Here is a 144179-nt window from a genome sequence, read left to right on the forward strand (position 1 = left end):
CAGTCTGTCTCACATATCAATTTCTGTTCTTAGTCATTACAAGGGCACCTGCATGACCGCTGTAACCCTCCCCCAGAGGTAATTTGGGAAGATTCCCATTTAACTACTTCCTTTCCAGTATATCAAGAGGCAACCTGGGAGCGGATACGAAATGGGAGCAATTCTTCAGTGTCTAAAATATAAACCAAAAAGGAACCAGGGGACAAAAACATTGACCTGGAAGTGAACGAGATTGTTCTATCCAGACTTGTGGACATTTATTTTTTTAGTGGTGACTGATGTAAGCAGGGTGAAACACACACCTTTGTTGTCTAAGCAATATCTACTACAAGCATGGTACAGAGGGGACTTGCATTGTCTTACATCAAAATGTGCCTTCTTACAGGGTGTTGGTGACTCAGACCTATAATCCTAGCTACTCAGGTGGCTGAGATCTGAGGAATATGATTTGGAGCCAGCCTGGGCAGGAAAATCCATGAGACTCTTATCTCCAGTGAAGCACCAAAACAAACAGCGATGCCTATGTCCCCTAAATTCAAGCCCCAGGAGTAACACAAAAAATTAAACACACACACACACACACACACACACACACAACACACACACACACACACACACACACACACACTCCTTCTTCCAAGAAAGTAGCTCTTAGATTCCCTTCTTACGAAAAAGTGGCTCTTAGATTTTTACTTTGTATAAAAATAGTCTGCATCTTTTGTTCAAATCAAAGCAAATTATCCCACATTGCCCTTGTGAATATAGATTTAGAGGTTATAAGTGTGAATTCTTACATCCATGAAATTTTCTAATACAAGTGGTCTCTTGATCAAATTTTAAGCAACACTACTTTAAAAGAAGGAATAGGTCTAATATATTTCAATAAACTCTAGAATCTTAAAAGACCAAAAATCAAAGCACAAGTTTCAGTATTTGGGTATAAGAGCAGCTTGGTACAGTGGAAATATTGATACCTCGGAATTGATAAAAACAAAAATTAAAGCACATTAAACAAAGCAAAATAGGACCCTAGATCCATCCGGAACTATTGAGAGCAGGGTCCAGGAATCTGAAGTCCTGTGAAGAGTCCCAGTGATTTTTTCAGGGCATGTTGAAGTTTTACAATTGCAGACAGACACCATTTCATCCATATCTAGAATGGATATCCTCTGGGAAACAAGATATAATACTGGAGCTTTTACCAAAATTTGGTGGCAAGCATTTATGGCATAATTAAGATTCGTATCTCCTCTCTCCTTAAAATCATAATAACATCCACTTAAGCAAAAGAATACTATGAAGTCTAACTCAGATTTGAGGCTTGGTTTGTGTAGGTTTTTTTCTTCCCTGTTTTGAGTAGTATAAATGATATCCCATGTTTTAACCTCATTGGTGGCTCTAGGAATCAGAACACAGAGCCAAGAATGCCCTGTTTTCATCTTCTACTCCGATATCTTAATGGAATGAATGTGATATTATTTATCAACCACAAGCTTGATGGAATATATCGTATAAATCATCTCAAATGTTATTTGCCACCTGCCTGCCTGTCCTGAAATGCATGCTGGCTTAATTAATCTAATTAGTCAATGCACAGATCAGGAGCACATTTACAGCTTCTCTGTCACCATAAATAAACTAGTTTTTGTTTTCATAGGCTAAACAATTCATTTAAAAGATGGATACTGAGAAGAAACCAGGAGAGCTGACCTCTATCACAATAAAACATGGAATAACGATGGCAGGATTTTCTTTTTGCTCAGTGTGCCCTCCATTAACCTTCTATTATAATACTCCTTTGTGGGGGAGGCAAATAGGGGCTGAGGTGGCAAGCAACGAAATGTCATGTCCTTCCACCTGGAAAGACACACCTGCCACTTCCCTAAGAACAAGCTAACACACTGTAAGATTGTGAAGGAAAGGCACATGGATTTTCAAGTACACATATGTGTGCACTGGCCACAGATGCTATTAACATGGATGAACAGGAGCTCATGCTGCTGCCTGAGGACAAATTCAGGGGTCAATGTAGCAAATGAGTAAGGCTGAGTGCAGGGCAGAAAGTGGATGTTGTGAATGAACAATTGTTATTTGGTTGTTATGTCTATCAGATGGCGACGCAGTTCCCTAACTCTAGGATACACATACACCAGATAGAAATGAAGTTATTCAGGGGCTGGGAAGGTGGCTCAGTGGTAGAGTGCTTGCCTTGCATGCCTGAGGCCCTGGGTTCGATTCCTCAGCACCACATAAGCAAAAAGAAAAAAGCTGGAAGTGGGGCTGTAGCTCAAGTGGTAGAGTGCTAGCCTTGAGCTGAAGAGCTGAGGGACAACACCCAAGCCCAGAGTTCAGGCCCCATGACCGGAACCAAAAAAAAAAAAAAAAGAAATGAAGTTATTCAATATGGTGGCTGGAAACATTCACTATATGTTTATATGTATTATATATTATATATAGTACAGTTGTGGCTAAAGCTTTAAATGCAGAGTTAAACAAATCTGGACTCATGGCCTGTCTTCCATTTTCTGAGGAGACATTCTGCTGTATCTCCTCAGAAAATCTACCCAACCTCTTTGTGTCCTTCTGGAGAGGATTGTTTTAAAGTAGAATATGTGAACACACACACACACACACACACACACACACACACACACACACACACACAGAGCATATCATTTATTCCTAGTCTAGTGTGTGTGGCTCAGGACAAGAGATAAGGAGTATTTTACCTCAGCCCACCATTAGAGCTACTCTTCCTCGCACTCACCCTACATCACTACAAACAGCTCCCCCTCCCCATCTTCTACCTTGTCCTCAATCTCAGGAGGAGAAACCTAGAGAACAATTTCATGCTGGATTTGGAAATTGTTGGATTAGGACCATTTGGACAGACATGTCTTAGATCCTGGTACCCAAAAGAAGGGGTGTCATTGTGTTAGGGCATTGTACAGGTTCTGGCAGGTGCATGTTTAACGGTTCCAAAAATGTCTCATGGGGATACCCCAGTCTAAGGATAGTCATGTTGGAGCAGTGCATAGAACGTGACTACTAGCAGTCATTATTATCATTATTGACCCATAGAATTCACTATATCAGCCAGTAACTTGTTGTCCTAATTCAATAATGTATTTGGGAAGATTTCCGTGGCAATTTGGCACAGCCCTCCTCAAGAGGTTTCTTGAAGGATGAAGTGGTTCAGGATGCTTCAAGCAGAGGTCTTACCATTTGCAGGAAAGGGGGCTGTGGAACAGCTCGAGTAATAGCAGCAGTGACAACAACAAAGCATGACATGCAGGATGCTGGAGATGCTGGAAGGGGTGGGCCCTACAAAGCACCTGGAGGAGTTCCACGTGCTCTGGCTTGAGAGACACACAAGGTAAGGTTGTCTTGGTCATCCCCTCCTTGCCTTGATACAATAAGTGACATTTGTTTTTGTAGAACTCTGTCTGAACCCCTAACTTTTGCTGAGTATTTGAAATTCACCATGGTTCCCCATCCTCTTGACTGCCTGGCCAGAGGAAATTAGACTTTTGCAATACACCTACAATGACTCCTTGGTTATAGAGACAGTGACAATGGACCACCATGGGAAAGGGTTTTTCTGAACACCTACCTTACTGCCTTGGTTCATTTGAGAAGCTGGAATCTGTCTCAGAGATTAGGAGTGTGTATCAAGGAGAATAAACTCTGAAATATGAAGATTAAAACAACAACAACCAGGAGCACACTATGACGTATAATAGAATTGCAATAACTTGACAGGAGGAGGATGTAAAGGAGCTGCTCTAAATGACACTGAAAAGCAGAATTTTGACTGGGATGCTAGCTGGTGTGTCTGCTTCTTGTGAGAGGATGAGTTCACAATTCGGGATAATCTTGATATATGTCTATACTGGAATTGGACACAGGAGTAAATGGATGATGGATGGTGGGAGCCAGGCTTCTCACTAGTGGAGTGGGAGGAGACCGATAAGCAAGGAGAGCAGGTCAGAAGAACTATGTGTTATCCTGGATTAAAGTCTGAGACTTCAGCAGGAACATACATTTAAGTTCATAGCCACATGGACAGATTTGTATCTGTATCTAGGTAGGTAAGAATAGACATGCTTATCTATAATTGTGTGGTTGTAGATCTTAGCACATACACACACAAATGCACTACCTAGTTCAATGAATTGGAAAGACTTGGAAACAATGACATCTGAGTAGCCAAGACCACAAGCAATGACCAGATTTTGCTTTTGAAAGTACCATTCTCCAAATAAATGGAGCAAGAGCTCCTTAGAGAAATGGCTGATTCTCACACTGGAACATGAAAAAATGGAAGGCGAACCTGGATCATTTTATAGTACCACGAAATAAAGAAGTTCTTGGAAAATTACAAGAACCTCATAGGAATGAAGGACCTCCATGTGAAAGAGCTTTTGGTCACCAAAGCCAGAATTTTAGCAAGGAGATAAATACTATGGCCATGAATTATAATCAAAATAAATAGAGATGAGTTGTTCAACAGGCAATATACAAGAAAAATATACATGATTCCACAGTGACAGAAATAATTAACCACATAAACAAACAATGGAGGAAAAACAATCTTCCCTAAAGAAGAATTCAAAGCAATTTACACAGGTACCTCCACCCCCAAGAAATGCAATTTAACCCCTTTATCCTTCTACTGCTCCTACTTACATTTGCAGAGACAACCCTCCAAAGAATAGATGTAGACCTAGAACTCTTGCAGACAAGGGGAGATTAAAGAGAAATGACCAAATAGCACAATGGAGAATAATGAGAATCAGAAAAGAACATTAGTGAAAATTCCAAATAAATCTATAAAATGAACTGGCTATATTGTAGGAACTCTATATTATTTTTTAACCTTTCCACAAATACTATTTATCAAAAATAAAAATAATTTTAAAATGAAGATTGTACAAATGGAATTTATCATGCATATCCCACACAGATGGGAATATGTGTCAGGGGCAACTTAATTTCATATTTTTGAGTGTTTATTTTAGGATGTCATGAAACTATGTAATCATTTGCCACTTCCCAGGCTCCATTATAATGGGATTACAGGTGTGTGAAACCATATGTGGCTTCAAGAATGATTTTAGAGGGTGAGGAATGTGGGTTACTGGAAGAGTGCTTGCTTAGCACGCATGAAGCCCTGGGTTCGATTCCTCAGTGCACATAAACAGAAAAAGCTGGAAGTGGTGCTGTGGCTCAAGTGGTAGAGTGCTAGCTTAGGGCAAAAGAATCTCAAGGGCAGTGCCCAGGTCCTGAGTTCAAGCCCCAGGACTGGCCAAAAATTAAAAAAAGAATGATTTTAGAACACTGTATTAAATGAGAAGGCAGGTGTTGGTTGGACTACACAGTCTTCTGATTTCTATCCCAAACTAGATCTTTTTTTAAAATTTTTTTTATTGTGAAAATATTGTACAGCCGGGTTACAATTACATGGGCAAGATAATGAGTACATTTCTTATCAAGCATTGTAGCCTCCTCCTTTGTTTCCCCTTCCCATCCCTTCCTGTCTTCCCCCCGCCCCCCCCCCCCCACCCAATCCTCCCTGCTACCATGCTTCTGTTTTTTTTTTTTTTTTTTTGGCAGGGTAGGGGGGAGTTGGTCAGTTGTAGGGCCTGAACTCTGGGCCTGGGTGCTGTCCCTCAGCTCTTCAGCTGAAGGCTAGCGCTCTGTCACTTGAGCATCAGCCCCACTTCTGGCTTTTTCTGCTTATGTGGTGCTGAGGAATCGAACCCAGGGCCTCATGCATGCAAGGCAAGCACTCTACCACCCAGCCACCTTCCCAGCCCCCCTCGCTGCTACCAAACTAGATCTTTAACCGATAGATTGGAACAGATTTCCTGAGGGTTTAAGATTAACTCCAGCATGGCCAATGGTATACTAGTTTATCCCCTCACAGCTCATTTGTCTTCCAGCATTCGCGATACTTGCCACAATTAGATAAGTCTGCCCGAAGGCAGATAAGAGAATCATCATTAACTACAATGAAGGATGAAGACCTAAGAGTTCTAGAGAGTTCTATAGGATTGTTTCAGACTGTTAGTGAAACTATGATTTGATATCCTATAGAGTCTGTCAACATCCTTCTAGCTACCTGGTAGTTATGATTCTCATACCTACACTTCAAAATCAATAAATAGAAATAAATACTTCATTAAAAATTAATATGATTATTGGGCTGGGAAGGTGGCTCAGTGGTAGAGTGCTTGCCTTGAATGCATGAGGCCCTGGGTTCGATTTCTCAGCACCACATAAGCAGAAAAAGCTGGAAGTGGCACTGTGGCTCAAGTGGTAGAGCGCTAGCCTTGAGCTGAAGAGCTGAGGGACAGCGCCCAGGCCCAGAGTTCAGGACCCCTGACCGACAAAAAAAAATTAATGTGATTATTGACTTTTATAAGCTTAAATTATATCAAGGAACTCGCTACCCAGAATCCTGATGGTGTTTTATCCCTGGAGCATCATCATTCGGTCCTCAGATGGGGTGATTACCTTCTAGCCGGCAGTTGTCAGAAGGACAACTCTGTTGACTTTCTCAGCCTCCCCTTTGTAAGTTCTGAGGTTCTGCATCGTCAAGGTTTTTTGATCCCTATGACTTTTCTGCTACATCAGTCATGGGCCGTAAATAAGAATACTTCAAGCATTAATTAATCGAAGGACTTGGCTATTTCTTTCCAATTGGCATCTTCTGTCTGACTCCCAGTCAGCACATGACATATTTACATTTTGTGTTAAGCAAAGAGTAAACTCTGGGTGGGGGGAGGGGTGTCAAATGAAGCTAAGAAACAACTTCCCTCCATCCCAGTATGCAGATTTACAACAGAGCTGTCTGCCAAATTAAGGTTGATGCAGAAACAAACTGTTTAATTGGCACATTGCAGTCACAGGGGCCATTTATTGTGAATAGCTTCAGCGTCAACAGGAGTCCTCTGGTTATGTTCCAAGGATTCTGGCTGTATTTAAACATTTCCCTTGTAGCGTAACACTAAGCACTCTGTATGCTGCATTTGCTTTCAGTGTAACCTGTTTCTTATTCTCCATCATTTATAAAGGCCCTCATGGAATTCTGAAATACAACTCTGCTCCCACAGCCAAGCCATCCTCCAAAATCCTTCCGGTGACAATAATCACAGAGCGGCTCCTCTTGGTTTCCTTGTTTGTGCAGCCATCCTAATGGTGGGCCAGAGAGAAGGTTAAATTAAAAAGCAGATTTGTAGCAGGCTGGCAGCTGGCCACTTGCCCTGGTGGCCCTGTGTGGGAGATGGGTCCCTGCGATGTTTCAAGATACTTTGATGCGGATGGGGAGGTAGGAGAGCAATTCTCTTCTTGTCAGCCTCTGTCAGTATCTCTCCTGGTGATGCCCTCTGGCAGCTCTGTTTCTTTCCAGGTGATTCTTGAAAGCGATTGAGACATCAAACTGGTATAGAGCGTTTTTCCCCCCTGTATTATCTGACTAAAATGGTTTAGGTACATCGCAAGCTTAAGGCAAAGATGCATTATCTTTCATTTGATTCTTCATGCTTTGACTTCATCGAGGGGCAATGCTCATGCGCAGAAATCCATAACACGGGAAACCCAGGAAAACAGGTTGTGTTCCATGGAGGGCTTTGCTGCTTTGGGGAATGACTTAACCCAGCGAGCAAGGAATATATATCAGTGAAATTTGTTTTTTGTTTTTGTTTTATTTTGTTTTACCAGTTATAAGATTGTAAAGATGGAGCCAGGCACCAGTGACTCCGGCCCATAATTCTAGCTACTCAAGAGACTAAAATCTGGAGGATTGTGGCTGCAAGCTATCCCAAATAAGAAAGTCCATAGGACTCTAGATGCAATGAACCAGCAAAAATCTGGGCTGGAGGCATGAGTCAAGAAATAGAGTAACAGGCATGACCTAATCAAGCCAAGGGAGCGAGAATCCTAAGTTCTAGCCCCAGGACCACCAAACACAAAACTAAACTCCCCAAACTAGAAACCAGAATGGCTATGAAAAGATTAGGGGGTTTTCATGGTCCCTTGAAAATTTACTTGTGGTGTGTAGGAATGTGGGAGAGGAGAGACAGCTCTGACTGCTGAAGTGTTTATTTCTGTATTGAAAGACACATATACTCAGTATACATATGTCAGCACTTTTCACACCAACTTGTTTATTCTATGTTCATAACTAAGCCAAAGTGTGCTTCTTGCTCCCTCTGATGATGTTGGATTTTACTAATTAAAATAATGATAATGTTAATAATAACAATAATAATTACAGTAGCAACAAGGACTTATATGATCCTCACTGCATGCCTGGCACTGTCCCAAGTCCTATGGGATTATTGATGCTCAAGACAGAGTTGTGTGGTAAGTGTATTTTTATCCTTGTGTTTTTAAAAGTTACTAAGAATTTTCTTGCATTATGGAAACAATCTTAAAGTTCATGCACCTGGAAAAGTCCCCAAACAAAACATCAGAAACAAGAGAGACCAGAGAAAATACCATTGTAAAGAAATAAAAATTTACACTGGAAAGGGAGATGGAAGATGGCTATAAGGAAACAGTGGAATTTACCCACTGCTCTTGGGGATTCTGTCTACCAGGAGACTAAGCTTGCAAAGCCATCATTAAAATCTTGCTTTAGCCCTACTTCTTTTCTCTGAACCATTCTTTAAGTTTGGGCAAGTGAGTGTGTTCCTCACACTGTCTTCATATTGTCTTTCTTCAGTTTGTCATCCATACAGTAGCCAGTGTGAGCCACATGTAATCCACATTCCCCTGCTAGAGCCCTTCAGTGCACTCCTGAGCCTGACTATATCAAAAGCCCCACCCAGCAGAAGCCTGGTCGACTTCTCTACTTCATTAAAGCTCTTCAGGGAACAGCTAGAGGGAAGAGAAAGAGAGAATGAGAGAGAGAGAGAATGTGTGTGTATGTCCATATACAATGTACACTTGGATGTATATAAGAGATTTCATTACTAGAAATGTTCTCACATTATCATGAAGGCTGGCAATTATAAAAAATCTGTAGTGTGAACCACTCAGGGAACAGCTGATATTACAGTCCAAGTTCAAAAGCCATTCCCATAAAACCAGGAAAAGGCAATGTTGTAGATGACTTCCAAAGGCAGTCTGCTGAAGAACTCTTTCTTAACTTGGGAGAGGTTGATATATATATTTGTTGTTGTTGTTGTTCTGAGCATGCAGGCCTTCAACTGATTGGTGAGGCCCTTTCATCTGTATAGAGGATGTTCTACTTTGCCCATCAATTTAGATTATAATCTCATCCAGTTTAGATGCTTTCTCCTGAACAACATCTGGCCAACTGTCTAGTTGCCCTATATCTCAGCCAAGTTAACACATAAAATACTCATCATGCTTTCTGTATTCAAAAACCACAGCTCAAGTTTATCTCTGTCTCTGTCGTTTTTTCCTAACTGAAATGATATTCTGTTCTAGAATGTAAATTCTTCCTTGAAAGGGACTGTTCTGTCTTACTCCCTGAAACAGTTCAGTCTCTAGAAATAACCTTGCCTCCTGAGAATGCCCCCCTCCAAATGTCCATTTACAAAGTAGATAATTAACATATTTTATTGACCTACTCAGATGAGATAGTGCATCTAAAATGGAAAACCCAAGAGTTGACGCATAGTACTGGAAACTCCTGGACATCAGAGAAACATTCTCGTATGTTGCTCAAATCTGTACCCTGCGAGTCATCCCTGATCAAACACAGAATAAACCATTATAACCTCCCTGATTCTCTTTAACTGTGGATGCTACCTGAAGCCTCCTCCTCTATTCCTGTCACGTAATTGTGCTGATTGGGATTTATCTTCAAGGGACTCCTTGAAAGACCTTGAGCCGCTGACCCTGAAGGAATAAATCAACAAATGTCATGGGCGAGAAGAACCCTAGAAACCACCAGATCCCATCCATCATTTTATGAATGGAAAAACCTGAGACCCATTGAGAGGAAGTCCTTTGTGTGAAGACAGCCAACAATTAAAGAGTTCAATCCAGAAATAAGATTGCTTTGGTGTAGAACGCTTCTTCATAGAATAGGTAAACTTCGGCAAGAGAAAAGCACCCATTAGTACTGAATGTTTCAAAGGTTTGGGGAAAGGAGAATGTTTGTGAAGGTGGGTATGTGGAGGTGACTAGAATGAATTGTCACTGAGACCTGGAAAGGAAAACAGTACTACCCTTTCCTCTTCTCAAATCCCAACCTAGCCATAGAGTAAATGATAGAGAGCAAAAGAGAAGGATAAAAATGTTTTATTATTGATAACTCTAATTGGAAAATGGTGTTTCTTTTGTGCACTCACAAGGCTTTCTAGCATCTTATTCTTCACTTGCAGACCTCTAGAAAAGGTCAAAGAAGAGTTTTAGCCCGAATAGCAGAAACAAATATCCAGAGTCACTGCTTACTATGCATTGGCCCAGTGAAGGCATGGGACTAAAAGAGTCATTTGCCCCTTCTTCCAGTGTTTTGAAAAATTAATTCTACCCTGTTCCTAGATGTGAACCCATCTTCACTAGAATCTTTGCTCCCCACCCCACTAATAAGTTTATTCTCATCTTTGGGAAGGATGCCACTGCCCACCATCTGCTCCCAGAGAGGAGGGAGAGCAGGTCTGGGTGATGCTTCCTGTTGGGCCTTCCATGAATAGCAGGAATCTCATCAGACCAACTCCATTCTCTAAGTGATAGAGGTACCATTCTTTTGCTGAGGCCTCTTTCTTGCATGTTTCTCAAAGCAGGGGTTGGGCTTACTTTCTTTTGAATCTGTAGAACTTCACACACTCTCATTTGATAACACAGGGGAGCTACCTCCTTCAACTTCAAGGAGACTGAGAGACTCAGCTCCTTGCATTTTCTCTATATCTTTTCCGCATTCCCTAAGTCTCTATAGAGAAGAGCATTGGAGGAAAGCATCAATTCCAACCAACCCTCTAGGTCTACTTATTCTTCATGTGACCTTAGAAAATTATTTCTCCCCAATAAACTTGAAGCTTTACTCCTCTTACTTGTGTCCTGAAGTCATAGAAGTAGAAATCTGTCACCTACTTGATTCTGATCTCAGCCCATCCCGTATCTCAAGGATTGCCTGCAGTCTGGCTCCATATTTCAAGAGCAAATTCAAAAATCTTTCAGGGTATATTAATCAGGCTCATTTTGTCCTGACATAAAGGAGACACTCACCAAACCAAGCAATTATTTCTTTTATTTTATTATCTTGACGTAGTTGTACAAAGAAGTTGTCATTTAGTGCAGTAGTTTGTGAGTACAGTGAGTCTTAATCAATGTCACCCCTTTCAACATTCTCACCCATCCCGCATAACCCACTCCTTCCCTCACTTTTCTTAATGTAGTAGAATATACATTGAATTCCTGTTTTTTTGGGGAGGGTTGTTTTTGTTTTTTTGTTTGTTTTTGTCAGCCATGGGGCTTGAACTCTGGACCTGGATGCTGTCTTGGAGCTCTTTAGCTCAAGGCAAGTGCTCTACCACTTGAGCCACAGTGCCACTTCTGGTTTTCTGTTGATTTATTGGAGATAAGAGTCTCATGGATGTTCCTGCCCAGGCTGGCTTTGAACTGCGATCCTCAGATCTCAGCTTTCTGAGTAGCTAGGATTACAGGCATGAGCCACCAGTGTCTGGCTCACATTGAATTCTTGACTGCTTTCTTCCTCCTTCTCATCTTCATTCATCTGTTCCTCTCCCCTTGGCCTCACCTTACCCTTTACAAGTACCCTTTTCCTAGAGTTTATTTAGCTGAGCTTTGACTTTGCCTCTCTAAGGAATTACACTACTTGATTTATCCTTTGTATTTCAGTTAAGACTTTTTAATACTCTTCCATATCATCCAATGTGTTTACTTACATGTTTATAAATTAATTCACCATAGCCAAGATATGAAATCAGCTCAGATGCCCCTTAATGGATGAATGGATCAAGAAAATGTGGCATCTACATATAGTGGAATTTTACTCTTCCATTAGAAAGAATGATCTTGTATCACTTGTAAAGAAATGGAAGAACCTGGAAAAAATTACATTAAGTGAAGTACGTCAGGCCTAAAGAGATGAAGGTCCCATTTTTTCCATCATATGTGGAAACAAACAGCAATTATATATGAGCTGGCTTCATGGGTGTACAACTGTATACACAAAAGCATCCCACACACATTTCAATGCTCTTTTACTGTTATCTTCAAATTCTTAATCTTTTCTGAACCAGATAACCTATATTTTTTATTTTATACTGTGTACTTCAAACCAAGGGGCCCGTCTTGATTGCATAATTATCCTGGGAAAATTTGGGCAAAGTTAGAGAGAAAGAGACCAGGCCAATGAAGAGAGTTAAGAAAAACAAAGCAGGAAAAGAGTGGGAGAATTAACATTTTCTTTCTTTTTTGGGGGGGAGGGGGTCCGGTCGTGGGGCCTGAACTCGGGGCCTGGGAGCTGTCTCTCAGCTCTTCAGCTCAAGGCTAGCGCTCTACCACTTGAGCCACAGAGCCACTTCTGGAGTTTTTTCTTTTTGCTTATGTGGTGCTGGGGAATCGAACCCAGGGCCTCATGCATGCAAGGCAAGTGCTCTACCATTGAGCCACCTTCCCAGCCCCGAGAATTAACAGTTTATTATCTGTTTTTTAAAGAAAATTTAAATATTAAAAATAAAACATATCTCCCTTTTTGCTACAAGAACATTCATGTGAGAGTTGGCATACAGTGGCAAGGAAGAGGCTAGTATGTGCACTGTATCGGATTTCAACCAGAAATCTCGCCTTTTTAATCATTGTGCTTAAGGATTGCTGAGGAAAGAGGCAAAAGTCAAAACAAAACATAACAAAACAAAATCCTTTTACAGAGACAAATCAAGAACACAGCAATCCCTACCAAACACATACACATAAATATGATGGTTCTTGACTGAAATGCTTCAATAACATTTTTTAATGAAAAAAATTTCACTCACTTATCCAAATGAATGCATTTGGGTTGTTCAGAGCTTCAAAATTATTTTAAAGTACATTCACACCTAACTGAAAAGATAGGCCTGTCTAAAATCTGGTGTGGAACTAGGTGCTTTTAAAACTTTTATAGATTCGTAATTAATGGCATCTCTCTTCAGGTGAAAGCCCAGACCTGTCTGAGAGTAGCTTTTGCCTGTTGTTCAGCATTTGAACTGCTGTAGTGAGCAGCCCATGCCTTCATGTTACCTCTCCATTGGCCAGGACGGTTTTCTCTCAGAGCCTTCTGACACTAAGCAGGCCTCTCCAGCCATTGACTATAGGGCATAACTTATATACCCTCCAGGTCTGTGTCATTTCTTCTTAAATAGGTTCTACTTTTTTAATACACTTCTTAAAATATAGTACTGGAACGTCACAGGATCCTCAGCATACATTGTCAGAGGAGATCAGAATAAAGCAGGTGATCAATTTCAACTTCTGTGACATCAGGTCACAATTATTTTATCTGATGGCTACCTTGCAGTCTTCACAAGAGTTATCCTGGGCATCCAGGAGTGATAAAAATAGGAAAATTTAACATGAATTCAAACAAAAAGGGCCTCCATGCGTTGGGTGGGTGTATGTGCACTTAGTAAAGGAAGAGATTCAGGAGTTTTCACTAGATTCTGGAAGTCTTCCTGGCCTCAAAAGTCGGAAAACCCTTTTAAATGAGAACTTTGACAGAACTGACTTGGTTCGAAACCATTTTGAGAAAAAAAATTAAATGACACATAAACATTTCATAGGCTGAAAGCATATATATGTGTGTATATCTGTGCACTCACACATATAATACAGATATGTACAAAGCATATGTGATACATACATGTGTAATATATACAGACCTATACACAAGGTTAAGGTTTGCGAACGTTCTGTTTTGGAAAGCGAATTAAAATTTTGTTAGTCTTTGAAACAAAAGTATACTGCCAGAAGCATTATATTAAATTCCTCTAAAATTAAGACATTTTTTGAACAGTTTTGAAAATGAAGACTCTGTTAAAACACTAGGAAAGGAAGTAGAACTGTGACTCAAGTGATAGAACAGTAGATCTGAGCAAAAATGCTCAGAATGCTGGGTGCCAGTGGCTTACACCTGTAATCCTAGCTACTCAGGAGGCTGAGATCTGAGGATCACGTTTCAAAGCCAGCCGGGGCAGGAAAGTCTGTGAGACTCTTATCTCCAATTAACCACTAGAAAACAAAAAGTGGTGCTGTGGCTCAAGAGGTAGAGCACTAGCCTTGAGCTGAAGAGCTGAGGGACAGCACCTAGGCCCAGAGTTCAAGCCCCGCGACCAACAACAACAACAACAAAAATGCTCAAGGTAAGCTCTCAGGCCCTAAGTTCAAGTCTCAGGACTAGTGCATACATACAAAAACCCCACTGGACAAGTAAAATGAACACAGAATTCCAAGTATTTATAATTCTCTGATAAACATTTAATCTTGTCATGCTCACACTCAATAACGTTTTTATCAACTTGTGGCACATTAAATTATTGCTTTTGCCAAGTCTTCTCCAAGCGTTCAACTTAGTTGAATCAACAATGCTAATCACAGTCAACTTTAATCAATTGAAGTAATGTGACTTTAAGTAATATAAGTACTGTTGTTGGAGCTTAGGAAGGGGATTTTTATAAGTAGGACTTTGCTTTCTCACCCAAGTTCTGAACAAGTTGAAAATAAAACAAAGCGCAAGATCTGAGGCCAGAATGTCATAATGATAGGAACCAAGTTGAAAGACTTAACTTTAGTTCTTTAGTCAAGATGATAATCTAAGTAGGAATTAAGCCAGGACATAACCACCCAGTACCAAGAAGCTGAGCTTTGGCTGGTCTTCTTTCACAGGGACAGAGGTGAAAAGGGAGCTTGCTCAATCAAGAGAGAAACATAAAAGCGGAGCGAACCATTCCAAGTATTCTTTCCAGCTTCACCATTCATAAATTATTCCGTCTCCTCAGGGGTAAAATGATTGAAGGAGAGGAAATAAGTTGGAGACTGCATGGGGGGAAATCCCTTATTATGGGATCAGGGAGTGCAGGGAAAGACATTTCCCTACAGTCGTGTCAAGTCCAGCGGGCACCTGTCTGACCTGGGTAAGCATCAGACTATCCAAGCAGGAGGCCTGTGACTCTCCTCTGCCCACAGCAACGGCCTCTGAGCTGTGTGTGAACAGTCTTTGTAGGAGCCCCGTGAGTGCTGCTTCTGTTTCACAGAAGTCAGATGAGAGAGTTACATATTCAGTTCATTTTATCTAGCATGCCCAAACAGGTGCCACCCTGTCCATAGGTTTATGCAAGAATTGTTTCATCTTTTACATTTCAGGTCATTTACTTCAAGATATAATTTCAACACCTCACTCGATGCAGATGAACATTACGAAACACTTCTGCAGGCAAAACAGAAAACTTTCTCTCCTAAAGCCTAGAACCCTTAGGATGTGTTATAAGAAAGCATGCATAATTTGTAATCCCTGAAGCATAAAGTTTATATCTATCAAGTTCTACTGTTCAATGATGGCAAGTAACCTTTTGCAAAGACAAAAATCTAAGAAAATACATTGACTGCCAAAACTTTATATTAAGTAAATGTAATAGATAGATATTTGCTTAAAATACTTTTCCCCCATGTGGATCCCTTAGAAAGTTTTCACTGTGACCTCAGTTTGCAACTGCATAAAAATATCTAATTGTCTTTGTTTGCAGAAGAGAACACAGTAATTATTTTACAATGTCATTCTTATTTTAAACATTTCAACCCTGAAGATATAAAACATGAATTGCCATCAGAAGATTTATTAAACATGTTCTAATTCTTATCCTTGATGAGCCAAATGTGAATTTCCCTGAACTCTTCTATTCCAAGGAGCTCAATCCCTCCTTAGTCTGCTTTGGAAAGTGGGGAATGATTCTGTTTTTCACTATTTAAGGTGAAGGCTTGAAATTTAGAACATTTTCCTCCATTCTTCTTCCCTTCCTCCTCTCCATGTCTCCAAAACTATCCAAACTATGTGACTAGAGAACTCCTGTCTGTTTGTAGACTTATGCAGGTGCATAAAGAGAATTTACAATTGCCAGTATGAGTGGTGTTAAAATCAGGTTCTAAGAAAGTTCTGGTTGACTGAAGTAAAGATCAGACTGAAAAAGAACTCTTAGCTTAATATATTTACATATACACACAGGGTTATCTTGGCTTTTCAAAGTCAGATCTACCACACAGGGTGTAAAAAGGAAAAAAAATAAACAACACAGATCAGGAAAACTCTCCTGGCTTCAGAAGAGCCTGAGCCGTTGTCCTATGATTCCTGCCAGCGTAGTTGCTTTGTGATCTAAACGTAGTCCTTTTCAAGACATTGGCCACTGGCCAGTACCTATTGTGAAATCAATTAACTGAGTCTTAAGAATTCAAGACCTAATTAAATAGAATAGAAAAGAAAAAATAAAGTCTTGAACATAGTAAGTACATGCTGTTTTGTAAAAAAAAATTGTTATATATTATATGCAAATGTGTAATATATTTTTAATATGGTGCTGAAAATAAGGAGATAAAAAAATCAAGATATGGGCTGGGAAGGTGGCTTAGTGGTAGAGTGCTTGCCTTGCATGCCTGAGGCCCTGGGTTTGATTCCTCAGCACCACATAAGCATAAAGAAAGCCGGAAGTGGCGCTGTGGCTCAAGTGGTAGAGCACTAGCCTTGAGCTGAAAAGCTGAAGGACAGCGCCCAGGCCCAGAGTTGAGGCCCCACGACCGGACCCAAACACACACACACACACACACACACACACACACACACACACACACACACACACATCAGGATAAATAAGAAACTAATATCACTCTCATAGTTTGGATCCCACATTCCAGCCTGTGGTGCTATTGGGAAATGATTGACCCTTTGAACTTGTTAGAGGAAGATAGACTTAAGGAGCTACCTGCTTAAAGGGACATTGAGATCCCTGCTCCTCCTTTCTTCCCTCTTTGTTTCCCAGCTTCCATAAAGGTAAGCCACCTCTGTTCTAGGACCCACACTTTCTGATCTACTGTCTCGTCACAGGCTTTAAAGCTTTGGGACCAACCATCCTTGAGCTGAAACCTCTGAACTTGTGAGCCAAAATTAACCTTTGCTCCCTTGAAGTTGATTCCCTCAGATGTCTTGTCAAGGTTATGGAAAGCTGATTAATACAATCACTGACATTTGGACTGCCCATTTCATCATTCTTATTATTGTGGTTGACCACTATGAGTATTTGACATGGTTAGCCACAATTTCAAAGCTTTGAAAAATCTACTGTGTTTTGATTTCTGCCATGTTTCTTCTCCATCTTCCCACAATTCTGATTATTCTTTCTTGTCATTAGCTGAATATAAACTTGTTAGCCAAGCAAAATACCCTTGTATCTTTCTCCTGCTAGCCCTTCCAGACTTAACTCCTATCTCTCTTTCTCAGGAGCCCTATCTTTTAACCAGACCAAATTACTCATAACTTTTGACCTGGTTAGGCTCTTTTATCCTCTCTGTCTTTGTACAAATAACCCTTTTTCTGCATCAATCACTAATTTTCTTTCTAGAGAAATACCACTCAATGTCTTTAGGTTATCACTAATATTACAACACATTACATGCCCCATATGTAGATAGATACACACACATATTCTGAGAAATATAATTATAGTGAAAGAACACTAACTTTGAAAGCTTGGAAGCATACAGATATCCCCTTGCTTTCCCTTTCCTTTCCTTCCTTCTTTTTCCTTTCTCTTCATTTTAGAAAATGTTAGTTCTGAAGCAATAAATTCATATTATTATCCAGTAGCGAGTTTCAATTCAAAACAGGCCATAGTCCACTTATGGAAAAGCAGCTCCGAGTGAAATGAAACCTTCATCTTTAGCAAAGGTTCTCACCTTTGCATTTGTATTTCTGGCATGTTTGAAAATGCTGCATTGCTGTGTCTCCTTGGAGTTAAACACTGTGAAATCTTAGCCCTTCTCATTTTCTCTGTGATCTGGCAGGTTTATTCATGCAACACATATCTTTTAGTGTCAATTCTTCCATAACACTGTTATGAGCACTGGAAACACCTAGCCCATAGCTAGACACTTGTCACCTCTGGTCTCATTGAGCACAATCTCATCAGCCCTCTGGAAGATAGATCCTCCTGTTTAATCTGGTTACCTTCACCTTCTCAGCTTTACATCAGTGATCCAATCTGGGGAACATTTTGAAACTTAATTTTACCCTTATTCCAAATGAAGAATCAGGCATATTTAAAAATTAATTCTCAGAGAAATGGGACTTCTTAGTCTGTATGAAATCTGTTATCAATGAGTGAGTGTTCCAGTCTTTGTGGGAGTTGCGTGTAAAGATTATGGTCCAAAACAAACTGTTTAAATAGGGATACAGGTGGACCCATTGAAACAATGAGATGTACAAGTCGTTAAGTTGAAAAATGGACTTTACAGCTTTCGCCGGGTGGGGGCAGAAGTGGGGGGTGAGGGGTGGGAGGGGAGATGCAAAGGGATGGGAAGGGGAAACAAAGGAGGAGGCAACAATGTTTGATAAGAAATGTACTCATTACCTTGCCCATGTACTTGTAACCCCTCTGTATGTATGGTATTTTCACAATAAAATTTTTTTTAAAAAAGATTATGGTCCAGACAAAGCCAAAGTTAAAGTTTATTACAAAGTTTGCTAAGCACTTTTGAATAAAGTTGCTATATTCCTATCCCCACACAAAAGAGTGTACCATCCTTTGCAGGAGACATGAGATAGTCTTTCATTTTTTGTATATGTCCATAGCTTGAGCAGACCAAATTCAATCTACTCACATTATACAATATATAAGATATATTTAGTAAAATATTAACAGTTTGATGGTTAATATTAATGAAGTAAGCCTCACATTTAAATATGAATCTGGAAATAAGATGAGCAACTCTCAGGCATATAGAATAAAAGTAAAGTTCCAAAAAATGGAAATTGGTGTATTTATGATTTAGAGACAGTGTCTGGCGATAGAGCTCAAGCTGGGCTTAAACTCTAATTCCTTCAGCCTCTGCCATCAGAGTTCTGGAATAAAAATGGCTTTTTAAAATTCCTCATTTCAATCAAAATCATAGACAATTGGGTGTTTGGTTATAATATATTTCTGACTTTATCATATTTATCTATGGTTAGTTTACATAATACATAGTGAATTAACAAATGCACTATTACTTTCTGAGATTGTGTTTATCAATGTTCAGTGCCCATCCTGTTGTAAGATAATTACATGAGATAGTCAGAGTTAATTAACACTATTACCTCAAATAAAGATTAAATGGAAAGAGTTTATCAGTGATTTTGAAGACAGATTGTTTTCTCAGTGGGTTGATTCCAGTACAGATAGTAGCCTCTATTCAAATCATAGCCACTTCTTCTCAGTATGTTGTTGCCACCGTTGCCTGGAGTCACTTGGTGTAGCTTATATGGAGCAATGTCTCCAACTAGACTGTTTGATTTTTAAAAAATTGGCCAGTGAATTAACACAAGACCAAAACAAAGCACCCGCGAAGTATTGGGCCAGCCTGTTACCACATAGGTTCTCAGACATGGTGGCAGAAGAACTTGGAGAGTCTGGTCTGTCAATGCCTGGGCTCTGCTACCAAAACAGAAGGTGATTCTAAAAGTTCAGAAAGCAGAGAGAGCCCCAATGCTCTAATCCCCACTGTTCCCAGAGCAACACTCCGCCAGGAAAAAGGGATGGTTCTCTTCCACTTCAGCTTGCACCACTGGCAATTTCCACTGTCATTTAAGCTTCATGTTACCCAAAGCTAATAGTCTGTCACTCTTTTCAACCACAGAACAGAGAGGGCAGTTCATTGACAACATGCCGCCAGCAAGAGCAAAATGTAGTCTCATGTAGAACTGAGAAAATTCATATCTTGGGCTACCAGCACACTATTTATCGCAGCATTATTTACCATAGCTAAGATATGGAATCAACCCAGATGTCCCTCAGTAAATGAATGGATCAAGAATATATATATATATATATATATATATATATATATATATATATGGTGGAATTCTATACCTCCATCAGAAAGAATGACATCACCCCATTTGTTAGGAAATGGAAAGACTTGGAAAAAATTATATTAAGTGAAGTAAGCCAGGCCCAAAGAAACATAGGTCTCATGGTTTCCCTTATTTGTAATAACTAGGACATGTGTAGGACAAGTAGAAATGTCAAAAGCTATGTACATATGACCATATAAGATGATGTTAAGTGAAATGAACACCAAGATAGGGACACAAATATTTTTTTCTTGCTATAATGTGCCATGTGATTTTTTTGTTTCTTTGTATGTTCCTCCCCCACGGTATAACCCCTGTTTTCACTTTATTTGATGTCGGTGCTCTGTATCTTGTATATACACTTCTCTAATTTGGGGAGGGGAAGGGAAAAAACAAAATGCTTAAAGAGCTTGAATAGGGTCACAGGTTGACCCCATTGTAACAATGAGATATACAAGACACTATGTTGAAAACGAACTTTACGACTTTGAAGGTTGGAGAGGGGAGTAGTTGTGGAGGTGGGAGGGAAGGGATGGTAGGGGAAAAACAAAAGGGGAGGCAACACTGCTCTATAGGAAATGTACTCATTACCTTGCTCATGTAACTGTAACCCCTCTGTACAGTATTTTTACAATAAAAAACATACAAAAAAAGGACTCACAAACATCCAAACCCAAATCATAAAGATGTTTTCTCCCTTACTCAGTAAGTGTGATGTTATCACCAAACGTTTCTCAAGTGCTTCTGTATGGAACACATTCACAGGAGGAATGGCGTCCAGCCTTTACTGAAGGTATAGGAAGCTCCAGTTTCATCCTCCTAAGTAGGTTTAAAAAATGCAATCAATTGTGTGTGCCACATCAGCTTGGCAATCACGTTTTCCTCAGGAAAAATATAACTAGGGACATGAGATACCCACTTACTCCTTCTCCTTCATTTCCATATGTATGGAACCTCTATCATACATTTAAATTTTATTCAAAAGTCAAGGAGAAAAAGGAAGAGATATCCAGGTATGGCAGAAGAAACGGGCTTTGGCAAAACCTCACCTACAAACCCAGAGTAGGCAATGAGTTCCTTGTTGCTGAATGGAAACCAAGATGAGGTTAAATGGATTCTGACAGAAATCCTGATTCTGACCCCTGGCTGTGTGATCTGAGTGGGTTATAGTCTCTGAACCTCCTTCTCTTTTCTTTAAAGTTATTTGAGTGTCAGTGGCAACAGAACTGTGACAATGATTAAATACAAGACAACATATGTAAGGTATCAGGTTCTTCCTTCATAGGATTGGCCCAGTCATTCATTCCATGGCTTCTGTTCTTTTGTCATCTGTTCTTGCCTTTGTTACAGAGACTTCTCTATGAGTTGCATGAAGCCAAGGCCTGGTCTAATTTATTCAACTCTGTATTCAGAGTCACTCCTCAGGCACAGAGAGGTGCCCAGACTCCCAGAATATTCCCCAATTATTTGTGCCATTTGTCCCAAGAAGGGACAAACGCAATTTCAGGTTTATTACCATAAATAATCTCCAGGCTTAAGCTTGGCAGTGATTGACTGAGCTGAGTAGTACTTAGGCTAAGTTCCTAAGGCAGAACAGTTCTCTTCATTGGAACCGGTGCAGTTAAGGATTCTCTGTTTTGGTCTCAGGTGCTGAAAGCTTCTTGCTTGCAGCGTATGATGCATACAGCTAACTGTAGAAATGGCAGGCTTATGCTACCTCCTCAACATTTTGCTTACCTATGCCAGTCTGCCATTTGTTATTTGGTAAATATTGCATTCCTGGCATTGTACAGGCTAGAGATATAGCATTGTGTAACATAGTTTCTGTGGGAGAGGAGCTCAAAATTTTCTGGGGAAAAGAAAAATTGATGCCATCAACATAAGGTTTTTCCTTCCAGGGACAGAAAACAAAATACACAGGCCCGTTTTCTCCAGAAACTCTGGACTCTGACAGCCTGTGAATAACACTGCTTTCTAACAAATACCATATATATATATAGTTGGTCATGAGGCTTGAACTCTGGGCCTGGACGCTGTTGCTGAACTCTTCAGCTCAAGGCTAGTGCGCTTACCACTTAAGCCACAGTGCCACTTCTGGTTTTCTGGTGGTTAATTGGAGATAAGAGTCTCAGGGACATTCCTGCCTGGGCTGGCTTTTTACTGCAATCCTCAGATCTCAGCCTCCTAGGATTATAGGTGTGAGCCATCGGTGCCCAGCTACCTGCAATATTTTGATGAGTCCCCCAAAAGTGTTGAAACCTTAGTTCCTCAGAGCAACAGTGCTGGGAGGTAGCAGGAGGAATTGGGTGGTAGAGGAGGAGTGCTGGTAAATAAATTGGTGTTTTTGTCCAGTGAGTGAGTTCTTCACTGGTAAAAGCAGGTTACTATGAAAGGTCATCCGGGCATTCTGTCTTTCCTATGTACCTACTCCTCTTCACCTTTCTGCCATGAGATGACATAGACAAGAGGATGATGATGCTCTAGGACTCCAGAATTATGGGAAAAAACTTCTTTCCTTTGAATATTACACAGTCTCAGCCAGTCTGTCCCAGATGCAGATAATGGACTAAGATAATGATTATATGACATCCTGGTCTGTTGATAAGCTGCTTAATCTACTGACAGCTCTGTTACCTACATTTTTACTACACTAAATGGTAATTGTTGGGAGTGAGTCAGCGGCATTTGTATCCAAGGGGTTGGTTAGAAATGCAGAATGTCATGTCTCCCAGTCCAACCTACTGCATTAGCAAGCTCCTCACCTGATTTGTATATATGTGCTTGTGATGGCTTTATCTCTTGAGGTTTGGTATAAGTGAGGTGAGAGGCAGAAATAGACACACGGTATTGGCTTCCTTTGTTTGCTATGAGGTCATTCCAAATGAGTGTTATGTTCATGCCACTGACATCATGCCACAGTGTACAAGAATATATAGTGTATATGCAATATATATTATGCATGCAAGAATGGAATGAGGTAAATTGAGGGGATGGGTGAGGGTGAGAGAGATGGGGGAGAATAATGAAAGGGGTAATTGGTCAAGATGCATTACATTTACAAACTGACATGTTGAATTAAAACACCTTTGTACAACTACTTTAATAATCATAGGAGGGGGTAGTCAATAAGGCCTTAACATACTTCTTGTGGTGACATCCATTGATGAGGCTAATCACACAAGGTAGTAGTTTGAGGTTAGATTCCAATCAGAAAGTTAGTCCTTGTGTCAAAGAGAAGAGAGTTCTCAACTCTACTTGCAGGCTCCAAGGAGAAGGCCATCAAGAAAACACCCGTGCATACAGAACTTACAGACATAAATGGAAGTGGGAGTGGCCATGGTCAGCTAGACTCTCATATCAGAATCGTAGTTCTAAGAAGAGCCACCCACCAACAGCAGTAGCTAGAGAATAGTTGGAGCAGCCAGATGGCTCTACAACCAGCCACCACACCCAGGAAAATACACTTGAAGTCAGTAACTACTAGGAACATGTACATTAGAATGATGAGGGGGAATCCATCACTCCACTTTCACGTGAGCAAGAATTAAAACCTACTATAAACCTACTTTAGGAGTGAAAGGGAGGAGAGGAGCACTCACGTGTTTGCCAATGTGTAAAATTAGAGCCTTTGGAATTTGGAAAAACTTTGTAGAATTAAAAGTACATATTTAAAAGCCCCCTAGTACACATACATGCACACATACACACATATGTATGTGTAAACATATATACGCATACATACATATTTCAACATTATTCAATAGCCAAACAGACAAGTAAGTAAGGCAGACAAATCTTGAAACTCCATGCCATATTGCCTTTACACAGCAATTGAAAAGAATAAATGACTTGAGATATTGTGAAGACAGTAGATGTCACAAAGAATGGAAAATTCATCTCTTCTTGGAAATAAGAAGATAAGCAAAAACCCAAAGTGGGATATCTTCACTCCTCCTCTGAGTTTCAGTTTCTGTTCTTCACACAACTCAGACCACAGACCTGTAGAGAACACCACACTTTCAGTCAGGCTCAGTCAATCAGAACGCTGGCTTACGAGAAAGAGGTGGCAGAAGGGGAGGTGGAGCTGGCTGTGTCTGTAAGACACAGCTTCCCCAAGACAGCTGTCTCTATAAGGCTTCCCTTCAACCTTATAGATGTTTATAGCTCTGGGGTTGAGTTCTCTTCCTTCTAGTTTCTAGTGCCCCTTCTGCACATTTATAAATAATCTCATTATGAAGCTTTCTTTAAATGATCTTATTCAGAAATTGCCAACTGTTTCCTCCCAGGACCCTGTCTAACATACTCTTTATGAATATTTTTGTATATGATAAGTACACATGACCAAACCTAGAAGGCTATACTCTGTGATCACCACAATGCATACAGAAGTCCTCTGAAGGGGAATGACATGGTGAGAAATAGTGGGTAAAGCTGGGGAGGAGCATATAAAAGAAAAATTTTAATCCTGTATTATATTAACCTTCAACTACTAGACACATAAACTTAGTATCACACTTAATATTACATAATGGAATTTAAAAGTTCACTGTACAATATGGCCTAAAATACAACACAGGATCCTGGCTCACAGGATCATAAAGGAAGCACACAGAGAGATGCCAACTTCTAGATCTGTACAGCAGACAGAAGTACTCCTAATGAGAATCAAGTTGTCCCAGTGCAAAATGAGTTTCTTCAACAAATTGATGGGCTTACAGAGAATAGGAATTCTTCGCTGAGTGATTGAATATGTTCAAGGAGAACAAAGAGCCACACATCTCACAATAATTGCTTTCTTAGAATCTATCTATGGGACAGAGAGAAAAAGAAAAAAAACCCATAGTTGAGAAAATGGTCCAGTTTCATTTGGAAGAGGTTTGTACTTGTAGGATAGAACAAAGAAACACACACACACACACACACACACACACACACACACACACACACACACACACACACACACACACTATACTGGTCAAACAGTTTTGTGCTCTATTCAGTGATAAAAGGAAGACTTGATGAGAAGGGACACCAAGGATCTGAGAGAATCGTTGACTTGGCATAAAACCAATTTTATTAGCCAAGAATGACAAGACATATTGAACAGAGGTGTCAGAGCTGTGAGAAGTATATAAAGCAGAATTGTAGAGCGGAGAGGACTGCCCAACAAATGTAGGTAGATTCAAGCTCCAGAAGAATGCTTTGCACTTAGTTTCTGTCCCTGGAATCAGACTCAGTGAGACTCAGAAACACTTCCCTTAATTAACAAGACAAAGTAATCACATCACAATGACCAAGAAAGAGGCCAGCACATTATGGAACCATTTTATAAGCCATTAAAAGTTTTGCTCCAAGTCCTAAGTGATGAGGGTAACTTTGAATTTGAGTGGATCAAGACACTGAAGAAAAGGTTTGAATTCTAGAAGGACCATCCAGGGGAAGACTTGGGAGAGGATTTGATGGTTTCCTCTTCAACATGCATGTTGTAGATCCTCAGAGGAGTTATTGAAGAGAGCATGGGAGACTTCCCATGCCTTCACCTCAATCTTTAACAGAGTTCCCTTGCCCCCTTGTGCTTTACCAGTGACCTTTACCACCAATTGGTGTGGTATTAGATCCCAGCCAACAGAAAGAGATCTACAACCAATAAATAAGTTGACCTATCCTTTTTGTCTTCCCTTGGTGACAATTATTTCTAGCATATTAATTCTCAAGTGTGGAATGCATCTCAGGTATCACAAATGGGAGGGGTTTCAATGCAGCAGCAAGATTTATTGATCACTTTACATTATAAAATTGTAGAGAGATTTCAGATAACATGGAGGCTATTTGCCCCAAGTTTAGAATTTCACAGATAAGGAAGCTGAGAAAACAGAGAGGGTAGAAATAACTGGCCAGTATTATTCACTGAGTTTCATAAACAACATCAATCACAAAAGGACCCATAACTCATGAGCTTATAAGAATCTGTTCAGTATCAAGAAGGACACATTGCACCAATGAGATGCACAAGATGTTATGTCGAAAATGAAATTTACAACTTTGGCATGGGGGAGTGAGGGAGGGGGAGATGGAAAGGGATGGGAGGGGGAAACAAAGGAAGAGGCAACAATCCTCGATAAGAAACACACTCATTACCTTGCCCATGTAATTGTAATCCCTCTGTATGGTATTTTCACAATAATAAAAAAAAGGAAAGCCAAAAAAAGAAGAATCATTATATGCCTAATAGCATATTACCAATTTCAAACATTTATTAATTACAGACATCTGCACAGCCTCCAAACATGACATGAACATGCACACACACACACACACACACACACACACAAATACACACATACAAATACACACACACAAATACACACACACATACACACACAATCTGGCATTTGCCAATTGGACAATCCATGGAGGTGAATCTAGCATGTGTTTATAAGCAGGAAAATCAAACTAAGGAAACCACATGGGTATGTATTAGTGCATGATTAAAACAGGATGATATGTTCCCTAAGAACATTCTCCATTTTCTGTAATCTTAATTCCTACCTCCCGTATCTATTTGCAGGATCAGCTGAAGTCAAAAGTGCACAACCTAGCCCGAGATTCTACCCAAAAATGATTCTATTGCTCTTGGCTTACTTGCTAATAGCAATGTCTTGAGCTTGGTCTGGCCACTGAAAGATTGATCAGTTGGAGTGACATTTTTTTGATTCTGCAGAAACTATAGAAGTGACTCAAAAAAAAGCAGAGAAGAAATATACTCTTTACCTAACATGTGACTGTAACCTCCCTGTACATCACCTTTATAATAACAATAAAAAATTAAAAAGAAGAAAATAAGCAGGAATCACTGGAGTCAGGCAACATGGATCCATTCAGTCCCTGATCCTATGTCTTAGTTTAATGATGGAGAGATGAAGAAAGGTTAGTGACAGAATGGCTAAGGTACAGGAAGATGGGTGTTCAGAGACCCCTGATGGCTAGCCAATGGAGCCACAGGATGGCTACTGACCTTCACTGTTGTATTCTAATTCAAAAAACTAATTCAGCTAGAAATAATATAAATCTTCTAAGTGGAAGTGGTTGAGGTTGCTAATTATGAACATGGAAAATTTATTGAAGGATAGATACCCATGAAGGCATTGTAGGTGGATCAGGTCAAATATAAATACCATCAATTTTAAGCAACTGGGAAGCTATGTGAACTAAATGGAATATATTGTTCAGATTTGATCACAGACAGAAAATGATGTTAATAAATATCCCCATGAAAGGGTACTGATTTTTCCTGGATAAAGAAGAGGTCTCCATCCTTAGGAACTTGTTTTTCTTGATCAACGATCTATTCATTCTTGGTGTTCCATTTGTGTCTTTATTGTAAGGCTTGTTGCTACCTGGCTCCATCTCATTATAGTGATCATCTCTCACTGATCATTGCTTTCAGCAGGTAAGCTGCGTATGTTTAGAGTCATGGGACTGTAGTAAGCAAACACGCCAGGAACAGGCATTGTATATGGGGGTCAGAAGGCAGAGAGCACATTTAGAGCTTAATAAATCATTGATTGTATCCATCAGAAATATCAAAAGATAACACACCAAGAGCTACTACCAGCACAGCCATGTTTGTTGCAGTTCTATTGTTTTAGTCAAGTTATGGAATCATCCCCAATGCCCTTCAATGGATGAATGGATCAAGAGAATATGGTCTATAAACACATTGTATTTTACTCATCCATTAGAAGGATTGATAATATATCATTTGTAAAGAAAGGGTAAGGCCTCGAATTATGCTAAGTGAAGTAATTCAGTCCCAGAGAGATAAAAGTTGTGTGTTTTCCCTCTCATATGGAAACTAGCATTAGCTTACAAGCTTATAAGTAAATATATTGGGTGGTATGCAAGTGTATGCAAATTTATGAACTAAATTATTATGAGTTCCAGAAAGAACTCAAATGGTGTAGTTTCACAGAAAGACAAAGTAAACGTTCAACAAAATAAACACCATCATGTGGGTACTTGAAAGGTGTGAGGTGGGGTCAAAGGGAGAGTGCTAGATGAATGAAGAGAAGGGAGGGAGAATTCAGTCAAGAATATACCCACAAGACAGTATATTAGAAATGAACTTTACATCTTTGGGGAGGAGAGAGGAATGAGAGAGGTGAGGGGGAGAAGGGATAGTGGAAGAACAAGAGAAGGGGTAACAATGCTCAACAAGAAATGTACTCATTGCTTTACTCATGTAACTGTAACTCCTCTGTACAGCATCTTTACAATAAAATAAAATTAAAAACAAAAAAAGAATTTGATATATTCTACTAAACTATGAAAAGTGAGGAGAAGAATGGGTTGTGAGGTATGAGTGAGAATGTTGAAAGTGGTAACATTGATCAAGATATATTGCATTCAGGAACTGCTTTATTAAATGGCAGCTCCTTTGTATAACTACTTAAAGAATTTTTTAAAGATGAGAAATGCCTGCAGGTTCATGCTCCATAATCCTAGCGACTCAGGAGGCTGAGATTTCAGGATCATGGTTTGCAGCTGGCCTGGGCAAGAAAGCCCATGAGACTCTTATCTCCAATTAATCACAGAAAAGGCCAGAATTAGTGCTGTGGCTTAAGTGTTAGAGCACTAGCCTTGAGCAAAAAGCAGCTCAGGGATAGTACCCAAGACCAAAGCTTGAACCCCAGGATCAGAAAAAAAGTGAGTAAGTAAGTAAGTAAATAAACAAACAAACAAATAAATAAATGATGAGAAATGGGAGGAGAGTTTAAGGACCTTTCAGCCACATTAGGGGAGGCATTGGGGTCATGCAAGGACCATGGCCAGGAACTTGAAGATATAGAGAATGATAGTTCACTGGAGGTGTTTAAGGAGGAGCATGTGCAGCCATATTTACATCTGTGGAGCTAGGAAGGCAAGCAGGGAGGATTTAGGGGAAATCATCACAAGTAGTCATTTGCCATTTTGTTCTCTAAAACAGTGACTTCATTATTTTTCTCTTATCTATTATCTGGACATTGAACTCAGAAGCAAAAAATGCATACCAAATGCTTAACTTACTTAGGTATATGGATATGTGACTCAAATATCTACAGTTCTTCTTCTTGTTAAAATGTCCTTTAAGATACAGCCCATGAGCAAGTAGCATGAAAGCCAAACTGTAAATAGCATTGAGTCCAATCAAGTGATGAAGCCATCTAAATGAAAACTTACTAAATTGATGGGGCTATGTTGGGTGAAAATAGGTCATAATACTAGGATGAAAGTCCAAGTTTAAACTGAAATAAGAAGACTCAGATCAACTAAATATATCCTGTTTGTAGGACATGGGTTCAGCATCCCTTGATTGCAGACTGGTTAAGAAAGAGAAAAGGCAGGAGAATGCAATCATAATATTTCATGTATATATGTGAAAATGGAACTAGGAAAACTGAGGGGATAGGTGGGGTTAGGAGAATGATGAAAGAGATGACATTGATTAAGATATGTTGTACGTATAAAATGACTTGTTGAACTGAAATTGCTTTGTACAATCACTTATTAAAAATAAATATACTATACATTTTAAAATGAAGGGCACATAGCTGCTTATAAGGGAGAGAGAACTATGAAATTGAAGGTTTTTAGTTCTTAAGCGCCTGCATCTAAGTCTAAGACCATGGTTAACAAGAAACACCAACCAGTAGGAAAGTAGTTCCAATACTCAGGGAATCATAAAAATGTGCCTTGCCTGGTATTTCCCAACCTTAGAAAGTTCTAGAGTTAACCACAGAGAGAGTGAAATAAACAAAACCCCCACCACAAACATTTTTGTGTTGAACTTAAGATCATCCCATTATGTCTGGCAGTTAAAATGTCTGTAATTTTTGTAAAGCATTTTGTAATGTTTAAGATATTCTGGCCTAGTCAACTTCGTAATTACACATGTGATTCTACTTTAAATCTCTAATTAAGTGGTTGACTTCAGACCAAAGCTTGAGAGTTAAAAGTTCCAAGAGAAGTTGGCTAAGTTTGTAAACAGTATTGAAAGATTTAAGAGAACTTAAAGGTCATGATATTTAAAAGTTTAATTTATTAGATTTATAAGAACTGCTTAGGTACTTGGGAAAGTTTTGCTTGTTAGTCAAAGTATTTGAAGTACTTACAAAAAGAAAATCGTATATATTAGATTTATAAATGCCGTTTAGACTGTTTAAGGGAATTTAATTGCCAAAATTGTACAGTGCCTCTTAAAAATTTATTAGATTTATAGATAGAATAATAAGATTTGTAGTTTGAACTTAAAAGCTTAAAGAAAGAAAACTTCATTGCTTCAGTATATGCAATATTCATCTTTGAAATCAAGTAGCTGTGCAGTGTTTTATGCGTACAAAGGCTGGCCTCAGACCCCAGAAAACTCCTACTATTTTTTTCCTGGCATGTTTTGCACTGAGGTAGAACCAAAGGTGCCTTTTCCTCTCTGGGGTTGGCTGAGAGACTGAGGATACACAGGCAGCAATGTGGGGGAGCCCCTTGACCTTGAGAATTGGGCAAAGTATGTACATGGATTGTGGGTGTTAGACAACCCAGCGGCTAGATCAATGTTGCCATGATCATGGGCAACTTAGACAAATTAAATTATATCTTAATTTCATTTAGCTGGTGGCCTTGAATCTTCATCATTTCTAAGTAAAACTTCCTGACTGCTTCTGAGGCTACAGATGGAGGGACTCACATTATGGTCTTTTCCCACAGGATTAGACTGTATAAATTGCAAAGCAACAAAAACATAATATTTTGATCCCCTTACAGCTCCTTCCTGAAAAGAGCCTTCCTACATTCTTCTTCTTCTTCTTTTTTTTTTTTTTTTGATGAATCCTTGATGTTTCACTCTGCTCTGGCCTCTGAAGGGGTCTCATTCTTTACCAAGGCAAGGAACACAACTTATCCTTTCTCATATCTCTCTCCTTCTCTTCTGTCTTTAAGTCTGGAGATGTGGGAGCTGGAGGAAGACCCTTCTTGGCAAGACCACAAGTCATTGTGCATGTTCGCTCTTAGTTCATTATATGACCCATCTGCAGATTTAAAAGAAAGAAAAAGAAATCAAACAAAAATCTCTCTAATACAGAGTCATGGAGCTCTGGTTAGGACTTATAGACTATTCATGCCCATTGGATGGCTCCTGTATCCTAACTTAAACAATGAGGGGACTATGGCACTATTAATTAAAATGAGCAACTCAAAGGAAAAGATTTAAACTGAGCCAATGGCTCATACTTGGCCTATTACAAGCTAGCTACTCAGGAGGCTGGCATTGGAGGGTCATTGTTCCAGTCCAGCTCAGAGCAGAAAAGTTCATAAGACTAATCTCAACAGAAAAAGCTGGCGAAGAGAGCAGCATTTCTGTCATCCCAACTATGGTGGAAATATAAATAGGAGGACTACAGTCCATGCCAGTCTTAGTGGAAAGAGGAGGGAGAAAAAGACTTAGGGACAAAAAAAAAAGAAGAAGAAGAAGACTTAGTCACAAAAAGAGTCCAGGTATCACAAGTTGTCCTATTGAGAGTATGCGTTAGGCACTTGGAGTATAGTTTGAAAATTCAGGAATCTGCTCAGTTAGAGAAGCAGGTTTTAGAAGGGTTGCTTCAGATTTGATTCTTGAAGCTCTCCTATTTTCTTCTAATTTGTTGGCTGAATGACCTTTTGCAAATCACTTAATGAGATAATGATTCTTTTTCTTTATTACCTAATCAAGTTGTTGGTAGAGTTGCTAGTGTTGTTGGTTCCATGGCCAATGATGTTGTATGAAAGATACTGGTGTTGGGAATTCCTCATGGTCTCTAGAGGTTGCTATCATTTCTGAGTATAGAATCTGCATTTAAGGAGGGGTCAAAGTGCAGATGTAAATTTATTGGTTTCTTTGTTTTTGTTTTTGTTGATCATGGGAATTGAACTCTGGGCTTGGGCACTGTCCTTGTGCTCTTCAGCTCAAGGCGAGTGCTCTACTGTTTTTGCCACAGTGCCTCTTCCAGTTTTCTAGTGCTTTATTGGAGATAAAAGTCTCACTGACTTTCCTGCCCAGTCTGTCTTTGAACCACGATCCTCAGATCTCAGCCTCCTTAGTAGCTAGGATTACAGGCGTGAGCCACCGGCGCCTGGCTATTGGTTTCTTTTATTAAGAATGACCCTTCCTTTGCTGCTCTTCAGAGTTCTGCTTAGCTTCCATGGCCTAGCACGGTGGTACAAATTGGCCTATAGCTGCAAGAAAAGCTGTGAAAGAAAGGCAGTGAATGCAAAGGGAATTAAGAATATTTGTAGAGGAAGTGGCACTGTGGCTCAAGTGTTAGAGGGCTCTCCTTGAGTTGAAGAGCTCAGGGATAGCACCCAGGCCCAGAGTTCAAGTTCCATGACCAACCAAAAAAACAAACAAAAAAGAATATTTGTAGAATCATCCTATAAACTATGATCTCCACCATGAGGGGTTTAAGGTGCCCTGATCATTATTCTTTGGAATAATGATGCCCAGGAATCTACAACCCATACCTGGTTGACAGTGAATATCTTCACTGAGCTGATTTAACAACTGCCTGACATCTGACAACTGATGTACTTTCTTCCTTTACTGAAACTTTCTCTGTACTTTGGAAATCCAGTCAGTGGTCTTACAAGATCTATATGAGAGTAAGGAAGTATATGGATCTTCCCCCAATATACCAAGAGTCCGTACAGTCCCACAACACTCCAGACTCTCCTCCAACATGAAAAGTGAGAACTTTAAATACGACAGAGAAGCTGTGTAAAGGGCAGAGAACCTGTGGCTTTCGCAAATCTTGGTCATAAAAGTTGTTTAGGGGATTGCTATAGGGAATTTCTATAAAGATAAGACATCTGCCATGAGAGCAAAGTGGTACTTGGGGCTGGAAAAATAGTTTTGAATTTGCCAGGTGGTCTAGGCCCTGTCTTATGTTACATGAAACCGTAAGACTTGAACTGGCACCATAGGCACATTGAGGTCTCTTATAGCAACCAGAAATGAATAAAAAGGGGAAAAAAGCTCCAACAAGCAATAAAATGGATTCTTTTATGGTGCCTTTGCTCCAGGGGGTAATTTTCAACATCGCAGGTCTGTGCAGGACACTAGGGTGCAAAAGTTAAATCCATGTTTGCCTTTGAGGAGTACATGAAATCAGTACTTTTCTCAGACTACCGAGTGGAGAGAAATACATCCCATTTCACTGGTTCTGAACTAGATGTTGCACTATTCCCATCACCCTTGACCTAGCAGAGACTGGAGAATAAACAACAACCATCCCTGAATGTTACCTTAGGAGTTTAGTTCTTCATTTCCATAATGATTTCCTGTTCTTGTTTCGTTCTGCAAACCCATTCATGTTATAACTTTTCTATTCAGTTTAATGTGTCTTCCTTAAGTAGCAATTCACATCCATTTTAGAATTTATTTCCCATCTATTTAGGAATCAAATATTCTTTCCCATTTTTATTGTATGTTAGAAAATTCATTGTTTTAATTTCTGATTGATGCTCAGTTGTCAAAGGCTCTTAATGCTCTAAGCACATGACACCCTCAGCCTATAAGTTCTGGGTCACATCGTTAATATTTCATAGGATTTGAACATGCTCTAGGAGCTTATTAACCTATATAATGAGATGAAGAATTTTATTCACTCACATTCCAGGGCCTGTTCCCTTTGAGATTAATGGCAGTCACAGACTTCCCTGGGGGTCTATGTGAAGCGGAGGATCACAAGTTGAGAGTGGAGTACGTGAGTGGAATGGCTACATGGGAAAGAAGGAGGGACAGATGGTAAGCTGGGATTGGAGGGGGAAAAGGGGACAAATATGTTGGAAATGAACTTTACAACTTGGGGGGGTGGGGGGAGGGAAAGGGGAAAAAACAAAGGAGAGAGTAACAATGTTTGACAAGAAATGTACTCACTACCTTATGTATATAACTGTAACCCCTCTGTACCTCACCTTGACAATAAAATTAAATAAAATATATTAATCTAAAAAAGGGAAATGAGACATAGAAAAACTAAGATGAAGAAATGCACTTGAGGAAAAGATAGGGGATTGGCCACGCAGGAAGAATGAGCATTGGGGAATTTTTTTGGCATAAGGCTATCCATTAGGAATTATAGGATGCTTCACTATGTCAAATGCTGTAGACTTGTGCATAAGTTTTTCAGGAAATAATGGCTTCTAGTCTATAAAATAACATTAACTATAGTCCTCATGTTGGACGTTAGATCAGTAGGCTTGGGTTGTCCTGCATCTCTCCAAAATTGAGCCTCGCAGCTCCATCTCCCCATTTCCCCTGCTCTGGACCTGCTCACTACCATCTTACTCTGTTCCTTGATATTGGTAAAATTTTGCATGTAAATAAGATGAGGCAGCATGTTTCTCTTTGTGTCTGGTTAGTAGAAGTTTGCTAAAATAATAGATTTTTACATGCCTTTATCATAAAAATGTCAGTACAAATGAAACAGTAAAAATTTGTCCGATCAGATAGGTTCTGGTGGCTCACACCTATAATCCTAGTTCCTCAGGAGGCTGAGATCTGAGGATCATGATTCAAAGCCAGCCCAGGCAGGAAAGTCCATGAGACTCTCCAATTAACCACCAAAATCCTAGTGGTGGAGATGTGGTTCAAAGTGATAAAGTACTAGCCTTGAGCAAAAGAGCTCAGGGACAGCACCCAGACTCTGAGTTCATGAACAGCAAAAAAAGATGAAAGAAAGAAAGAAAGAAAGAAAGAAAGAAAGAAAGAAAGAAAGAAAGAAAGAAAGAAAGAAAGAAAGAAAGAAAGAAAGAAAGGTAGTTTAGGCATTCACTAAATATTAGTCCAAATAATAAGGACAAATAATATTTATTCCAATAATTCTAATTAGGAAGTGAGGAAATAGAGTCAGGAAGGAAACAACGAAGGAGTTCACAGTTACTTTAAGAGGTGCTTACACTAGGTACCGAGTGTTCTGAATATGGGGGCCGAAGGTTTATTTTCCAATCCCAGCCATGTAATTCACTAATTACTCACTTTAGATTTCTTGCCTATAAATGAGGCTATGGCACAAGGTCACAAGCATTAAATAAAATAATGTTTACAAACAGTCCCTCCACAGCGTCAGGTGCATAATGAGTTTAATGGATCTCACATTTGTACCAGTGCAGAATACCTAAATTAGACCATCAGATTATTTTTACACTGATCTGCCCATACAGAGTGAAGCAGAGTCATTTCTCTTGCTAGAATAATTTTCTCTTCAAAGGGTTACCTCTGGGATCATCCATGAAAATAATACCAAATTAGTATCAACAGACCCATTATCTCCTAACAAAAAAAAAAAAACACTAGTTAAATTTCACACTAACAGAAAAATAAAAAGGAATGGATAAAATTCTCATCATTTCTCCTCCACACACATATTTAACAGAGCCACTGTTTATATATATATATATATATATATATATATACATATATATATATATATATATATTTCTATTCATCAGGCTAAAGGCAACATTTGTCCCCTGAGTCACTGGATTTCTTTTTCATTCTTTTTGGTTTTTTGAGTCACTGGATTTCTGAGAACGAAGTGCTATATGCCATTGTTACCTCCCCTCTGTTTGTGCTCGAAGGCAGGTGATCTGACCCATGGGATGGAGTGTGGAAAGAGAGAAAGGAAGAGAGAGACAGAGACAGAGACACAGACGCAGACAAAGACTGAGACCGAGAAAAGGGAAGGGAAGAGAAAGGAAAGCAGTGCATGGCAGCACCGTGGGTTCAATTCACAGAGCAGGACACGCATCCTGCTCTCACAGCCGAGAGTCCTTATGAAAACTGATTTCTGAGGAGAGTTTCCCTTGCACGTTGCTCACGTTAGTCGTTAGCTCAGCCATCTCTGTCTTGCTGAAAGAACATCAGGTGGGAATCACCATGCAATCTCTGTAATGAATGCCTAAAAGGCACCCGAAGGGCTATCCCCTGGTCTTCATCGCAAACAACAGCATCTCACTGCTAATTAAAGCTCTGTAACACTCTAGGATTTCCACTGGGGAGAGAAACAACTGAAGCCTTTCCTGGTATCATTTCTCAAATTGATGGTGATTCCAAAAATAACCTTGGATACTCAAAAAGCACTATTGAGCAAGAGAAGTGGCCTGAAGGACTGAAAGAACATTTTCTCTAATCCCTGTAGCTATCAACCCACAGATCTGAAGCAGGGGAGCGATCACTTTGGCTGAGCCAGAGGACTGCAGATCCTCTGGCCCACCTCCTATTTTACACATCAGGAAATGGAGCTTAAAACTGAGGTCTCCCGATTACCATTGCACTGAGGATCTTTCTTTTACCCCACCAATGGCAATGTGTGGGTCCTTGTCAGGACAAAGGTAAGCGTATAAAATAGCTTTGACCAAAACTGTCTAAAATGTTTTCACTGGGGAAAAGTATCAGTATTGTCCTTAGCATTTCGAACTCTCTAAAATCAATCTGCTGAGATCTATGCTTTGCGTACAGGGACTGAAGATGGTGCAGCCTTATATTTCCAGGTTTGCTTTAAGGTCAGAGACCTCTGCTTATCCCAAATGGACAGTAGTGGCCTGGAGAGAACTCCCTTGTCTGAACAAAAAAGAGTGTGCATTGCCAGCAAGGTTCAGTTACCACAAAGCCCACACAGGCCATTTCTGCGTAGCTGTCAAATACAGAGTGCAAGCTATAGCAAACACTACACGTCTGCATTTCTCTTCAGTGATATATGTGGCATGCATTAATATGGAAATAGATGCAGCTTGGAGGCACTTTTGAAGTTGTCAGGGCTGTTCTCATGTGACAAAGTTTTCATGTCTCCCTGCATTGTACAGTGCTCCCCTGATTTCAAAATCTGTGCTTACCTGATGTATTGTAATTATGGGATCAAAAATGACAGGATGATGCTATTCCAAAGTTAAAATGAATGATAATAACACCTTAGGTTTATATAGTGTCTTTTCTTATGAAACAGTAAAAGAGTTTCTTGCATATATTACCTCATGTATCCTCCCGGTACCCTTGTGAGATATTATTAGCCCCATTTTACAGACGGAGACCAAGGCAGGTAGGTAACCTAGCTCCTTCCAGGTCAGCCGTATTAATCAGCCACTGCATTACCCCAGTAGGAAGAAGCATTATAGACCCTCACTCACTACAGAACTGCCAGAGCACTAAGCAAGCATTGGCCAGTGCATGAATTACTTCATACCTCAAACTTTGCATGGTACTCTGACTCTCTAATCCTTCCTACTACAGCTTTGAGGGCCAAATCCACCTTTCTTTCCTTCATTCTTCCCTGTTCTATCTTTCTTTTTTCTCCATAAACACTTTGGAGGATGTGCTCAAGTGCTTTTTTCCTCCTATTAGATTTCATAGAGTCAGACGATTTAATCAGTGGCTCGTTGCTCCTCTGGAGCTTCAGGAGCTCACAATTGGTAACAGCCTGTGAGGAAGACAGCTGTGAATCACTTTGTACGATTTGTGTGCTCAGAGTCTCCCAAGGAAGGAAACTTACCAGTGATGAACAGGACAGAAGCTCATGAGCGCTCTTTAAGAAAAGAACCCTACCTTAATACTGTGTGTGTATTTCCTACACCTACCTACCTTTGGCACAGTGAAAGGCCAAAGTTTAAATTGTAAATTAGGCTAACTATTTAGAAAAGTAGTTTCATCGCCCACCTTGGCAAATATACCTTTATAATGCCCTGGAAGGTGTGGTTTGGAGTGGAATTAGTTTTTTTTTAAGTATTCACATATAAGTAGTTGTACAAAGGGGTTCCAATTCAACATGCCCATTTATGAGTATAATGCATCTTGATTAGTGTCACCCCTTCCATCATTCTAAGTTCTAAGCAGGCAGCACCAGGAGAGTCAGCCCTTCACACACACACACACACACACACACACACACACACACACACATACACACACACACTCACACACACACACACTACTTCCTCTTTTCTTTTTATCTCAGGTTTCAATTATACCTGGGGGGAGGAGGGAAGTTCATGAGTACTAGATGGACACCCCAGCCCACATGAACAAAACATATAAAGCAAAAAAGGTCAGATAAGATGATAAGGTCAGATAAAATGAACCCCAAGATAAGGACACAAGTGTTTTTTTTCTTTCTTGCTATTGTTTCTAACATATTTATAAGGTACCATGTGAGTTTTTTGTTGCTTTGTATGTCCCTCCCCCACGGTATAACTTCTGTTTTCAGTGCATTTGATGTTGGTATAATTTGGGGAGCAGAAGGGAAAAAGCAAATTGTTTAAATAGGGATACAGGTTGACCCATTGCAACAATGAGATGTACAAGAGGCTATGTTGAAAAAGAAATTTACAATTTTGGTGGGGGGGGAGTGTAGTTGAGGAGGTGGGAGGGAAGGGATGGTAGAGGAAAAACAAAGGAGGAGGCAACAATGCTTGATAAGAAATGTACTCTTTACCTTGCTCATGTAATTGTAACCCCGCTGTAGAGTATTTTCATAATAAAAAACTTATTTAAAAAAAGGCCAGGGGGGCTGGGAAGGTGGCTCAGTGGTAGAGCGCTTGCCTTGCATGCATGAGGCCCTGGGTTCGATTCCTCAGCACCACATAAGCAAAAAGTAAAAAGCCGGAAGTGGCACTGTGGCTCAAGTGGTAGAGTGCTAGCCTTGAGCTGAAGAGCTGAGGGACAAAAAAAAAAAGGCCAGGGTTCTAAGAGATGTAACTAATTATGTAGTGTAGGCTTAATATATAACCACTTTGAAATCTTGAAGAAAAAATAAGAAACACTAAAAGCTGGGAGAGATCTGCTTAGTTGTGGTCTACCGCGGGTAAACAGAGCCTGAAAATGGACTACCGACATTGAACCCGGAATCTGGAGCACAGGTTACTGCGTGCTTGTCCTAAAGGAAGACGGGCTCTGAGTGGGCACATTCTCTTGTCCTGTGGATTCCTCATCCATGGAAGAGATATAGCAGGGCTTCAGGAAAGGATCATCCTGCCAGGGTCAAAGATTAGGATTGTCCAGAACGCAGCACAATGTACAGCCCTATAGGCCGGAAATATTTTTGAAGATACTAGTTCCTGTTTAAGAAGACACGCACTTGTTGGTTTCTCCCCAGCCCATCTTAATGTATACTAGATCCAAACTTTCAGTTGGTTTGTCATTGCTTAGTCATGCTAGATGCTTTCCTCAATCCCCCACATCCATGGGAAAATCTTGACAAATACACCCAATTCTAATGACTTCTCACCACACATACTGCCATAATTTAAGTTGCTATGATCTCTTGGCTAGAATTATTCAAAAGCATCCTGGTTAGGTATCCCACTTACAGCACACACACAACACAATGTCCAAAGCCCAACAACCAGAATGAGTTTCTTGAAATCCAAGCTATCAGATGGAATAATAATAAAAGCATCAATGGAATGATGCTTACTACTCTCCAGGGATCTCACCTACTGGGTGAGAAAGCCATACTCTATACTCCCCACTTCCCATCTCATCTTTTATTTTCTCGCCCAGGAACCTAGCTTCTGACACACTGGTCTTCTTCTGGAACCTAGGAAATGATCTCAAGATAGATAATCGCATTCCCATCCTTTCCTTCAGCTCTTTACTTGAAATCGCCTCTCCGTACAATTCTATAGTCAGCTCCCACCATTGCCAAAGAGTCCTTGTCAGAGTCTGGATCTCCCATTGCTTTTGAAGCCGCCTGGTGTGACAAATACATTTTCATTTTTCTCAACTTCTTGTCCCACATACACTAGACCGTAGATAGATGAGGGTAAACACCAGATCGAGAAGCATGAAATATATCTTAGTCACTGAATAAAAATATGCTATGAATTATTAGTCAAGTCCAAGAATTTAGTTATGAAACTTACCTACTACTGTTTTAGATTTTTTTGTAGTTGTTGAAAATAAGGTTAAAGGGAAATGACTCTATATTGTTGGCTGACACAGAATCACAAATCTCCAGAATGAAAGCAATAAAAGTAGTTGCTCTGTAAAGGTTTACTTTATAGGGGAAAGAATTGCATCCCCATTCATATGAATAATTATGTATCTATCTATATCTATATCTATCATCTATAATTCTGAATCTAACCATGTCCTATCTCCTTTTTGTCTGGGTGATAGATTAAAGTTTACTAAAGTTGATTGACCCTCTTACAACTGATTTAGTAGTATGGTGAGCTTTCTCAAGGCAGTATATGAATATTATGATTTTCCCTCACTGCTGTCCTTGTTTGCATTCTGTTTAGATGCCCATGCTTGTTACTTTGAAATGCTATCCAATTATGCCCTCCTAATATGTCTAATTTCCATAAACCACACATAAAACTCAAATCACTATAGTCAAATCCTGCCTCAACAAACCATAACTCATCAAGGTGAAGAGCTATTATCTCCTTTTCTCTTTAGTTCTCACCTCACATACCCCCATTAGTCCTTCTCACATCACACAAATGAGTCATAGATAGGTGAACAGTTATTCAAGAAGTTAAAGTCATGAAAAGGAAACTATCTTTTCTTATTTGGGATAAAAAGAAGACTTAGTTCTAAGCCAAGTGGTTAAAAATTCACTGATACCCTCCAAACATAATCCTTCTAAGATCTTATAGTAAGTCCTGATTATTTTCATAATTACCATTCAGTAATTAATTGGGGTCCTAAAAAAACAGAGGACACAGATTGTCGACGTCTATAGGACGAAAGTGTTCCATGTATTATGGAAAATTATGACAATAAACTACTGAAAGGAGAAAACTAAAAGTATCAATGGTCCACTGCCTGAGGTTTACCATTAATAATATTTAGGTTTGCATTTTTCTCTTCATAATACATTGATCCATTTGTTACTGATTTTAATTTTTTTACATTTTCTCCCCTCCCCCATTTTTCTTTTGATGATCCTGGGGCTTGTATTCAGGCTCTGGGAACTGTCCCTAATTCTCTTTGTGTTCAAGGCTAGCATTTCTACCACTTGAGCCACAGGACCACTTATTGGAGATAAGAGTCTCCCAGGCATTCCTGCCCCAGCTTCCTACGTAGCTGAGATTACAGGATTGAGCCACTGGCACCTGGCACTTTTTTTATTTACACAAAAAATAAATGATTCTCTCTTTTGAGAACCCCCATGAAGGAAAAGCACATATAACCTCATTGTCAGGAGATGCCACTGTGAATTCCTTAGTAATTACCTTCACAATGGTAACTATCCATGTAATCCTGCATGAATAATATAGAATATTATATTTTATTTCTATTAAAATTCTATACTATATGCTCCTGTCAGTAATCCTAGCTACTCAGAAAACTGAGATCTGAGGATTGTGATGCAATTCCTGGGCAGGAAAGTTCATGAAACTCTCATCTTCAATTACCCAATAAAAAGCCCAAAATAGACCTATGGCTCATGTAATAGAATACCAGCTTTAAGTGACCAAGCTAAGGAAGAGTTCAAGGCCCTGAGTTCAAGCCCTACCATATGGGCACACACAAAAATTTCTGTGGGTATAGATAGATAGATAGATGTATATGTATATGTACATATATATTACATATTGCATATTATATATACACATTTTGGGTTGGTCCTGGGGCTTGAACTTCATTCTAAATATCATTCTTATACACAACATGTTTTCTCCCATCAACTTTGTCATAGTCCTGAAGCCATTGTTCCTTAGTTTTTCATTCAAGGATGGCACACAACCACTTGAGCCACAGCTCCACTCCTGGATTAGAGTTTCATAGACTTTCCTGTTCTGGATGGCTTCAAACCATGATTCTTAGATTGCAGCCTTCTGAGTAGCTAATGAGCCACCAGTATCTAGGACAACTCTTAACTCACTGTGGCTAGTCAAGCTATTGCCACACAAGCATACATAACTATTGTGATTTTGTTCTTTCATCTCTCTACTCCTTGCTATAAGGTAACAGAGATCTCATCCAAAGAAACTTGAAACAACAGGATTTTTCCTAAACTCCTTAGGAAAAAGAGGGAAGAAAAGCAGTCAGAGCTCACACTGTGTTGTACCTGCATGCAGGTGAGATGGGCTTAGATTGATCTATGTGGTGTCATTTTCTGGGCCATTAAAAATCCTGTCACCTCTGGAATGAAATGCTGCTGTGATTTACCAGCAGATGACATAACATCACACCATCATTTTAGAAAGAGAAATGAGAAGCGCAAGTATTGAACCGAACATATTTTTTAAGTTTATCACCTTAAAAAATAAGATATTCTATGCAGTAGAGAACCTGTAAATTTATTCTCAGCGATCAAGTTCTTCATCTAAATCATTTTGATTTAAATGACAAACTAAGCTTTGGGGGAATAAACAAGTGAATGAGAGAAAAGCTTTTAACAACAGGGCCAAGAGAAAGCCTGGTAACAAATTGCAAGCTATTCAAGGTAGGTTTTCAAGGCCATTTAAACAATTAATTTTTTTTCTGTTCTTAAGACTTCATTTACCTCTAGACTGAGTCACAGTAAAATGACATCAAAACAATCTTTTTCTTTTTCTTTTTTTTTTTCTATTTCACATAAGCTTCACTAAATGGCAAAAAAAAAAAAAAAAAATCACAAAGCCTCCAAAATAGTTGCAGCTACCTGTAACTCATAAAGTAAGTTAAATTAAACCTTAGGAAATGATATGATAATGCACATGTGATCTAAGTGAATGCAAATATACTTTGAAGATATTTTTTCTTATTAGATAAAAGTTTATTCATGTGTAATTTATCACGTCTAAGTGTAATTTGTTGCCATCCATTGTGTTTACTTGTAGATTCTCAGGCACATTTTAATTGCCACAAATGAGGAAAACCATGCAACCTTTGTTTCTTTGGGTCTGGCTCATCTAATATAATTTTTTCCAAGTCTTTCCATTTCCTTATGAATGGTGCAATACCATTCTTTTGGATGAAAGCATAGAATTCCATTGTGTATGCATTCCACATTTTCTTGATACATTCACACAGTGAGACCAACAGAGGATATTCTCTTTTTTTTTAAATTGTGAAAATACTGTACGGAGGGGTTACAATTACATGGACAAGATAATGAGTACATTTCTTATCAAGCATTGCTGCTCCTCCTTTGTTTCCCTTTCCCATCCCTTCCCATCTCCCCTGTCTCCCTCCCCTTCTCTTCCCCCCCCTCTCCCCTCCCCTCCCCCCCCATGCCGCCAAAGTTGTAAAGTTTGTTTTTCAACACAACGACTTGTATATCTCATTGTTGCAATGGATCCACCTGTATCCTTATTAAACAATTTGTTTTTTTCCTTCCCCTCCACAATTATGCCAACATCAAATACAGTGAAAGCAAGGTTTATACCGTGGGGGAGGGACATACAAAGCAACAAAGAAATCATCTTATAAATGTGTTAGAAACAATCGCATGAAAGAAAAAAAACATTTGAATATATATCTTAGGGTTCATTTCCCTAACATCAACTTATCTGACCCTTTCTGCTTGACTCAGACATATACTAGTTATTGTAAATAAGGGAAACTATGGGACCCTATGTTTCTTTGGGCCTGGTTTACTTCACTTAATATAATTTTTTCCAAGTCTTTCCATTTCCTAACAAATGGGGCAATGTCATTCTTTCTGATGGAGGCATAGAATTCCATTGTGTATATATACCACATTTTCTTGATCCATTCATCCACTGAGGGGCATCTGGGTTGGTTCCATATCTTAGCCATGGTAAATAATTCTGCAATAAACATAGTTGTACTGGTAGCTTTAGTATGGTCTTTTTGTGATCATTTAGGTAAATGCCCAAAAGTGAGATTGCTGGGTCATAGGGGAGCTCTATGTGGAGTCTTTTGAGGAACCTCCATACTACTTTCCAAAGTGGTTGAACAAGTTTACATTCCCACCAACAATGCAGTAAGGTTCCCTTCTGTCCATATCCCCTCCAGCATCTGTTGTTATTAGAGTACTTGATTTTTGCTGTTCTAACTGGAGTGAGGTGATATCTCAATGTTGTTTTGATTTGCATTTCTTTTATGGCTAGAGAGGTTGAGCATTTCTTCATGTGTCTATTGTTCATCCTTCTTTCCTCTTTAGAGAAGTTTCTCTTTAATTCTGTAGTCCACTTATTTATTGGGCAGTTGTTTCTTTGAAGATTTGTTGTTTGGGATTTAATTTTTTGAGTTCCTGGTATATTTTAGATATGAGACCCTTGTCCATTGTATGGCTAGTGAAGATCTTCTCCCAATCTGCAGGCTTTCTACTGATCTTGCTAGCTATGTCCTTTGCTATGCAGAAGCTCTGCAATTTCATGTAATCCCATTTGTCCAACCTTTCTTTGATTTGTTGTGTTTCTGGGTCTCTATTAAGAAAATTTCGGCCTGTGCTAAGGAGACCTAGGGTTTCTCCTATTCCATTCTGTAATGTTTTTGATGCCAAGGTCTTTGATCCATTTGGAGTTGATTCTGGTACAGGGTGATATAGAAGGATCTAGCGTTAGTTTTCTACAAGTAATTAACCAATTTTACCAGCACCATTTACTGAAGAGGCTCTCTCTCTTCCATTCTATTTTGTTAGCTCCCTTATCGAAGATTAGATGGCTATAGGTCTGTGGATTCATTTCTGGGTTTTCAATTCTATTCCATTGGTCCTGAGGTCTGTTCTTGTGCCAGTACCAAGCTGTTTTGATTACTATGGCTTTATAGTAGAATTTGAAATTTGGTATTGATATTCCTCCAGCACTGCTCTTTCTGTTAAGGATTGTTTTTGCTATTCGGGGTCTTGTATTGTTCTATATGAATTTTTGGATTGCCTCTTCTATTTCCTTGAGGAATGAGGCCAGAATATTGATAGGTATTGCATTGAATTTGTAGATAGCCTTGGAAAGTATAGCCATTTTCACCATGTTGATCCTTCTAATCCAGGAGCATGGGAGGTTTTTCCACTTTCTAAGTTCTGTGTTGATTTCTTTTTTCAGGTTTTTAAAGTTTTCATCACAGAGGTCCTTCACTTCTTTGGTTAAGTTAATTCCTAGGTATTTTATTTTTTGTGGGGCTATTACGAATGGAGGTTGATTTCCTGATTTCAGCCACACTTTTCTCATTGTTGACATACAGAAAAGCCATTGATATTTGAGGGTTAATTTTATACCCTGCTACTTTGCCAAAGTTTTGAATCAGCTTGAGTAATTTGGGAGTGGAGTCTGTGGGACTCTTTAAATACAAGATCATGTCATCTGCAAAGAGGGAGAGTTTTACTTCATCTTTCCCTATTTGGATCCTGTTTATGTTTGCATCTTGTCTTATTGCTGTAGCTAGGCATTCTAATACTAAATTGAAGAGAAGTGGAGAGAGTGGACATCCTGAGTTAAGAGGAAATGGCTTTAGTTTTTCACCATTAAGTATAATGCTGGCTGTAGGTTTGTCATATACAGCCTTTATTGTATTGAGGAATGTTCCATGGATTCCTACTTTTTCCAGGACCTTCATCATAAAGGGGTATTGGATGTTGTCAAATGCTTTTTCTGCATCTATTGAGGTAATCGTGTGGTTCTTATCCTTGCTCTTATTGATGTAATGAATTATATTAATTGATTTACGTATATTGAACCAGCTTGATCCTGTTTGATTGTGGTATATGATTTTTTTGGATGAATTGTTGAAGTCGATTGGCCAAAATTTTGTTGAGTAGTTTTACATCAATGTTCATCAAAGAAATGTGTCTATAGTTCTCTTTCTTTGATGAGCCCCTGCCTGGTTTTGGGATGAGGGTTATTATGGCTTCATAGAATGAGTTCAGTAGTGAACTTTCCCAACAGAGGATATCCTTAGGATAGGGTCATAAAAGCACAATAGCTATGTACATGTGATCATATAAAATGATATTTATCAAAATGAACTCCAAGAAATAGAAACAAGGGGATTGCTTAATATATGTTTAATCTCTTCTGTTAACTGTTTTTTATTTCGTTCCTTTGGTCTTGAATATAAGTTTATCTCTTTGGGAAAGGGTAAGGGGAAGCACAGCACTGGTGGGCCAAAGAATGAACAAATACATCAGTGATATTCACTAGACACAAGACATTATGTTGAAAATGAACTATCCAAAAATTGTGTGTGGCTGGGGGAGGTAGGAGGGAAAAAGTGGGAGAAATGAGGGAAGAAGTGACACTATTCAAAGAGAAATATACTCATTATCTGACTTATGTAATTATAACCCCTCTGTACATCACCTTTACAATTTAAAAAAGTTCATTCATATGTATGTTGGTACTAGGACTTGCACTCAGGCCAGGGCTCTCTTGCTTGGCTTTTCTTCTCAAGGATAGTGCTCTACCACTTGAGCCACATCTCCAATTCTAGCTTTTAATGGGTTAATTTGGAGATAAAAGTCTCATTGACTTTTCTGCCCAGATTGGCTTCAAACCATGATCCTTAGATTTCAGACTACTGAGTAGCTAGGATTACAGGCATGAGTTAAATACATTCATATTTTGTCATAATGAATTAGCAACACTATTGGAAAAAACAAATTGTTTAAATGAAGATACAGGTTGACCCATTGCAACAAGGAGATGTACAAGATGCTATGTCAAAAAACGATCTTTACAAGTTAGGCAGGGGGCAGGTGGGGGAGAGGGAGGGAATGTAGTTGTGGAGATGGGAGGGAAGGGAAGGTAGGGGAAAAGCAAAGTAGGAGACAACAATGCTTGATAAGAAATGTACTTATTACCTTTCTCATGTGATTATAACCCCTCTGTACAGTATTTTCACAATTGAAACCTTATTTTTTTTAAAATAAACATAGATGTAAAACTTTGTAAAGAACATCTGCACATGTCTATGGACCTTTTCAGAACTAAAGCTTTCTATGATCAGAAAATTAAGATGTACAGTGTTAGAACTGCAGAAGCTCCAATTAGGGTGAATGCTAGACTTCTAAAATTGCTAATAATTCCTTCACATAGTGGTGAGTATCTAATAGAGATCATGCTATGTGAAAACAATTTGAAGTTTCCAGAAGTGGCAAAATGTAGGAAACATGAGAAAGCTGAAGATTTGCTAGGCAAAGAAAGGGAATAAGCTGTTTCTGTGTTGTGCTGAAAGAAACGAACATGAAGAAGAAGGAGGAGGAGGAGGAGGAGGAGGAGGAGGAGGAGGAAGAGGCTGGGAAGAAAGAGGGCAGATGTAACTTCAGGGAAATATCTGAGCTTTAACTTTGTAAATGCCACCCCCACAGACACACATTGTCCACAGACACAGACAGGGAGAGCTAGACACCTGCTGGGTGACACTGGCTCAGAGGCCACGTCTGTATTTGGTAACCCTGCTGTCTTGGCACTGACTAATTATACCAGGGACCACATGTCTCAGATTTCCTTTCTCAAAGACACAAAGAAAGAAATTGGAGTCAGATGATGGGGGAGCAAGAAGCTGCCTACAAGATCAGAGTTGGCCCAATGGCAAGTCAATGTGACTGGAGCCTGCCAGATGAATCTAGTTTGTGAAAATAGGGAAGAAGCAGATGTTTGGGGAGGAGACCAGATAAGAGACAGTGAAAGCCCAGAGAAGTGATAGGAAAAAATATCGGATGACATTCCACATTCTGAAAGGCCACAGCTAGGTTCACCAAAACTCTCCTCTCTCTTTGTATGAACGCTGCTCAACCTCACCTTGCTTGTAAGCTAATTGGGGTAGATTCTCTATTCTTTGAAAGCAATAACCCTCAAGAAACCCTATGGCTCAGTTTCCTCTTTCCTTCTCCCTGTCTTTCAGATACAAAAGGAACTGAATAGCCCAGAATTGAAGTGTCTAAATAGGCTCAAAAATCCCCTACTGAGATCACAACTCTTTCACTGAAGTTGCATTTGTTTTACTTAATTTAGAACCTTTCACTATAGACAGAGAAGAATCCAAGATGTAAGAATGAAAACTAATTCCTAATTTTGTCTACACACAGCTGTATTTTTTATCAGTTGACCCAAAATACTACCAATAAAATCATCCGGTCTCTGTAAAGTATGTTGGGAAAATGGCTCTATCCTTAAATAGAGTGCTTGACTGTGGACAGGGTTTTAAACTTACCCAAACCTCAACCATGTCATCTATGAATTGGATTCACAATCTCTTCTCTTAATCTTTGTATAAGAAATATCACAGATTTCATTATTTTAAGGTTTTGAGTAGCTTATGTGATTTATATAATATGTTTGGCCAGAAGTCCTACTGAACATCATTCAAAAGATATATCATTTGATCATGTCTTAGGGATTGATATGGGTATTTATGCCAGTTAAGGTCAGTGATTTTTGTTGTCAAATCACTTTATTTGGCCTAATATAACCGTTTTGCATTTCAAGATTTTAGGTGATGCCGGAAACCTGAGGTACTTACTTTGGAAGGCGACATGAAATGAAATGCAACTATGTCTAGAGAGCAGTTGATATAGGCTCTTAGTGGGTTGTCCCACCTCTGTCTTGGCTGAATCCAATATGCTCCCACAATTTGGCCTGCGTCTCTGTTGCCACCAGAGGATCCTGGTGGCTTTTCCACTTTCTCGCTTTGTTTCTTCAAACATGAAGCAACAGATGCAGCTACTCTGAACCCACCTAGCCTAAGGGGCTCCAGATGAACTAGCTCCTCCACAGGTAAGAAGCACATAGTGAATGCTCTGTATAACGACCATCATATTTCTCCTCTTCTTCCTCCCTCCTTCCCCTCTTCCTCATCTTCCTTCTTCTGAGGCTCAAACTCAGGGCTGATGCACATCAGACAAGCATTCTTCTAGCCCTTTTGTTTGCATTTTGTTTGTGAAATAGTGTTTTATTAAATTTGTCTATCTGGCCACAACTTTGCTTCCCAAATAGCTGGCATTTAGGCTTGTTCCACCATTCCCAGCTCACCACAAGTACTTCATAACTGTTGGAGCTATTGTTCCCTTCCTATCTGACCATGTCCCTTCCAAGAACAGTCTACTCAAAAGAAAAGCAAGACAAAATGGCTTCTTCTATAGACAAAAGTATAGGGAAAAGGAAACACATATCTACATTGAATTTGAGGACTTCTGTATCCTGTGATCACTCCACCGAGTTCTAATGTATTAGAGAAAGACTTTAGAGTTATGATCACTGGGGTCACAGACTGACTGTTAAGCTCTACTACATACATGCACAGTCAGTAAAACTACATGATCATCTTTAGCCACTTGGCCTCTATCCTTCAAATGTGTCATTTCATTTTATTGATTTTTAGCATATTTTATTATCTTTAAGTATTTGTACAAATCCAACACAGCGTTTGTCCATGCAACAAATCAGTTTATGAATATATTGCATCTGGATCCATTCCTTTCCATCATTCTCCATCCTTCCCAACCCAGACTCTCCTCTCAATTTTCTTAATTTCATAGCTATTCACTGGATGATACACCGGACAGGACTATGTTCTTCCTTTCTTCATTCATCTATCTTCCTCCCCAGGGCCTTCCCCATTCCATTTTTTCAATTGTCAAACTTGCTTGATATTCATTTTGTTGGTCTGTGAATTATTATTTCCACACCCTTGCAGGGAGAAGGTCTCCTTTGTAGCAGTCTCTTGTGGCTTGTAAAGTACTGTCAATCACAAGAAGTACAGCATCCAAGAAGGTAGAAAGTGTTGTCAGTATTGGAGAAATGCAACTTCTGTCTTCCTTTCCTGCAAGAGGTGAGCCAATTGCTAGCAGTTTCTATGGATGACTGCTTGAACATTTTTCAAGTCACTAGAATTCCAATAGACCTGATTAATAACTTCACTTCTATAGCAACACACCTGCAGAGGGAAAGAGGGCTCATCATGCTTCATGAACAGAATATGACTTTGGGAACACCCAAGATGGGTAGAAAGTTTCAAGCATTTGATCATTGTGATGCCCATTTATGTAAATCTAAGCCTTCCTGTGCCAACAAGGCTTAATGTGTTATATACAAGTATCTAAAAGACAATTGACTTAATTCCATTAGTGGTTAACCATGAAAATGTACAGACATGATAAGTTTGCCACAATTTGCTTCCAAATAAAAAGAAAAATAATCAAATTTAGAATTAAGCAAATTGCTCCTGCCTTCCATTTGAAAGTAAACAGCACAAGTAACCCAATTAGCTAAATGTATTAGGAGTAAATGTGAATGAACTCAGAAATTGAATTTAGGGACTGGCACTGGTAATGTCTCTATATCAATACCTTTGAGAACAAACTTTGATGAAAATGTATTTTATTTCCAAAGCCTGAAAATTATAAAATAAAATGGAAGATGAGATAGAAACACTAAGAGACTGACTTTGTTCCCGTGGTGGTATCTGGGACAGAATTGGTCATATCTACCCATCTTCACAGCCATATTTCTCCTTATGTCCTACAATGACTTGAGCAGCTTTGAGCCAGTCGATAGATCTTATTAGCACTTGTGAAGCATTCTGAACTTTACAACAATTCCCTAGCTCTTCTCTGCTGCTCTCCATCCTTACAGTTTAGTAGTTTAGACTGTGTTCAGTATGGCTGCCCAGAGGAGAGCTCACATTGTGGTGATGTGGCTGGGGGTGGAGCAGGATGAGGATAGTAACAATTCCTGGGACAGGGATGGTGGGGGAGGAGGGAAGAGCTGTTGGTACAACGTTCACATCTGCAAAATGACTGTCATTGTTGTTATTAGCGTTGTTCTACATGCCCACACCAGCGTCATTTAGGTAGAGGTAGAAGGAGCTGACTTTAGGCCATATACTTAACACATGTGGCAGTCTAGAACCACAGCCCAACCCAACCTTATGGTGGTGACTGTCACTGCCACACCCCACAGTTGAGGAAGCTGAGCCTAGATGCCTTACCCTAGCTAGTGAAATAGGAAAAATGGATTCATATGCACACGTTTCTCTGAACTGGCAAACTGTCTATGATTAAAAGTTCGGGTAATAAAAGGGAGTGTATATGAAAGTCCATTCATTATACGCATCTATGAAAACGCCACAGTGAAACGCATTACTCTGTACGATTATCACAGGCTAATAATACAAAAAGCAAGCTTTACAAAGTTGCTCAGTAAATGCTTATTTGAATGGGCTATATTTTCCTTAAAAATAATTTGCTCTTTGTGTGTGTGTATGTGTGTGAATGTGTGTGCACGCACGCACGTGTGCACGCACATACACACATACACAAGTACTGAGGCTTAAACTTGGCTTGGGTGCTGTCCCTTAGATTTTTTTATTCAAGGCTGGATCTCTACTACTTGAGTCACAGCTTCACTTCCAGCATTTTTCTGTTTAATTAGAAATAAGAGTCTCACTTACTTTCCTGTGTGGGCTGGCTTTGAACTGTGATCCTCAGCTTTCAGCCTCTTGAGTAACTAGGGTTACAGGTGTGAGCCACTGCTGCCTGATTGCTTTTCTTATAAAACAGCAATAGCTAATGGCTTTCATACAAGGCCAGTTTTCCTAAGCTACTTTGAACTTGACAACAATCTTGGGTATTATTGGTGAGCCCCATGATTATGCTCACTTTACAAATGAAGAGTTAGAGATTCAGTGACCCTAAGTAATGCATCTAAAGTCACACATTTAAAAAAATCATATATGTATATGTGTGTGTATATATATATATATATATATATATATATATATATATATATGAAAACATGTGCCTTAAATCCAGATAAGGAAGTTCAAATTCTAGTCTTTGTAGTACCCTTCACCACTTCCTCTATCCAAAGCAAATAAAAACTGAGAATAAAGGAATAACATCTATCTTCTGACCAGTGATGCTTAATCAGACCTTTAATATTATTTAGAAAAAGCAGTGAAATGATTCTATGATAAATGTTCGACTTATTTAATTCAAATTAGTAAGCAGAATAGACCAACTGGTAGTCTCATCTCTGATCTGACAAAAAATAGATTATAATTTGGGCAACAAGATAAACCACCGCGCAGTGTACATAAGAGTAGCTCTGAGATCTAATAGCATTGCTTTTATAAATGACTCTTCGGCTTTATTCCATGAGACCTCTTGGTTACGATTCAATACCACCTTTGCTTAGTCTCTAAGGTGCACTGGCCACTTCTCTTATTTACAGGGAAAGTGGTAGGCTTCATTTTTCTGAAGGGAAACCACGAAAGCAGTGAGGTGTAGAGACTGCTGGGATCCGACAAGGCCACAGGCAATTACACGTCCATCTCCCATGGACCTGCCTGATGTTTTTGTGAGACCGGAAAGGACAAAGTGCCCTTCCTGTTGTGAAATCTCCACTGATCACAGAAGCATATTTCAAATAATCATCTCTGCTTTGCTCCTGTGGGCTACTTGGCTTTGTAAACTGTCAGCCAAGCCGTCGAAGTGGGCAGTCAGCTATTACAATCTGAGTGGATGCTACGGCATCCCTTCTGGTTAGGAAGGAGACGGTGGTATAGGATTAGAGCAGAGAGGAAGGCGCTGTGTCATTACAATATTCCTGAATCCCTGGACTAATTAGACCTTTGCATTCTTTCATAACGGTGAAGAAAACAGCGACTTGGAGATTCCATTAGAAACGGCACACTTTCAACGTACATGAAATTGGCCCAGGTATCGCTGCAGGTAAAATGAAACCCTTCTCTCTTGATTTGAGATCATTAGGTTTCGGCTTTACAGCGGACCATCTGCTGTTCTTATCTCTCGCCTCAGAACACAAGGAAAGCCCTTCATCAGCCCCAGGACAGCATTACCTGCCACCATTGTTGATCCCTCCCTGTCAGAGAATGAGGGCTGAAGGGGCTGGGACTAAGAGAGACAACTGAAATAGCAGCTGCTCTGTGGGAAGCCCTTATTAAGGGCTGAGCCTGAAAGTACTGGATGTTTGATTACACGTTATCTTTTCCAAAGACTGTGTGAGACTATTACCCCCATTTCAAGCATTCTAGAACAGAGCTTAGCTCATCGTCGGGGTAAATGTTGAAAAACCTTTTGAACATTAAAAATAAAATTAAGGTAATAGGTACTCTTCAGAGGTGTGAAATTTTCTTACTGAACGTGAATTTTTGTGTCAACTATCCATCAAGGAAAGTACTTTAAAACAATCAACATTTTAGATAGAATTATTCTAATTGCCTACATTTTCGCCTTAAAATTTATCATCAATGAAACAAATGGAGCAAATAAAAATGATTTAGGATGGTACTGATTATTCTGTCATAAATATATGAGAGATCCAATCAATACAGTTATAACAAACCTGTATGTGCATATTTGAATGACTTTAAGCAAGTGCTCAAGTGACTCCTGGGTGCTAAACTCATTTCAGATAGCAGAAATTAATCAGTGAAAAAGACAAAGCCTCCTCACACTGATTTTTTCATGTAATTTATATTGAAAGGACTGTTTGAAAACATACCATCGATTTTGGGCAAACCGGTTCATACCTGTAATCTTAGCACTTGCATAGGTGAGGCAGGAGAATTGAAAGTTCAAGGACAGCCTGAACTACATTAAGATTCTAATGTTTCTAAATTTAAAAGTATGATTTGAGAAACAAAGGTGTGTTACAAACCAACATTTAAAATAGCACCAAACATCCTCCCTCAAAACAATTGCAGAGGAAGGACTTCAGGAAGAGAAAAAAAAGTAAAGGGTTACTCTGACCCTTTAGAAGTTGTTTGTAAAAAGAGCTAATGGGAGAGAACAATAGACAAGAACATAAGTTTTAAACAGGATGAGCTATAATGAGTAAATAGTATGCATTCATCCTTTTGACATTCTTAATAACCATTTGTCAGAACCTTCACTCTCTCTTCTTGGTAGAATCCAAAATAAGATTCAGAACAAGCAGCAGTATTTGTGTAAGAGTGTGTGTGTGTGTGTGTGTGTGTGTGTGTGTGTGTGTGTGTGTGTGTGTGAATGTGTGAATCTACATTTGAGCATGTGGAAATTGCATTTTAGCAGATGTTGTTTCTTCTATTTTGGGTTCTTCAGTGCTTAACATAGTTCAACTATTTCCTAATTTGAAGGGGAAAGATTAGGAATAGTACGTAAACTAAACAATTTCTGTTTCCTCCATAGATGAAACCAAAGCATGGATATGCTGTTCTTCAAATACCCGTTGGATCATTCCTTACCCTGAATCATTTTCATTGAGCATGCCTCAAGCTAGAAGAATAGCCATGAGACCTTCAATTAGAATTATAATTAAATGTCATTTGGGGACTAATAACCGAGGCTTGCAACGTTATCTGAGTCGATGACAGTAGGGAAGGGATGAGGTTGCACAGTTCAGCTTCTGGTCAGAAATGGCAGCTGGTTATTACACTCCAGTAAATTTCATGCACCAATGTATTTATAGCTACTATAAACGGAGAATACAATAGAAGAGGGAATAGAAATATATCGATTGCAGGGCCTTGGAGAATCAATTTGATATCCGTAGGATTTTTTTTCTTGATAATGAATATGCCTTTGATTTTACCCAATTAAGTGTGTTTCCCTCTGTTTAAACATTTTGAGAGGAAAGGCATAAAATCAAGACAATGTATAAAATAAATTAATATTAATTTCTAAAATCGATGACTCTTTTTGCCCTGATGTAGTAGTCAGGCCCTAGACCTCTCTTATCATGAAGCCCCACAAATACGCAAATACTTTTGGATCTGGCTCTTTTTAGTTTTTTTATTGTTCTAAGTTATCATTAAGTTGTTGTACAAAGGACTTGTCATTTAACAAAGCAGTTTATAAATTTTTTTATCAGTCACCCCTTTCAATATTCTTTCCCATCCCTACTCTATCCACCCTTTCCCTCACTCTTCTTAATTTTGAACAATATGCATTGGATTCTTGTCCACTTCTTTACCTTTGACCCCAGTCTACCCCTTTCAAGTACCCACTTCTTGGTGTTTTATTTTACTTTGCCTTAATAAGGAATTAACGCTATTTGAGTTCTCCCTTGAACCTACCATATTTTAGCTAATACAATTGAATACCCTTGCATACCCACCCAGTTTACCTACTTGTGAATTTGTAACTAATTCTGGCTTCTACATTATGAGGGAAAACGCGCAACCTTTGTCTCTGTAGACCTGACTTAACTACACTTACTACACTTAACACCCTTTTTTTCTCCCAGATCTTTCCATTTCTTTACATATGCTATAAGATCATTCTTTCTGATAGATGAGTGGAATTCCATTGTGTATATATACTACATATTCTTGATTCATTTGTCCACTGAAGGTATTTGGCCTGATTCCAGGGCTATGGTGAATAGTGCTGTGATGAACATAGTTGTGCTGGTAGGTTTATTTTATCTTGGTTTGCAATCTTTTGGATAAATGCTCAGGAGTGTAAATTTTCAAGGAACCTGCACACTGCTTTCCAGAGAGGTCTAAAAAGTTTGCATTCCCACCCACAGTGTATTAGGGTTCCTTTTGAGCCACATACTCACTAGCACGTTCCTGTTTGTTTTCTTAATAATGGTCCTTCTAACTGGGGTGAGGAATCTCAATGTTGCTTTGATTTGCATTTCCTTTATGGCCAGAGATGTCAAGCATTTCTTCGTGTGTTATTTTTACTTCTTCTGAAAGGGATCTCTAGCTCATTAGGCCATTTATTAATTGAGTTGTTGGTTTTATTAAGGGTTTAATTTTTTTTAAGTTCTCTGCAGATTCTGGATATTTGGCCCTTGCCTGATGTTTAACTGGCAAAAAAATCTTCCATTCTTTTCCACTGGTTTGCTGTGCTATTTGTTGTTCAGAGATTTTTAGTTTGATTTAATCCCACTTATCAAGTCATTCGTTGATTTGTTGTGTTTCTGGATCTTTAGTCAAAAAGTTTCTACCTATGCCCAAGAGCCCTAAAGTTTTCCCTACTCCTTCTTGTAATAGTGTCATAGTTTCAGGTTTTACATTGAGATCTTTGGTCCATTTTGAATTGATGCTGGTATGGGATGATTTATAAGGTACTAGTTTTCTGCATCTGATGTGAACATTCAGTTTTGCCAGCACCATGTTGAAGAGGTCCTTTTCTTCTTGTCTATGTCTTTCACTCCCTTATCCAGTGTTAAATAGTTGTAAGTCTCTGGCTTTATTTCTGGGTCTTCTATTCTGTTCTATTGGTACTGTTTTGTGCCAATATAAAGCACTACTCTGCTTGCTAAGAGATGCTTTGGATATTAAGGGTCTTTTGTTGTTCCACATGAATTTTTGGATTGACTTCTCTATTTCATTGAACAATGATGTTGGGTTTTTTGATCGATAGTATATTAAACATATAGATTGCTTTGGCAGTATTGCCATTTTCACAATGTTAATTCTAATCCAGGAGCATGGGAGGTCTTTGCATTTCCTTAGATCTTCTCTAATTTCTTTTTTAGTATATATTTTTATTATAAAGATACTGTAAAGAGGGGTTACAGTTACATGAGTAAGGTAATGAGTACATTTCCTTTCAAGTATTGTTACCTCCTCCTTTGTTTTTTCCCTACCATCCCTTCCCTCCCCACCTCCCCAACTCTTCCTTCCCCACCCCCAAAGTTGTAAAGTTCAGTTTCAGCATACTTTCTTGTACATCTCTTTGTTACAATGGGTCAACCTGTATCCTTATTTCAGCACTTTGTTATATCCCTTCCCCTCCCCAAATCAGAAAAATGTATATACAAAATGCAGGGCACTGGAATCAAATACAGTGAAAACAAGGGTTATACCATGGGGGAAGAACATACAAAAGAAACAAAAAAAATCACATAGTACATTATAAATACATTAAAAACAATAGCAAGAAAGATAAAACCTCTTGTGTCCCTATCTTGGGGTTCATTTTACTTAGAATCATCTTATATGGTCATATATACATAGCTTTTGACCTTTTCTGCTTGTCCTAGACATATACTACTAATTTCTTCGATCAAATTTGTAAAGACCCTTTACATCATTGGTAAAACTAATTCCTAAATCTTATTTTTGAGGTCATTGCAATTGGAGTTGATTTCCTGATTTGTTTTTGGTGTATAGAAAAGCTACTGCATTTTGTAGGTTGATCCTGCTACTTTCCTAAGGTTTTGAGTCAGCTCTAGTAGCTTGGGAAAGGAGTCTATAGGGTGCTTTAAGTACAATGTCATCTGTAAAAAAAGAGATAGTTTTATTTCTTCTTTCCCTATTTGGATCCCTTTATGTTTTTCTCTTGTTTTATTGCTCTTACTAGGAATTCCAGTGCTATATTGATGAGGAGTCATGCAAGTAGACATCTTTGTCTCCTTCCTGATTTTGGAGAAATGGTTATAGTTTTTTATCATTATGAACAATGTTGACTGTAGGTTTGTCATACAGTCTTTATTATAGTGAGGAATGTTCCATGTATTCCTGGCTTCTCTAGAGCTTTTATCAATAAGGTATGTTGGATCTTGTCAAAAGCTTTTCCTTCATCTACTGAGATGACCATGTGGTTCTTGCCCTGATTTCTGTTGATGTGTTGTATTACATTTATTAACTTATGTATGTTGAACCAGCTTTTGATCATAGTGTACGGATATTTTTGGTTAGTTTTTAAATTCAATTGGCCAGAAGGGCTTGTAGATTTTAGTATCTTCATTTCCATGCTGCTGTATTCCCAATATTGTTGCTTACTGAGATGCTGAGATGCTAGCTAACCTCCAGGGAAATGCTGCTCAGAGGTAGAGCCTTTGGGCTGAGCCCTCATGAATGAGATTAGTGCCTGAGTTAGAATTTTCCTACTTGTTGAAAATGCCAGAGGGAAGCAATTTAAAAGGGGAGAGGTTTATTTTGGCACATGGTTTCAGAGGTCTCAATCTATAATGAAATTGTTCCATTACTGTGGGCCATGGACCTTGGTAAGGAAGAACACAAAGAGCATCCGAGAGACAGGAAGCCACCAGAGAAAGATAGACTCTCCAAGGACACTCTCCAGTAATGGACTTCATCCAACCAGGTCTCACCTCTTAATAACCCATTTGTGAAGTTAGCATCTTCAAGATCTTGTCACCTTTCAATAGCACTGCCAGCTGGGGACCAGTCCTTGACTACATGAGCCTTCTGGTTAACACTCTGTGTCCAAACCATAACAATAGTTAAAAGAACCCCCCCCCCCAATTCCTTGGTCCTTTCCCCATGTGAATAAAATAAAGAAGACCCAGAGAACCCTTTTTACCATTCTCTGCAGACGGCACAGAGGAGGATATAGTACTTGGGAACTGGAAGTTAGTCCTCACCACACAATGAATGCAGTTACAACTTAGTTTTGGTCTTATCAGCTTCTAGACATTTAAAAATAATTTTCTGTGGCTTACAAGGTTATTGACTTTTTGTCATAGCAGCCTAAACTGACTAAGACAGCTTTAAAAAGTTGGGAATTCTCAACTATCTCTTTATAGAACAAACTGCTTAGCTATCCTAGGTCTAGAAATATATTCCTGTAAGGGCAAGTTTTTGACATAGTTTTTCAACTACTACCCTTTGTCAAATCTGAATCCACAGAAAATCACAAGTTGCCTGTAATAGATTTTTGCCCTAGGCTAAAGTCTCTGTTAGTGTACACAGTATCCAACAAGTTAAGCTAGAACCAAGAATCAACTGCTTCTCCATGGATTGGCTCAGAAGTCAAAAGCTTGAATATAAGAAAAGATACTAATTACTAAGTCTGAGGTTGCAAAGCTATTTGAAAATGTCATATAAAAGAGGTAACAACATTTTTCAGCATGTTTATTTATACATAAAGTTAACTGAGCTATTTTACATATATTTTGTCTGTTTTGAGGCCAGCGAAGAAAGTGACTTTTATATAAATAAAAGGAATCAAGGAAGGCTGAAGCATCCAGTAAGTGGGAGGATCAGAGCAGCTCAGCTGCTGGCCCCTGGCTTTACAAAACCCATTTTAGCAAATGTGGCATAGATGGTCATGCATTGGGGTGGGCTTCATGGGGTGTCCTATATTTACCAGGTAACTGACCAGATGTCTTTGCTAATGTATAATGGTTTCTAGGGAAGGAATTTTTAAAAATCAGACCATACCACTTAAAATAGAACAGTAGTTCTTCTGGTTTTAAATGAAATTTATGGATGATTCAAGATAAGCCATCTGTGCAATAAGAAATTCACCTCCTACAGATGATGAGATTTATAGGAACCATAATACTGTTAGCAATAGCTTATCGTTTTCAGATATACTGGAGGACAAATGCATGTATATGCACACATTGAGGTTATGAGGATGTGCTGTTGTATTTACTTCCCATGGTCAGGCTCTGTCTTTGATATGAGCTAGACACAAGTAGACTACTGATAAGTCTCTAGGAAAGGGGACAGGGTTAGAGAGAAGCTGTAGGGCTATTTGGGAGAATAATATCTATTTTGTGTATCAACTGAAATAATGGACCAAATACAATGGACCATGAGACTGAGCTGATTTGAGCTTGAGTGCAATTTGAAGGAGAAGAGGTAGAATGGATCTGCTTTTAAAGCTGGAATCTTGCTCCTCTGCTGTACAACTCTAGGGTATTTATTTTTGAGCTCTCGGTTTTATGGGGTCAAAAGGAGGCAAAGAAAAGGCTACAGATACAGATTCTTCCTGGGTGGGCTTGACAGACATCAGGAGATATGATTTGTTTTGTCAGTTTCAGTTATAGGCACTCGTTGAAGAAAGGTAGACCTATTCTTTCCTCTCTTGGGGCTGCTTCAGTGATCATGATTAATCTTGATTAATTCTATATCTTGACTGTGACTAGCATTGTTTTAATAATAGGTTGTGTGTTGGTGCCAACTTTTATGACCATTTATTAAATTTTCAGGAAATGTATGCATGAACCAGCTGTAAAGCCTTGTTTAAAAGAGTAAAATGATACAAATTTGTAATTTTAAAAAATTGAATTAAAGTAGTCAGTCCCCAAATACATTACTCCCAGCTGCTCTACTGTGCTTCACTATTATCTAGTCCCTTGAGGTTAGTTATTTCTTTAGCATCCCTGTGAGGGAAAACAATAAAACAATGCACAATTTTATTTATCTTTCCAGCCTGCATCTAGTGATTTCACACGAGTTGCCTAAATTTGGCCATTGAAGGGATATTCACAGTATAATAACATAAAAGTAGGCTTTATTGAGGTCATGGGAGACATGGTGGTTAAGTTCAGCATACTACTAAGTAACATTTGTTTTTTCTTTGCTTCAGTACTTCAGTACCTAGTACTTCCTATCATCTGGGACTACACCCTGCATCTTCTAGAAAAGTGACCCTTCTCTTTTTTCAGTAGTTTTATTGAAGGCTTCTAATTTTCCTACCCCATTAGCAAAACAATGGATTGGAGCTGTGACTCAAGTGGTAAAGTACCAGCCAGCCATGAGTAAGAAAACCTGAGTACAAACACTGGTACAAGCAAAGAAGAAAGAAAATAAGAAAGGAAGGAAGGAAGGAAAGAAGAAAGGAAGAAAGAAAGAAAGGAAGAAAGGAAGAAGGAAGGAAGGAAGGAGAGAGAAAGGAGAGAAAAGAAAAATGAAGGGAAGAAAGAAAGAAAGCAAAGAAACAAGCAAGCAAGTACCTATTAAGGAAGAGAGGAAGGGAAATCACAGGAAGAAAAGAGATAATGGAGGATTAATATAACCAAAACATATATATGTATGAAAATTTCATATCCCCTGTTGTCACTGTACTTGATTTTGGTACCATGTATCTTGTATACACATTTTCTAATTCGAGGAGGGGAATTGGAATAACAAAACGCTGAAACAAGGACATAGGATGACCCATTGCAATAATGATACCCACAAGACACTATGTTGGAAATGATCTTTACAATTTCGGGAGCAGGGAGGAGTAGGGGAGGTGGGGGAGGGAAGGGATAGTGGGAGAACTACAAAGGAGGCAACAACAATGCTTGACAAGAAATGCACTCAGTTCCTTACTCATGTAACCCCTCTGTACAGCATCTTTACAATAAAATAATTTTTTAAAAAAGAAAATGTTATAATGAAATTCATCATTTTGGAAAATTTACATCCACTAATGAAAATACTTTATAAAACAAAAAATAGATATTTTTCTCCCACCATAAAATCCCAGGGACTTAGTTTGACCAAGGCCAAATCAATCAGAGGTTTTCCTTAATATTTTTCTAAACCAATGCTGAGAAATTTAAAGCTTTTCTTTCCTCCCTAGGATAGCAAATCTGGAGTGATCTGTGTCTACACTTGTATAACATCCACATTACACATAAGAAGATTCTCAATGTTATGCATTGTTGTGGCTTCTAGTCATAGCTAGAAGCACAGCCAGGACACTGGAAGACCTGTGACATTGTTATATGTGAGTTCCTGGGTGTAGACAGGCTGTCATTTATTCTCCAGCAATTCCTTTTGTTCAATGAAGTCCAGCTTCAGGTTAAACTACATTGCATTATTTTTCTGTCACTTGCAACCTATATTGCTGATTAACATAGGCAAGCTGGAATTCTCCACATCATCTTTCCCACTGCGTCCTATGTCTTCATTTATAAATTGTGCATATGGGTAAACTGTTTGTTGTGACTTTAAAATTTGTTTAGGGCAAAAATCAAGAAATCTAAACTCTAGATTTCTAGAAAATCAAGTACAGTCTCAGGAAGATTCATAAGTCTTTCTTGGTCAGGACTTCCATGCTTTCTGTGTCACCATGGAGTTGGAATAATAAAACACAGAGGTTCATTATCTTCAAACCCAAGCTCCACCAAGAAGAAACAAACCCCCAACATCTCAACTCATTAGTGTTACTTTGGGAGAAAAGCTGCTTGAGGATGGAGTCTCTCAAATGAAATCTTAATAAAAGAGAAACTCAGTTGGCTGACTTGATTAAGTTGAACAGCTGAAGCTTGTCATTTGTCACCAGACTGTAATTAGTTAGTATAAGAAAGGAAGAGAAAATAAAAGGAAAGGAAAAGAGAAAAGAAAAGATCTAAAACTACTTCCCTAACATCTGGAGCCTCAGTTGCTATCTCTGAATAATAAAGCTAATAGTACCTTGTAGAGTTACTACAAAGAATTAAATTGATCCTAGTTTATAATAAGGTTTATGTAAGTTTTAGCTCCTGTTTCTGTCAGTGCTCTAAAAAGGAGAAAATGGCACAAATAGTTTCAGAGGTGAGAAGAATCCCTGGAGAATCATAAAGGAGCCTAGAGCTAGTCAAAGGAAGATGCTACCATTCCTGGAACTGACAGAGCAGTGGAAAGGGTCAGTTCCTGTGATGTGGAAGTTATGAGGAGTTAGTAGTTGTATGGCAGGAGCTAGGAAATATAGTGAGGAGATACAGCCAGCAAGAGGCAACTATGGAAGAATACCTATTAGCCACAGTCAGCCTGAAGCTTGAGAACAGAAGTCCACTCATATAGATTATGTAAGAATGCCTCCCTAGGCAGAGTGTGAGCAGAGTGTGAAAAGAGTAAAGAATAGATCCAAATGAGGTGGATAGTTGACCTCCACATGTGCTCTTGTCCTTTATTTGAGTAAAAGCTACCTGCTCACTACATGGAAGACACAATAGGCTTGGTATCAAATTGGCCATACTCTCACTTGATCTTAGGAAGCTAACCATCATTGGAGTTCATACAGATAATAAAACAGCTACTAGAATTCTTCTACAGCCAGTCACTGAGATTAGAAATCCCAATACCCTTCATAAACCATCTTTTCTGTGAACTTCTTGCTTACTGAGTGAGCCAAACCTTCTTTCTTAAACATTTGAATTCTTGCTGATATTGTCTCTATTATTTGGTTACAAGTTTTCAGTAACCAGAAATCTTTGTAATTACTCTATAGGATTCCTCTTTGGGTCTCATCCCCATTGTATTGTAGGAAACTCACTTAGCTGAGAATACTGATATACTTTTTTGCTCATTGAATTAGCAATGTGGAGCATGAAAAATAGTCAGAGGACAGTCTTAGTTTTCAGTTCATTTATCCTATCAATAGATTTTCAGATAAAACCCATCTTTTCTTGAGCACTACAATATCTAAGATCACCACACCAAAGGACTTAAGAATGAGGAAATTATTTCAAGGAGATCTGTTGGACTAGTAGGTAGAAAGGCTACTGTCCCATTAACCTATTGTTATTATTAACCTAATCATTCTTGGACCTGTATGTTGTGTTTATATGAAAGATTATTCTATAATACTGGCTGATGTGTTAAAACACAACTAGGTCCTATAAGACATGGTGTTGCTCCCTGGAATGTGTCACATATGAGTCCTAAATTGTGCTTATTTCTCCATTCAACTTCAAGCTTGCCTCTTTTAAGTATTGAGACAGATGGTAATACCAGTGAATTTCATGGCATCACTCTATTTTTATGCTATTGTCTTCACAAAATTAATCTCCTAGTACTTGGATGGAAAAACTTGATGATGGTTAGAGCATTCTGAAAGTTTATAAATGATTACATTGCTAAGAGCAATATGGAAAGATAGGACATCACACTTGAAACATGTATTGGCTGTGCTTTCTTCAATAATGGAAAGGGTTTAGTATCAGCAGATTATTAATAACAAGCCAAACATCTTTCTTCAAAGAATAATGCCATATTGGGATAATATTGCCTTCTTTCAATAGTAGGTGTGGCCAATTTTTTTGTGAAAATCCAGTTATTAACTGGACAAGATGACTTGTTAGAAGACTCCCTGAATAGAAGAGGATGCATTGTTTTGAGGCAAGAATGAGAATTAGACATCGGCTCATCTGCACAGACATCTTGAAGAGGCATCCTGTGCCCCATAGCAGTGCTGATGCTGATGCCAAGAAGAGTGCTGTGTGCCTAATGGGAGTAGTAGAGTTCTCTTCCCAAGATTCATTTTTCCAGCAGGATCTTAGCCATTACATATGTAATGCCTGAGGACATCAGGCTTCTCAGAGATTCTGTGAGCCAATCAATAACCTTTAATAATGTTTTTTTGTTAGTCATGGGTGTGAACTCTTTAATGTTTTTTTGTTAGTCATGGGTGTGAACTCTGGGCCTGGGCACTGTGCCTTCTTAGCTCTTCAGCTCAAAGCTAGTGCTCTACCACTTGAACCACAGCGCCACTTCCGGCTATTTCTGCTTATATGGTATTGAGGATTTGAACCCAGGGCCTCATGCATGCAAGGCAAGCGCTCTACCACTGAGCCACCTTCCCAGCCCCAATCTTCTGAAGTCATTTAGTCATTCCTGTGGCAAATACTTAAGCATCTTGGTCAACTCACTGGAGTAATCACCTTTCGGGGAGCGATGATGCCCATCAAGCCTTGAGGGAGAGATGAAGTTGAAGATAGGAAAGATGAATAACTGGTAGTTGGGGTGCTGCACTCTCGGTGCTCTGTGCCTGGGTCCTGGGTGAAAGCAGAAAGCCATGAGCATCTCCTGGAATCCTGCATCCCCCAGGAGGTAGAACTTTGGCCTCTACTGGAAACCTTTCCAGTAGACCTTTCCAGACAATAGAGATTAGAGAGTGGGAACATTTCACAAAGAATATGATAATTTTCCCAGCATTGGCATTTTAGCTGAAAATATTTAATTGTGGTAATACATCTGTTGAACTTCAAATGAGGAAGATAATAGAGTATAAAAGGTCATATTATTCATCATACACACTCTGTTCCAAAAATCATTGCTTAGAGCAAAACTGTCCTGAAAGATATTAATGTCTCTTATCTTAAAAGGTAAAAACATAAATAATTTGCATATTTGTTAAATGAACAGTTCCTGAGAAAATATCTACTCATTATCATTTTTTCCTTGCTATCTAAATTTGAGTGAATTACCAACATAAATTAGCTGGAAGTCCTTTGCCTAATTTTTTCTTATTAATATTTAACCTTTTTATTACTTTTAAGTAGTTGTACAAATATTTAGCATTTAATAACAATTTCTTACCCAAAATGCTTCTCCAGCCGTTTATTTTTAATTAATTATTATAGTCCACCATACCCTTATATCAGATTACTCTCCACCCATAGCTTTCATTACAAATTACATTTTTCTCTAGGGCTATCTAGAGTTGTCATTATTTTGTCTCTAATTGGAGGGTGTTTCCACAGTATCCTTAATGGATTTTGACAATCTTTGTTGTGTTTTATGGAGCATGGGGGTAGCGAAGGTGACATAAATGCCACTGAGCCATCTGGCTTTTGGTGTTTCGGGAGGTGACATGCATGGGCAGGGACACTTTCACCTGGAAAGGGCATGATGATTTTCCCTGATGACTTCTTTCCTGTCCTGGAATCTTAGAAGAAAATAGGGGGCTGGACAAATTTGAGCGATGAGAAGGATTACAGCAACATTTACACCACTATCTCCTCTGAGGTGATCCATCCAATATTTATTTATTTTTTGAGACCCGTGGGTCTCATTCTTTGTCAGAAAGAAAGTTTTGGGACAAAAAACTAAACAAAAATTAAACTACAAGCTAAACAAAAGCCCCTGTGATTCTAGACAACCAGCAGGTTGTCTAGACATGAGTCCATTTTTTTATTGACTGGGTGCTAGCAGTGAAGGTAAGAACCTAACAAGGTTCCACTTACTCTTTGAGAACTACCAAGACACCTAAATCATATGATAAAGCTTATTTGACTTAAAGGAAACACAGATAAAGGTCCCTTTTCTCCTCATCTTCATCCTGTCTATTTAACCCTTTGTGCCTCAGCTTCCTCACCTAAATAATGAGGAAGATAGCATCTTGTAGAATTACTAGAGTAGTTATAAAGCACTTAAACTGGCCCTCACTCAGTATTAAGGGTCAGGAAAGTTTTAGCTGTTGTTTCTGCCGGTGTTCTTCAATGGCATGCCTAGTTTATTGCAGGTGAGCCACTTCAGTGGTGATGAAAACCCCAGAGGATCATGAATCAGCCTGGAGCTAGTGAAAAGCCGAGAAGAGCTGCCAGTTCTGGCAACTGATGGGAAATCCTCTTCCTCATCCCATCTTTCTGTTTTCGACACTCACAGATGTGTTTCTTGTCAGTACTTCTAGAGCATCCAGGTAACGCAATGGCCTTCTACACTGTGGTTGTTCTTGATTAAAATTTCTGCCTGAAAAGTCCCACATCTCTCAATGGGTCACATCACACTCCTGTATTTGTGTTGATATATAAAGATTACCTTCAACTACCAACAACCATAAAGTTATCAGTGAAGTATGTGTCACCTAACACCAGCATTTGAAGGTGCTTGACTATAATGACATGACTGAAAACATGGGATCCAGAGTTTTCTACTTCTTATGTTCTGGGTCTATTAAATATTGATGTTCACAAATGAGTGCACAAAGGAACCAGGGATATTTATATGGTTTTACAGAAAACAGACCTTCCAGGCACATGACAATATATAATTTGGAGTGCTCAGAGTTAGAGAAGTAATGCTGCCAGAGGGAATGAGGACTTTGAATTTACTGCTCTATTTCTATGTCATGGGAGCAGTGCTGAAATCGCTCTTGATCTCTTTCTCTGGGTGCATTTAAAAGTCTGTTTAAAAGTCTGTTTTCGGGCTGGGAAGGTGGCTCAGTGGTAGAGCGCTTGCCTTGCATGCATGAGGCCTTGGGTTCGATTCCTCAGCACCACATAAGCAGAAAAAAAAAAGCCAGAAGTGGCGCTGTGGCTCAAATGGTAGAGTGCTAGCCTTGAGCTGAAGAGCTGAGGGACAGCACCCAGGCCCAGGGTTCAGGCCCCCACGACCGGACTCAAAAAAAAAAAAGTCTGTTTACAAGACTACTCTACTACTGCATCTGTTCTTAACTTTAAGATAAGGAACTGTGTACCCCATGGTAGCACTGAAGTAGGGGTTGATGCAACTTCTTAAGTTATTTTTTCGGTCCTAATGTTACTTCTGTAAAAATAGAATAAAAAACTCATATGTTTACTCATTTGTTTACTTAAATTACATTACTAGACATGTTCCGGGAAAGAGATGCAAAGATAAATTACATATGATCATACCAAAAGATAGATCTGCTATCATTTCTAATAGATAGGTGATAGATAGGCAGACATATGATTGATAGATAGGTAAATTAGATAGATAGATAGATAGAAGATAGATAGATAGATAGATAATACAATCACATGGATGATAGATAAGGACAATCTCTGACCTCCATACCATCTACATAACTGGACTTGGAGTTTTGTGAGGGATAGTATAAATGCAAATATAAATGGTCTAATGGGGTTCAAGTTCTGGATTTCAGTCTAAACCTTGACTCATCTACTTCCTGTACAACACAAGACAGTTTCTCTGATCACATTGAACATTCATTTCCTCATCTCTTATAAGGAAATACTATTGTTTAATCTTACATCATATTTCTGAGGACAAATTTGAAATAGTTGTTCTTAAAGAATAGTCTGGAGGCTTTCATGGAAGCTGGGATCTTTACAGAGGTTCTGTAAGATGAAAATCAGTCTTCTAATCATGTGAAAAAATTAATTACCCTTTTACTTTCCTCCTATTGTCAACACTGATACTAAGAGATTATACACACTTTACTGCCAATTCCTTCTGGAGTTTTCCATATGCTACCTGAGATATGATGTCTCCAAAACAAACTGGATGATGTGGATAGGTGAATCCAGATGTGTTTTATTAATCCAGATGTTAAGGGAATTTACAAAACTCTAAAATCAGCTTTTTCATAATTTTTGTTTGGAAAATACATCATTTTATGAAAATATTTATGCTATTCTATTTATCATTATCAAAGTTCTGGTCTGATTTTTCTGAAACATTACTTTTAAATGAATGAATCAATATATTAAAATTTTCTCAGCTTTACTATCTCATAAATATTGATAAACATAAATCACATAAACAAAATCTCTTTGATATATTCAAGAAAGCATGTAAGGGGCTGGGAAGGTGGCTCAGTGGTAGAGCGCTTGCCTTGCATGCATGAGGCCCTGGGTTCGATTCCTCAGCACCACATAAGCAAAAAGAAAAAAGCCGGAAATGGTGCTGTGGCTCAAGTGGTAGAGTGCTAGCCTTGAGCTGAAGAGCTGAGGGACAGCATCCAGGCCCAGAGTTCAGGCCCCACGACCGGACCCAAAAAAAAAAAAAAAAAAAGAAAGCATGTAAAAGAGGCAAATGTTGGAAGAGCATGTAGGAAGAATGATGTTTGCACATAAGGAAATATCTAGATGCTAACTATAATTTTATTGTTATTACAAGACATAAAAGCTTGATTATCTTTGATGGGGGTTCTGTTAACTACCCTGGCTGCAAGATTTAATGCTTAAGCTGATCTTAAAAGATCACACGTTCTGTATCTCTAACTTTATGAGGCAATTAATTAGTTAACCTGGTCATAGCTGTTTGCCACATTACATTCATCATGGCAGTAGTACAAACAAAGGTATAGAACAACATTGATATCGAAGTAGTCTTCTTGAGAAAACAAAACTTTCACAAAGAAAAATATCAAACAGTATCAGATTGAAAAGCAAAGGCAGCCACAACAGGTAGATGATAAGGAGCAAAGAGCCACTAAGTATTATGAGAGTCATGAAAGGTCATCGTTGAGATGTCATTCTCTTAATGTCAAAATTAACAAGTAACTCATAAGTACACTTTCTGCATAAAGAGTCTAACACTCCTAGAACCTAACAATTTCTTTTTCTTTTTGGGTAAAATGTGAAATTGAACCTTTAGCTCTCTATACAATCAGGCTGTCCTATCCTACGTGTCTTAAACAGTCTGATTACCAAATTATCTGCATGCATTTTCCCTTTGTAAAATAGAGTAAATAAAGATCAATGCATAGGACTCACCTGATATCAGACATCTGCCTAAAATTCTGACCTGCACTAACTGATAATCTTCACCAGATTCCATAAAGCAACTTACTGTTGGTTCCAACCAGAAGCTTCTGGGGCAATGAGTGAAGAAATGCTGGGCAGGGACTAATCCTTGATGTCACCCAGAGGGTGACGAATGAGCCAGGCACAGACATGGGGAACCAAAGGTGTCTCCCCTAACCTCCACTCCTATGGGTTCAGATTGGCTTGGGACTAACTTAAAGGAATTATGGGAAAATACACAAAGGGCACGTTCTAAGGGGTAGATAACAAGAAATCAGGAAGTGGGAGGTAAGCAATTTGGGTAACAGATCCAGAAGGCCAGGAAATCACAGAGAGATTAAATATAGAGACTCCTCCTGTCTTTTGATGAGATGACTGAAGAAGGTCGCTCTCTCCTTCTCTCTCCCTCTCCCCTCCCCCTCTTTCTCTCTCTCTCTCTCTTTCACACACACACACACACACACACACACACACACACACACACACACACACAGGGTTTTCCACTGCTATTCAAACACCAGCCAAATCTCCTAGTCCTCACAGGACTCTAGGGTTCAGACAATTATTGTCTTGCTTTTTCTGATAGTTTTGGGAAAAACTGAGGGGCAGGATGGCTAAGCAGCTCCAAGTCACAAAGGTAGAGAAAGATATGCTATGCTTTCCTAGATAACGACACAAAATGACAGAAAGATTAGATGCTAGATAGATAGACGGATACATACATATATACATACATATACATACATGCATATGTGCATGCGTACATAGTGGATATAGAGTGATGGATAAATGTAAACATGTAGATATAGAAAAATAGAGATAGGTAATAGATGAGAGATAGTAGATAGATGATAGATATAGATATATAAATATAGACATCTATAAATAGATATTTATATATATTTGTATATAAATATTTGTGTTTGTATCAATTTAAGGGCTTGAACTCAGTATTTGGGCACTTTCTCTGAGCTTTTTGTTCAAAGCTAGTGCCCTGCCACTTGAGCTACAGCTTCATTTCTGGCTTTTTTTTTCAGTGGTTATTTGGAAATAAGAGTCTCACAGATTTTCTTGCCCAGGCTGGCTTTGAAACATGATCCTCAGATTTCAGCCTTCTAGGTAGCTAGGATTGCAGATGTGAGCCACCCTGGTATCTGGCTGAAATGTAATATTTAAGTACTTACATAAGTTTATTACATTTTAGATATTGCCGAATGACTTTTTTTTCCACTTACAGGTGGATACAGTCTTTTTAAAGAACTATGTTTTAAGTTGAAAGGACATTGTGTCCTTCTATGTTTGAATTTTCTTCAATAATATATTTGACCATTGAGATTGTTAAAGTATCACAATTGAGTAGCTTATAAATAAAAGCAAAATTTCTCATGCTTTTATAGCTGGGAATTCCACGATCAATATTGATTTGGTATTGCTCACAGATGCCAGCTTGTTTCTGTGTTCTTACATGGTAGGAGGGGCTAGCTAGGTCTCTTGGGTCTTTTTATTTATCACCATTACAATTGGCACCCTCATAACCCAATCACCTCCAACAGGCTTGTTTCCTAATGTCATAACCTTAGAAGTTAGAATTTCAATTTAAAAATTGCAAGGGTACACAGCATTCAGACTATAATACCTGGAACAACCCATTTTCCTTTTCCTTTTTCTTTTTTTCTTTTGACAGTCTTGGGGCTTAAACTCTGAGCCAAGGAACTGTCTCTGAACTTTTGTGCTCCAAACTAGCTAGTGCTCTACAATTTAAGCCACACCTCCACTTCTGGCTCTTTTTGTAGTTTAGTGGTTTTTTTCTTTCTTGCTATTGTTTCTAACGTATTTATAAGGTACCACGTGATTTTTTGTTGCTTTGTATGTCCCTCCCCCATGGTGTAACTCTTGTTTTCACTGTATTTGATGTTGTCATAATTTGGGGAGGGGAAGGGAAAAAACAAATTGTTTAAACAGGGATACAGGTGGACCCATTGCAACAATGAGATGTATGAGACCTATGTCGAAAAACGAACTTTACCATTTAGGCGGGGGTTGGGAGGCAGGGGTAGTGTAGTTGTGGATATGGGAAGGAAGGGATGGGAGGGGACAACAAAGGAGGAGGCAACAATGCTTGATAAGAAATGTACTCATTAGCTTGCTCATGTAATTGTAAACCCTCTGTACAGTATTTTCACAATAAAAAACTAATTTAAAAAAAAAGCCTGCCCAGGCTGGCTTTAAACTGTGATCCTCAGGTCTCAGCCTCCTGAATAGCTAGGATTACAGGCGTGACCCCCTAGTGCCTGGCTGGAACAATCCCTTATAAGTCTCTAAATATTCCATAAACATGTGAATATACTTTTTGCTCCATAGCCTGTTTCTCTATAAACATCATTTTAGTTAATCTTGCTTTAACTAGTTTTGATTTTAGGTTGGGAAAATAAATCTTTCATGATTTTCATATTTTGTAGTTTTTAAAAGTTATTTTATACCTTTTTAATTCTAGGTCATGCAGAAATGATATCATCCTCAAGAGAATGAAAATTATCTCTTAGGTGAAAAATCTCTTATGTTTTTTATGTATAAGCACCAACAGCTACATTAATACACCTGGGTATTAAAGTTTCATGGGGAAATGATTAGAAAAAGTATTATAGGACTTCTGAAGGTAATGAAAATATTAATGATTATGATGATTAAAAATGTGGAAAGATATTTTTTTCTAAATGAATTTTGGAGTTATCTTGTCAGTTGCTACTGATGACTTTTGCAAAAGAGGACCCTAGAGACCAAAAAGATGATGTGATTTGACCTAGGTTGCATTGCAAATTAGGAACAGATCTGGGATGAACACCCACTCTTGACTTTTTGTTCCAGATTCTTTTCACTGTGCTGCTTCGCTGATCAATGCTGGTGCTCAGAATATAAAATCTGTCCCAGGTCTTTGAACAGCTTCTGCACATAAGACAACCCTGTAACTGTCTGTCCTTAGTCCAGGAGCTTGTTTCTGAATCAGCCTGTGTATGCCTGTCTTCTGGCCTCTTTCTCAGCTTGTTTTATTTTAAAGCTTGGTTAGCCAATAAGGGAATCATCAAATAGTACATGCTTCGTGAAGCAGAGAATAGCACCCTAACTTATTCATGGCTCTGCTGAAACTTATTCGAAATCTAGTGTAGCTGGACTGACTTAGACTCTGGCTAACATAGTCAGGAGAGGCTAAAAGATGATAGTAGATAAAAGAAGATGAAGATAATAAAGGAAAAATAACATACCCAGGGATAAATGAGCTAGAGCAAAGTGGTAATGATGCCTGCAGCATATTCAATGTGCACTTTGTGATGGTGAATCTCGTCAACTTGATTATAAGAAGCACTGAGTGGTTAGTAAAGCTTACTTCTGTCTGTATCTTAGGGTATTTCAGAAGAAATTAACTGATTGGGGAAGACTTACTCTAATATGGACAGCACCATTTAATAGTGTAGGGCCCCAGATGGACTGAAAAAGCAAGTACAAGGGTTCTTTCTGTGTGTCTCTGTCTCTCCTTTTCTCCTCTAATTCTCACTTACTTTCTTAGTCTCTCTTCCCCATCATCTCTTCCCCTTCTCCCTCTCCTTCTTGTCAGCCATGATATGAGCTGTCCTCCAAGATGGACTGAATTTTCTGAAAATCTGAATTTAAAAAAACTTTCCTTCCAGAAGGTATTTCTTTCAGATATTTGTTACTGTGATTGAAAAGCTAATGAACACAAATATGAATGTACAAGTAGGAATAAGATTCATTACAGTAAACAACACAAACCAAAGCTTCAATTCCTCAGTCATAAATCCCACTGCCTATCTCATCCTTAGGCTGCTGATTGGCAGTTAAGGGGGGTCTTGCTCTGTTTTCAGGTTAGCTTCAAATGCCTGGTCTCAAGCAATCCTCCTGCCTCAGTTTCCTGAGCAACTGGAACGTGAGGATTTTTTTTATTTATTGAAATTTAACTCAGAGCCTGGGCACTATGCCTTAGCTTTATCACTCAAGGCTGGTACATTACCATTTGAACCAGACCTCCATTCCTAGCTTTTGGGTGGTTAATTGAAGATAAGAATCTCATGGACTTTCCTGCCAAAACTGGCCTAGGACTATAATCCTCAGATCACAGCCTCCTGATTAGCTAGAATTACAGGTGTGAGCTACTGGTGAATGCCTGGCTCTTTTTTTTTTTTTTTATTCCACTTGCTTTCTAGCTGCATCTATTGCATCCAATTTCTTCAGGAAGTGGGGGGAGGGAGAGTGCTATCTGTAATCTCTCCTGTTTGTTTTAAATGCCCTTTTCATCTTATGAGGACAATTGTCTATCTCTTTTGTGATCCATTTTCAAGTTTTGGTGACCTTCCCTATGACCACAACAGTTCCAGGTCCACTTCTGACCACAGTAATTAACCATGGCCACCTATGCCCTCTCCCTGTGTGTGATAAGTCACTTGTACTGACCAGGCAGACAGACCTCAACCACTCCTATATGGTATGCACCCTGTGTAGACCCATTTTCTACCAATTGAATATAGGGAAAAGATGTCAGTATATCACTTCTGACATTAGTTTTTTTTTTTTCCTCTTTTTCCCTCTCTTCCCTCTCTGTCTCTACTCCCTCTTCTATGTATGTGTGTGTGTATGTGTGTGTGTGTGTGTGTGTGTGTGTCTGTCTGTCTGTCTGTCTCCTTGTCTCCCCCACCCCTAAGAGGAAGCCAGTTGCTATGGTATAAGTAACACCACAAAGAGATCTGCATGGCCAAAAGCTGAAAGTCACTTCTAACTGAACACCCATGTGAATGAGCCTAAATGTAGATTCTGCAAACCTGGGCAGGTGTTTAACTCACAGGAGCCAAGGCTGCTGACTTCTGTGTAAACTACAGGTGACTCTGAGACAAAAATCCCGCAGCTGAGTTGTTTCCACATTCCTGCCCTTAGAAAATATATGGCAAAAAGGTAAATATATGGGATGTTAAATATCTGCTGATTTTTACTGCAAAGGTATTGGAAAGATGTGTTACATGACAGTTGATAGCTAATATAACTTCTCAGCTCTGACCTACTAGGAGTACCTGCCTGGGGTTGTGTCATTCCTGAAATCTGTGACTGGGATTGCACCATCCTTGAAATCCAGTGTCCATTTACCCAAGAAAACACACATACACACACACTATTGACTTGCTCTCCCCTTCCACTGTGCAGTTTCATCTGGTGGTATTAATATTTCAGAAGGCAGGTACGAGGCCATAGAACATCAACCTTCCAGGCAGAATGGTATTCTAAAGATTTCTTGTGCTCCACTCTGGGGTGATTTTATTAATTTTGTATGACTGACAACAACAAATTGTGACAAATTTGGTAGCAGAAAACCAATGTAAACTCACTCTTTTAAATTTACTACATGTTTTAAATTAATGGAGACATAAGTTTAAAATCAAGTGTCAGAGGGATCTAGGCCCATTCAGAGACTCCCAGGAGACTCTTTCCTCTTGTAACATCCATTGGCTTCAAGTACTTTTTGCCTGGTGACTGACTGCATAACTCCAGTCTCTGCTGTGTTTATATGTGTACTCCTTTTCTGTGTGTCTTTGTGTCTTGCTCTTAGAAGGACACTTGCCATTAGACATTTGCCATTAGGAGCTACCTGGGTAATCCAGAAGGATCTCATATTTGAATCCTGACTTATATCTGCAGTAAGATATAATTCAAGTAAGATGATATTCATCAGTTCTGCATACAAAGATATGGGCATAAGCTAGATGCCAGTAGCTCAACACCTGTAATTCTAGCTACTCAGGAAGCTGAGATTTGGAGGATGGCAAACTAGGACAGTAATGTCTTCAAATTCTTCTCAATTAACCAGCAAAAAGCTGGAAAAGAGGTGTGACTTAAGTGGTAGAGTACCAGCCAAGAGCAAGAAAGACAAACAAAAGACTGAGACCCTAAGTTCAAGCCTCTGTTAAAGCAGTTCCCCAACACAAAACCCCAGAGGTAGGTATATCTTCTTGGGGGGCTACATTTTAATTATAGTTCTTCTACCTCAGCAATCACTAGATGTCAAGGCAAAAAAAATCACAATCATTTCTGGGTTCCCCCTCATTTAATTCAAAGTGGCTAACAACATCTTCTTTTATTTTTGTCTATTGTTTTGGCTAGGCATCAAAATTGTCTCAGTTTGAATGTTACCTGGAGCATCCTAATTACGGTTTTGACCAACTTTTGGCAAGTCTTGCATGTCGACATTGAACCCCTTTCTCTATAATCTTTGGACCCTTGGCACCCAAATATCTAAGAGATGACAGAAAAGGTTTTATTTAGCATGCAATTATAATTATTATTAATATTAATCTCCTTAAATTAAGTGCCTTGGAGTTTTGGAGTAATATAATCATGTAATGAGTATGTGTCATGGAAAAGAAGAAAGGGATAAATGTGAATATTTCAGTGAGGCAACTTTACAAAGTAAGGTTGATCTGAACGTAAGTCTTGAAACATGAGCACAAAAACTATCACCCCTGAAGCCCTTTAGAATATTGGGTTATAAAGTAAACTTCCCCAGGATCCAACCCTGCCAAGAAATAATAGATTCTTTAAAGTCCTGCGGGGGCGGGGAGGGACTGGATTTCACAGACCATGTTCAACCTTACAATGTGTTCAGAATAGACCTGCCCTGAACAGGTGAAGATCAAGACCAAGTTACTCACAACCCACGAGAAAATTGACTTCTTTGGGTTGACTCATTTCACTCTCCTCATGCTGTTGAGATACTACATTCCCTAATATGTGTGGATAAAGTCTAGACAAGAGGAAAATGAACATTATCGATGTTCTGCAACAGAGAGCCAACTTGCCTTCAGTATCTGATCTATTCAAAGGAAAGTTTATTGGGTCTTTCTCTGTTTCTTCTTATGTCAAGTGAAAGTGACATACACACACACACATGTCGCACACTAGGGCTGTAATATATACATACATTGGGGCTGTTTGGAGAGCAAGGAAAAGTCACCTCATCAACACGATGTGCAAACTCTAGACATTCCCTTTAATGTCACAGCTACCGCTGCTCCATTCTGCACGATAAACTCCTTCAAGTTTAAAGCTCCTTTTTTACAAACAAGCACAGATTTATTCTCATGTAAATATCACACCACTGTTGCCTTTCAATGTTGGAGAACCAAATTCATTTCAGTTGAGCCAAAGCTTCACTTTTCTGTGATTCCTGCCTACATTTCAAGACCTCTGCCGTACCAATGCTGAAAATACTTTCATTGCCATAAGATGGCCTGTGAATTATTATTTTTGTGAATAAATACTATCATGTAGATATTATTTTGTAAGTAAATATTATTGTATATACTTATTTAAGGTGTCCAAAATGGTGTTACCTATAACACATGTTGTTACATGTAGCACATAAATACATACAGCACAAGATAACACACATAAAAGGATACTCTAAGGAAATAAACACAGTATTATCCTGAAGAGTTACTTGTTCATTCTCCTGTAACAAGGGCAGCTGTAATCTACTCATTCAGTAAAAGTTCTGAATATAGTAATATATTGTTAAGGATAGCACATGTTATGTATTCAAACTAGACTTGCTCTTCCTTAACATGTCATTTTCTGTCCTTTGACCTGAATCTTCCTATTTCTTCCCCTCAGTTTCATCTCTGGTAACCTAGTAACCACAGTTTTATTATTTATCTCTGAATATTCAACATTTCTCTTTTTAGAATTCACATCTGAGATTATGTAATGTTTTTATTTCTGTATATGGCTTATTTCACTTTAATATCCTCCAGTCTCATCTATGTTGTGACACTTGACAAGATGGCCTTTATTTAGGGGTGAGTAATATTCATATGAATATTAATAACAAAACAGATATATGTGTATGTGTAAGTTTTATCTATGTATCTTCTATAACCATCTCTATAGCTATGCAATAGCTACAGACATAGATAGCTTTGGAGAGATAGAGACAGAGATGGATCACAGTTCTTTTATCTATCTGTAGACATTTAGGTTCTTTACATATCTGAGCTGCTGTGAATGAAGCTTCAATGAATCTGAGAGTACAGATATTTTTGTGCAGTAGAAATTTTATTTCCATTGGCTATATATTCATAAGAGGGACTGCTTGGTCTACTTTTAGTTTCCTCAGGAAAGCCCACAGTTTTCTGTGCTTGCCATACCAATCTGTACAGCCACCAACTGTAGATCCTTATCCACTGGGCATCTTCCTTCATTTTCTCTCTCTTATTTAATTGTTATTTATAAAGGTGATGTATAGAGGGGTCACATTTCCGTAAGTCAAGTAAAGAACATCTTCCTTTTTGGACTTTCCTCATTCCCTTGCTCTCTCCCTGCTCCACTTTCTCCACATCCTTGCTAGCACTGGACACTTCTTGTCTTATTGTAACAGCGATTCCAACAAGTGTCAGGAGCTGCTGCCCAGTGGTTTGCCTTGTGTTGCCCTGGTGGTGAGAGATGTCAAGTATATTGCCTTCTACCTGTTGGTCATTTTCCAATCTTCTTTGGAAAAATATCTATCAAGGTCATTTATTCATTTTAATTGAATTATGTGTTTGCTTACTATTCAGTTAGATGAGTTCTTTATAAGTTTTAGACATCAATTCCTTAGTAGATATGCTTGTAAATATTTTGTCCTAGTTCTTAGTTTGTCTTTTTATCTGGTTGAAATTCTGTGTTGTGCAGAATATTCACTTTTGAAGGAAGAAGTATGCAGGCTTCTATCAAAGTTTCAAAACCTATTTCTCACTTAACTTCACAAATTAATTAAGGCTAATCTTTAAAAATGGATACTATGTGAGACAAAGACTATTTTTACAGATATGTAAAAAAGCAGTGATTTCAGAGTTTTATTCTCTGTGCTATTTAGAATTTTGCAATATTTCTACACTGAAATTAGTATATTTGTATTGTACAAAAGTCTCCATCACGCCTTAAACCAAAATATTATTATGTCCATCTTTCCACGTTTCCTGTAAAGTTCAATGCCCTGTACTTTGTCATGTAGGAAGCTAAATGTTCTTCAAATTATAATCATTTACTGAGCTAGAGTAGGCATAAATTTGGCATAAATTAATCTTCTTAGCTAGGTGTTTCTGTGAAATGAGAAATATAAAACATTAGAAGCTGGAGTAGACACATTGGGAGTGTTCTGGTTAAGGGATGGAAAGCATTAAGTTATTAAGTAATAAGTGGGGTGGGGGCATGGAAGTGAGTTGGGTTTTGAAGAGCCAGTTTACACTTGCTACATATTTCTTCTGATGAAGAAGGTACTTTCTGATTTCTGCTTTGCCAAGAACTTCACAGTAACAAAAAATAATTTTTTACATTGGCAAGAAAGGAATCTAAAATGTTTTTAGAAACTCAAGTAGAAAATCAACTGGAATCATAAACATATACTTACATAATCACTATCTGATCCTCTCTTGGTGCTTTCTTTAAGACAATAATTTCTAAGTAGTTTCCTGAACAAGAGTAAATATATTGCCTTGTGTGGTATGGTTGAGCTATGTAGCATTCAACAAATGTAGTCAATTAATTCAACAAATTCCCTGAACAGATATTTTTTAAATCTCTGACAGAAGACATTTCTTCTTACAATGAATATCCTGAAAGGTGACTGGCAGCAGTCTGATTTTACTCTAAATAAAATAGATATACTTTATAGATAACAAAAAAGTAGTCAGAATAGAATCATTAGAAGTGATTTTGATATTTAAGACTGACAGGGTTGAAATAGAAAGATAATAGAAGTGGGTGATATAAAATAAGTAAAATACAATGTTTATGATTTTTCCTTTTAAAAATGCCTATGTAATTACTCCGATGGGAAGAATTATACAAAATGGTCTAACATCATGGAGTTCATTAGGAGTCTCAAGAATGCTCAATCATATTTTAATATTTACAGGAACTGACTTACTCTACTGAGAAATGATCTGCAAAGAAGACTCACTTCTAAAAATTGAAACATCAGGGAATCCAGATTGTCATCAAAAGAAAGTTATTCTTAGAGAAATTTCAGGTGAGAAATGCAGAAAGGAATAATGACATTAAAATATTACCCTTTAAAGGGCACTGGTGGTTCTTACCTATATTCCTAGCTACTCAGGAGTCTGGGATCTGAGGCTGTCTGTTCAAAGTCAGCCCTGACAGAAAAGTCCCCACGAGACACCTATCTCCCATTAACCACTCAAAAACCAGAAATGGAGCCATGTCTCAAAGTGGTAGAGTGCTAACCTTGAGCAAAAATTGCTCAGGGACAGGGCCTAGGCCCTGAGTTAAGGCCGTGGCTATTTCCTATGTAGCTAAGAAGACAAACTCACATCATTATGCCTCATTTTTGTTGTTTGTTTGGTGATGGTGGTGAAGATGGGTCCAACAAACATTTTTCCTAGTCTATCCTTGAATCTTTAACCTCTCCATCTCAGCCTCCAGAGTAGTTAGGATTATAGAAATGTGTGTGCATCAAGTAGCTATTGCCACAATATTGCATAGCAAACAGCTGCAGAAAGTTTGGTGACATAGCACAATGAGCATGTGACATAGCACAATGAGCACATCTGTGCTTGGCTGTGAATCATGAGGGTAACTTCTAGTCCTGAAGTCACCATTACCTGACTGGCAGCTGACCTAGGGTGGCTGTGGTTATAGGACAAAGATGACACAACTTTGCTTGTCTCTCATTCTCAGCTGTGAGTTCGTTTATTGCTGAGACAGGTGAAGTATATTTTCTAGCTAAAGTTGAAGGAGGTGTGTAATGGGAGGACTGGAAATTAGGTTTATAGAAACAAAAGAAACAAAAATACCACTTTTTCTTGATGCATTCATCTACTGAGGGGCATCTGGGTTGGTTCTATATCTTAGCTATGGTAAATAATGCTTCGATAAACATGGTTGTGCTGGTAGCTTTAGTATGGTCTTGTTTGTGGTCATTTGGATAAATGCCCAAAAGTGGGATTGCTGGGTCATAGGGGAGCTCTATGTGGAGTCTTTTGAGGAACCTCCATACTACTTTCCAAAGTGGTTGAACATTATTATTAGAGTTCTTGATTATAGCCATTCTAACTGGGGTCAGGTGGAATCTCAATGTTGTTTTGATTTTCATTTCTTTTATGGCTAGAGAGGTTGAGCATTTCTTCATGTGTCTATTGGCCATTCTTATTTATACACAATGGAATTTTATGCCTCCGTCAGAAAGAATGACATCGCCCCATTTGTTAGGAAATGGAAAGACTTGGAGAAAATTATATTAAGTTAAGTAAGCCAGGCCCAAAGAAACATAGGTTCCATGGTTTCCCTTATTTGTAATAACTAGTATATGTCTGGAACCAGCAGAAAAGCTCAGATAAAATGATGTTAAGTGAAATGAATCCCAAGATAGGGACACAAGTGATTTTTTTTCTTCCTTGCTATTGTTTCTAACGTATTTGTAAGGTACCATGAGATTTTTTTGTTGCTTTGTATGTCCCTCCCCCATGGTATAATCCTTGTTTTCACTGTATTTGTTGTTGGTATAATTTGGGGAGCGGAAGAGAAAAAATAAATTGTTCAAATAGGGATACAGATTGAACCATTGCAACAATGAGATGTACAAGACACTATGTCGAAAAACAAATTTTACAATTTAGACTGGGGGTGGTGGGGTGGGAGGTGAGAGGGGTGGGGGTGTAGTTGAGGAGGTGGGAGGGATGAGATGGTAGGGGAAAAACAAAGGAGGACTCAACAATGCTTGATAAGAAATGTACTCATTACCTTGCTCATGTAACTATAACCCTTCTGTACAGTATTTTCACAATAAAAAACGTATTTAAAAAATAAAAGAAAGAAAAAAGATGTGTTATAAAAGTAACAGTGATTGAAATCAAATGGGTTCCATTAAACAAGTATCCATTTGAAACCTCCCATTTGTTTCCAAAAATACATGAAAACATCACTTTTCCATCATTTGGTAACATCAAGCTTCTAGTACTTACAAATTAATTTATCATCAGAGCACATTCAAATGGTCTCCATATATGCCAAAAATTTCCCATTGATTAAAGGGTTTTTTCATACATTCAAGAAAATTGTGCTTGCATTTGTAAAAATGTGCTTTATGATCTCCAAATGCTGGGTTAAAGTGTTTCCTTAAATGAGCTGCTATAAATTAGACTGTCGGAATACTGGAGATTACTCTGTAATTTGTTTTCTGTCGCATAGATAATGCATTCAGCACATCATATTTATTAGAGCTGGGAAACTTTGACCCTTTGCTCCCTAATTAGGTTTTTCTTGTTGCTATGTGTTTCAGGAAATAATTTCATTCCTTAAACCTAATGAGCCCTAGCTAGGGCTGGATTAGAGTAGAAAGGCTTGAACCCTTGTTTAATGGCGTTCATCCAGATTATTCAGCCTTGGGGGTGCTACTGATGAATGGTAGGGTCCTGTCAGACTGAGCCTTGCTATCTATCAGTGTGTTACTTGTCTACCATCTGCTTAATTCTGTCTTATTTTCCACAGAAGCAGAAGAATGCTTTAATCAGCAACATCTAAAATGTTACTAAAAAATTCCTTGTTAAGGGTTATTCATTGGGAAATACATGTAGGTAGGATTGGTTAAGTGGAAACTAACTTGATTATTGATGAAACTACCATATTTTTGACACAACTATAATTTTACTTTCCCTATACCTAGAGCCACCTTCCCTCCTTTCCTTCCTTCCTTCCTTCCTTCCTTCCTTCCTTCCTTCCTTCCTTCCTTCCTTCCTTCCTTCCTTCCTTCCTTCCTTTCTTCCTTCCTTCCTTCCTCTCTCCTTCTGTCCTTCCCTAACTGCCTATCTGCTTCCCTCCCTCCCTCCCTGCCACTCTCTTTCTTTGGCAGTATTAGGGCTTTAACTCAGGGTTTCATGCTTGCAATCACTCTACCACTTGTGCTACACACTTGTGCTTTAGTTTAGTTTAGTTTTTTGTAAATATGGTTCCATGTTTTAACCCAATTTGGGGAGATTGTAAATCTTCTCTGTCTCCCTAGCTGTTGGGATCACAGGTATGTACTACCGTGCCTGACCTACTTGCATTTATTTATTATATACAACAGCAAGCTGCCAAGATTACAATTGTTAAGCACTTACTTACACTCACTGTCTTCATAGCATTCAAGTTTGTTAAATGTGCTTCAGGAGTATTAGGGTTGGAAAGACACATGGGGGAGATTCTGGAAACTAGTTATGTTTAATTTCCTGCCTTAAGAGAGAGTTGTATTGTGTTCACACTGTAATTATTTATCAGACCATATGTATATTTTATACACTTTGAGTGTGTTCCAAAACTACATTCACATTTTGGAAACATGGTTCATGTGCACGTGCAGTTGCACCGTGAAGGTCTATTAGGATGGAGAACTTGTCACAAAGATGTTGTCTTTCCTGCTCATTCTGATCCAGATCTTCTACATTTAGTGTGTCAGTCATTTCATCGTGACGGACTCTGCACCTCAAGCATTTAATGTCTCCTCACCTCCTCCATTAAGTCCATTCATTCTTCTTCTGCTTCCTCTTATTTCATATCAGCTCTTTTTTATTTCCAAGTTAAAATGTTAACATCTCAAAATAGCAAATATCTCTTTCTTCTGCTTTTTAACTTTGGTGAACTCATCCTGTGGATTCAAAGAAATTTTTATTGATGAGGCCTAGAAGATTTTAAATTTCTCTGTTTTCTCAGTCTTAGAACTTCTCACAAGGTTAATAGTTACAAATAAGATCAGAGACACCCATTCTGATGTCACTGTGGAAAATGAGCAACACCAAGCAGCAATCAGGATCTTGGGTAGAAAGTCTCATAAGGTAGGCCCAGATACTTGTTCCAACACTCTGTGATTGTACTTCCTTAGGAGGGTGAAGATTTACTTTCTCATACAATAAAAGAACATCTGTTTTTATAAAAAGAAGTAAAGGTAGTTACACATAGATCATTTAGAAAGTTGTAAGGATTCCAAAAAATGCAAATTCTCATGACAATCACAACTATTTGGACAGATGAAATAACTATAACCAATAGTCAGCTATTTATCTCAAGTATATAAACTTACTGTAGAAACTGGAAGAACACAAGTTGTTTTTTTTAGTTTTAATATGTCAAATATTGGCATATACTAGAAAATGATACAGGGTCAAATGCATAGTTATATATTTATGTTCAATCATTTGCATTCACTTCTAAAAGCATTAATTTACACCTTTAAAACATACTATATTCTCCACAATACTGTGAAATATGTGAAATTTATGTAATCACCTAATCTCAAAGAAAAACGTGAGAGAAGGGATGGGTTAAGAGAGATGGGTGATGATGTTGTCAGACACTTTGTACTCATATACTGTTTGTAGAATGGGAACTTCTTTGTACAACTACTTAAAGATAATTTAAAAAAGAAAAGGAAAGGAAAAGAAAAGAAAACATACTATATTCAGATGATTGTTTCTCCCATGAAATTTGGCATCACATAATATGAAAGAACCTCATCCGAGAGGACTTACGTTACAAACTCAACAAGGATTTCATTATAATTCACTTTCACCTCTATCCAAATCTGTGTCACTGATTCCAAGGATGGAGAAGTATCCAGGGTCCAGGTTGGTGACTTGTGTTGGCATCCCTTTCCTCTTTGTGAGCCCATGAGATTAATTATATCCATCTATTTGTGCTACCATTTATACATCATCAGACCAGGCACTTTCAGTAATAAAACCTACCATTTCACAGCCACACCCTGGTGATTTTCCTCTAAGAAAGTGATATTTGGCAGTTTATGCCATTTGCAATATTCACCATGAGAATCATCCACCACTCCAGCATGACAGCAACTCAAGATGTCTCATCTCAACTCTGGGTCTTTGTCTAAATACGAAGCTCTGACCAGTGAGCATTTCTGCTTTTCACGATTGATAAGTACCTTAGGGAACCTCTTCATATCCTCTTTCCTTTGCCTTTTATCTGGTTACAGCTTTTCCTCTGTGCATACTTACCTTAGCTCTTCTCCTACCTTTGGCCCTCTGACCTACCTATAGTATAAAGGTCAACTGAGTTCACATTTTATTTCTTGTTAGGAGCTAGATATATGTGTCCAGTTCTGGAAGATCTGTAGCAAATTGGTCTCTGCTGAAATTTACTTACAAAGATAACCCATCATAAAAAAAAAATGTGAGGAAGGACTTACTCAAAGGAATCTGAATACCATCAGAAAGCCTGAGATATCAGAACAGAGAAAACCCAAAGTTACTCTAAACTCACTGGTTTAATTATTTACAGGCTTGAGTAACTGTAGGTTGTATCTCACCTAACATCCTTGAAACCATCCTGACTTGTGAAAACTGATGCCTTCAGAGCCTTCAAAGCATCTTCCATGTCAAGTATCTCTTTAAACACATATAAGGGGGGTTACATTAACATTTCACTCATTTCAAATGGAAAAAGTCTGTGGTGGAAAGAAGAGTGGAAGTAATAGATGTCCACCAGGGGGAGGTAGGGCTTCCAAAGGGAGTCCTTATGTCTTCCTGTCTTCCCCCTGCCTCAAAATCTATCTTGAATGCCATGAGACTGGAGCCAGCTCTTGAAGATGAGATCCAAAGACAGTGAATGAAGCTAACTTCCATTACCCTACATCTGAGGAAGGATTCTGAATACCAATTTACTAATTTTTAGTGACATTCTTAAAAGACTCAAGAAACCAAATATCTGTGCCATTCTCTTCCCATTGTCATTTTTTACAAAGTCTCATTATAATCAAAAGATATAAATTAACCACAACAAATACTAATTGTAAGTCAGAAATAACTCAAAAGTTCCCATGATCAATGCATGTTTTTATAGGGACACACTTAAATGGAAATGTATAAATTATAACCAGAAATTTGTCATGTATTCAGTACAGGAGATGGCAGACAAGCTATGTAGGATATGTTCTTTTTTTTCTTAATATATATTTTTATTGTAAAGATACTGTACAGAGGGGTTACCGTTATATGAACAAGGTAAAGAGTCCATTTCCTATCAAGCAATGTTACACCCTCCTTTATTTTCCCCTACCATCCCTTCCCTCCCCACCTCCCCAACTCCTCCCTCCCCTCTCCCACCCCCCCACCTTCCCATAAAGTTGTAAAGTTTGTTTTCAACATACTGTCTTGTACATGTCATTGTTACAATGGGTCATCCTGTATCTTATTTCAACATTTTGTTATTTCTCTTCCCCTCCCCAAATTAGAAAATTGTATATACAAGATACAGGACACCAAATCAAATACAGTGACAACAAGGGTTGTACTATGGGGGAAGAATATACAAAGAAACGAAACAAAATCGCATAGTACATTATAAGTACATTAAAAAGAACAACAACAAAGATAAAACCTCCTGTGTCCCTATCTTGGGGTTCATTTCACTTAAAATCAGGTTACATGGTCATATGTACATCGCTTGTGACCTCTTCTGCTTGTCCTAGACATATACTAGTTATTGCAAATAAGGGAAACCATGGGACCTATGTTTCTTTGAGTCTGGCTTACTTCACTTAATATAATGTTTCCAAGTCTCTCCATTTCCTAACAAATGGGGCGGTATCATTGTTTCTCATGGAGGCATAGAATTTCATTATATATACATATATATACATATACCATACAAGGCCATAATAAAGCCAGCACAACTATGTTTATCGCAGCATTATTCACCATAGCTAAGATATGGAACAAACCCAGATGCCCCTCAGTAGATGAATGGATCAAGGATATGTTCTTGAACTCTGGGCCTGGGCACTGTCCTTGAGCTCTTCAGCTCAAGGTGAGAACTCTACCACTTGAGCCACAGCACCACTTCCAGTTTTCTGGTGGTTTATTGGAAATAAGAGTCTCATGGACTTTCCTGCCCAGGCTGGCTTTGAACCACAATCCTCAGATCTCAGCCTCCCGAGTAGCTAGGATTACAGGTGTGAGCCACCAGCACCCAGCTTGTTCTTATGTTCTTGATGGTGAAAATCTTGTTAATGGAAAATTATATCCACCTCAGTGTTAGTAATGGCTTTGTTCATACTCAAGAGACTGCAGGATCTGGCTAGTCCTGGAGATTATAATTAGCTGCTTTATATTGTCCAATCCCCAAGGACAAGTTCAGCCCCTTACATCCCTATGTAAATCTTCTCATGAATATTGTAATTCCTTGTTAAATAAAGACTCCAAATATGTACTTGCTGAATAAAGAAATCATGTTCAAATTCAGATTAGATAATCATGTCCTTTATGTACCAAAAATCCATTTCAGGAATGTCACTGTTGCATATTGTTGAATGTCTAAAGTATACTCAATATAGACTATTCAAATCCAATGCGAAAAAATCGAAGGTTATTTCTTCTATTTTTGAAGAAGTATATGTATATATAGCATTGTAAAGTTAAGAATGTCTAACAGTTGGGCATATAGAAACAGCATAAACAGAATAAGAAAACACTCAAAAATCAGAGACACCCCCATATCCCATTCAATTCTTTTCCACAGACACCTTTGGTGTGTGGGTATCTCTACCAACTTAATGCTGCTGGCAAGAGACCTATGTGGTTCCCAAAACATGATTCCAGGAGAGGAGACTGCATACTCAGTTAATGGAGGAGCTACACCTCACGTACATTCTCTTGCCGGATGACCTCTTGTGTCAAGAGAGGTCCCCCTTTGTCATAGTATCCCTCACTAGCGTGCTAGAGGTAATCAGATAAGCTTCAAAGAAATGCCTTTTTGTTGATCTGTTCTTGTCTGTGTGAAACTAGACACTATGCTAGACACAAGGCTGTTATAGTGAACCAAGAGTAGATCTTTCCTTAGTACAATGACATTCTAGCTTTTTTTGAGAGGTAGTAGAAATAAATGAAGACCACCCAGTGAGAAGAAGCAAAGAGTATCATCAGAACTTGTTATAACAAGGAAACCACCCACCAAGAATTGCTTTTTGTGGACTCACTAGCCAGGAGAGAAGTGAAAATACTTTAGGTGAAGAAAGAAGTACTCAGGTGTGTGTTCTGATGGAGACTTTCAGCCTGAGGCAGCATTAGATAAGCTAAGTAGAAGTGGGGGCATCCCACGTGGTCAGCTAGAGGTACTAGACATTATTTTTTAAATTTTTTTTAATTGTAAAGAGGGGTTATACATGAGTAAGGTAATGAGTATATTTCTTGTCGAACATTGTTACCCGAGATGATTCCAAGATGATTTTGTCTTCGCTGATTCTAAGTTAGAAGCTGAAGAAAACATTAAAGTTGGCAATAATTAATCAAATCTTGGCTGATTTGGCTGATGGCGATATTGTTTGACTTCCTGTAATGATAAACACAGACAATGGTTTGACTTTGGATTACTATTAAATGGCTGGCTTCCTAGACAGGTTTTGGCCTAGAGCTTTGTGTTTTATGTGTAATTTAGTCACTATATCTATCTATCTATCTATCTATCTATCTATCTATCTATCTATCTATCTATCTGTCTGTCTGTCTGTCTGTCTGTCTGTCTGTCTGTCTGTCTGTCTGTCTGTCTGTCATTATCTATCATTTGTCTGTCTGTCTCTCTTTCAGATGTATTTATCTGTCCCTTCACTGCAAATGGGCTATTTGCTATAAGATCATTTCTAAGTTGACAATTAAGACTTCTAAGCTTACACTCTTCCCCATAACAATCATTGATCACTATTACTTAGTGTGTTCCAAGTTAACCTGATACAGCTGATGCAAGGTTCACAGTGACTTTGTAAAGTAAGTACTATAAATGCTCTAGTGTTGCCAATGAGGGCACTGGTTTATGGTCTAAGTCTTTGGTATTTGTGTTCATGTCTTAGGTACTACACAAATGCCAGTGACATGGCAAAGACATGCCATCACTGCCTTCCCATGCCCCTAGCTGCTCAACGTGCAGTGGCTTAGTTATGGCTTTAGATACCACTACATGCCACTAATTTTATAGCTTTTTCATTTATGGTCTTTTGTTTGCCTCCAGGCAGGGGAACAAGACTTTTGAGCACAAGTCTTCGCACACAGTATGTGTTCAGTACATTTGGCTTATGTACCAAGCAAGAAAATGAGAAACACTGCCATTTCCCTTGCCTGAAAGACAACTCTTTAGCGGTCTAGAAAACTAAATTATAAATTAAATCAATAGATTTTACTTCAAGAGTATGATTTTCTTACAATGGAAGTATGAAAAATGGGACAATTTTTTGAAATAAACCTCTCAGATTTATAAAGTATTGTTTCCAAATGATATATTCTTTTTTCCTTAAAATAAATGTGTTGATTACTTACTGTGATCCAGTGTTTCTTAAGAATTTCACTTTCTTCCATGTATCTTAGAGCTGTTGTTAGTAATGAAGCATATGGGTTATCAGGATAATGGGGGTACAGTTTGAATGTTCTTCTTGCTTCATAATCTGAGCATACCATTTATTAAAAAAGATAAGCACTCTTCATTCTCTAGTGTAACAAGACAAGACACAAGGGAAGCTTCATGAACTCTTACAGGGCACCAATGTCCTATTTAGTAAATTAGTGCTGAATATTCTAAGCAGTGTGATCTTTAATGTTCCCATCAGAGCCAAATTCTTAGCTCAGAACTGGAAATATTGCTCAGCAATTGGGAAATGCTGACATAATGTGACAGAAGATTGGCCACACTGCTGGTGTTTTCCTGAATGTAATGGGCCACCACTTTAACTCTCATCCAAGAATCAGGTTTAAGCTGGAAGGGAAACCATCTCATAGTGAGAAGGTTAAAGAAAGACTGCTCTTCTCAATTTGTAATTCGGCTATCATGATTCATCCTTAATGGATTATGGAATCCCAACCATTTACTTGTTCTGTCTATCTACCTACTTACCTATCTAGCTACCAATCAATCAATCTCTATATATATAGATATATATAGATAGATATCATTCATCTATAGATATCATTTATCTCTTTATCCCTTCTCCTATGATCAAGAATTTTTTTTTCATGACAACTTCCCAATGCTAATTCTACAAAGAAATGTTTATTTGCCACCCAAGGTATCACTTTTGAGCCTGGTTAATGGGATCATCACCAATTTAAGTACCTGAGCTGACTCTTCATACTGGATGCTCTGCTGGCTACTCTCCTTCAGAGTCTTCAAGATCTTTCCACTGCAGGGTGCTGGTGGCTCACACCTGTAATCCTAGCTACTCAGGAGGCTGAGATCTGAGGATCATGGTTCAAAGCCAGCCCAGGCAGAAAAAGTCCATGAGACTCTTATCTCCAAAGTGGTAGAGTGCTCACCTTGAGCTGAAGAGCTGAGGGACAGTGCCCAGGCCAAGAGTTCAAGCCCCACAACTGACAAAGAAAAAGACCCTTCCACTCCCCAGCACTGCACACACCTGAACTGAGTTCCCCCGCCCAACTCCAATGTTCTACTTTTATTTCCCTACAATCCTAAGTTCCTGGCTCTACATCTGCATCTTATCTTTGGACTGGCAACAAGCTTAGCTGTTCTTGCTCACATTGCGCTTGGAATTGCAGTAGAAAACTCAGTCATAGAAACCAGTCCTAATGTTCCTCATTTCACAGTTCTGCCAAGAAAAGCAGTCCCAGAAATTTGGGTGAGGTGAAGACACAGAGACACCCGTCACACTGAAGTATAAAGGTCAGGATAATATATATGGCAGTCCTCTAGACAGCTTGCGGTGGAAAGTTAAGATATAATAATACAGGTTTATACTTATTTCCTTCAGCATTATACGATAATTTAAAAACTTGCAACTGGTGTCTTAATCAAGGTAAGAGAGGGAATCAGCAAGACTAGTCTGAAACTCCTCTACTTTTAGATAGGAAACCTACTTCTGCAACAAGTGTTTGAAGTCTTTTTCAAATACACAAGTCATGAAATGTCATAACATGTCACCTTTCCTGATAGTTCTATCTGATGATATGATTACTTGGATACCCCGGGCTCATGTAGAACACGTGTTCCCTAGCTGGTAGTCATATATTGGGGGTGGGGCTTAAGTGGAGGGATTCCGTTACTGGGAGCATGGCCTTGAAGTTTCTACCTCACTCTGGTCTTTCCTGATCTTTCCTTGCTTTCTGGTCTTCATGAGGCAAACAGCTTCTTCCACCACATGATCCCACATGATCCCACTGCCATGATGTTCTGCCCCCAAAATGGTGCCAAAAAAACAGACTCTCTGGAATGTGAGCTGAAGAAAACATTTCCTCTCTGATGAAACACTGGACAAGGCAACAAGGTCTCTCTGACACAAGTAAGAAAATAAAAGAGAGACCTAGTTCTGCTCATTGACTCGCAGCTGTAGCGACTGAACATCCGCTTAATATACAGTTAGCACAGAGAGATTGTATCCCATTACTTAAACCTGGGAGGAGAAGGCTACCTAGTTTAAATGACCAAGTAGAGATAGGATGCCCCAGACCACATTGCTCAATGCAATGCCACCTCCCAACACACAACTACTCATGCCTAAACTTCTTAGGAATTTAAAGTTGGTCTAAAAAAATCCAAACTGACATTCAAAACAACATTCTCTAGCATAGACAATAACATATTCAGAGATTACATTTGGCTCTCTTATTCACTGAAGAACTGACCATTTAAAATGAGTCTGAATCTTGAAAGGATTAAATAGGATAGTGAATTTGAAAGTGCTTTATAAGGTGTAGATGTTATATAGAAATGATGAATGCATATTGTGTGATTTGCACATTACTATTATGTAAATATTACCGGCACTCCAAAAATCCTTCTTAAATCTCCCCTTGAAGAGAATCCAAGATCTAATTTACCTCTTCTGTGACCCACAAACCGACATTTCAAGGTTTGACACTTCATGTGCAGAAAATGTCACAAGATATGGCTACTTCTCCCATACTCACCCCTGAGGACAGGTGTTATATATTCCCAGGAAATAGACACGTGATATATTTATTGATCAAGTTATCATGAAGAGATGAATTTGATTTCTAGGCAGCCACATCTGATGCATCCACCTTTTCTCAGTCAATCTCACTTCCACTTTTGTCAAAATCCCAGCGTAGTTGTGAGTACCTCATTAGATAGGACATCTGAAAATTCATTGTACACCAAACGTCAAGCTGACTGCAAATGATTAATGCTTCAGGGCTATTGTCAAAATTTTGAAACAGAATATGTACATAAGTCAAAATCTGAATCCCATAATCCATCAATCAGATGGAGTAGTATTTCTATCTTCAGGATGAGATTTAGTGAGGGAAGAATGGTAGGCCTTGGGATTTAGAACACCTTGTGATAGTCAGGATTTACCACTGGCTTTTGTCTAGGCTAAGCTTCACTTTTATCTGTAATGAAATTAGGCAATTGGATGTTTATTTCTAAATTCTATCCTGTTTCTCCAAGAAAATAAAATACTGTATGATTTAGTTTGGGGTCCTTGTATTGCATAAAGATGACAGGCTAAGAAGGAAGAATAGGACATGGGAAATCTGCCAAATTTTAGTTAATTTCTCAAGCTTAAAGTAAGATCTTTGATCCCAAAATTCTGCTCATATTGGATTCTATTAACCTAGATAATTCCAAATCTATTTTTATTCAACCCCTTGTGGGTGTGTGGCATCAGGGAAGATGGCAAGAGGACAGGAATTAAAAATATAATGCAAAGAATTTCAGTTTAATCCAAAGAGAGATTTCACAAGTAAATCACACCAACACTACTTGGCATAAGGGCTTGGGGATGTGATGACATTTCAGGCTGGGATGTTCAGAGAAGGCATTACACAAGAGTTTGATATGAGCTAGGATACAGTAGAGGATGCTACAGATGTTCAGCAGAGGATCATAGTGTAAAGGTGGGGTCATGCAAAAGGTATTTTCTGACAGCAAGGAAAGAAGAAAGGTCATGTGTGGTGGGAGAAAGAGATAAGGCTTTAAGAACAGGTTTGCCTTAACTGTGGATGACATTGAATGACATTGCATGAATTTCAAAAGACTTTAACCTGTGGTCAAAGGGGAAACACATCCAAAATGTTAAAGCAAGACATTATGGATTGGTATGATTCATTAAACATAAGTTTCTGTCATTTTTCAAGGAAAGAGAAAGAGGAAAACTATGTCAACAGGAAAAAACAGCATGTTATTTCTATCATCCAGAGCTGTGTTGATAATATCTTGAACCAGATGTGTGGTAGTAGGAACTGGAAGAAAAGAAGAAAAGCAAAAAGGTGGGAAGGGAGCATTGTTTGGGTGGGAATACCAAGTTAGAGCACTAAGGTGGACATTGTCTCCCTTGGAAGAAATGAGCAATTTGGCATTGGTCTGATGAAGAGAAAGAATAGGAGCCAATTTGTTTGGAAGAAGAGCATGAATCCCATCTTTACTTTGCAGTTCTGCTTCTATGTGCTATATGCCTTTAGGTGAGTCACTTAAACACTAACCATACCTCCATTTCCAGTCATTTAAAAATGGGTAAGTACCAACCAATTAGAGTCAAGTGAACAAGCCTTTGTAAAGATTTGAGGACATATACCACAGTTTTTCTTTTGACTTTTATAAACCTGAATTCTTTTTCATGTATAAAATTAAGATTATAGTACTACTTACTTATAGATGGACTATGAAAATTAAATTGAAAAAGCATGCAAACCTCTCTGAAAAAATGGTTAATCTACAGCAAGCAATTGTTCTGAATAATTAATCCAACCACTTATATTGGTCTTCAAGCCATTTGAGTTCTACTGGGATGAGACAAGCAAGGAGTAAACTAGAAATCAGAAGTCACGGAATAAAAGTAAAGCAGGCTGGGTGCCAGTGATGACTCACGCCTGTAATCCTAGCTACTACAGAGGCTGAGATCTGAAGATCATGGTTCAAAGCCAACCCAAGCAGGAAAGTCCATGTGACTCTTATCTTCTTTGGTTAAATACCAAATAGTCATAAATGGAACTGTGGCTCAAGTAGTAGAGTGTTAGTCTTGAGCAATAAAGCTCAAGGACAGCACCCAGACCCTAATTTCACGCCCCAGGACTGGTACATGCACGCACGCGTGCACTCACTCACACACACACACACACACACACACAATTATAGTAAAGTAAGTCTAAGGGAAAGAGAATGATGGGAGAGGACTTAGAGAAGAGGTTAAGAAACTGCCTCTCTCTGAAGAGGTAAATTTGAGCAGTCTTAGATGAATGAAATTATAGAGAAAGCCACCGAGCTATCACAGAAGCTTTCAGGCATACACCTGTTCTTGTAGGCATAAACTTCGCTGCAGAAGGACCTCAGAGCTGCAATGCTTGGGCATGGAGTGAAAAAGAGAGGGGAGTGGCAGGAAATGAGGTCTGTAAGTCAGTTCCTGTAGAGAGGGGAGTGGCAGGAAATGAGGTCTGTAAGTCAGTTCCTGTAGAATAGCAATGCTAACGAAAGCAAAATGCATGCCCACTTAAATGCTATGTGAGCTGCGATGTAAAAAACAAATTACAAGAGACAAATGAAATCAGTTGAATTCTGTATATCCAAAACATCATGTAACACATATTACAACAAAAGTATTACCTAGACATGCTTATTCTCTGTCTGTCTCTCTCTCTCTCCTTCTCTCTCTCTCCCTCTTTCTCTCCCTTCATACTAAACCTGTGAAACCTGACAACCTGACACATCTTTTTTTCCATGCACAGCATGGCTGGATATTCAGGTCAGACACGTTTCGAATGCTCAGTTGCCATGTGTGGCTTGTGCCTACTGCCTGGCATGGTAAAAGTGAGTAGTGAGCACAGAGCGCTGTGGGTCATGGACAGGAATTTGGATTTTCTTCTATGTGGGAACAGAAGCCATTGGAGAGTTTAGAGCTGGGAAGAGTGTTGAGAATGTGGGAGGATGTGGTGATTACCTGATGTGATTCCATCTTCAAATCATCACTCCTTAGATATCTTATCAAGTGTGAATCTCACCTTGTGCTCTTGTCTGAACAGTAACTATCCATTCCTTTGACTTATTTAAAATCAAACTAAACCCAGTTTTGAATCTCACCTGCTAAGTTGGCATTAATTCACAATAACTCCTCTCCTCTCCTCTCTCCTCTCCCTCCCTCTCTTCTCCCTTCCCCTCTCCTCCTCTCCCCTTTCCCCTGACCCCTTCCCCCTCTTCCCCCTCCCTCTCCTCGCCTCTCTTTCTCCCTCCCCTCTCCTTCCCTCTCCTCCCCTCCTCTCCTTTATTCATTTCTTTTTCTCTTTTAGATCTTTAATTAATGATGATTTGCTTGTTTGTGTGGTAGTGGAGGGAGGAATACACACAGAGTGCTAACGCATTGAGGAATCTTGTGAGCATCAGTTCGCCCTAATTAGGATTAAGCCATCCATTCTGAGTCCAAAGAATTCTGGAAGGCTGTGGTTTCCCATCATTTTGATAGAATGGAAGCACAATGCCTGTATCCCAGATGGCCTGGTTCTTAATCTCAGGGTGTGCACTGATTTTTCTTCTCTCCCAGCACTAAGGGCATATTTTTTCTTTTTCTCTTTCTTGCCCTTCTCTTTTCAAAGATTACCTAATATTATATTTCCAATCACTCAGCTTTCAAAAGAGGCAGGAAGAAGGGTTGTTTTCCAGCAGTCTTTCCCTCCACCCCTGCCTCTCAGAGTTTCTGAGGCACACTTGACTCTGTGCTCAGAACTAATGAATGAGAAATAAAGGGAGATACATGCAAATTAGCACCTTGGTCGAATTGAAGAGCCATACTAGTGCTTATTATTGTATGGAAGACTTTTTAATGGTTATTGAATGGTTCTAAGAGTCTCTAACCTGACTAGATTCACCTCAGCCAGAAGTATGATCTAGGAGTGGCTTTGTCAAAGCATAAGAAGCAAAGAAGACATCTCTAAATGATTTATTCATGTCTAATTCTCTTTATGTCTGAGGCCTGGGTGTTCAGTGTGAGATATCTGAGCCAGACACATTAGCATCACCTAGGAGTTAGAAACACAGAATTTTAGGCAGCACCACAGTTCTAATCCAAGGACGCCACATTTTTAACAAGCTCCCCAGATGAGCTAAGTACATGCTGGTGTGTGAAAAGCACTGAGCTAACACACAGTGGTTCTAATTTGGAGCTGAGATTTGTTGTCAACCAGTGGCTACTGCTGATAAGTTAATTCATCAAAGGATTACTTGTGAATGCCTATGATGTGTAAGGTGCTGAGATTAGGGTGATGGGGATGTATAACAAGTAAGACACTCTCCGCCTTCAGGGAGCTCATGGTCTAGAAGGAAGGATAAGATACAAACGCATCACAGTGAGTAAGGATCTGACAGAACAGACAATAGTTAGTCAACTGGAGTTTATAGTAGTGATATACTTAGGGGATAGAGAAGGTGAGTTTCAGCCATACTTGAAAAATGGAAAGAACGCATCGCTCCAAATTACAGAAATTTATTCTCTTTGAATCCAAGGTCATAGGGAGAATAATAGGGAGGCGAAGACAGTTCCCTGTAATGAAGAAGTCCCAGCCAAAGGCAAACAACACTTCTGAGAAAAGTAATAAAGTGCCTGCTTCTTTCTTTATCCACCACCCGGAGCATCGTGGCATAGCATCATGGCATAGCATTCCAGACTCCAGAAGGCGACAGTTTGCTGCCAGCTTTCACTTTTCCTTGAGGCTTGTTTGGTGGCAGACTGCTGAAAAGAAATAGCCAGCAACACATCCATGCAGGCAGCAGCTGTGTGTCCTTACAAATGGAAAGCACATTTCAAACCCGGGGGGGTGAAGAAGGGGGTCAGACTACTCTCAGTTTTTGCAACCCAAGTGGGGGCAGGTTGCAGAGGTGTGAAGTTGGAAAGTCCATGAATATACACATCACAGTCTCTCTAAGCTAACGTGGAAGCTTTTGTAGCTTACCTAACAGGAAAATTCCCAGAGGGACCCATGCTTGCTTGTGCTCTGAGATTGTGCAGCTGTGCATAGGAGCACAGATTGTGTACAGGATTGCAGGTGTGTGGTGGTCATACTATGTGGTCTGCAGTTGGAGATGCCCTACTTCAGCTCCATTTGTATTCCTCAGCCTCTTTCAATATTAATATTTGAACAATGGAAAGCCCTACCTTTTGCTGAACTCATAATCTTCCTTTAGCATTTTCCTGATTATTTTTCATCATTTGAAGGACCTCATTGTCTGTAACGTACTATTAGAGGTAAGATGCCCTTTCTGGGGTCAATGTCACTATATAACTTTTGTAACTATGACTTGTATATTATATGTTGGTTATTTGATTAGCGGTAGCAATTGGGAACTTTAAGATATAATTGAATCATGCCAAGTGCATTAACATTACACATGAATCCAAAAAAAGAACGGGATGGGCACACTCCAGGCTTAATTCAGACTTATCTAATTGTCTTATCTTAAAATAAAGTCTCTCTCATCTTGCTAGAACACACATACTAAGTTAGGGACTTCTGGCTGCCAGAATTTATTTGTGTTCTTGGATTTTCACCTCGGAGACTTCTACAGGCACCTACCTTGCTGATAGTAGAGCGAGTCTAAACTCTGAAAGTCACATGAATGATAAATGTGAAGAAAGCCCTCATCAGTTATAACAAACACCAAGAGCATAATACCAGCAGTCCAAGGAAATGTGTGCTATGGTTCCTATGGGAAGAATTCAGCAGTTGTTTTAAGCAGAAACACTGTTGGGGTTAAGAGGCCCCATGATTATGGTATGCGATGAGGGGGGCAAAGGGTATATTCATCTTTGGATAGTAGGTTTTTAAAGTTTTTGTTTTGTTTTGTTTTGTTTTTGGGTCCAGTCGTGGGCCTGAACTCTGGGCCTGGGCACTATCCCTCAGCTCTTCAGCTCAAGGCTAGTGCTCTACCACTTGAGCCACAGCACCACTTCTGGCTTTTTCTGTTTATGTGGTGCTGAGGAATCGAACCCAGGGCCTCATGCATGCTAGGCAAGTGCTCTACCACTGAGCCACCTTCCCAGCCCAAGTATTTTTTTTTTTAATAATTAACAATTTCTTTCTAGCTGGGAGTTGGTGGCTCACACCTGTAATCCTAGCTCATATTTCCTCATATTTCCAATTAACCACCTAAAAAAATGGCAGTTGATCAGTGGCTCAAAGTGGTAGAGGGCTAGCTTTGAACAAAAAAAAAAAAACCTCAGGCCCTGAGTCTAAGCCCCACAACAGGCTAAAAAATAAAACACTTTATCTGTTCAAAGATGGTGAATATGCATTGAATGGCTCACACAAGGAGTGGGGTAATAGTCGGCTAGGAAGAATGGCAAACTGAAGACCCTTGTCAAATGAGTTAGCCCTCTACACTCTGAGCCACAGATCCACTTCCATTTTTTAGGTGGTTAATTGGAGATATGAGTCTCGTGAATTTTCCTACCTAGGCTGACTTCAAACTGTTATCTCCAGAATATATCAGCCTCCTGAATAGCTAGGATTATTCCACACTGCTTAAGCAGGTTCTCGAATTGGGCTTCCTGGGCACCAATCTTGTTTTTTCCAGTCTGTTCCAGTACGGAAGGGAAGACTGGCTGTGTCAGATTTACTAAAAGGAGTATGTGTGTGTTGGGTCTCCACCAGTCTCTCCATAATGCAGCTTCTCCTTGGTTAGGTAAGAATGAATTAGCATTGCTGTGCATGGTAACAGAGCAAATGCATGCATGTGTAAATAGACATGACAATATTCATCACACGTGTAAATAGATCTATCCTAGAAGAATGCTTGGCATATTCAGTGCAAATGTAAACTAATTCTTGCTATTGATACTGTTGTAATAATCATGATAATTACTGTTTTTGAGTTATAAATGAGCTACTAATACAGAAAACAAACCAATAGCACAATTTTATGACATAACTTTTCCTAAAGCTTTTGCATTTTTTGGAAGGGAAGAGGAGTGTTAAGAACGTGGAGTGGGGAAATGGAGTTCAAGTGGTAGAACACCAACCTTGAGTTAAAAGCCAAAAAGCATATGAAGGGATTTGCTTGAGCTTTCACTGAGGACCTTAAATACCTGCCATGGGTTAAAGGGAAAGGTGTCCCTAACAGAAGTGACCGATCTAGATATGCCCAGATGGTTGCAGAAGAGATGAAGTTATAGTTGTAATTGAGATTGGAAGCGTAAGAAGTCAAGAAAGCATATTCAAATGCAAGTGCCATCCATGTCCAAGTTTATTAGAAGTGCCAGTGGTGGGTTGGTGAGAGAAGAGATTGGTGAGAGAAGAGATAAGCAAGGAAGAAGAAGATTGAGAAAGGGCAACCAGGTCATGCTCAAGACTTGGAAACTTACCCTGAGGACAATGGGAAGCAGCTGCAGGATTTGACACAACGCCGTAAGAAAGAGTTATAATCAAATCAGTCTCTGAGCTGGTACACAGGTTACATCCAAGGAATGAAGGCTGGTGTGGGAGCAATACCATCTATGCAGAGCACCCCTCCTATAATTCAACTAAGAGATCTGGGGAGCTGAAGATAAGCCCAGTGGAGTTTCCTCTTATGTTGACTTGTATTTAATTATGAGTTCTAAGCAGCAATGGAAGAGAAAGGAATTGAAGGGGGATAATGTTTTTTTTTAAGAAGAAATCTAACTCCTTTCTTCCTTTTTCACTTTCACATTCTTTCATCCGGTGGGCCTCTAAATAGATTCCAGTGTCTACCCATAATGCTCAGCTGAAGCAGCAGCAATGTCTTCTAATACTTGGGGTGGGGGTGGGGTGGTTGGAACCAGCTGTTGAGTTTACTGAGAAGGGGTCTGTCTGCCTTGAGTGGGCCACCGTCTTGAGATGGTGCTGTTAACAGAGTGCCACAGGGGGGTCGTTTATAAAAATGAAAAGAAGTTCCACTCATGGTTCTACAGTCTGGGAGAGCCAAGACTCCAGGTGAGACCATATCTAATGAAGGTCTCCTTGCCAAGTCGGCAGAGAAGAAAGTAGGAAAGACTGAAAGCAAGAGAGAATAAGAAGAGGCTGAAACGACTCATCTGATATACCAGGATAATGACACTAATCCCTGTGTGAGGGGAGAGCCCTAGGGACCTACCTGCCTTGTAAAAAATTCCACTTCTCAACAATGTTCCATCCAAACACATGAAATGTGGGAGACACAGTCAAACTATGGCAATGATACATGACTCTTACCTGTCTCCTCTGGTTCTGAGCAGGGAATTGTGGGAGGTGTGACTTTCTGCAGTGACACTGGGGATAGAACAAAGGGGGACCATTGGAGATGTATAGTAGGTATTATAGAAAAATGGCTTGAAGGGGTAGTAAAAGTCTAGGTTGGTGAAAGGTGGAGTCTGGTTTGACATCAGGGTCCATTCCTCAACATCACCAAGAAGTGGGGGGAGATTATTTTATTGCACTCCTGGGTTCTGGATGTCAGAAGAACAACCTGAGTTTATTTCCCAGGAGCAATGTTGCAAAAAAGTCATGCTGCGTATACATATAGTTCTTCCTTTTATGTTTATACCTTGATAGGTTGCAAAAATGTCAAAGACCTAAAATTGAAAAGCTATAATCAGATTTCTCTGATGGTTGGAAGGAATCTGTGGAATTTCCTAAAGTTAAGAGACTCAGACCCTATAATCTACTCAATAGGTTCAAAGCAAGGAGACTTCCTGGAGCTAAAAGAAATATAGTTGCCATCTGACAGGTGAATAAGCAGTGTGGCAATGAAAGGAAGAAAACTAGGGATTAGTTTAAACTCGGGGGAGGTAAATAATTTCCAGGGTTGACAGGCAGTCAAAGGCAATCCTGGAAGATAGATGAGCTGAGTTCAGTAAATCGCAGTGTAATCCTCATGCCAGAGGCTTCTGTGACATGAAGGACTGGTGTATATTCGCGGAATTTATCACATCTCCTTGGCTAAAGGCTCCACACAGAAATCTGCTTGAATACTCCCCTACGAACCCCTGGAGAGGCCTAGGCTAGGATGATGCTGGAAGGGAAATTAGAGGATTCTCAGGCCTCTTCACTCTTCTGTTCAAATGCAGCTGCTCTGTTCTGATTGTCATCTTGGAATTGACTTGACAAACTTGCCACAAAGCACTTGCAGCAGATCAAGGGCTCAAGTCACTAAAGGGCTTTCTGGTACCTGAGGGTTGCAATGGGATGGCTGCTCCTGGTGGTAGGTGATAAGAAGCTCTTCTTGACTATACTTCATATACTAAGATTCAGGCAAGGGAGGCCTATATGTGTCATTTGCTCAACAATCGCCTCCCCAATTTTAACAGGCCTATTTTCTAGAATATCCAGGGAGTAGTTTGATAATAAACTACACCACATCATGTAATAATGAGCTTGCCTAAGGAGCGAGAGGTATGAGATCTCTGAGATCCAGAGGTCCTACTAAGAAAACAAAAAGCAAACGACGACAACGAACAGCTCTTAGTCTTTGATTGCATACATTCAAATTCCAAAGGCTTTCAATCATTCTGTGTTTTGTGGTGATAGAATTAACATACTTGTGACTTAATCCAGGGTCAGAGGCTAGGACCAACTGAGGATATCTAACAATGTTCACCTGATCCAGTGGGAGTGTTGGAGAAATGAACTAACAACCTCATCTCTATGGTCATGGGGTGGATGATGTGTGTCTCTTGCTGTCAGAGGTGAGTGGAGACCATGTGTAGAGGAAGGAAGGTATGGCCAGGTGGAAAAGTGAGGAAAAGCAACTGCTAGGGATTTGAATAGAAGAGGGCTTAAGAAAGGCATTTGTTGTATCTGAATTAGTGGTGAATGAGGAAAATTTGGAAAACTGCTTCATTTAAATTGTCATTATCTCACCATGCAGAGCTCTATTGGCTAGCATCCTCTCTTCATTCTGCATAGGCGTTCACTATTCATAACTTTCCTTGTTACAAATCTTTGTGTCTTCAATACATTTCCATGCTGAAAAACATACTTCACTGATTTTTTTAATGCCCAACAATATTCCATTACACAGAGGTGCTTTAAAAAGGCCTCTAATCACTTATGGTTGGCCATTTAGATTGCTTCTAATTTGTGTCATTTTTTTAAAGCCATTCAATTGTTGTATGCTCTTCAATCATTCCCTTGGCATTAACTCAAGGAAATGAAATTCCTGGGTCAAAACTACAAACATCGTTAAGGCTTTTACTGCCTCATTAGCCTCAAGAAAAGTTATACCTATCTTCCATCAGTGTGAGAATATTTTGCATTTTCTTAACTTTCATTTCTTCATTTCTAGTGAATATAATATTTTTTCTGTCTTCTTGACAATTTCTATACCTCAGTGAGTAGTTTTTCATATTCTATGCCCATTTTTGTCCAGGTTTTCATCTTTTTGTATTAATCTATAGTTAGTCTTTTAACACTGAAACAACTCATATATGTATATATACATATAGCTGTAATAAATACACTATGTAGCATATATATTCAATTTTAAATAAAATAGAATGCTCTACGACTCTCCAGTACTGTTACTGGGTCTGTACCCAATAGAAAGGAAGACACATTTACACATTTGTGTTTGCTGAAGCACTATTTGTAATAAACCAAGAAATGAGAGCAATCTATATGTCTATCAACTGATAGATGACTAATGGAAATGTGGTAGATTATTCATCCATAAAAAAAGAATAAAATCCTGTTGCGTGAGGACTTCAAATCATTATGCTATGTGAAATAAGCTAGGCAATGAAAAACATGGCCTACATGATTTCATTCATATATGGAGTTTAAACAAAGTTCATTCCAGAAACATTGAAAGGAAAATGGTGATCACCAGAGGCTAGAATCAGTAGTGGGCAGGGCTGGGTATGGAGAGTTTGATGAATGAATACGTGGTTATATTCAGACAGGAGAATGAAATTCTAGTGGCTGCTGCACAATGGGATGACTATAGAAAATAATTACTTTTGTATTTTCTGAATAGCTAAAAGCACAGTTTTTCAGTACTCTCACCACAGAAAAATGATAAATGTTGAGGAGATGAAAATGCTAAACTTGATTTACATGACAATGTATGTGTGTGCACTGACACATCACAAGGCACCCCATAGAAACAATTTTTGTGAACCCCATAGAAACAATTTTTGTGACTTTAAAATGAATTTGAGTTGGGTGTGGGTGGCTTATGCCTATAATCTCAGCTACTCAGGAGGCTGAGATCTGGGGATCATAGTTCGAAGCCAGCCTGGGCAGGAAAGTTCATGAGACTCTTCTGACCCATTAACTACCAAGAAAACCAGAAATGGAGTTGTGGCTCAAGTAATAGAGTGCTAGCCTTGAGCAAAAAAGTTCTGTGACAGCATCAGACCTTGAGTTCAAGCCCCAAGTCTGGCATGCACAAACACACACATGTGCACAAGCACACACATGCATCTACACACACACACACACACACACACACACACACACAAACACAAACACTAGAAATAAAGAATAAATTTAATTTTAAAATAAAATCTATATCTAAATGTATTACAAAATTTAAATTTTTTCACTAGTGGTCTTTTTAATATTAAAACTTAACTTTTTATGTAGAAAATAGGTCACTATTTTTCTTAGTGGTTTTCATCTTCGTGTTTTGAAGAATTTATTTTCCTCAAAAGTATAAAAATATGCACCAACACTTTGTTGTTTAATTTTTTCACATTAGCTTGATCAGTAAGTGGAACTTACATTAGAATATATTGTACCTTATTGTTGTTTTCAACTAGCTGATGATTTATAAAATAATAGTGATTTATTCCTTGAAAATGGTAACTTTCCCCACTAATTAGAAACACCAACATTATCACACATTAAAAGTATATAATAGACATTACTCTTGTAGTTTTGCTCTCTTTTAGAGGGCCTTAAAATAAGATTAATAAAAGACTAACAGCAATCACATCCCCATTAGATAAATAAGAGATGACAAATTCTTGAGTCAACCATTCTTCTTTTAACATACCTGCTTTCCTGAATCATTTCTTCCACAAACATTCAGTAAGTCTTTGTGATGTCTACAGTCACAAAGACACATGGATGAACTGAAAGAATAGGAATCTTTCTACATGGAGTAAGGGCCAAGAGAAAGAGAGACAGAGATAGAGAGACAAAGAGACAGAGAGAGAGAAAGCAAAATATCCACAGTACAGACATACAAAAATGGAAAAACAGGCAAATACATCATAGATTTGCCATGAGATGTGTGGTTGGGTGGGCAAACCAGGGAAGATTCTGTGGAGTGGGTGGTTTTGGACTTGAGCCTTGAGAAGGAAAAGAACTCCAATAAGGAGAAAGAGAATTCTGCACTGAAACGGCAGCTTTGAAAAAGGCAAGGGCATGTGAAAATTCATGACTGCTTTTTTAGGGTATGCTCAGTAGTTTCGACTGACTGGGACAGAAGGTGCTTAGAGCCATATGGTGAGAAGGAGAGCCAAATAGATAAAGTTTAGTTATGACTCTTTGCAGTACATGTGATAGATAAAAGTCCAAATTAAACTCATAAAAGAAAGAGGATCAATGTAAGGATACTGGGATTACAGCTTCCACAGACTGACCAAATATCAGAGAGCTTGTGTGAACATCTGAACCTTCGCAATCTTGAAGAATTTCTTCAGCATTATGGACATGTCATTTCCCTCCCTTTCTGCTCAGAATGGGAGCCATTACTTAGCAAGTCTAGATGAGCACAGTGGTCTATAATGTTTGTAGGTTTTACAGACTTCAGCCTTGGATTCCTTGACCCAGCCTGGGAAGGTATATCTACCTCAAGCCAATCAGCCAGCTCAGGGGCAGAGAATATCTTCTGGAAGAAAGATGGTGTGCTAAAGAGATTGTGTGCACAGATTTCTACTGCAAAAAGAAATAGCAACTGTGTATTTAACAAGTTGTGAGCATCTCATTTGCCTTCCAATTATCCTCTTCTTTTTCTCCTTTCCCTCTTGGCCCAGCACGTGAATTTCCTTCTTCTATCCCTTGCCTGGGGTCATCTTCTTCTCACCTTCCTATGCCCTTCCCCAGCTCAATGGCTCCTCCTCTCAGGTATGGCCTTTCAAAGTGTTTGTTCCAAGCAAAAAGGCATCAGCTGAACCAAAAGACAAAAAGTAATGAGCCTAAATTTGGCTACTGCGATTTCTTTTATTCAAACTTTATTCACCAAATGTTCACAGAACAAACATTCTGTCCCTTTCCAATGAGGGGATTGAAAAGCAAGAGAAGTAGTAGTAGCTCAACTATGTGTGGGATTCCCATGTGCTTACTGTTATGTCTGCATTCTCTCATCTACTCACACACAGCAGATGAATGAGGTTAAGCTTCAATTGTGCCCGTTTCACATGTAGAGATAAGGGTAGGGTAGGATAGAACCCAAGTTGTTTGACTCCAGAATCTTCAGGCATAGCTGATAGCTGGTCTGCAATAAAGGTCACAGACCCCATCCCAGAGAAGATCTTTGACTGGTATGAAGGCACATTACCAAAATAATGGGCAGGATGATTTGGTAAGTACTGGCTCACTTAGGAGAAGAATTCCTAGGAGGAGCACCTGGCCCTATTCACTAAGAAAACAGTCTTTCCAAAGGACTGGACCTCAGCGACGAGTCCTGGGACTAACTAACGCACAGTTGTCCAGTTGAAAAGGGACTATAAAAGACTGCAGGGGGGAAAACACAGGAGAGCAAAAACTACGTACAAGTGCCAGAGGATTTACGAGAGGCGGGACATAGATAAGGATGGAGAAGAGTGAGAAGAGACAAAGATGGAAATGTAAACAGGGCCCCCATGAGAAACCTGTCCTACACTACACTAAAGAATTTGGACCTCAGAAGCAATGGCTAACTTCTTTTTTTTTTTTTTTTGGCGGTCATGGGGCTTGAACTCTGGGCCTGGGCGCTGTCCCTCAGCTCTTCAGCTCAAGGCGAGCGCTCTACCACTTGAGCTACAGCGCCACTTCCAGTTTTCTAGTGGTTTGTTGGAGATAGGAGTCTCACGGTCTTTACTGTCCGGGCTGGCTTTGAACCGCGATTCTCAGATCTCAGCCTCCTGAGTAGCTAGGATTACAGGCGTGAGCCACCAGCGCCCGGCTGCAATGGCTAACTTCTGAAGCAGTTGAAACACTATCAAAATTATGCTTTAGAAAGAGCATTCCTAGGGTCAGATCACAGATCACACAAAGACCAGGAAAGTCATGGAGAAGAAATGCCTAAAAGAGGCAATGTAAGGATGGATACATGTCTTTCTTTGCTACGACTTCAAGTTCTGATCACTTTTCTTTTGAGCATGTGAATGAATAAATCACTGCTATAGAAATCTACGCAACAAACGAGAAGACTGTGATTTATGGTTGTCATGATGACGAGAGACATGGTGGAATGAATTCTTTAGAGGGGAGAACTTTTAAAACTGCATCTGTTTTTCAGTTCATTAGTGAGCTTCTTCCCTTTATAAAATTCTAAACTCTGTGAAATACTTAGCAGTATACAAAATAATATGATGTTTATCATCCAGGATGCCTACATCTTATTTGCTATTTTTGTATTATATCTAAGTACTATTCACATTGCTGTTGAGATTTATTATTGTTTTTGCAGTAGTTTCACTGCATAATGTTCATATACCAATGAACATTTCTTTATACTTACCATTTGAATCTACCTCACTCTTGAAGTAGAACTCTTCAAGCATAGGGGTGTCCTTGAGAAAGATCACTGCCTTGTCTTTACTGTCCATTTTGTCTGGCACTTGCAGGAATCAAGATCCGGGGAAGGGCTGTTGAGTACAGTTAGTTTAGATGAATACTATTCCTTGGTTGAAAGCTAAGAGGGAACCGGTTGTGTCAAAATGACTGAGAAATCTCCTGGAGAAGTAACCAAGTTTTCAACACTGTTTTTTTTCTATTCTACTGATTTCAAAAAGTATTACAGGATATAGACGTGAAGCTCAGTGGGTGAGCACTTGCCCAACATGAGTAAAGCTGTAAGTTGGAACCCCAGCACTACCAAACTAAAGTAAACATATGATGGTATGAATAAATGTATGAAATAATAAATGAGTAGATAAACAGGTGAAAGAAAGAACACACATTTTAAGTCTTCTCGTGGTCTCCATATAGGAAGACATACAAAATGCTTGGAGTATATTTGTTTAATGAATGAACAAGCAGCAAAGGAAAACAAACTCAAGAACCAAGTAAAGAAAATAAAAACAGGTATACTCTACACACACTGTAGACCATGTGTGTTCTGTGTCAGACAAACTTTCTTCAGAGGAATTTGAGATTCTGCTGGAATCAGAAACATGATGGGAAGAGGTAGAAAGAAGTCAAATCATATTTAGAGAAATAACTGGACACTCGATTTAGAAAAGAGACGCTTTATTTCACACAGAAGAACATCTACTGGAACACAATTGTGTGGAATTGTGGGGATTTGGTGGATGAGTTCAAATAGGAAGATAGATGTAGGGAGTGTATGATGGTGGAGTGGAGTATTAATACACAGTACCCCCGCAGGCGGGACGAGCCCCCATTTTTTTAACACTTGGAATTTCAAACATTTTTTTAAATAAGTCTTTTATTGTGAAAAAACTGTACAGATGGGTGACGGTTACATGAGCAAGGTTATGAGTACATTTCTTATCAAGCATTATCAAGATTGCCTCCTCCTTTGTTTTTCCCCTACCATCCCTCTTCCCTTCCACCTCCACACTCAAACATTTTAAAATGCCTAAAAACATTGAGAAAGAGAGAGACACAGAGAGAACTGCTTTCTATCCAACTTATTACCTAGAGGCCCAAGGGAGTGCAGTACGAATTGAGTGGACACTCTGCTACTCAGTGCTTGCCTAATGCCCTGACCTTTGCCCTTAAGTATCAGGAAGTGGCTTTCAGTCCTTGTGATGTCATACTTGACAAGGAGTGTCTGCTCGGGTACGTTTACCATAGGCTCATACTTGGTCCATGATTAGGCTTTTGGTGGGGATCATTGTCTTCTGTCTTGCAATGAACTAGAGACTTGAATTTCAGCCTGAACGTCACAAGGACTGGAGACTGCTGGTCAGCACAAAGGTAGGATGTGATTCCATCTGAGTTGAGCAACACCAGGTTTTGGTGGACTTTTACCCATGACATTCTGCAGATGTCATCCATTCTGATGGGAACAGGGAAAAGGATGGCTAGAAACTCTAGCTTGACTGACATAGTCTCTTGGAATCTGTCCTTGGAATATTTTTATGTTTGCTTCTTTTGCAATAGATTGTCGCTATTTTCCTGAGAGTAACTTTGGGAACTCCCTGAATTTGCAGTGGATGGCAGAAGGGAGGGCAACATTCTGTGGAGAACCTTCCACTATAATTCTCTGGTTGGCAAAAATGTCCTCAAAGAGAAAGCCATGTTGCAGGCATTAAACCATTCAGAACAGGACATTCTACTGTCAGGATACACCGTGGTTCTCCAGTGGTTCATTTTAAAACTATTGAAGACTTCTAAGACATGTTTAGGGTCACATCTATTGATAAAGTATGTTCAGAATTAAACCAGAAAATAATTGAACATTACTTATAGCCATTAAAATGAACATTAATAAATCTACTCCATAGAAACATAAGAATTAATCACTATATGGCCTTAAAATCTATGATTCAATTTCCACAAAATAGATAAATGAACACACAAAGAAAGAACCCAGCACTGTTTTACCAAGAGAAGGTAAGTATTCCCTTTATCTACTTCTGTTAACAAGTTGCTTTGCTTGATACATATGAAGTGATCCAGCCTCAGGCTGATAGGTAGTTAGAATAAAGAGAAATAGTTTAATCGCTTTTGAGATGATTGAAGATTTCTTTGTTGAAACATCAGTTCAACTCAATAGGTGATGCCAGTATAGAATCTGAAATCATATCAATGGACTTTTCATACTTTGTTTCATAAACATCCTTGGTCTATCCAAAACGTGCAATGGATCTTTTACTGGTGTGATATGGTGTCATATGTTATATGTCATACATCACTGATCGGGTAAAAAAGCACTGGTTTATTGAGGTAAACAATGATTTTGAGATCAAAATCGTTGACCAGTTCCAGCATACAATATTTTTAATCACATTTATTCATAGGCTCACTGATCTCAGCAAGAAAGTGTTCATGTTTCAGGAAGCTGTGATATTCAAGGTGGCCCGTGCAAGTTTTCTAATATTCTAAATTTGTTTGGAAAGTTTCATCATTGGCACTAACTCTTATCAGTTGCTTTTTGGGGAATAGTAGGCTCTTTCTAGATAACATGGTCACTAAACTGTCAAGTGTGTCAGAAAAACAAAGGCAAGCACAAAGCACCATGGCAATTTATGAAAAATGTGAATATTTCAACTTGTAATTGATAATCTCATAAATACTTTTCTCAGCAGACCTACCCTGTTCCTTATTTTATTGTAAGGAATATTATAAAGCACATTCTTACATAGGGTTAAGATTATAATTATATTACTAAATTTTGCTGTTTAACCAAGGTTGTTTCTCAGTCAAGATTGCTTAAGGTTTTGTTTTGTTTTGTTTTTACTGTGTGTACCAAAAAAGAATTCTGTGTTTATTGCTATTTCTTTAATTCATGCCAAGTTGCCAACCATTTTACCCACCGTGTGGCTTTAAGCATCATTGCAAATGTCAATCAAGAGAAAATGGTAAAGAACAGAAAGTATTATGAAAGTTTGCTTGATCTTGGTGACCCTCTCTGAGATTCCAATGTCTTAAATGGTAAGGAATTGACTTTAAGAACCAAGCGATATCACTAGGTCTACATCAGTCAGCCTCATTCCCCACTCTTTACCCACTGCTGCTCCAGCTGAATGGTGGGTTCTAAAGGGAGGCACCTGAGAATAAATATTTCCAGTTTCCTGACCTTCTCAGCTCCCTTTCTCTGTTCCTGTTAATGAATGTGATATGCTAATCCCCACTAACAGCATTCAGACAGAGCTGGCTCTGCCTTCTATTAGCTTTAATCGTGGTCACATTTACTTCCATGTCATTGCTTCAGTTTTTGCATTTTTCAATTTGGGGATAATTAACAGATTATTTTGAGAATGAACTGAGTTAAATAGTATAAAACGCTCAGAACGCTCTTGAACGGTTGAGCTCTTGGTGAGTGTTATTATTACCATGTTAATATTTTGCTCCTTGTAGTGAAAGAGAGTTGAAGATTAACTAAGAAAACCAGAAAAGAATACTCAATAATGGAATTTTAGTCAGCTGGTAGAGTATTCCATTTTGTTTTAGTTTTTACATTTTGGCTTTTAAAGGAGATAGAAAATTCTGGAAGCAGAATTTTCTGTTTCTAGAAATTCTAAAAATATCCATGTAGTGCTAACTATTCACATTAAATGATTGTTAAAAAGTTCATATTTCAATGGCCTTTTTATTGTACAAAATAATGTTTTTTTTTAATTTAATTTAATTTTATTTGTGAACATACTGTACAGAGGAGTTACAGTTACATGGGCAGGATAATGCGTACATTTCTTACCAAGCATTGCAGCCTCCTCCTTTGTTTATCCTTCACATCCCTTCCCAGCCTCCCCCCTCCCCCCCTAATCCCAATCCTTCTCCTTCCCCCCCCTCCCCCCCCCCCCGCACCAACGTTGTAAAGCTCATTTGTACAAAATAATGTTTTTGTGAAATTTTATACATAAATATAATGTGCTTTGCTCACACTAACTCTCCATTACTCTTTACCCTTTCCACCACCCGATAACCTCCTTCCTTTTCAAGAAATCCCTTTTCTGCCTTCAAGTTCTGTTTTGATTGTTAAACTGTATTTCACATATGAGACAAAATATGATTTTGTCTTTTTGAGTCAGGCTTATTTAGCATATGCTCTCCACTCCCAACTCTTTTCTTGCAGATGACATGATTTCATTCTTCTCTCTAGCTAAGTAATACTCCATTATGTATGGAGACCATATTTTCTTTTTTTAATTTTTTATTGTTATTATAAAGATGATATACAGTGGGATTACAATTACATAAATCAGGTAAAGAGTGCATCCCTTCCTATCTCTCTCCCAGTTTTTCCTTCCCATACCGACCCACAAATTGTATAGTTCATTTTCAACACACTGTACAGTGAGTACCATTACTACATTTGTTCATCCTGTGTCCCTTCATTTCTGTGCCTCCCCTTATACTTCCAAAAATAGAAATGAACATATAGAGCAAAAAGGAAAGAAAACAAAAGCAGCAAAAAGTAAAAAAAAAAAAGAAAAGAAAAGAAAAGAAAACCTCTTGTTTTCATTTCCTGGAATCCACCTCAGTAAAAATTATTCTATATGATCAGATACACATAGGCATTGCACCTTTCTGCTCTCTCCTAAAAAGTATCCTCCTATAGTCTCACTATGTGTGAATGCATAGAGAACCGTATAATCTATGCTGTCCCAATATTTTACATCTAACTTCTGTAAATGAGAAAAAATATGTGCTGTCTGTCTCTCTGAGCTTGGTTTACCTCACTTAATATGATTTGTTCCAGTTCACCCATTTTCCTACACATGACAAAAATATTCTTTCTAATGATTATGAGACAAGACATTGCATATAAGTGCCACATTTTTTTTGATCCACTCATCAATTGTAGGGCATCTAGGCTGGTTCCAGCAATGAATATGGCTGTGCAAGTGTCATTATGGTCTCCTGGCCTGTGATGTTCTGGGTAGATGACCAGGAGTGGTGTGGCTGGGTCATAAGGAAAATCTGTGTTTCGTTTTTTGAGGAACCTCCAGACTGCTGTCCAGAGTGGTAGTATCAGTTTACATTCCCACCAGCAGTGCAGTAGGATTCCTTTTCCCCCATATCCCCACCAACATTTTTTGTTTGAATTCCCAGTGTTGGCCAATCTAACTGGGGTGAGATGGAATCTCAGAGTTGTTTTGATTTTCATTTCCTGTATGGCCTTATGTGTCTCTTTGCCATTGTTTCCTCTTCTGAGAAGTCTCCTCTTAGCTCCCATTTAGTGATTTGTTTTTTAGCTTCAGAAGGGGTTAGTTTCTTGCGCTCCTTGTATATTTTGGATATTAGGCCTTAGTCAGATGTATTGCTGGTATAGTTCTTCTCCCAGTCTGTTGGTTGTCTTTCTAGTTTAGTAACTGTATCCTTTGCTGTGCAAAACCTTTTTAATTTGATGTAATCTCATTTGTCAAGTCTCCTTCCTATTTGTTGTGCCCCTGGGACTCTTTTCAAAAAGATTCTACCTATGCCTATGAGTTCTAGTGTTTCCTCTACTCCTTCATTCAGTAATTTCAGAGTTTCAGGAATGATGTTGAGGTCTTCAATCAACTTTGGGTTGATATTTGTACATGGTAACAAACAGTGATCTACTTTTAGCTTTCTGCATATGGATGCCCAGTTTTCCCAATACCAATTATTGAAGAGGCTATCTTTTTTTTTTCACTGTATATCTTTGCTTCTCTATCAAATATCATATGATTGTAAGTATATGGTTTTATTTCTGAGTCTTCTATTCTGATCTATTGATCTTGAGGTCTATTCTGTGCCAATACAAAGCTCTTGTGTTATTATTATAACTCTATAGTAGAGCTTGAGGTCTTGGATTGTGGTACCACCAGGATTGCTTTTTCGCCTATAGAACTGCTTTGGTTGTTTGAGGTCTTTTGTTGTTCTATATGAATTTTTGGATTGTTTTCTCCATCTCAGTAAAGAACTTCATTGGTATTTTAATAGAGAATACATCAAATTTTTGGCAGTATGGCCATTTTTACAATATTTTCTCTATATTAATATGGAAGGTCTTTCCATTTCCTGATGTCCTCTGATTTCTTTCTTCAATTTTATAACTTTTTGCTTCTTTGGTGAGGTTTATTCCTAGATTTTTTTTCCTTTGAGGTTATTGCAAATTGTGTTGTTTTCCTGATTTCCTTCTCTGTTTTTGCATTATTGGTGTACAGAAAGGCCAGTAATTATTTGTTGGTTTATTTGTTTATTTATTTATTGTCGGTCATGAGGTTTGAACTCTGGGCCTGGGCGCTGTCCCTCAGCTCTTCAGCTCAAGGCTAGCACTCTACCACTTGATCTACTTCTGGTTTTCTGGTGGTTTATTGTAGATAAGAGTTTCACAAACTTTCCTGCCCGGGCTGGCTTTGAACCAGGATTCTTAGATATCAGCTTCCTGAGTAGCTAGGATTACAGGGGTGAGCCACCAGTGCCCAACAGGCTACAGATTTTTATGGGTTGATTTTGTAGCCTGCTACTTTGCCAAAGTTATTGATAAATTCTAGGAAACAGGGATAGAGTCTTGGGGGTCCTTTAAATATAAGATCATGTCATTTGCAAAAAGAGATTGTTTGATGTCTTCTTCCCTATGTGAATCCCTTTAATATCTTTTTCTTGCCTTACTGCTCTGGCTAGGAATTCCAGAACTATATTGAAGAGGAGTAGAGGCCTTGGGCATCCTTGCCTTGTTCCTGATTGTAGGTAAAATGATTTTCATTTTTCACTGTTCAGTATGTTGTTGACTATTGGTCTGTCATATGCAGTCTTTATTATTTCAAGGTATATTCCTTCCATTCCTAGCTTCTCCAGAGCTTTTAACATGAATGGATGTTGGATTTGTTGAAGGCTTTTCTGTATCTATTGAGATGATTGTATAGTTCTTATCCTTGACTCTGTTGATGTGATATATGACATTTATTGATTAACATAATTCCAAACCAGCCTTGAATCCCTCAGATGAAACCTACTTGATCATAATGTATGATATTTTTGGTTACTTGCTGAATTCTGTTGGCTAGTATTTTACTGAAGAGCTTTGCATCTATATTCATCAGAAGATTGGTCTATATATTTCTCTTTATTCATGTCTGGATCCCTACCTGGTTTGGGGATGAGAGTGATGCTGGCTTCATAAAATGAGTTTGGAATTGAACCTTCTTTTTCTATTTCATGGAAAAGTTTGAGGAGCAATGATGTTAGTTCAACTTTAAAAGTCTTATAGAATTCACCCATGAGTCCATCAGGACTGAGGCTTTTCCTTGTTGGAAGACTGCTGATTACTTCTACAATCTCATTGCATGCTATGGCCCTGTTTAAGTAGTTTATAGATTCTTAGTTCAGTTTAGACAGATTGGATGTCTTTAGGAATTTATCTTATTTGAGTATAGTTTTCGAAAGTAGTCCTTCATAATTTTTTTATTTCTTTGATGTTTGTTGTAATGTGTCTGTTGGCATCTGTGATTTTGTTGATCTGAATCTCTTCTTCATCAATTTAACCAGTGGTCTGCCGGTTTTGTTGATTTTTTTTCCCCTAAAGAACTAGCTTCTTGTTTCATTGATTTTCTGTTTTTGGTCTCCAGTAATTTCTGCCCTAATATTTACTATCTCTCTCTGTCCAGTAGTTTTGAGTTTGGTTTGTCCCTGTTTTTCTAGCAGCTTAAGTTATGCTGTTTCTGTTTTCTTTATGTGTGTGCTCACAGCTAAGAACTTGTCTCTCAACACTGTGTTTTCAGCTTCCCAGAGGGTCCAATATGATGTGTTTGCATTCTCATTAAATTGTAAGACATTTCTGATTGCTTCCTTTATTTCTTCAGTGACCTACATGTTACGCAGCAGTGTGTTGATCAGTCTCCATGTGTTTGAATGTTGTAGGCAGTCTGTTTTCTTGTTCGGAACTAGTTGAATTCCATTGTGATCTGTTAGGATGCAAGGAGTTATCTTGATCCTTTTGTATTTATTCAGGATAGTTATATGTCCTAGGATATGGTCACTTTTAGAGATAATGTCCCTTGGGCTGCTTAGAATAATGTGAATTTTGTGTTTGGTGAAATACTTTGTTGATTTCTATTACGTCCATTTGGGTTATGGTGTCATTTAATTAAGAAACTTCTTTGCTGATGTTTATTTGGTTGACCTGTCCTTTGGTGATGACATTTCTCACTATTGTTGTATTAGGATTTGTCAGGTTCTGTAAGTCTAGGAGTTCAATATATTTAAGTGCTCCATTGTTTGGTACATACATATTAACCACTGTGTTCCCCTCTTTGTGGATCATTGTCTTTATTCATCGTAATGACTTTGCTCTTCATATTGGTTTTAATGAGAAATCTATTTTATCAGATGCCAGTATGGCTACTCCAGCCATCTTACAAGATGGAATTGCATGAATGATCTTTTTCCATCCTTTCTCTTGAAATGTGTATTTACCTTTGACTATGAGATGAGGCTTTTGAAGACAACAAATGGTTGGATTTTGTTTTTTGATCCAATCTGCTGCTCTATGTCTTTTGGTTAAGGAATTCAGCCCAATTTAACGTTACTATGGAGAAATATGCCATGTTTCCTGAAATTTTGTTGTTTTCATGCAGTGAGCTTATTTCCTCTTTTTGTGTTTATTGTCTTCTAATGATTTTTATTCCATGATAAGTTTCCTTGACTTTGACTGTTTTCTTCAGATTGTATGCTTCCCTTTAGTATACTTTGTAGTGCTTGTTTCGTGTTCATGAATTCCTTTATCTTTTGTTTGTTATGAACGCTTTCAATTTCACCATGAATTGTGGATCTTAGCTTCACTGGGTTTAGTAGTTTTTGTGCTGGCAATTGTTGATTATTCCAAACTTAGATTATAATACTCCAGGTTCTCCTTGCATTCAGAGTTGGTGTTAATAAATCTGTAGTAATTTTATTCTCCTTTCCATTGTAATAAAGTTCCCTCTTTAATTTGGCTACATTAATTTTTTTTTGTTTCTTAAGTCCAAACATTCACTATATTGTTTAGAGGTATTTCTTCTCAAATTCTGTCTGCTAGGAGTCCTGTATGCTTCTGTCACATGGGTGAGATTCTTACTCTTGAGTTGAGGAAAATTTTCTTTTATTACTTTTGCTAAATGGATTTCAGTGCCTTTGGTTTTGAATTCTATCTCAACTATGTGCAAATTTTACCTTTAGCTGAATCTGTCAACTCTTGAATTTCCCTTTGGTATGTTCTGAGTTTTTTTTTCCCATGCCTTTGATTTTTTTTGTTCTAATTCCTCTACTTTATCTTCAATTCCTGATACCCATTTTTTCTACTTTACTTGTCTGTTCCTTTGCTTTCAATAGTGTTTTGCAATAAGGAGATAGAACCATTTCTTGCCTCCTAGCTCTTTATTGATGTCAGTTCTCAGGATATTGATTTCATCTTTCATTTCTGTCATTGAGGTGTGTAATGTTTCTATCTTTTTATCCATGTTTTGCACTTTCTTGGTCCTTTTCTCCTTGAATTCTTCTATTTTTGTTTGGCTCTGCCCTTTTATGTCAACAGCCAGTTCTCTCATCATTGCTTTAACAATCCCATTGTTCTTTGTTCTCACTACAATCCTTCCCTGAGTTGTAGTTGGTTTTTGAGAGTGGCAAGTTGTCTTGCTTGCTCATATATTTTGTGACCTTTTGCTCTGATTTATGCATTTGGGTTCTGGGTTTGTAGAGGTTAAGATTAGGTATGAGGTTCAATGACAATGGGCTGTGGTTCCTGGCTTTCTTGTGGGTACTGCGTAGTTGATGTCCCCCAGAGAGGTGTGGACAGGATTTTGAGTACAATTCAGTGTTGTCTCCAGCCCTGGTGTGTCTGAAAGCATTGTACAGAGGGACACAAATAAGCCTTTTTGTCTGTTAGCCATGAGCCCCAACACTGTGAGCTTTTGTTCGGGTCCCATGCCAAGATGTTTAGGCAGATTTCTGGTGTCAGATGGGGGTAGACATACACCTCCTAGTGCTGCAGATAAGGGCCTCTTGCAAGTTAAAGCACTAATGGGATTTTGTGGTTGGCTAGGTGCAGACCCTTGGCACTATGGGTAGGAGTGTCCATGTTTGGATACCCCAGCTGGCTTTTGCAGGTGTTTGGTCTGGGGGAAATTGTCAATGCTGTGGGTGGCAACTTCTTGTGTAAGAGGGGCACACATAGCCAGAGGCTGAATCCTATTTTGCCTAGTGTGAGCTGAAACTGATGCTGATCACTTGTCCCTTGTCTGAAACTCCCCCAAAGCACAAATTCCTGACACACACTGAAGGAGTTTAAATCTTTATTTTGCTGGTGGCAGGCTGATATCTATGTGGTCTCTGGGTTCTGAGCTCAGAATTCTGTCCTTTGTTCATGCTCTCTCCCCCACCTATGTCCTGTGCCTGGTTCTGAGCCAGGAGTTGAATTCCTTCCTAGCCCTTTTCACTGGCCACCTGGGGGTTTTGAGTAGGTGACTCTCAGTGTTTGGTGGTCACTTGGTCTTCTTTCTACGTTTCTCCTGTGAAGTTGTTTCTCTGTTGTGCTTCAGCTTCTTTCTTGCTAAGAGGGCTGTTCCAAGCAGAGATCTAAGTTGGGTGAAGATCACTCATGAGTACAGGGCTGGTCAGAGATTTGTGCAGAGCTGAGGGCTGTTCCCTCAAACCTTTGATGTGACCCCAAACCATGTTTTCTTGATCCATTAATCTGTTGGTAGATACCTACACTAAGTATATAACTCGATTATCATGAATTGTGCCACTATATACATGGTTATTTCTACTGTAGGCTGATTTAGATTCCTTCAGGTATAAGCCAAGGAATGCTATGTTTTTTATTCTATTTTCAGTTTTGGGGTTTTGTTTGTTTGTTTTTGTTTTGTTTCTTGAGGAACTTCAATACTGATTTTTCATAGTGTCTGGACTAAGTTATATCTCACCAATAATATATAGGGGTTTTTTCTCCAATCCCCAATTCTATCTTTGCAAGCATTTGTTTGTTTGTTTGTTTGTTTGTTTTATGACAGCCATTGCCTGAGTTGAGATAGAATCTCCGCATCATTTGATTTGAATTTCCCTTAAACAAGGCTCCTTCTTGATGGTCAGCACTTTTTCCAACCCAAACCAGTTCATGATTTCTCTGACTATGACTTCATTTGCATTTTGTATTCTACCAATATCCTCACAGCAATTGATATGCGATCAAGCATGTAAACTCTGTACCCTTAAGAGAAACAAATATATCATTTGCAAGGGAATAACTTGGAAAGAAGAATTTCTCTAACAGCACTATTGCATGCATTTTTCTGACCAAACCAAACAAAACAACAATAAAAACCAAGAATAATGTGGCTCCTGGCTATAGCTCCCAGCAGCACATACAGTGAGGATGCTGTCGCGCGCGCTCTCTCTCTCTCTCTCTCTAGCTCCTTTGAGTACTAAAATAGCAGCCACTCATGGCATAAGAAGCATAAAGGTTTATAAAATGATTTTCCCACAGAAAGAAGTACAGGTTATATTGCCTGTACTCATAGGAGGTTTTGCACTGTCAGAGAATTCCTTGCACAATTATGCTTGGAGAACTCTTTTGTAGGTTTTTGTTTATAAAAACCTGTTTCTATTTGAAAATACGGGCTATCTACAAGTGTCACCCTGAAGAATCGGGCCTACTCTACTATTTTGTTACATTTTAAAGGATAGAAAAACATTAGGCAGTTACACTATTAAGTCACCTCAATGGGGCTGCCACTTGCAATGTTATTACTCACGATTCTACTTAGTTCAATTATACACCTCTACACAGAGGAAGACAGATGGAGGTCATTCGAGGGCTGTAAACTACAAGGCCTCGAATGCAGAACTATCTTCTTACACTGATTTACGTCTTGTCCTCCAGTGTTCTCCAGCAGGAGCTTGGGTTGAAATACAGGAGCCATGATCAAAAAGGCTTTTTCTTGACGAGCACTGATGATTATTACCTTAATTAAATGACACAAGACTTTGGTATCAACGCAAGAATCAAACTTAGGGGAAGTGGAAATTGTTGATTAGAAAATCCTTTGGGGAGCAAAGAGTCTCTTACACCTCCTCTAAGTGGTGACTGGATGGTGTGTATGGCTCCAAGGAAAAGATATTGGGTAACTGCGAAAAGCATTTGGCTTATAGCATAAATAAAAGTACTGTCATATTGTCCCAATTTAACTCACATATAGCATTTAAGGTGAGATAGGTAAAGTGTGCTAAAAGAAGTTCATCACACAAGGAAAACAATGAAATATTCATGCAATGAAGCTTGCTTAAATGTTTTAGGTTAATTTTTTTTACTGCCTATTGTTGCTGCTGTGCTGCAGCTTTTATATTCTGAGCTTAGCTTCTGTAAATTCTTCTTTAGAGTCACTTTAGAAGGTTGTTACCACTAGAAACTAAGAAAGACATTCAAGCCAAGTAAAATTAGTAGCTCACTTCTGTGATCCTAGCTCTGTGATCCTAACTATGATCTGAGGATCATAGTTTGAAGCTACCTCAGGCAAGGAAGTTTGTGAGACTCTATCTCCAATTAACAAGCAAAAAGCCAGAATGGAGCTATAGCTCAAGTGACAGAGGGCCAGCTTTGAGCAAAAAAGCTAGGGGACAGTACCCAGGCCCTGAGCATAAGCCCCAGTACTGACAGAGGAAGAAAATGAGAAAGGAGGATGACAACCACGAAGTGGAGAGAGGAGATGAAGAGGAAGGGGAGGAGGAGGGGGAGGAGGAGGAGGAGAAAGAGAAGGAGGAAGAGGAGGAGGAGGAGGAGAAAGAGAAGGAGGAAGAGGAGGAGGAGGAGGAGAAAGAGAAGGAGGAAGAGGAGGAGGAGGAGGAGGAGGAGGAGGAGGAGGAGGAGGAGGAGGAGGAGGAGGAGGAGGAGGAAAGAAGAACAAAGAAAGAAGGGTTTGAAAAATAAAGATACTGTTTGATCTTTTTTCACCTATCTCAAGTTGATTGAATAGAATAAATATGATGCTGCAAAAGTCCACAAGACTCTATTTCCAAAATTCTGGGCTGGAGGCATGACTCAGATGATAGTATGCCAATCATGAATTGAAAAAAATGACGTCATTAAACCTTGAATTCAAGCTCCAGTACAAGCACAAAAGAAAAAGAAAAAAAGAATATAGTTTTCACTGTTCCCAAATTTATCCTAATATATCACCAGGTGCCAAATTACCTTGGTCTTTAACTTATACATGGCTTCATTGGATGCATATATACAACTCCAAGTGTTTCATAAAAGTTCACTTTGCAGTTACAGGCTATAAAGAATTTTATTTCAACAAATACATTTTCATTTGCAAAGAAAGAGTTATTTGAGGAGCTGGTTTGTGACCAGCATAGAATCAATCCAACTTTCTTCTCAAGAGGGAGTAATAACTGAATTTAAGTCCAATGCCAGGTCTTCTGTGGCATATTTTCTCTATGTAAGTTATTCTTAAATATTCTTATATATTTTATGAGATGGTATTTAAGAATTACTTGTACCCCAAACAGCCTTGAAAACAGTAGAGTTCTGAAACATTTCGTCAACATTTAAAGTTATCTCAGATATGCTGCTGGACTGAAGAAACTATTCTTAAGGGCTAACAATTTATGGCCATTTATTGGTGCATTATAAAACAGTCAAGGCTGAGGCTTCTTAGCCTTGAGATTTAATTCGGTTTGTGGAATTCTATATGTAGAAACAAACATAGGAAAATGTTCATATTCTATTTAATGGAGTTTTACGTATAAAGTCGTACTTACTGCTATGTAATGAAATTGATTGGTTATAGTTTTAACATCACCGTGTGTTCCTCATTGTGAGAGTTCCTGAGTGTATTGCATTATTTACCACATCTCCTCAAGAGATAAACTTCAGCTGTACATACCAATCTTACAGACAGCTCTGAGTATCTCTTGCCTGGAGCTCATTAACCTGCTTCCTGTTTATCTCTGGACCCACCCCTAAAGTCCTCCAGGAAAAGTCTTCTCTGACTACTCCTCGCTTGCAATCACATTCACATGTTTATTTCTATTTTCTTCTGGGCCATCATTATCATTTGTAATATTTGGATTTATTTGTGTTTATGGTCTGTCTCTGCAAGGGTAGAAATCTTGTGGGTTTTTTTTTTCTCACTGGCAAATCTCTAGCCACTAGAATGGCATTCAGACAAAATGTATTGGCTGAAATGAATGAATAAATGGCTGAAAATACCTTCAGATTATTAAGAAGATGAATACTACTGGAGAATTAAAAATACTGAGCATTCTTTAAGACTGACATTAAACCCATCCATGAGTAATGGTTACATATTTACAAGTTGTAAACAATTAATTTAGAGAAAATGTATGTCATTTTATGTAAAAAAAAACAACATATTTACACCTAAGTTATTTATGTTCTACATAATTTGGAGAAATATGTAAGCAATGATTATTCTTCAAGAAGGCATTAAATACAAATTTTCTTCATGTATTACAGTTATCTTTCTTTCTATTACATTTCAAGTTTTTATGGTAAATATTTATTCAACTAATAGATATTTATTATCCACTACATCTCAAAGACTACTCTTGATTACTAGGCAGTATATTAATGAGTAAATCAAAGCCTCTACCATCACAGACATTCATTCTAAGTTATATGAATACAGATTTGATGAAGAGAAATGCAGTGGAATTGAATAGGATTTCAGAGGCATGGCTGTTGTTTTGGATAGGGCAGTTAGCTAGCACCTCTTTGATGAGGTGGATTTTGATTTAAAAAAAAGACTTAACATCTGATGCATCTATGAGGAGAGCCTTGGTTTTGCTGGAGTAACCAACTACCACAAGCCTCCCTGACTTAAAACACCAAAGGATACATTGTTCTCATCCACACTGAGGTCCAGCAGGGGTGGGTGAGGATTCCACAGTCATCGTGCATTGATGCACCCTGTTATGGCTGAACTCACCATTTCAGGACAGCGCCATCTGGAACATGTGACTTTTCTGATCACGACAAGGAAACAGAGTTGGGGAACAACTAAACTCTTCACTAAGAGGTGACATTCTCCTCCTGTTCTCTGCCTGGTGTAAAATGCAACCAGATAACGGTGATGATTTGTGGTGTTTCCTCTGAAGAGTAAGGCATATCAATATAGCAGAATCTAGGGGGAGAGTAAGTAAAGTTTGGAAGAAAAACCCGACTTCTTTGGATGCAATGGTGTAAGTTAAGAGGGAAGGGAAGATTCAATAGAAGATGGAACCAATGTCTGACCATGTGGATACCTGCCATCTACCAATATCATCTCAAAACTACTCAGGAGATTTAAGCCAGGGAGTGACATGATGTGATTTGTTATAATTCTTGTTCATATAAAAGACAATAACACAGAAATAGTTATAATGAACCAAAATATGGTAAATTACCAAAGTGAAGAGATATGTAAGGAAAAGACTTCCTAATCAATTAAATAAACAGAAAGTGATTTAAATAGTTTTAAGACACAAGCAGTTCTATGGGAGGAGTGGCTTAAGTTGTAGAGCTGAATACCCTGAGTTTAGTTTGCTAAGTACATACTTACATATACATACATGCTACATACATACACACACACATACACACACCTATATACCTTCATCGAACTAAAAAAAAATTGGGGTACAATGAAGAAAACAATTATCAAAATCAAAAGATCTACATAATGAAAGAAACACTTTATTAGTTATGCATCTAAAATATATAAAGCACTCAAAAATTTAACTCCCAAATAGCAAACAGTTGATAAATATGAAAATAAAATGAAGAACTAGTTCTTAAAAGAAGTACATATAGCAAATATAGTGAATAAATTCATTACAGAATGTCTAACATATTGAGATGCAGAAGAAATGGAAATTGTAATTGTAATGGGCATTGTAATTCCATCTAACCTGGATCAGAATGGTAATACTAAAACATAAAAGTCTAGTAAGATGGGTCAGGGGGAAGATAGAGGAGCAGAGAAGAAAGTTATTAAGTAAAGAATGCCAGGCCCAGAAAGACAAAAGATGCATGGTTTCACTTATAATGTAGAAGTTAACTTTAGGTTATGTGCTTCTGGGTAAATACATTAGGTAGTATACAAGTATATGCAAATTTATTAACTGAAATATGATAGATTCTAGGGAGAACTCAAATAGTTTAATTCCTTAGAAAGGCAAAATCAAAATTCAGCAAAATAAAACAGGAAGAGAGTGGGGTACAGTCAAGAAGAAAAAGGTAGATAAATGAAGAGTAGAAGAAGGGGAGAATGAAGTCAAGAATCTTATGTGTATCCTACAAAATGAAGAAACATAAAGGAAGGGGTGGGTAAGAGAGGTATAGGTGAGAATGTTGAAAGGGGAGACATTGATCAAGATATCTTATATTCATAAACTGCTTTGTTAAATGGCAATTCTTCTGTATAACTACTTAAAGATAATAATAATAATAAAAGTTGTGAGTGGTGGCAATCTCCGACTAAAGATGTTGAGAACATGTTCCTGCTATGTGGGGAACTGGAAATCCTTTGGTAAGCTCTTTGCCATTTTAACAGAGCTCTTACAAAATTGGAAACATCCTTTGTATATTTGCTATGTCCATTAGTTCCTACAGTAAATTAAATCTCAGTTTCTTGAGACTCACATTACTAGGCATCCTGCCCTACTAGTAGACCTTCAAATCTGCCTAAGTCTATTCCTGAAATAATTAAGTGAGCTTGTAAAGGGCAGATTTTGCTGTCGGAATATAAATTTCCCCAAATGGAAGGAATCAGACATACTTTGGACATTACAGGATATATATATATATATATATATATATATATATATATATATATATACATATACGATGTATAAAAGTTAAAAATGAGAAGTTCAGAATTTTAAACCTGTAAGAAAGAATTCAACCTGTTCTGAAATGTGATTCCCTAGCCTCTTTCTTTGGTTCTATCATCTGCTATTCTCAGCAAACAAGATAGTTCCACCTTTCCTTCTCTACCTCTATAGCCAAGTCATCACTGAATCCTGTAAATATTAATGCTCATGACAGCTTCTTCCTTCTCGTTCCTCCTTCTTCTGCTCTAAGACTTCAATGATATCATTTCTTTCCAGATTCATAATTTTGCTTCTTAACTTACACCTGACTTCTATGGTTGTTTAATTCAATCTAATATCTAGGCTTACACCTGACTTCTATTGTTGTTTAATTCAATCTAATATCTAGGCTTACACCTGACTTCTATTGTTGTTTAATTCAATCTAATATCTAGGCAGTGGAAAAGAGCAAGTTCCCTTACCCAATAAAATCTGAGAATTTTCAATGAACTCTTGTTGTTTTCAGAAAAAAATCAAACACTGAGTCCATTAATAAACATAGCCCCTATTTATGTTTTCTCCATTGTCAACAGACTTTCTTCTTCCACTGAAGAATTCCAGCCACATCGTTCTTTCAGTCAAATGTGTGAAGTTCTTTCTCACTTTAAAATCCTCCACTTCAACCCTTTTCTAGGTGTAGTGCCCAATCTCTTCTCTCTTTTAGTATCTCTCAAATTTTCTTTCTCTCTCATCTTCAAGTTAGAGGGGAAAAAAAGACTCTAAAGTACCAAAATTTCAAATGTTTTTGAAATGTTATTGTGGTACGAAGTGTTTTCAGTTTTGAGATATGTTCCAAAGATGCTTAAAAATATGTTTTTCCATCTTAAAATTTTAGCTAGTGGATCTAAAAGCAGTATATATAGCAAATCAAATCATGATGGAATATGCAACACATTGAGATGTAAAAGAAATGGAAATCAAAATGGCATTGTAATCCCATCTAACCTGGGTCAGAATGGTAATAATAAAACATAGAAGTCTAGTAAGATGGGTCTGTGGAAGATAAAGGAGCAGAGGGAAAGTTATTAAGTAAAGCAAGTCAGGCCCAGAAAGACAAAGGATGCATGATTTCACTTATTTGTAGAAGTTAGATTTAGGTTATGTACTTATAGGTAAATACCTTGGGTAGTATACAAGTATATACAAATTTATTGACTTAAATACGATAGATTCAAGGGAGAACTCAAAATAGTGTGATTCCTTAGAAAGGCAAAATCAAAATTCAGCAAAATAAAACACCAGGAAGCAAGTATTTCAAATAATGGGGTGGGGTCAAGGAGAAAAGGACAGATAAATGAGGAGTAGAAGAGGGGGGAAATGCAGTCAATATCTGGAAGTCAACTTTCCTGTGTCTCTTCAAGGTATGAGGCTTAAAAGAAAGAGTAGTTAAGATGAGGATATGAGGGGGAATACTCTGGAAATTACTGAATCTTAAACCTCTAGAAGAAAGAAGAGAGAAAAAATTAAATTGGGGCTGGAATAAAGACCCCACCCCCAAGAATATTTTTTTTCCGTGCCTGTTGTTATTGTTTTATTTTTTAAGTTTTGTTTTTGGTTTTCTCTTCTTCCTTCTCTACTTCCCTCCTGGCAAAATTCACACACATAAAGCACCTATAGGACAGTGCAAATGCATAGAGAACCGGAAGCCTTTCTTAGGGAAGAGGCAGAATTAAGTGGCATTTATATCACCCTGCCTGGGGCTAGACAGGCAAGGCAAGGCACCCCTGTGGGCAGCAATCAGCAACCCACCCTAAAAAGACATCTGAATGCACAACTCTACAAGAGGAACCCAGCTAAATTACTGGTGAAAAGAACCATTTGCTTATCTACTTGGTGTGTCAACGCAACTGGCAACTGAGTGGCAGAATTCCCCTCCCTCCACCCCAATCAGAGCAGAGGACAAGCACTGATAAACTTTTCTATTATCTACGACATCCCTGGCAGTCCCACTCACACCAAATCCAGTGAGTTGAGTGTGCAGACTCAGGAGACAACTTCAGTTGCCCTTGACAAGCTGTAGCTCTTGGCCAACTCTTACACATGCCAGCAAAAGTCTGTGGCTGGAAACAATCAGTCCTACTTTGGCACTTCTCCATAATTTAGTGTACTTTAAGACCACTTAGCACAACCCAGTGAGAGTGCACTGCCCCACAAGAGAAATCTTGTATCAGAGTGAAGTTCCACACAGGTGACTGGCAGGAACAGAGCAATAGGGACTGTTCCTCACCCTACCAAAGTAGAAGTGGTACAGTGGAGACACAATGCTAGGAACGTCCCCATGCTTACATTATCCTCGGGACACTGCCAAGAACTCACAGCATAATCTCAGAAGGAAAAGGGATAGGTTTCAAAAGAGCATGCTTTCTCCCACATGCTGGCCTATACCTGGTCATACCAGGTGCTGGAGTGGAAACTGAAGTTGAGGAGATGAAGAATAGTGAGAAACTGTCTCCAAAAGTAGATGAAATAAAAAAAAGCAGGCTTTGAAGACAGTGTAGACATAGCAGAAAAATAGAAGAAAATTCAGGGGGATGGAGGTGGGGAAAGATCAAAGATAGATGCAAGAACTTCAGGACACTACTAAAAAAGACCTAACATGTGAATCATGGGCATGGATAAAAGTGAGGATGTGACAGGCATGAGAGACATTCAACGGAACAATAACAGAAATATCATATCTTAAAAAACAAAAGCCAGGAGGCTTTTAGAACACAATACAGACCAAATTAGAAAAGAACCCTCCACAACAAACTATAATTTAAAAAATACCAGAATAAAAGGAAATAATACTGCATCTAAGCAAAATCAAGGATGAGTCATATAATCACCTCAATTGATGCAGATTTAAATTCCAAGTTTCTACCTCAACTAGAGCTAAGTTAATATAGGCAAAAATACTAACCTGCTCCCCTAGGTCAAAAACCCCTGGGTCCCACCAGCATATTCATTCCCAAGAAGTGCAATATATGGATCCACACTTTCTAATCATTCTGGCGTTTAGTTCTCTGCTCTTTTCCTTTCTCTTTCCTTGTAAACTCATATGCTGTGGTATATTCCCATAGTACTTTGAGCCCTAAAAATAAAAGTGAGAAAAAGCACAATGAGTTAATACAAAATATTTCCAACTATATATTAACAAATTGAAGAATAAGGTCTGAAACAAAATATGGACTATGTTTCATGTAAGAAAGAAGAGAGAATAAAATATATGGACATTGTATATACATGCGGGCAGTTATTTCTGCAGGAAAAAAATTTAAGAAGGACAATTTGGATTCTAATTGAAAATGCTTTAAACTAAATGGACAGTCACTGGAAGCAATGGAATGGTGAGCAATTCGAGTGACGCAGCTCCAGTGTGTATTTTTACAGTTTTGACCTTTGCAATATGCAAATGTTTTTATATGTTCAAAAATCATAGAAAATAGGAAAAGATAAAAGAGCCAACTCATTTTCTGGTGTGCTAAACAAACCTTTAGAGGTAAATCAGCAGTGTGACTAATAATTTAGCAATTGCTGTCAGTCACTACATATAAGAGAGCATGAGGAAAGAGCCAACACTAAAATGTTAGACATGCAGAAACAAAGGAATCTAAGTGCATGTGAAACTGATAACATAACCTCACACACAAAATGATGAACTCAAATGATTTTTGCACACACTAATCAAATCACATATTCTTAGTTGGTTTTAGTCTAAGATTAAAAGGAAATGAACCTCCACCTCCCCAGTACTTCAGACTTGCTTTTGAATAATAGTATTGATGAGGGTAGTAAAAATGAAACAATTTTGCATGTACTATCAGAAAAAGCAAAATAGTAGTTGTATTGCTGTTGATAGCAATTTGATATTCTAGTCATGGGAGAAGATAGATTTTCTAATAAGGCAAGAAAGACTCTGATAAGACTTGGTCTTAGGTTGTGTCACTGGTAGTTCCTTACTCTCTATACTGAGAGTTTGAAGAAGTAATGATGCCTAATAGTAACAGCTTATTGAGTCCAGATCTTGCTTTCTAAATGCCTTTCGACCACTATGTCCTGTGCTTTTGAAATAAACAAAACCCTGCGTGTACAATGATAATGCACCACGAGAGTATACATCAAGCACACTAACAGACTGGAAGAGAATACCTTCATACAGTTTGCCTTGTTACAATGGCCAGGCACTGCATTTGAACTTCAAAAATTGGAGTAAATAGGGCTGGGAAGGTGGCTCAGTGGTAGAGCGCTTGCCTTGCATGCATGAGGCCCTGGGTTCGATTCCTCAGCACCACATAAGCAAAAAGAAAAAAGCCGGAAGTGGCTCTGTGGCTCAAGTGGTAGAGCGCTAGCCTTGAGCTGAAGAACTGAAGGACAGCACCTAGGCCCAGAGTTCAGGCCCCACAACTGGACCCCCCAAAAAAAAATTGGAGTAAATAAAAATATGTACCAAGTTAAAATAGAATCATATATGTATATACATTAATTGTTATTATGAAGGCAATATACAGAGGGGTTGGTTACCATTTCATAAGCCAGGTAATGAGTACATTTCTTTCTGGACAATGTTATCCCTATTTTTGCTCTCTTCCACTTCATGTATATATTTTTTCAGGTGCCATCTATAGGAAGAAAGTAAAATAAAACCTGTTCTAGCTTTTACTTTCATTTTATAGCTTGTAATTCAAACCCAAACTTGAAATATATGTATTTTCATGAGCTATGTCATACCTAGCATATAGGAGCATTTTATCCTGCCCTACCTTCTCTATTCTTACCTTCTTGAAATTATAAATCACAGCAGCATAGTATGTATCTCTGTGTCTTTTTCTCACATATGTAGAATCCTGTTTTATAGTGTTTGATGGGGGATCCCAATTGGTGTCTTCTATAAGAATGTTGTGCTAGCAGCATTTATAAATAATTCTTACTTTAATTATAATTTTGTATGGTATTGGTGATCAGGGATCAAACCCAGGACTTGGTACATCCTAAGCAAGTGCTCTACAACTGTGATAAATTCTAGCCCTGTAATTACATTTTAAATACATTAATTTCTGGGCTTATTTCCCAATGATCATCCATCCCACTATCGAGAAAGCCCTCAATAACACTCTGCTAGTTGCAGAGTATTGCACATAGGGCTGTCTGGCTCTGTCCTGCTCCTCAAGTAGCAGGGGTGTGGCTAGATCTAAAGGTTCACCTTACAGGATGTCTGCCACACTTCCTATATTATAATCATTTATTTAGTTTATGCTTCTTTATTTAAGATTTCATTATTGTACTAATGTTGCAGACATACTGAATAGACAAGAGGGAAACCCAATAACTGTGATCAAGTCTGTGCTAAAATATTTCCAACTCTGCACCATCACAGACAATTTCTATGACATTCATGTCTCAGGCTTCATGTGGGTAAAATGACAATATTTACTTCATGGAATTGTTAACATCAAATGTCATTAACAAGTTCAAAGCACTTGACAGTAGGACGTGGAAACTGGATTGTTGGCTCAGACCTGTAATTAATCTTAGCTACTCTGAGTATAGCAATCTGGAAATCATGGTTCAAGACCAACCTGGAAAAATTGTTCATGAGATCCACAAAGCTCTGAGTGGTGGTACACATCCCACTTATGTGGGAAGGGTAAATATGAGGAACAAAGTACAGGCCCTCCTAGGCATAAATGCTAGACAATTTTTGAAAAATAATGAAAGCCAAAAGGGATAAGAGTTTGGCTCAAGTGGTAGAGCATCTGCCTAGCAATCATAAGGCCCTGAGTTTAAACTCCATTACAGAGTTCTTCCCAAAATAACAGAACTTGACGTATATTAACTACTCACAGATCTTAGTAAATATTATACATTAAATTTAAGAGGAAGCTGGTCATCATATTTTAAAATAAGAATAAATAAAGCTCTAGCAAATTCTTACTATACTCCAGAAAATAGTTTTATGTACCTCTTGTGGGCTGCCAAGTCAACTTTGAAAACTACTGCATAGAGTACCATACAGGTTATAGAATCCTGACAAAAATGCTACTCGGAGGAAAAGAGACAGTCATTTACATGAAGACACAGAATGCTAAAGATGGAAAATGGCTTTTGAACTATTTCCCCTCCTTTCTCATGCTACAGAGGAGGAACTGGTGATCCACAGAGGTGGTTAAAGGCTGAACCAGAGACAATATGACTCCAGTGTACTTGGAAAACACAGAAGTAAGAAGCTTAAAAATGGAATGAGACAAAAGGTACCTTGGAATAATACAACCTATGTACAATTCAACACCGTTTTTATGTTCTAGGGTAGTCCTGGAAATATTTGATCACTTTTGGTGATTACCATTTTAGACACACTGATTTCTTTCCCACTGTATGTGTGTACACACACATACACACACACACACACACACACACATATACACAGTCCTTCCTAGAAAACCCCCAAAAGCATTTGTACTGGTAGGTATAGAACATTTATTGGGGATACTCCCCAGAATAGAGAATAATTAAATACTACTTAATCATAGTGAGATGATGGATAATGCACTAATATTATGCAAGCCCAATGGGCATTGTCAAATGATTGGACTCCCTATTTAGGGTCCTACATAATTATCCTCCTTATCATGGCAGAAGCTTTGGTGTCTTTTGTTAATCAGTATCAATCCAAACCACTGTGGGACAGTCAGCCAATCAAACTGCTCAATTACCGTGGTTGAATGGGCTTGACCTCATGAATATGAATAGAACTGGCACACAATAGAGTAGTACTTTTAATGACAATGGAACTGCCATAAGGGATGAAAGAAAGTGTGGCTTAAAAAAATAATTAAAATTGAAATGAGAAAAATCATAATTAGCTGTGAGGATTACAGATATTTGTTAAAAATGTTTCTCACTTGCCTTTTGGACAAAGAGCCAGAAAGAATCATTTTTATACTTCATTTCCTCTACATACAGGTGTCCCAATTGCTGACAGCTGGACCTCTCTTACATTTAAATAATATAAAGATCCATGTAAATATTTGGAAAACAGAATCAAAAGGATGAGAGTTCAGACAGGCTCTTATACTGTCATGAGGCTTAACTGAAGACAAGTAAAACTTGAAAGGTGACCAATCAATATGTCATGGTTCAAAGGCAGAACAAAGTGAAGGGCGTCAGTCAAAACCTTCAAACACCATGATGCTAAGCAGCAGCGTAATGGAAGAGACTGTGTAAAATGTGTAAGATTTACTTTCTTAGTCCTTTCTCCCACATTGACACCTTCCATAAAGTGCTATGTGTTTACTTTACAAAACCAAATGAAATAGAGCACCATGCTATAAAGTAGAATCAATGAGAAAGATAAAAGTAAAAGAATACAAGAGGTAGGTCATCAGTGAAGACAAAGATGGCGTCAAAGCACTAACATGGATACCAGGAAATTTTACCTTAAGGGAGTTGTTAGTATTCAAATTCACTGAGAGAATCCCTGAAAAGTTCAAGGATTGCATCAGGAAGCAAAATCATCATGAAAATACTCACTAATGAATGTCAACTCAGTGAAATTGCCCTCTCCCTAAACCTTAGACTCTGTCTTCACCCTGCCTGCTGCTTTATCTATCTTTCTCTCCCTGGCAATGAGAAAGAGTACAAGACAAACAGTGCATTGCCTGGTGAAGCTGGGCGTCCTGATAAAGATGCAGGGCTTCAGGAAGCAGATGAAAGTTGGATGGAATGACTACTTGAATCACAATCCAGTGGCATATAGGGATCTGACAGAAGCAGGGTGGTTAACAACTAAATAAGGAAAGATGGATGAGGAGGACCCCACTGGAGCATGCTTCAAAAGGGAAGGATTTGAATATCAAAGGATTGAGAAAAGCCCTTGGGACAATCCATGGAACTCTTGAATATTTCTGCAAAAATGACCTTCTGCATTTTACTAGGAGAGTCAAAATGTGAAAGATGTCTTACTAAGCTACCGAATAACTTTATCAGTAAAACCAACTAAATAATTAACACAGTTTGGTTTTTAACTTTGCCACCTGAATGCACAGTTTCTAAATATGTTAGAAGAGGCATGCTTGTCATCTTACTCTGGCCTTATAAAATTTCTACAATACATTCTCTCAACCATCTTACACAGTCACCATCATCATTTACTAAAAAAGTTTTAGTCTCTGATTTTTCATTCATTTCAGCATTAATTATCACTAATAGTAATAGGCTGATGAGAATGATATCCTGCTTTTCAGTAGCAAAATCCAAGAGTAAAACATGATCAGTTACATGACTCATTGTGCCTCTGAAATTAAATAGCAACCCAGTGATTTAAGAGCCAGCACACGTGCTCTTACCCCAGGCCTGACCACGATGTTCACGATGCCCATCTCCTACCCAACAATTAGGTAAACAATTTTTCTATACAAGACTCGTGTGATAATCTAGTTGAATTTTTTTTAAAAAATGAATGTTTCATAGAATGTACTCCAGAGTTCCTAGTTCAGAAAGCTTCTCTGAAAAAAAGGGAAGGGGAAAGATCAGGGAAAAGGGTCCACTGTCAACAGAAAAAAAAAAACTTGATGGTAATTTTGGAGGTAAATGCCCAGTGCCCTTTCTATTAAGAGTTCAAGTAAATCAGTGCAATATTTAGGTCAAGAGCTCAACCTCTGGAGCCTGAGTTTGATTTTAGTCCTTTCATTTCCTAGCAATGAAACCTAGGCACAAGTTCTCATTATCACAGGATCCTTGTCTATAAATGGAAACAGCAACAGCCACAACAACAACCATAATGCCTTTCTTCTTCACAGACTCTGATGATCATTTAGTTAGCTGTGTAAGTATCAGCTATAGTGTAAATTAAACCTATGTAAGAGCCAGATAACTGTTAAACTTGCTTTTATGCTGTGTTTGGCCACACCGACTCCCTATTTTCCTGATGACCTTTATTAGAATATTGGAAATAAGCTAAGTGGAAACTAGGACTGTCATTTTTAAGTGGATGTGTCTATCACACATCACACTTCCAAAACTCTACCTTCAGATGAGTAAACTGGCCCCATGATCTGGCTTGGACAGGTGTTTGTGGACTTAACAAATTTCTCTGAGATAATCCTGTCTGATATAGAGCAGTAGTTTTCAAGCTATATCTCTTACATCAGGAGTTGCATCAATTGAGTCTTCCTAGGAATGCAAATCCTTAGTCTTCACTGAGAACATATAGGTTAGAAACTCTACAGGGAGCCATCAATCCCCTCTAGTGATTCTGTTTGGGAACTGACATAAGATATGTATGGAAACAAATGTTTCTCAGTAGTTACTCCACAAATTTAATGTCTCTGCTGAGTGACAGATGCAATAGCTATAGAGTAGAGCCTAAAATTATCCCTTTGAAAAGAAGAAAATCAGATTTTTTTCCAGATGCACCCAGAGCATAACACTTCAGACATCAACTGAACTTGAATCAAAATTTACAGTGCGTTTACAAGGACTTAAATGTAAACCGAAGCCAGTTGCGATGGTCAGGTCATCTTGGCTAAACTAGAAACCTGTACCTGAGAATGCCCTTCTCCCTCTGTTTCTGGGTCAGGGTGGGCTAAAAGAGAAATGTACATATAATTGGGGAATAGGAAAGGAAAACAGCAATTGATACTTTTTAAAGGTCAGTCTGGGAGCAGGTCACAAAGAGCTCTGCATGTGTGGCTGACCTGTTGATTTGTCTAGATCTGTAGGTCTTTAAAGTCCTTGAAAGCTCGTGTGCTAAAGCCTCAATCCTCAGTTCAACAGTACTCAGATATGGAGCCTTTGGAAGTGAATTACAAGCATGAGGGGTCTGACTGCAAGAATGAGTTCACCCACTGGTAGATTCAGAACTTATTGGACTTTGTGAGAGGGGCCTGGTTGGAGGAAGCAGGTTACTGAGGGTTTGGGGTGTGCCCTTAAGGTAGTTTGTGTAGGATCACTCCTCTTTCAGGCTCTTCTCTCACTCACTCTCTGCTCCTTTTGTGGCCACCATGAAAGGAAGCAGCTCTGTTCTATCATGCCTTCTCTTCCACCATGCTCTCCCTTGCTACCACCCTAGAAGAACTAGAAACAAGAATCAAGTGACTATGGCTGAGACCTCTGAAACCAGGAGCTAAAGGGCATCTTTTACCCATTAAAAAGGTTTTCAGTCATTTTGTCACAGTGCTAGAACGCTGACTACCACAGTTGGCAGAGGGAACTAGAGAGGCTTAAGGTGGCTTTGCCTCCTTTGATCTCCTTCCCAGCTTGCCTGAGTCCTGGGACAGACACATGTCCAGCTCTCTGGAGAGGCTCCTGAGCTTCCTCAGTAGAGTGTTGATAAAACCAGCATGAAACAGGAGGTCCCAGCAGGTCCTCACCCTTTCACATATGCTTCTCTGTCCTGCAGTGACCACAAGCTCCCACCAAATGCAGAAACAGCTTCCTGGCCATTCAGTGTGATCAGATACCTTTGGCAACTCTTGATTAATTACCTGTAATTTTAATCTTTCAGATATGTGCTTCCACGCCCAAATTACCAACTGTCTAGATTAAAAGCATGCTGTATGTGCACACGTGTGTGTATTCCTGTAAACCAGATCTATACAATGCTGAGCAAAGGATTTTATGATTTTGAAAAGGAGTGGTAGGATTAGATGTCCATTCAATTATCCTAAAGATACTCTTCAAAGCCAAAACTGGGAGAATAAACAGTTTAGTCTCACTGGTGGGATTGCTCATGGTAACTGAGCTACTGTGAATGGATGCTGTCATTCAGGACTTATGGTAAATACTTTCCATACATAGCTAACCATTTATTCCTCACAAATCTATCAGGCAATTATTCTGATTTCTGTTGAAGAAACTGAGTCTCAGAATGTCCCTGGCTGGCCAATGTCAGTATTTTAGGAATTTTTGTTTAAATTAGGTTTCCTCCTCACCCGATGAGAACAGAGATCTGACTCATGTGGTATACTTCATGTTCATTAAATAAACTTATCATAATTTGCTCACTCTTAGACATTTTTATTATGAAAGTAAAATATTTATTGGAAGAAAATTGAACAATTCTGATAAGTGTAAAGAAGTGAATAAAATTACCCAGAATCCCTTCAATTAGGTAATTTCTTTCGAAATAGCTTTCTACTGCTTCTAGTTCCTATAAAAATAAAATCCACTTTATAGGTTTTCTGCTCCCTCCTCATTTTAAACATATGTCTGTTTCTATTAAAAATCAGATGATTTCATTTTAAGTTTTATGAAAGAATGAACCCTGGTGTGAATAGAAATGTCTAATATTTGAAATGTATTCATTTAGTTAATGGTTAACATACCAAGAAAAAAAAAGGCTTAAAGCACAATAAAGAAGTGCTGGCGGTGAAATTTCCCTTTAATAGTCTCTGATTAGATTTTACTTGCATTCTGAAAAAGTCTTTTACACTCTTTTATTGAGATGCCTCAGAGTCACTAAGAGCAAGAGTTACTGATGTTAATATGCCCTTCAGTCTTGCTAAATTCTAGTATGAGAAAATTATCGGGCTCCCAAGAACATAAAACTCCTGTGGGTTCCAGGACTCCCGTCATAAATGGCTCTTTTATGAAAAGAACTAACCAACAGGTCAGAGAACGGCAACAAGGGCTTTGAAAGGACTTTATTGTAGAGTTCTTTGTTTTTTTCAAGTGAAGTGGGCTGAGAGTGCATGTATCATCTATTTGTTGTGTATTGCCCTTCCTTAATTTATAATCCTGCAGATGATGAACTCTACAGTGTCATTGTGCCATTGTGTAATTATCTAATAGGAAAGTGAGAGTTGTCCTGTGTTTTGAGCAGCATTCAATAGGTCAATGAATTAAATGAGTGCGAATGCCTTCATGTTGGAGATTTCAAGTCCAAACCAAGGAGTCTTTCTGATACTGGACAACTAGGAACTAGAAAATGAAGAGACTAGAAGTAACAAAAGGGATGCGATTTTTAAAGAAGTTACAAGTGATTCTAATTCTGTACCGTACTCACAAAGTTAAGAGCCATGTTAAATCCATATTGGTTTTGCCAGTGTGCATTATTGAGGGACATCTTTCAATAGTGAGTTGTGCTTTACCAATTATCTATCTCTCCCTTTGCTCTTACTTGGGTTATAGGTTCTATATCATTTGAAAATGGGATACTGTGTAGCTTACATACAAATGCATTCATTTGGATTTGAGACACTATTAGAGATGTCTCTTTTTTCTAGTTAGTTGGCTTTCAGTTAGTGAACGCTTCAGCTTCAGTTATGACATTTAACACTCTTAATGGAATGAACAGGATATCCAATGTGTACATAACCTTCAACCAGTAGAGTTCCTCTCCCAATGAACTCATTATTAGAACAGTTGAGTCAAAGCTTGTAAGAGTGTAAATTAAAGAAAAAGAAAGCAAAGGAATTAGGTGCAATTAGATATTGTTCACTAACCCATATCCTTCCTGTTATGGTTTGAATCTGAAATATTCCCTCAAGACCCTGGTGCCTAAGGCTTGATGCCCAGTTGGTGGCACTATGAGAAGATATAGAAACTTGAGGAGGTGGGTCTAGTTGGAGGAAGTACGTTATTAAGGGCCATGTCCTTCAAGGAAAATCTTCAGGGCCTCTCTTCAGGGTCTCCCGGCCTCTGTCTGTCTCTTTCTCTTTCTGTTGGGCTGGTCCTCTGTCTCTTTACTCTTCTTCCTGTCGGTCATGATGTGAGCTATTCTGTTCTACTAGATCCTCCCTCCAAGATGGACTGAAAAATCTTTCCTTCTTGAAGTTGTTTCTCTCAGATATTTGTCCCAGTAATGGAAAAGCTAATATAAATATGAATACGACCTATTACAGTAGCTTCAATATGCATTAAAAGATTTTCCTTTTATTTTTTGCACATTTTTTATCATAAAATTACTATACAGAGGGGTTGCAGTTACGTGAGCGAGGTAATGAGTACATTTCCTATTGAGCATTGTTGCCTCCTCCTTTGTTTTTCCCTTTTTTCTGCCCCACTTTGTGTCTTTCTGTTCCTCTGTCATTCTCTGTGGAACTCTCTCTGACTCTCTGTTCCGGGGTCTTTCTCTATATTCTTCTGTCTCTGTCTCTATCTCTCTGTGTGTGTCTCTCTCTTTCTCTAGACACTGGAAAACTGATAGAACTCTATCATGTCCTGTTTGTCATGATGCTCTATCTTGCGATAGGCCCAGAAACAATGAAGCAGCAGGACCAAAGACCAAAACCTCTGAAATTAGGGGCCAAAATAGACATTCCTTCTTTTAAATTGCTTTTCTGAGGTATTTCCTCTCAGTGGCGGAAAGCTGATGAACACATTCTGGGAGGCCTTTGTGTCACATGAGATCTACATTCAACTGCTTTGTCCTGCCAGCATCCAGGATCTTACTTCCCTCCTCAGCTATTTTCTTCTTAATTGTGTTTTTTCCAAAGTGGAATCCAGCCCCAACTTTGGATTCTTCATCCATAGCAATGAAGTGGCTTAAAGCAAATTTTCTGTTAAGCAAATTTTACTAAATATTCTAAGAGGCACCATTCAGGAATAATATGATGAATCTTTATTTTCCTCTTGTTTCAGTTCTTCTTTCCCCCACTCATTCCCTGTCTCCTTTCTCCTGAATGCTTTCTGTGTGATGTGTGGTCGTTTTCTACCTTTTCCAAAGTTGGCACACTGACACCAGTGTCTCACATGGAGCAGGGAGTAGAAAGTAGGCGAGAGAAAAGGAGAAGGATTTGGTTTCTATCTTAATATCTGATGAATGCATTTATCCAGCTAATAATATTTTCCAGATAATGTTTTGTTTTTTGGGGGGGTCCGGTCGTGGGCCTGAACTCTGGGCCTGGGCGCTGTCCCTCAGCTCTTCAGCTCAAGGCTAGCACTCTACCACTTGAGCCACAGTGCCACTTCCGGCTTTTTTCCTTTTTGCTTATGTGGTGCTGAGGAATCGAACCCAGGGCCTCATGCATGCAAGGCAAGCACTCTACCACTGAGCCACCTTCCCAGCCCCCCAGATAATGTTTTCCCTAAACAATTTTATATTTTTATTAGCATATCCTAATTGTATAAGTGATTTCAGTGTGACACTTCCATACATGCATGCAATGTACCCTGATAGAATGCATCCTCTTAGTCACTCTCCCACATTGTTCCTCTTCCCTTCTGTAAACAATTTCAACAGCTTTCACTGTTCTATCATTATATATGTATATTAAGTACTTCACCCTTATTCCTTTAACATGTTGGCCCTCCCCCTCCCCCTGGTAGCCAACCTAATTTGAACCAATTTTACATTCCTTGTTATTAATTTTCCTAGTGTGTTCTATTTGGACAAATATATCTACTATAGTATTTACCATAAGCATAAATAATATTTTAGTCAGCTTTAACCTCCTCTTTCTCTTGCGCTGTTCCCCTACCTCCTATTATTCAACCTCTTCCAGTGCTATTCTTTGTACCCTCTCTTTTAGATATCTTTTAAATTAAAGCTTCCTTTATCATCCATAAATCACAAACTGCATAATTATATAGTTTCAGTAAATTTTGAAAAACTTATATGGCCATATAACCATTGTATGGCTACTTAATAAGTGTTAGGATTTTGTTTCTTTTCACTGCGTAGTAGAATTTCACAATATGGAAGTTTTTCAAGGATAGACATTCAGATTATTAAAAGGGTTTTGTTATTATGGGAAAGCTGATCTGAAAAAACTATAAGAAACTGCCTAATAGGTTTGGAATGTACTTGTAGAATGTTACACTGATTCCAGAAATTGAAGTGGAGTCTCACAGTTTCACATCTTCACCAGCATTTGGTATCCTCATTCCTTCTTACTATTCGAGTAGATATCATGATTCATTCATAATTGAATTTTTTCTTTGCTAAAAAAGTTTACTTAGGGGCTGGGAAGGTGGCTCAGTGGTAGAATGCTTGCTTTGCATGCATGAGGCCCTGGGTTCAATTCCTCAGTACCACATTAGCAGGGAACCAAAAGTGGCACTATGCTTCAAGTGGTAGAGTGCTAACCATGAGCTGGAGAGCTGAGGGACAACACCCAGGCCCAGAATTCAGGTCCCATGACCAACAACAAAAAAAAAAGTTAACTTGGCACAGTAACATGTGCTTATAACTTCTTAGTGATGTATATGTATATGAAGTTGAATAGATAGGAAGATAACAATCCAAACCAGTCCAAGGCAAACATGCAAAGCCTTATTTGAAAAATAAAACTGAAAGTCAAAATAAAAGACCTGGTGAGAATGTAGTTCAAGCGTATAATGACTGCCTGGTAATCACCAGATGAAGACTTCAAATCCCAGTACTGCTAAAAACAAATGCTAAAACATTTTTTCCATTTTGATCATTTGTGCTTTTTTGTTATATTTCACCAAGGATTTTGGACAACTAATAAGAAGCCTGTTTTAAAAAAAGAAAATACGGGGCTGGGAAGGTGGCTCAGTGGTAGAGTGCTTGCCTTGCATGCATGAGGCCCTGGGTTCGATTCCTCAGCATCACATAAGCAAAAAGAAAAAAGCCGGAAGTGGCGTTGTGGCTCAAGTAGTAGAGCACTAGCCTTAAGCTGAAGAGCTGAGGGACAGCGCCCAGGCCCAGAGTTCAGGCCCCATGACCGGACCCAAAAACAAAATTAAAATAAATAAATAAAAATAAATAAAAAAAGAAAACACCTAGATGCTGGTGGCACAAATCTGTAATCCTAGGTATTCAAGAGACTGAGATCTGAGAATCATGGTTTGAACCCAGCCCGGGGAAGGAAAGTCTGTGAGACTCTTATCTCCAGTAAATCATCCACATTCCCCCCCCCCCCCCACACACACACACGCTAGAAAGAAATAGAGCTGTGGCACAAGTGGTAGAGTATGACTATGGAGCAAAAAGAGCTCAAGGACAGTGCCCAGGTCCTGAGTTCAAACCTCAGGATGGGCACACACACACACACACACACACACACACACACACACACACACACATGCTATATATATATATATATACACACACACACACACACACAAACATATACGTATATGTACACATATATGCATATGTGTATATATTAATATATATACAGGCAAAGAAAAACTTTTCTTGGTGAGCAGAGATAAAATATTTTCATATTCCCCACACTGAATGCCCCCTGGCTGGCAAGGATGGCAAGTCTACACTAGGAAATGCAATGGGTCACTCAAACTGAGGCACAATTACATCGATAATTATGGCTGTCCATGTAGGGAGTCACAAGAGGGGAGGGGGCAAAGAAAGAGTTTTATAAAAATGCAGGAGGACAAGTAAATCCCCAAAGGAGGTCCAGCTTTGGGGTACCTTCTAGACCTGGCAGAAAGCTGAACAGCAATGATGTTATTCAGGATAGAGCCATAGAAGACAGATGAGATGGGGGGAGGGGGGATTAAGATAAGGGTGAATGAAACCAGAGCTTCCTGTGGCTCCTATACTATGATAGTTTGGATGCAACCCTTACTTTTGTTTTAGCTGATAAATAAAATCCTTAAGAAGAATGATCAGCTATATAATCTTGCATTGTGCAGAATGGACAAATACGTCTGGCTTCCAGGGAAAGTAAAGATTTTCCTGACACATAGGAGTGTGTGTGTGTGTGTGTGTGTGTCGGGGGGTGGGGGGGGGGGGAGAAGAAGAGATAGAGAGAGAGGGAGGGAAGGTAGGATGGAAGGAAGGAGGGAGGGAGAGAGGAGGAGAGAGAGAGATTTTTGGCCTCAGGGTGCTGAGAGCTAATTTACTACTGGTAGAACAACATTTTGAGCTCTCCAGAAAGAGAAGATGGAGGAAAAAAAAACAACCCATAGCACATACATCACTACACTTTACATGAGCCTATACATCACTAAGAAGTACATTGGGCCTGGACCTGTCCAGTACTATGATTCAAACCTGTATCTGTACCCTCAGCAATTAAGAAACCTGATCTTTTTCTTCCTATGGCCCAGTGCTACGGACTACAGCTGTGGTAACCAGGAATGTGTATGGGTTCGGATTCAGGGGGACGTTAACAGGAGATATTGCTCAAAAGATACAAAATAGCACATATGTAGGATGAATAAGTGGAGAGAGTTAGTGTACAACATAAAGATTACAGCCAATAACACTGTATTTAGAAATGAATAGGCTCCTTCCCCAAGGGATGGGTGAATGGGTAAACAAGTGAAATGATGTATAGGATAGTATGTTCCATTACAGTAACCAGTTTGTGATAGCTAACTTACATGGCATACATATACACAATAAAATTTATTTAAGAAGAAAAATAAATTACTAAGTCCCAGGCCTGCAGGAGTCCCACCGACCTGGTAATATATGCTTTGAAACAGGCCATGGAATGGCTTGTGAGTCCAGTGGCCTGCAGGAAACAGACCATCAAAGACATGACTTTCAAAGTGCAAGAGTTAGACAGTGCCATGAGCAGATACACTGCAGGCATGAATTGCTCTGAGGACTGGTCATCATGAGAGACAGTTAGCAGAATTTGAAAAGGTGATTCTGTAGCATAAGGGTACATTCAATGGAAACGAGGCTCTGGAGAAAGTCCAAATCTGTGCAGATGCTCTATTCTTGAAAATGTCAGGATTCAGTGTATCCTGAAGGGGTATAGCACACCCAAGAAGGGTCACATGTATCGTATCTAAAACTATTGAGTGATGACATATACAGAATGTCCAATTGACATCCTGACAGCCTAAGAATGGGCTGTTCTCTAGCTCTCTAGACACCTCAGGCTCTGAAAAGGAAACGTTCAACTCAAAACAGAGAAAACTCTAGATATAAAATTAACAAAATACCCCGACCCCCAACAGCATCAGAACTAAGAAATCGATATTCATTCAAACCTCCCCAGAGCTTCTGGATTTGGAATTATTCTAGGAAAAATTGCACAGTGGTTGGTAGCTGTTATTTAAAATATGCTTCCTTGGACTGGTCAAGCATCTTCAGCTATTCTGGATTGTGCCTCTCCTAGTAATTGTGTTATGAATGTTTGTATATTTGTATATTCTTTGAGTTTTGTTTTACATAAGTAAATATGAATATATCATTTCATTCTTATTCGTTTGTACACAGAAGATACCTTACTATACCAACTGTTCTCACTTTACTTTTAATTTTTTCCCTGACCTATATATCTGGAAGACTGATTAGATTTGCCCCTTTACATTCTGCCACAACTGCATACTAGTCCCTTACATGGACCTACTACAATTTATTAATATTTTCTTGGTAAACATTAATATTGCAACTGTGAAACAATGGATTGTCTTGAAGAATATTACTTTTTCATGAATCCATTTGTGGTATAAATTTTTATTTTGAGTGGTACTGGGATTTGAACTCAGGGTCCCAAGCTTGCTAGATAGGTCCTTTACCATTTGAGCCATGCTTCTAGCCCTATTGTATGAACTTTTCTTTTGGCGGCACTGAGGTTTGAACTCAGTGCCTTGCACTTGCTCATTAGTTGCTCTACCATTTGTACTATATTCTCATTCCTTTTGCTTTTGTTACCTTTCTAGTCTTTTTGTTGTTGTTGTTGGTTGTGGGGCTTGAACTGTGGGCATGAGTGCTGTCCCTCATCTCTTCAGCTCAAGGCTAGTGCTCTACCACTTGAGCTACAATGCCACTTCCTGTTACCTTTCTAAAAGATCACACTTCCCCCCCCCTCCCCAGGCTGCTCTGGACTGTGATTCTCCTATTTACACTTACTGTGTCATTTGAAAGAGAGGTACAATTTTTATTTTTACTTTCCCTGGCCTAGTTTTGAATCATGATCCTCCTAATCTGAAACTCTTTAAGAGCTAGAATTGTAGGTGTGCTCTACCATGCCTGGCTTACAATATAAACTTTTTTAGTTTTTCTGGATATTACCTAATAGCTCTGTGTCTCCATTTTCCCACAACTTTCTAAGTGTGCTATTAACAATGTACACCATCGTGATATGTGAAAAAAATGCTGTCCAATGCACTTTGACTTGCTTTCTTTTATTTTTAGTGAATTTGTCCATTTCTCAGTGTGTAAGGACCATTTGTAATATATTCTGCCTGGTCATACTCTGTTCCATTTTAAATCTCTGGCCTTTGTCTAATCAATATTTTACTTTAGAGTACTTTCAAAATTAGAGATACACATACATATGGATATATAATTGTTTTAGCCTGCAATAACTTTGAGTGACTCAGATTACTTGCCTGAGCAAACTTGCTTAAAATAACTCAAACGAAAAACATGAGCCTTATGGAAATGAAGATAAACATTCTTCAATTTGACATAAAATTCTTTCCAAGATTTAAATCAATTTGATTTGTGATGTTTCTTTTGTGGTCATGGTTGGTTTTTGTTAGTTTCATATAGTTTTGTGTTATATCTTTGCTGTGAAAGAATATATATCCCTGAAAAAAAATACACTAAATGCATTTAACTTAATTAAATGCATTTACAAGACAGGAAAACTAGAAAGTGAAGAAGAGATAGATTTTATTCCATTTCTGTCATAGAGGAAAAATTGGTCTTTTTGTTTTTTGCCAATCATGGAGCTTGAACTCAGAGTCTGAGCACTGTCCCTGAGCTTCTTTTTGCTCAAGGCTAGCACTCTACCACATGAGGCATAGCGCCACTTCCGGCTTTTTCTGTTTGTGTGGTGCTGAGGAACCCAGGGCCTGTGCATGCTAGGCAAGCACTCTACCACTGAGCCACCTTCCCAGCCCCCCAAAATTGATCTTCTGAGTTGGCTTTGTAGGTCATCTCAAAGGGGGACTTATTTAAAATGATATTAAATATAAATAGTATAAAGTGAACAATTTATCTTTAAGGGAGTGATTGGTTTGTCTTCCCATGTAATTATCTGAACATCTCTTTTGTTATTTTCTTGATTTTGTATTCCCAGGTAGCACAGTCTTAAAGCAAATGTGCAATAAACCCCAATATTATAGCCTTCATTTAGCATGTAATAAAGCATCTGTTTGTAGTGATATCTAAGACTTAGGTAGAATCAAGATTCTTTGGCTATTGAACAGCTGGTATGAGTGGCCCTGGTAAAAACTCTTACTATTTCAGATAACAGATTCCTTGCGTGGCTACCTTGACCCTCCAGAGCATCTACTAAAAGTGCTCCTCATCGAACTTGAAACTCCAGATTAGGATAGATGTGTCTATGGGACAATTGGTTATGTCTAATTCATTGACATTGACATTGTATCCAGCACAAACCCTTGTGCACAATTTAAGTCACAATTATTGTGATTATTAGATTTCACATAGGTTTCTTTCTTGAATCGTAATGTTTGTGTCTTTCCAGGTTTTTTTTTAGAGCAGCTTCTCTGGTGATGAAAATTCTAGAGATAGTTACTTTAAATACGGCTGCCTTATCTGCCCTATTGGCTCTTGAGGCTTCTCACCATGAATTCTCAGAGATAATGAGCTGTGCTTCCATGAGGTTGCTTTCAATTCCTTAAGTGGCCTATGACGTATCATCAGGGCTCATAGGGATGATAGCTATGTCCAATTTATTTACGTTATCTCCCTACTTTATGACTCTCTGAGAAAAATTGCTTCTCATTGTAGATCATATAAGACCCAACTTTTTAAAAATAATAATCTATTTTTAAAAGGTCCCCAAATAGCTGAGGATATCCTGTCTTTGCAATCCCTTTAATTTAGGGATAAAGGGGTTAAATATACTGCTGGTATGTTACACAAAGATAATAGAGGACATTATAGAGTTCAGTTGAAATCATATAGCTAATTAGGATGTGTGGATGATAGTATCTATTTTTATGACAAGATCTGTGACATTGAAAGTGTAATTGATACCAGAAGCAAATATTCTGCCCTCTCCCCATGTCCCTGCATGCACTTACCCTCCTTCCTGCTTTGTACCCCTCACACAGAGAGAATTCACTGTTCTTTCATTTTGCACTGGCCACTATAATTTTTCTTGACATAGCAATTACTTTTTAATCTGGTTAGCATAGACTGTAATGGAACCAAGTTGTAAAACATCCTTTCTTGTTTACTCTTTTATTTTGCTTCTAATTTATTGTCTTGATTTCAATCCCTTTTATAAACCCATTAAAGCTCAATTACTCACTTTGAAGTCAATCACTAATCAATGCCATTTATTTTTATATTATGGGAAGAAGGGAGGGTAATTAAATAGGACGTCTGTATTCCTATAAAGCTTGTGATAAAGATCAGATTGTGCTAGAGTTTACTGTTCTGAGGAAAAAGGAATTCAATGCAAATAAAGGAGAAATCTCTGGGGAGAAAACGTAAAATCTTTGGTTTTGTTGATAATGTAGGTTTGTCTGGTGTGGAAAGAAACAGAAGGTATGTGCAGCATTTTAAAGCATGTTCTGACTGTTCATGACGTAGATTGATTAGTGAAGATAAATAAGGAACTGTCACTCCTTTATTGACCGGAGTCTCCCATGTAAAACCAAGCCTAGGAACTCAGAGGTAGAAAAAACACATTCTGATGGTGGCTCACCGTTTCAGAAGTGCTTCTGCCCATGCGGCTTCCCTCAGTCTTTCCTGAGTGAGGTTCTTCAGATAAGTAGGGGAAGCAGCCCTGTGTCTGCTCGACCCGTAATGGCAGGAAGGCCTAAAGGACACTCTAGCAACTTTCTTCTTG

Source organism: Dipodomys spectabilis, unplaced genomic scaffold, assembly GCF_019054845.1.
Source record: "Dipodomys spectabilis isolate Male_0828 unplaced genomic scaffold, ASM1905484v1 ptg000051l, whole genome shotgun sequence".
Lineage (NCBI taxonomy): Eukaryota > Metazoa > Chordata > Mammalia > Rodentia > Heteromyidae > Dipodomys > Dipodomys spectabilis.